A 131,299-nucleotide genomic window follows, 5' to 3' on the forward strand; every position below is an offset into this window, starting at 1 on the left:
TGGAAGATCAATCCGGCATGGGATTTAGAAACCTATTGTCTCTCTCTCTTCTCTCTCTCTCTCTCCCTCCCTCTCTCTCCTTTTGAACGAATCTGTTTTTGCAGGATTTTTCAGCCCTGCCTTTTGCCATCAAGCCCTTTAATTAAGATTAGGATACAGCTCTCACTTCAAACTCGCAGCAGCAGAACTGAAGCATTTTAAGGTGAATCACACAACAACCTGTCCAGGCCAAATCTCACCCCAAAATCAAAGGATAAAGTAAATTAAATGAAGTAAACATTATTATCATTATTTTCAGGAACATTTACAGACTGTAATGTGTCTGGACATTTTATTACACCTTTTATTCTCAATCTCATTAGATTCTTATTAATATAATACAAAAATTAAAATTAAAATTATATCATGCTATATATATCAGCGCTTCCGTTTATGCAAGATAATTATGTTTTGAAATTTTAGGGTGACACATGACCTGAACAAAAAGTTTTTGTTAGAATAACACACATCTATTGTGTCCTCTTAACAAAATTACCAAAACCACCAAAACCTTTTCACAGCAGATTGTGGTTTTTCACAATAGCTACACGTGTTTGAGGAGCTTTATCAGAGGCTGATGTCAAAATGGCCTGCAGTCTCTTGTGTTTTATGATCCAAGGTTAACACTCCATTCCGAATATCTCTTTGGAGACCCAAAAGAAATGACAGTAGGCTACAGTGACTGAATGTGATGCCACAGGTCAGTCTACTGCTGCCGTGTCTAATGGATTCTCATGCCTCGCCCTGACATTCACATTGACAGCTATTATTGACAAAGAGGCAGTCCGGCGATAAATTTTATACGTGAAACACTTCACGTGGCATTGAGTGCTGCATATGAGTTCCTTGTGTTGCCTAGGGGCTGTGATACCACAGAACGTCCATTAATAAGGATCAGTAGACAGCTTCATCATGTCTGAAGTTAAACCAAAAACGATAAGAGAAATATGAAAAATCATACTTAGGAAAGTGGATACTTAGTATGAATAAATCGTTTGTTTTGTTGCAAACAGTTTAGGATAGCTGTTAAGTGTTTGTATGGTACATAACCACAGTGATGTCCAGATTTAGTGGTACAGAAACGGACAAAAATGGATTCATAACATATAACTGATGTTGCACAACAGACTTTTTTTTTCAATTAGTGAAACAACATCAAAAGACATTGACTGCGTTGGTGTCATTAATAAAAAAAAATACAGTGGCATGAAACGAAGTTGTTATTGTTAATTAAAAGTAAAACAAATACAATATACAATCTAAAACAAAGCATAAATATTAGATGGAAAACTTGTGCCAAACTTGTGTTATTTGTGCCAAAGCAACAGTTCTCATTTTCATTTAGTTTGAGTTAAAGTATTAAAATAACTAAAACTAAATAAACTAAAACTTAATAAGAACTATAAAGACATATTTAAAAAAAAAAAAAAAAAAAAAAAAAAAATGTATATATATATATATATATATATATATATATATATATATATATATATATATATATATAAAACTATAAAAAAGGACAAAAAAACAACAAAATTGCTAAAATTTTAAAATTAAAATGAAAACAGAAAATATAAAAGTTCAAAATTTTAACAAAAACTACAATATATCAACTTTACTAAAATAATTGATTAAAACTTAATAATTGATACTAAAACTGAAATAAAAAAATAAAGCTATATAGAAATATTTAAAAAAATAAAAATGACAAAAGCACATTAGAAAATTACTAATGAAAACTGAAAATCTAAAAAAATAAAAGCTAAATCAAGATATTAAAAATACTATAATAGTATATAAATAATAATAATAAAATAGCACTGGAATGAAAATATACAGTATGTAAAGTACCACTGTATCATCACTGGATACCATCACTGCACCATGATACCGAAACTTTTGGTAAAGGATGTGTTATGTCACAAATTCAATATAAGTGGGCAACTGATAAAAAAGGATATTACAAGTCAACAAATACCCTAATCTCCAGTTAAATCTAATTAGTACAGGTTAAGCTTCCTCAAAACAACAACAACAACAACAAAAGCTTCTGCAACCATCACATGTTGCATAAGTCTGACATCAAGAGATTGAACACTTCTGCCTATGGCCAACACACAACAGCTGCACTGCAACCTGTCGGCATTTGTGTAAAGCACCCGAGTGAACCTCATCTCTCAAGAGCGGAGGCCAGGGACAATGTCCCTGAGAAAGACCGACTGCACATAACTCTGGACTGATCGGACAGGCCATTCTCTGTGTGTGATTGATAATGCCTGTCCGGTGCGAGGTGAAACACAATGGGGTTTGGCAGCCACCTGATTCGAATGGATTGCAGAAAATGAAATCGATGTGGCTCTGCAAAGACAAGTTGCTTGAACTGCCTCTATCGGGACTGTCATCAATACAATTATTGATCCCAAGGGGAAAATGTTGGCCTGTGCACTCCGCCAGACTAACTGATTAAAATTACCGCAGTGAACAAATGCGAGATTTGATTGGAGGAGAAAACACAGCAGTTTTAAAACAATCTGTCATCAAGATAAGAGGTTTCTGCTATATGAGTCACACTTCTACAGAAAAAAATGTGATGATGTACATCCTCTTTTTCTGCTATAGAAAAAAAAGCTGGCTTTGTATTTAAATAAGCCCAAAGGTCCAGGCAGTCAGACTTCAGTCAAATGGTAGATTACTTACTAAAAAAATATATATATAAATGTGACTCTGAGTAATGAGAGTATAAGTAATAGTTACTCTATAAAGTGTCGCAAAAGTATATTCCAAGTCATACGACAATCTTTCCCTCCAGTAGGCATTTTAACTGCTGTTGCAGATATTAGTCAGTGAGTTAAACCAGAGATCCGGTCAGTACAATTTGTGAATGGATCATTCAGACCTGTGGATCGACTAATTAATTGAAAAGTTTCACTCAAGCAACATATGATTTTAATTTGTAAATAAATAATTCAGACAAACTTTGAGCAATAATTACCCATGTCATTGAAAAGATCAAAAGAATGATTTGTTCACTGATCCGTTTCTCAAGTCAACTCATGAGAAGTGGCGATGTGAGTTGAACTCAAGAAACCAGACTGATTCATGAATGAGTCATTCAGACCGATTATGTGACATGGATTCATTAGAAAGATCTGAATCAAAAGAACGATTGTGACTCAAAAGAGCGATTTGTTCGCTTATCCTTTTCTCGAGTCAACTCATGAGAGAAGTGATGATGTGATTTGAACTCTGGAACCAGATTGTTCTGATTTATGAATGAATCATTTAGACCGATATTGTGAAATGGGCTACTTCCATAATCACATACTCTCTGAATAGGTACTTATTTTGAATAAGTATTACTTTGTGACTGCTAAAAAGTATGTTCTATATAGTATGAATGTGTGTATATGAATGTAATCTGGATGCACTATATTTGCCATTCTGTCACCGTCATGTGACTTACCAGTATCAGTTGCGTGGCTTCACTGCCATTCAGAAATCCTCTTCTGCGGCCTCATGGAATAGTAAAGTGTCCATTATATGCACACTTCAGAATCTCAATGTAAGATGCAGGTCATCCGGGTACTTTTTGCCTACTCTTTAATGAGTGCTGTGAATTCGGACATACTACTCTTGTCGCATACTGTTTTACACCTACTATAATGTAGGGAAGTATGTGATTTCTGATGCAGCCATGGATCAACTTATTCAATAAAAAGTTCTGAATCAAAGGAACGATTCTGACTTCAAAAGAACAATTAGTTCACTGATCCAGTTCTCTAGTCATGAGAAGAGTAGCAATGTGAGTTGAACTTGAGAATCAGATGAGTTTAATTCATAAACAGATCATTTAGACCGGTTTTGTGCAGCTGATCAACCGAATCATTGAACAGATCTACGTATATCAAAAGAGCTTTTCGTTCACTGATCCGGTTCTTGGCAGTGTGAGTTGAACTTGGAAATGTGATCAGTCTGTTTCACAAGTTAATCATATAGACCGGTTTTGTGAAATGGATCAATGGATTCATTGAAATGGTCTATTTGCGAATGGGGCATCGCTATTTCTCTCACAAGCTCTACTTCTCAGGGATCTGTATGGCAGATAGCATGACTTCAAAAGACTTTCATAGTACAGTATATATAGTTCACGAGTCATATGGACTACTTTTATGATACTGTTAGGGTGTTTTCTTGTCATTTACAGTCCTCAATTCAGTTTCATTATATACAAAACTGTTGCCATATTATCCATCCATTGAAGAAAGCCAGTAATGCAACAAAATAAGGGTAAGTAAATAATGACAGAATTTTAATTTGAGTGAACTACTTCTTTAATAAGTCAAGAGGAGCTTGAAGCTTGACAAGCTAGAGTTTTAAAGTAGCTTCCTCAACATTGGTTGTCATAGCAGACTTCCTTACCCTTGGGGACTCAGTATTTTAAATAGTGTCGCAAGTCGCAGACTTAATTTCCCATGCACAATTACACTTTCTCTTCAGAGTCTTCAGCCGGGGGCAGAGGAGCTGGAAAAAGCTTTTAATGGAAGGGAAAAGGGAGTAATGAAGAGACGGGAGTTATCTTCTCCAACACTCTTCTTTTTCTTCACTGCCACGTTCTTTTATCTTTCTCATTACTGGCCTTCCACTTAGTGTTTGTGTTTTATAATCGTTTACTAATATTTGAAAGGTGAGCTGCCCTATAGAAAGTGTCTGGCTAAGCTTGTTGTTGCAGAGTCAGACTTTTTTTTTGTTTCATTATGGAAAGCATGATGAGACTTTGTAATCCTGGTCGATGTTTTGGATATAAAACACTTGTCCCCAATGTAGCTTCTTCAAAACATTGTTTGTGCATTCTGTCCAGTCCAACACAGCAGCACTGAGTTAACCAGTAGCGTGAGTTTAGGGATGGGACTATCGGTTTCATTGGCAAGTGATTAGCTTAAAGGGTTACTTCACCCAAAAATGAAAATTCTGTCATTAATTACTCACCCTCATGTCGTTCCACACCTGTAAGAACCTTCGTTCATCTTCGGAACACAAATTAAGATATTTTTGATAAAATCCGATGGCTCAGTAAGGCCTTCACGCTCCAAACCACTGATTCGAAACAAAAGATTTGCAAAGTTTCTAAGCTTCATGAAGCAGTGTTTTGAAATCGCCCATCACTATATATTGTTGAATTAAGTTATTTTGTTTTTTTGGCACACAAAAAGTATTCTCGTCTCATAATAACATTAAGGTTGAACCACTGTAGTCACATGAACTGTTTTAAATATGTCTTTAGTAGCTTTCTGGGCATATGAAAGTGTTATTATCTTGCTGTCAATGCAGGACTCACTGAGCCATCGGATTTTATCAAAAATATCTTCATTTGTGTTCTGAAGATGAAGGTTTTACAGGTTTGGAACGACATGAGGGTGAGTAATTAATGACAGAATTTTCATTTTTGGGTGAACCAACCCTTCAATTAGAAAATTTCTATTTTTTTTTTCTAATTGAAATGATTTAAAAGCCTTAAACCAATAAACCAGGTTTTTAAAGGAAGAATTCATCCACAAATTCAAATTCTGCCATTTACTCACCCTCATGCCTGTGTGGCTTTTCTTTCATCTATGGAATTCAAAATAAGATAATTTGAAGAATATTCATACTACTTTTTAAGACACTCAAGAAATATTAGTATTTTAATTTTACAGTTGTACTTTCTATTTAAAGTAATAATTCGTTTTAAATTTACATTGAAATATTACATTATTTCTTGATTTAATATTTATATTTGTGCAGCCCTACAAACAAGCACACAGCAAATCTCGTTTTTAAATTGCATTTTAAATCGAAATTGCAGTTTTTATCAGAAAAATCAGTTTGACACCCCCGCCTCACCAAATCATGCAGCCTTGTCGTGTAATATATTCCACTATATGCAAAATTCTTATAATCTTTACATTCATGTTTACATATATTTATATAAGGTGTGTTTAAGAAAAAAAAAAAGACTAAATTATGACTAATTTTTCTTTTTTCTTTTTGGATGAACTGTACCTTTAAGTGCAAACTCTTGGCAATCTTAGGTGCTTTCAGTAAACTGGGATCTTGATGGTTAAGAATGTGGTTGATTTGGGCAGCGTCTGTGTTGTCGTGGAGCTGATCTCGGGGTGCAGTGATGTATGTGTTTGTTGTTCTCTGGGCACGTGAGGAGAATCCCACTGGGCTGGAACCCTATTAGAACCTCAGCACTCAAGCTTATCTCATCTGATAAGGCACACAGAGACACGAGCGAGAACGAGAGCTCTCTAATGCACTTCTTCACTGATAGAGGAGCGAAGAGAAGAGGAGAGGAGGGGAGGGGAGAGGAGGGGAGGGGAGGGGAGGGGAGGGGAGAAGAAGGTACGAGTGGAGGAATGAGGAGATGAGAGGTCTTCTGTTTGACTGAAAACTAAATTAAATAAGTAAATTCTGTCTAAAACAACCACATATCTCCAAAAAAGGCTGATCCAGTGTTGCAAAAACAGACATGTAAAATTAATGTCGTCCTTCAACAGTAACCAGATTGTGAAAGACAAAATACATTTTGATGCAAAAAGACTGCTGCTGTGGGCCGCCCATTTGCCTATAATGGGTAATTTGATCATCTTGGGCTGAATTTAGCTAGACAGAAAATAATTCAAGGTCCAAATAACCTACAATATTTTCCTTCGAGAGTAGTAAAAAGTCATTTACCTCCTCTTGTAAATCAATGAATCCAATTTCGAAATCTGGGCTGTTGGAAAACCTTATCAGTGACCTGATGCAAAGCGAGGTGTGAAGAAAACTCACTCAAATGCCTTGCGCTCGATCAAAAACTCTCCAAATCAATCACGTTTGTTGATTACATTTTTGGCATGAATTTATGCCAACATTCGAGTACTTAACAGCATGCAGATGCTAAAAAGATTGCGAGTTTTTTTCCCTTTGGCTCTGTATGTTCAGCCACTACAGACCAAGATACGTGTTATGAGCAAAAGCACCCTTAAAGGAACAGTTTGCTCAAAAATGAAAGCATGCTCGTGCACTATTTAAACATTAAATAACCATTTAGATTCGTTGTCACTGACGTCACACCTGTCACGGTCTCATAAGTGTGAATATGAACAAGCAACGAACAAAATGTTGAGAAATCATTGTATGGACTTCTCATTCATTTGTTTCACAGAAATCACATAATTATACCTTTATTGGTATACTGTAATTCTTTAAAACTTTAGAAATAGTTTATAAGCTGATCTGTAAAGTGTAAGGTGCAATGAATGACTTCTTAATGTTTAAATTAAGCAGTCATTTTTATCTTTATCTTTTTTTTGTTGTTGTTGTTGACATACAGTGGTTCATAACCAGAGGTCCTCAGCAAACTTCGAAGGAGGCAGTGGGATGAAATAAACTTAAATTAATATATTATCATTATCATTATTATTATATTAAAACAATCTTACTTAATTAAAATGCTAAAAAACAATCAAGATGTAAACTGAAACTATATTTCCTTTTTCCCCCTCAGTACATGTTTTTATTGAAGAACATACAGTTTTTCAAACATCATATATATATATATGGCTACTAATGCTTAAAACTCAGATGCTGTCTTGTGATGTCCTTGATACTGTATTGTATGCTTATAGAGCTTTATATCAGCATACACGAACCAAAAACCTCAAATAATTGTGATTTCTATCACAGTATCATACTGCCACCTACAGGCCTTTGCAAATACATGCAGCTGTGCAGCACCTGCGTTTTCCTCATTTGATCTCATCTGTTGTAACTAATTCACATTCTAATTATAATTCATGAGAGGAATATGACAATCTGGGCTTGACCCATAGAAGTTGGCTCAGTGTATTGATACTGATCAGAAATGACAGCAGCACTGTTCCAGAACCGTAAAGACTGAGAGGAATCTAAAAGAGCGCAACCAGATAGTGAAACACAGCAGAAATATGGAAGTCCTAAAGCATGAAACCGTGCTTATTTAAATATAAGACTCCGCTCTGAGATTCAGATTTATTTATAAACCACTAGAAGACACAGATAGAAAATATTCACAGTAAACACATTACAAAAGACCATGTCACAACCTTTTCAGGGGTAACAAAGCATTTTAAATGTTTCAAAGCTGATCAGGGTGAAATCAAAAGACTGTTGTTTAACACCTAAAGGATTCAAATAGGGAGGCAATATTTAAAAGCTATATAGGTTTTAAAACATAAATAAATTAATAAATATGGCACTTAAGATGGCACTAATGTAGTGCATCAGCAAACATCCCTCTTTAGGGATCATTAATGGGATAGTTCACCCAAAAATGAAACTTCTGTCATCATTTTCCCAGTCTCATGTAGTTTCAAACTCATATGACTGACTTTGTTCTGCGGAACATAAAGGAATTTTAATTAAATGTTTTTAAGAATGTTCTGGTAGCTCTTTTTCATGCACTGAATGGGAACAAAGCTTTCAAGCATGGAAAAAGTACACGCAAAAGAAGTTCATACGACTGATGATATTAAAAAGAGTGGCCTAGATATTCTTTAGAAATTCTCTTTTTGTGTTTCACAGTAGATAGACATTAATACGGGTTTGGGACTACATGAGAAGTGAGTGAAAAATAATCCTTTATGAGTGAACGATTCCTTTAACATGTACAGAACAATTTCCTCATAATGGGCATTAAACAAACTCTATGATTAACAACACCTACGCACCTGCACGCACAGATCCCCGCACACTCATGAAATAACAGACAAACAACACACACTCACGCTATGGTACTGTAGACATGATGTCACATCCTGTATGACATTTTCCTCAGTGCAGTTCCATGTTCTCCCAACAGCCTCCCTTTTAGTTTTTGTGCTGTTTAAACATCGGTTCTCCAGTCAACACCATCTCTGGTCTGGCTCTTTGTCATACTCAGCTTGTGCGCTGCTGTAAATGTTCATGATGTGGCCTGAAGGATGCCAGACGTTTGTTTTGAGCATGTTTTAGCATTGCATACACATGGTGGACTCACATATCCATGTCCCCATCATATGCTAGAGCCAGTGCTTTCTGCGGACTGCTGCCGGGACTGTCCTCTGGGTTCTTACTGAAATGCAAAACATGTTTACATTTGTATAAACTCAGAACAACCACCTAAGAAACAATTTGTGTCATGATTTCTTGTAGTTTAAACTATCACCACTAGAGTGCAGAATATACATGTTTCATCTATGATATTTACCAATGAGGGAGACATAAATGATTTGTGTTAAAAACATATACCAGTGGTTTATTTATGGGCTAATGTTCATTCAGGCAGTCATTATCGCAAACTTAACTGACGGGAGGGTGATTAGGAGCCCAGCTGTTTTATTATGTGAGAAGAAAGAGTGATATGAAGCACATTAAACTAGCACAGCCATGTAAAAATCAGCCTCACCACAGTAGGAAGGACATCATGATGAGGAGGAGGATCACAACAAACCCAGCTGCCATCAGCCCATATACCCACAATTTGACACGGCCATCTGTCAGTCAAAATAAACATTAACATTTACAAAGCATGGTGCATGGTTGAGAAAACTGGCTCATGACCACCAGCTGTCAATAGGGCTGGGACAATAAATCGATTCATCTCGAATTGTAAATCGATTCTGCATTGCAATTTTCTCTCGAATCGATTCTGAGCTTAGTTTTAACAGCAGATGGCGCTCTAGGCTAGTTTTTAGGCTAGTTTTTTGCGTTCGGCTAAGTCCGAGAATGTATTTGCGCCTCAGAATGCTTTTATGACATAAGATTAATGTAAACAGCTCACTGCAAACCCTTGTAATTTGCTTCAACCTTTTCAAACTTTATGAATGATTATTTTATAGAAGGTTAAAGTTGTGTGGGTAAGGAATTGGAGCAATTTCTCGATTTGCGATGCATCGATTTATTTGTCCTAGCCTTAGCTGTCAATCAAACAATCCATCCAATAGAGTGCTGCAGGGATGGCATTCATTTGTAGGCTAAAACCTGGAAAACAGTTAGCATTTTATCACTTCCGGTTCAATTGTTTTTTTTGAATGAGTTATTGGTTAAATGCCTGAAATAAGGTCTGTTGTTAACACAAGTTTAAGATATTTTTATGTTTTATCATATAAGATAAAATACACAAGTCATTTGTTTTTTTAAAGGTTTTACTTGTCTTAAAAAAGGGGGTTGCTAACAAGCATCTACTGAGGATGTTGAGACATTAAACGGCATCACACCGAACACATCTACTCGCTAGTCTACTTCAAACTTTCAGGGAAAATGTTTCTTAAAGAGTTGAAGTCATGCGACCGTGCCGTGGTGCAGTTTGTTTATGGACTATGTTACTTCTGGCAATTGTATTTAAGCATCAAAATTCATAAAGGTGTGTTCAATTATAAAGAGATGATCATTAAAAAAAAAAAATGTGTTGGTCACAGAGCTTATTTTATGCAGCAATTCAAAAGCCAATGGAAAAATCCTATTGGGTTTTTGTCAAGGGAACCGATGCTAACTTCTGGGCTGGCTTACAAAAATCATCACTGCAGTACCCTGTAGGAAAGCAAATGGTTGTTGTTAGTACCTGGTCCAAGAGGCTGCAGCGCCCAGTCCTTGACGTTGCTCTTGTTCCGAGCGTGCTCTGGTCTAAGACGGCCTGCGGTGGTTTTCACATCTGCCTTCTTATGGTCCAACCCTGGGGTTCTAGTACAGTAGTCAAGGAACCCATGAGAGGTCATGACCTCTGTGAAGCCCTTCTCACAACCGCAGACTCCATTCTGACAGAAAGACGGAGAGATTCTCATAAAACATCAGTGATGGGGGAGTGTGCTGGATATTGAAATGTGCTACGCTCTACATATGGAGACGTACAGCTGTTAATTGCATGGCATTAGAGGGTGAGATGAAGTTGTGATATGTGATAATGAAGGGTTTCACATCTCATTATAACACAGTGAGACACTGTCGTGAGTCAAATGATATCACATTTAGTAAACTCAGCATCTGTCAAAGATCCTTTCCTTAAAAAAAAAAAAGGGATATCGATCACTGCTAAATTATTGATTATATCGAATATTGATTCATGTTACATTATTGTAATACATGCACTGGAGGCAAACAAAGATCCAGAGCTACTGTGTAACAACAGCTGTATTACCAATAGGGTGAATCTCAATGTCACCATAACATTTTTTCTATTAAATTGTTAACCATATGTTCTTACGGAAGAGGATTAGGGCCAAGCAATAATAAAAAAACAAAACCATCTCGAGATTAAAGTTGTTAAATTTCGAGAAAAAAAGTCAAGATAAAATGTTGAGAATAAAGTCGTTAAATTACGAGAAAAAAGTCGTTAAATTACGAGAAAATCATTAAATTACGGGAAAAAAGTCATTAAATTACAGGAAAAAAGTCATTAAATTACGAGAAAAAAGTCGTTAAATTATGAGAAAAAAGTCGTTAAATTACGAGAAAAAGTCATTAAATTACGTGAAAAAAGTCATTAAATTACGAGAAAAAAGTCGTTAAATTACGAGAAAAAAGTCGTTAAATTACGAGAACAAATTCGTTAAATTATGAGAAAAATGTCGTTAAATTTCTAGAAAAAAGTCGAGATAAAATGTTGAGAATAAAGTCATTAAATTATGAGAATAAAGTCATTAAATTACAAGAAAAAAGTCATTAAATTATGAGAACAAATTTGTAATTTAATGAATTTTTTCTCGCAACAACTTTTTTCTGGTAATTTAATGACTTTATTCTCAACATTTTATCTCGACTTTTTTCTCGAAATTTAACGACATTTTTCTCATAATTTAACGGAATTGTTCTCGTAATTTAACGACTTTTTTTCTCGTAATTTAACAAGTTTTTTCTCGAAATGTAACAACTTTAATCTCGAGATGGTTTTATTTTTTTATTATTGCTTGGCCCTAATCTTCTTCTGTATGTTCTCCACCGATACCTATAGCCAATTATTCAGAGGGATATCTGCTGATACCGATAAAGATACCGATAGTTTGGGGGTTCTGTCTTTTATACCTTCTTTTAAATGAATCATAATTTCATTCTAATTAATAATTATATTTTTAATTACTATATCTTGAAAGAAATGCAAACAAAAACTTTATTCTCTCCATTTCATCAACTTGTTTCAGAGTAACTGGTATCAGTTATAAACAAACATTACTCAAAATAATATTAACACACATGAACTAAATTCTGAAGATTAAATTAATATTTCTTAACTTTCTGAATGTTATTCATATAATTACTGTTAATATTAAACATTAAACTGGTTTCTCAGCATTTTCTTTACACAAAGCCTAAATGCAGAGCAATTTCCTGCCTTCTTTTGATTGACAGGATTTATCGGCCCTGACTATCAGCTGTTTTTAATTTGCTTTCTATCGGCCGATACCATATTATTGGTTGTTATATCTGTGCATCTGTAATAATAATTATTATTATTATTATACATATCGACATTTTCCATTACTGTAATGAAAAAAAATTCAATACTGTAAAAAAATTTTTTTTAAATTGTTAAGGATTACATTTCTGAATTACAGCAATACAAAGCAAATAATTAATTATTTTTATTTTTTTATTATAATTTTAGTTTAAGTTTGAATAATTTTGTTATTCATTTAGCTTTGTGCTTTTGCCATTATTTTTTTATTATATTTTTATATAGCTTTAATTAATTTTGATTTCAGTTTTAGTAATTTTATTATTTCAATTCAAAATTTTACTTCAGTTAGTTGCTAAGACAACGTTTATTTAACAGTTTTAGTTAACAATAACAATGAGGAGGCCGGAGAGGAACATTAGAATTACTGTTGCTATTTTGTTCCTTTTAGATTTAGGATGAAACAGGACCAGGACATGTTCTTTGTGAGATTCAGCGCGTAGTGAATCAGATCATGTGTGTTCTGTGTTACCTGTGTGCAGAAGGAGAAGGGTTTGGTGCAGGGAGGGTGGCACTGTCGTACCGCCGATGGCTGAATCTGAGCGATGCAGCCTCCTAATGTAGAGGAACACTAATTACATTAAGCTCAAATTAAAATTAATGGTTGTGTTTTTTCCACATCATTTCCAATACTAAAAAAGCTATGAAATAAGACATGAATTTGCTCTCTTATAATACTATTTTCAGAAATAATGCTTTTAGACTTAATACAATAATAGCGCGCACCTGTGACGTTGACTCCATCAGAGCGCTGACACCACACCAGCCTACGGTTATGCCTCCACTCACCAGTCATCCATTCATAACTAAGACACGTTCCTCCTGGGAGAACAGATGAAAACACACTGGAGTGCTTTTCTGGTTTAGTTGCTGAACAACACTTCCTGTTTATCACTTCTCAGCCTCTGAGCTGTTTTCTCAAACAGCCAGAGAGGAAATAACAACTCTGAAAAACAACAGCTTGGAACTGTCCAAGCCAAATAAAAGGTAAGGGTTTATTTGTTCAAACCAAGTATTGAGTTCTTTTAAATGTGGCAGACTGCTTCTTTACCAATATCTGTCAATCAAAATGTTGAAAATAAGTAGTGCGAGTTCATGACAAAAAAGCATCAAACTCAACTAAAACCTGTTTTTCTCCACTATGGCTTCCCACAAACCTTGGCATTGCCGTGTCTCATACATCTGGCTGGGACAGGAGTCCTGGTTCTCCGGGACTTGTGTGACTACAGCTCTAGAACGAGCCTGTCGACCCCACGTCTCAAAGCTCCGCCCATCCAAACACAGCAGCTGACATGAACTCCATGGTGACCATTTGGTTAGGTGACATTCTCCTGATGAAAAAGAGAGGAATTGCAGCCAATGAGTGGATCTTTCAGAAATCATAATAATATGTTGATTCGGTGCTCAAGAAGCACTTCTCATTATTATCATCAATATTGAAAACAGTTTCTGAAAAAATAAATTAATACTTTTATTTAGCAAGAATGCATTAAACTAATCAAAAGTCACAGTAAAGACATTTATAATGTTACAAAAGAATAAATAAATAAATATAATATAATATATATATATATATATATATATATATATATATATATATATATATATATATATATATATATATATATATATATATAAAATGTTATTTTAAATTGTAATAATATTTCACAATATTACTGTTTTACTGTATTTTTCATCAAATAAATGCAGCCTGGGTGATCATAAGAGTCTTCTTTCAAAAACATAAAAAAAAAAATAAATATTGAGTGTTGTATTAGTGCTAGTATTTTTGTTGGAGATGCAAACCTGGACAAGGGATTGTGCAGGGCTGCAATAACTCAATCTCACTGACTTTGCTCTGTGAATTTCCTACACACATCTTATCATCCACCAGAACAGGCTGTGGAGGACCTGAGAGAGAACCCCAGTGCACCACACAGGATATTTCCCTCCGACTTACTCCCTCGCCACAGTCGGCCCCCTGCAAAGAGAGAGAGAGAGAAGGATTAGGATCTGACTGCATCTGTCATGTTCATGATGTTATATTGGGCTGTTTAGAAATATGTGCTGCTGAAATAGATCAGGCCATTTTTTCCAGAGTTCTGTTATTTAGAAAGTGTGGGTAGAAAGAAACCACTCTAGATTTAGCCATAATATAATTGGCTCATTATAACACCATGATGGGGCCTCCGCATGGGCTCGTGTCCAACACTCAAAATGATTCACAGCCAGAGAGTGTTTCTGATCAGTAAGTGTTCGGATTAAAAAAAAAAGCATGTCGACTCTTTTTTTGCTGCTTACAGAATCTATGTCTGTCATAGAAACACTTGATTGATTGCTCAGGACACCTATTTCAGTGACTTTTTAGAAACATGGTATAATATTGTTCTACTAGAGAGAAACTTGGGATTTACTTTTTTTTGTATTTATTTACACCTAAAATGAATTTGATATTTTTTATTTGTAATTATATATTTCAGAGTTAAATATTTTACACCCAAATTTATTTAATTATTTTCCCCAATATTTCCCCATATTTCCATTACATAATTTACAGCTAAAAATGCATTTTACCATTTATTTTTACTTATTTTATTTTTTTACACCTAAAATTATATACTTTTTAGAGCTAAAAATTACTTTTACTTTTTATTTATACATATTTACCTTTTTAAACCTAAAAAGATATTTTACTTTTGACATACACTACCATTCAAGAGTTTGGAGTCAGTCTCTTATCTTCACCAAGGCTGCATTTAATTGATCAAAAATACAAGTAAAACTAAAAATACATAGTAAAATCAGTAATATTGTGAAAAAGCTGAATTTTCAACAGCCATTACTCCATGATCCTTTAGAAATCATTCTAATATACTGATTTGGTGCTCATTTCTTATTATTATCAATGTTGAAAAGTATAGCTCAGCTGCCGAATGAATCATTAGGTGACAAATGCATCTGCAAATAGGGATTTTTACAGTGGCATTGTTTACTTTTATGTAATGCCGCACCTATGCCGACCGCTTAACATAAAGATCTAAGAATGAGACAGAACTCTGTCAAAGCTGTTTATCCTTTGCACAGCAAGGGTAACTTTATCTCATATGAGCTCAGGGGAATCCCTGTTATGATGTGCACGCTTTGACAGTTTAATGGAAACTGTAGCCTTTAGCTATGTGAATGTCTTTGGTCTGTTCATTTGTGCTTGCAAAGGACAATGTTTCAGCGGCAGCAGCAGTTGTTTGTTTGAGTTTAACTCAATCAGGTGCACTGCATCAATACTACCTCAACCCTGCATGGTCTCCAGTCCCCCAGTCTCCAGCTGTAGCAAGGTCTAATGGGACAGGGGCGAGTCTGGGAGAGTTGAGACGGACAGGGACGACCTCCCTCATTGGCAGGCTGCAGAACAACCCTGGTCCGCGTCATTTGACCTGGAAAATTCATACACACACACAACAAGTGAGACACAAACACATGGGATCAGGACCTGAAGTTCAGTGTGAGCACAGTTTGCGTGCTGAAATTTAATAAGCGCTCTGGGAAGAGTCTACTCACGGGACTGGCAGAGCCTTGAATGGAGATAAATGAGACTGATAATAGATTTTAATTAAGCCCCTAACAATAGCCGAGTTCAAGGAAGCATGACTAAACTCTCAAGGGTGTAAACATACAGGTGTGTGCTATCTAAGATTCTCGATTCATATTTACTGGCCAAGGCTAAAAATAAAAGCAGAAAAGTACCACTTATGTTTTCACCAAATTTCATCAAATATATATATAAAATATTAAATAGGTAGTTGCTGTCATTTATTCTGATTGGTCAATAGCTGTGTTTTATTCACGATAAAACATGGCTGTGACTGCCTCGCTCAACGGTTCTGTGTATCACTACACAACACCCTTAATAACCACTCTTAGCAACGTAAACTGTTCTCAATTTAAATTGTACATTGAAGCTTACTGTATTATATAGAAGAGTATTATGAGAAAGAGATAGAGTGAGCGAGTTTATTACCTGCATTCAGATTTCCTTCAGGCCAGTCCTATGTTCATAATAAAAAATCTGTTTAAATATCCGCTGCAATATCTTGTCCTTTTAGCAGTTAAGGGGTTTTCCCGTGACTGACAGCGCTAGTCAAAGCATTTGTCAGTGGCATCTTGTTCCGTGTTCACAACAATTCAGTCTTTTCAATATAAAAGTCTTTGCTTCTGAGTGATACTCATACAGACGGTATTTGCCGCCATCTAATGGTGTAATAATGTAACTTGCTGTTGATGTTGCTGTTCACAGTCAGGGACTATTTTTTCCAGCGGAAGGAAGGCTTTTAGTGATTTTACTTAATGAAAATTGCATTGATACATATTTTTCATTGATACATATCTGCCCTTCAGCCGTGGCTAATGCTGCCTTCACGTGCCCTCTGAATTATCGTAAATATGAGTTTCCTAGGTAAAAATTGCACATGAACGCCTTCCCCTTTCGAAACGTAAATGCGATGAGTTTGTAATCACGTTTGTAATTCAGAAGAGTGAATTATCAAATTTCCAATAGCACGCATTATTCCCCTGATAGCAACAGACTCCGGGGCGGATCCGCCTTCAAGTCGCCAGCTCCGCTGTACGCTCAGATTCAATTCGTCAACGCGCACAGAATATGCCCCGCCTCCGCACAGCGCACTGTCAACTCGCGGACTTGTTACAGACGCTGGGCGGATTCACTGATCGGACGCGCCTTTTTTCAACTGACGTCGTCACTGAATCCTTCTCCTCACCGTGGAAAAGCTGGAGCCGGCAGGTCGGTGAACACTAAACACGGTAAGAATAGTTAAAATATGCTTTATTTGTTCAGCTGTATCCAGTAACATTACCGTTCATTGCTTTGTTTGATGTTTTTAAAAATGACTGTGGTCAAGTTAGATCTTTATAGTGTCATTAACGTTAACGTTACTTAGATTTGAGTAAAAAAATAATTTGGCAAATAAAATTGAGTAAAACGCTATTTGGACAGAATTTCTTTATCTTTCTGGGAGGTGGGCTGATTTTAATAAGCTGTTCGGGTTTCGGTCCAATCCTAAACGCAAATTTTCACTCCTTTCCAGTAAAATAACTTAGCAAGCGAGATAAGCTAATGTTAGGCCTAACGTTACCTGTTCTTTTCACTGAACTTCTAGTTGTTTGAGTCTATTTTTTGTTTACATGAGGTAGAGAATATATGTAAAGTTGTTTCAGATCATTATTTCATATCATATTAATTCATGATTAATAAATTACCGTGTGTGTGTGTGTGCGTGTGTGTGTGCGTGTGTGTGTGTGTGTGTGTGTGTGTGTGTTCTGTAGCAGCATCAAGTGCCGCCAGTGTGTTTTTGGAGTATTCTTCTTTCTATTTCATCTTTCATCTGAGGAAAGTAAGATTAAAAACTGTTTTAAACTTGATTTAGCCAGTTCTTTTGTCAGATATTGATAATGGTCCACAACTACAGCTTTTAACATGTAATAAATGTGCCGTTTTAAAAGATTTCTACCTATAGCTAATTGATGGGTTAAAGTTTAAAAACCACTTGTATCAGTAATCTTTAGTTCTAGTATACTAGTTTGAGCCTATTTCTGTTTACATTTAACAGTTCTTCACCTCATTCAATGTTGTTTCAGATCATTTTTTCACACTATATTAATTCATATTAAGATACTGTGTGTGTGTGTGTGTGTGTGTGTGTGTGTGTGTGTGTGTGTGTGTGTTCTGTTGCAGCTTACAGCTCATTCAAGTGCCACCAGTGTGTTTTTTCGAGTAGTATTTCTTCAATTTCTTCTATTTCATCTTTCTTCTGAGGTAAGTAAGATTAAAAACTGTTTTAAACTTGATTTTGCCAGTTATTTTGTCAAATACTGATAATGGTGCACAACTACAGCTTTTAACGTGTAATAAATGTGACATTTCAAAGGATTTAAACATATAATTTATGGGTAAAAGTTTAAAAACCACTTGTATCAGTAATCTTTAGTTCTAGTGTACAAGTTTGAGTCTATTTTTGTTTACATTTGACAATTCTCCACCTCATGTGATGTTGTTACAGATCACTATTTCATATCATAGAGAGGAAGAGTCATTGCTTTGAATGCAGGCCTCACTGAGCCATCAGATTCAATCAAAATATCTTAATTTGTGTTCTGAAGATGAACGAAGGCATTACGGGTGTAGAACGACATGAAGGTGAGTAATAAATGACATTATTTTCATTTTTGGGTGAACTAACCCTTCAACTATAAGAAATTGACAAGATTTTTGTTACATTTTGTATTTTATCCCATGCAACTGTTGGGGGCCATGACACAAAATGTGTCACAAGGAACATCCTTTCCCGCATTCAACCAGATGGAGTCCAAGAAGTTCCTCCTGTGTAAGTAAATGTAATAAGTATTGCCTGGCTAAAAAATTTAAGCACTTTTTTTTTTTTTTTTTTTGCCAACACATAACTTTTTTTGTTGTTGTTCAAAATGTATGTAACAAACAAGTTCATATTGGGACTATTTTAGACTGGTTCTGGTCGGCAGCGCTGTGGAGTAGCACTGTATCTGTGTGACTCGTCATAGACATAGAGAGAAGTATCTCCGGCTATAATGTTCTTCCGCAAGACGCATGCAGTTCTGTTTATTAACCGCTAGAGCACCAAAAGTCACATAGTGTACCTATAAATGTCAGATAGTACACTTTTGTTTTTAAAGCAGTGGTTATGTGGTTATTATCCTTATTAAAAAAAAAAAAAAAACTGGTAGCTTCAAAGTGAATTAATTTTTTAAATGAAAATCTGCTTGTGTATTACAGGTGCTGTGAGAAAGAACCATGTATCACGTACCGCCACTGATGAAGACATTACAAAACACACAATACGATGGTTCAGCCTGGCAGCTGATAGGGGAAGCTCAAGGAACCGTCCCACTGTGAGCACCCAACAGTAGAGTTTCAGAGTTTCATTGGCTACGTTTACATGCACCAATTTTCGTCAATCCGAATGAATTGAATCTGATTGCAGATCTGTTTACATGTCATGTACTATAAACATTGTAATCTGATTCAAATGTCCGTTTATATTTGTTTTATATACATTCTTGGCAATATTAAGAGGATTTGGTATTTCCAATGAATGTAAGCCTGTTACATACTTCTGTTACTATTAGGTTAGGCTTCTTTCATTTATTATTAAATTAATATTATAATAAATTTGCCACAATAATTTCATAGCACATCACTGCATAACTGACGTGCTCTGAGGATAATATAACTTATAAGATTAGGCTATTAGCTATCATTGAAAATGATTTAAACTTTTTTTAGGTCTTATACAATGAATTATAGGCCTATATTTAAAGTTATTAAGAATGTCAATGAAAATTAAGCGCAGCTTTACTTCAAGCACAAACCACCTGTTTAACACAAAATACTATTATTTTCATTTGTTTCACTAGCCTATATGTACGGCCACAAGAGAAATAATGGAATAAATTTAGACAGTTACATAGGCTACCGTTACCAGCATTTTATGTTGAAATTCGTCTCTGAGAATATGCTTTGTTAATGCAGCCTCAGACAGCTCCGTCACTTTATACATTCACTTTTTGTGGAGAATACTGACTGAGTTTGAGACTTTTTCATCAGCATAACTCTTGCGCAAAATTTGGACGTTGCTTCTTGTGTGATATCCACTGGCTCCCCTTCTTGTCTTAAAACAGAGGATTTCCAATATTGTGACGAAGGGATACATACGCCACTGCCTGTTGGCATACATCTTTACAACTAAAGACATGAACGTTAAATTTAATTGTCTGTCAGCATTGCACTGTTGTGCCCCAGAGGCTTCTGAATACGATTGAGAAAGTAGTTGGATTCAAGCGTTTACATGGTTATTTTTTGCTGTTTGATCGGATTAGAAAAGGAATAAACCACCCCTTCCAATCCGATCGAAATTTCATTCAGATCGATTAAGGTGTTTACATGAACGTTTTTCAATCCGATTGAGCAGTCAATCCGATTACAAATGGATTATTTGGGTGCATGTAAACCTAGCCAATGTTAACTTCAGTGTTTTGAAGTGTTCATTTAAAATCGCAACAGTTAAATAAAATAAAGAAGGTACAAGTTTATTTTTAAATAAATGTTTTAATTGTTATTTCTATTCAAAGAATCTATTTGTTTCTATTCAAAGAATCTTCAAAAAAAATCCAGTTTCTACAAAAAAATTAAGCAGTACAACCGTTTACAACATTAATAACAAAAAAATGTTGCTCGAATATTTACTCAAGTGTTATTTTTCATTAAATAAAGTGTTTTTGGTACAATTTATGGTTGCATTTCATTTTCTGTAATTCTATTCAATACCTATTAATGTACATAAATAATAAAACTATAAAAATAGTATTAGTAATTACATACTGTAAATTTTTTTTACAAACTATTTTTATAGTTTTATTGTAACTGGCTAAAGTTTTGAATGATTTCATCATGTTTTATTAATATTAATAAAGGTAAACATTAAATATTCAAGCTTTTATATAGCAATCCAGTCTATCTGATGTTGGTCCATTAGATTTTAAATGTTTCTGTGTAGCCAGTTTTGGCCAGAATACTATTTCGAGAGTGATCTGAAAGGTATCCAGACCAAATGAACCACATAAACGGGTCCAGATCGGATCTGCGGCGGATCAGCTGCTTCATAAACGGGTCCAGATCGGATCCACGGCGGATCAGCTGCTTCATAAACGGGTCCGGATTGGATCCGCGGCGGATCAGCTGCTTCATAAACGGGTCCAGATCGGATCCGCGGCGGATGAACTACTTTATTGGCGGACACGGGGCGGGTCTGCTCCGGATCTGAACTGGATCCACAATCCTTATCTGTTCCGGATCCGCTGCGATGTGCAAGTGGACTCCGTTCCGGACCCGTTTTGCGGATCCGTTCCGGAGCTTGTGATACCTCCGGGGCGGATCCGTTGCGGAGTCAGTTTGCTATCTGGGTCACGATAAAGCACTGCCTCGCGTACCTTATTGCTTACGTATCGGTTATAGATCTTACTTTGGCTTCCACAGGTGTGTGAACATTCTGACCAGGTGGACCACTCTGTAATCAGGCAATTAACAGGGCAGCCCACCTCACAGGGGGCAGAGAGCTTTCCACGTGAAGGACCCAACTAGAAAAGAGAAGAAAACAATAAAATCGCCAGATTCCTATTAGACCTTTTATTGTGAAAGAATTCGAGTAAGAAAAAAACAGTCACCTCTTTGCACATGCTCAGTTCCACCAGCTTTCCATCGCTGCGGACACAGTTCAGGAGTCGAGTCTTAATCCCCCGGCCGCATACTGCGTTTTCACTGAGTTGACAGCTACTCCAGTCTTCAACACACACACACACACACACACACACTCACAAATTCACTCCATAATGTGGACAGAACACTTTTTTGACAATCTGTAAATTGTGATAGAGTGAACGTTTGTTACAGTACCCGAGTAAACGTAGGAGTATTTGAGACAGGTCATATTGATACAGGGTTGAGTCTGGTTTAGATCAGGGCAGGTATGGTCTCCTTCTGGCCACCTCAAAACAGTTCTACTCCTCCATCTCAAATCACCATCATTACAATCCTGGAGGAATGCAGACATCACTCACACCAGTACACAATCTTGCAGAGTCTCATTCATTGTGTTTACAGCAACGCATTTACAACAGAAGTCTATTAAATAAACTCAACCCCAAACTTCTGGAACTCCACAATTTAAGCATTTTAATCTTAATTACAATTATTGTAGTTACTTATTTTTATCTTTAAATATTGTTGTGGACAGTGGCCTTGGAGTCAAAAAGTTTGTATCTGATTTAAAGGTACAATTTGTGATAATCTTTTCCGCTAGAGATCGCTAGAAGCCTATTCAAAACAAAGGCGTAGTTTGATGACGCCAGGTTTTAGAGCGGAAACTTGGGACATGTGGTCTCCATCTCAACGGACGATGCAAAAGAATAGTGATTGGAGTCTGGAAGAAGTCATGTTCGTGGATGCGATTATTAACGTTACTGTAGTAAGAAGCTGAGCAGGAGCGAGTGTTGCGGGCGCTGAACGAGGAGCTGGAGCGATTGATCAACACACGCCTCAGCGGGACTTTTATTATGACACAGTCGCCGGCGCCGCTTCCGCTTTTCCGGTCATGAGTTTACGGGAGCTGTCCAGTGCCCAAGGAAGTCGACCGGAAGTTGAAGTCGGCCGGGTACCGCCATCTTGTAGCAGAACTTCACTTGCGTTAGCATCCCCATTGACTCCCATTCATTTTGGCGTCACTTTGACAGTGAATAACTTTATATCTGAGGCGTTTAAAGACTCCATTTGTCCATTATTTATTTCTAAAGATACACGACAATGTATAAAGAGCTCCATTACCTTCTATGTTACATTATGGCCCCGTAGAAACAGTTTTTGTAAAAATAAGCTAACGATTACGTCATAACCACTCGACTCTCTGTCGCACAGTAGAGAAATTACCGTACAGACAGGAGGAGAAGCTCGCAGGCAATCGGGGAGATTATCTTAATATGGCGTACTGGCGTTACATTTTAAAATACTATACAAAATAATTAATCAGAATACTTACTCCTGCTCACTCACGCCAAAGAACTCCCCGCTCAAGCTCGCCGTCTCTGCAAGATTAACGATGGCAGTTTGCACGCACAGCTACTAGAAGATTTACATCTGTCAGACAGGTTGCTGACGTCATCAAGCTTAGTTTGAGTCTGCGCGTCAGAAACGGAAGTGCTAAAAATCGCTAAAAATGGGCTTCACTTGTCTCAATTGAGTTCCAATGGGGTCGCTGTGTCCATTTCTTTTACTGTCTATGGAGCTGTCCTTGTCGACAGAACCAGCGGCAGATGGTAAACAGTAATTATGTTCCATAAATAAGTAACACAATCCACCATAAAACGTGCAAGCAGTAAATAAGGAACTGCTTGAAGCAACTAGTGGTTTGCTGGACGCTAGACACTTCCGCATTTGTCCACGGCACTGTTGTCATTTGGTTTCTACGTCAGTAAAGGCGGTAACAAAGGTAACTGACGTCATTGACAGGCGACTGCACTGCCCCGTGTCACTGTTTAGAATGGGAATTTTCTCATGATTTACAAGTAACGTTAGTTGAAAACATTAGAGATATTGTTTGTAATCAGCTGGACAAAATATATAACACTAGCCTAGTGGTTTTTGGATATTTTACCGCAAAAATTTTACATATTGTACCTTTAAATGGATTTTTCTCTATGTAACAGTTGAGTATCAAGCTGAAAATTACAGGCTTTAGATTATTTTCAATATATATATAGCGATTCTACCCCATGTGTGTAATGTCATCAAGCGTAATGTTAAAGTCATGTGGCTATACCTTCAAAACAGTGTGGATTTTATTGTTTATTCAGGTGCAATACATCCATTAAAATGTTTGCTTTTTAGTGGTAATCAAAATAATTTCACAAATTTAGTGCTAAACTTGAACATTCCAATCAATACATCTTTTGATATTTTTAGATATTAATTATTTACTCATTAATGAACCCATTTTTCTTGTGGGAGCTTTCAACCATCCAACAGTTAGGTTTTGCTAATTTTCTGGGGTCAATTTTAAAAGGTTCAACTACACAAGTATAATAAAATGTGTTTCAGCACTACTGTCAATCATTTTGTTAAATCCACTCTGCAATATATTTATTAAAGTAATAAACACTTCATTTTAGTCATCCCATCATGACAAGCTTCCCTCCATCCTGACATTTTATTATCCATTCATCAGCTCCTCCATCTATTCATCCATCAGTCAAACTGACCACGGTACATTTGGTCCACTGGCTCCACTCTGATGTCACGCAGTGGGCGGGGCATGGCAGCTGGCAGGTCTCAGCTTTGACTGGTTGTTCTTCCTGGGCACACAGTGAGTCATCCACAACCTCATCCTGGTTTTCTCCTCCCTTTTTCAAGCAGCTTTCAGTCAGAGACAAACAAAAGTTGTCAAGGATGGTTGTGGCACCTCTAATGCAAAGAAATATCTACCTAGTCAGGGTGAGAGCACAAATACAACTAGAAAACATTGTTGTTGAGTTATAACATCACCCATAGTATCCTATCATCCTCCCCCCTGACCTCACCATATTCTGAAGGGCAGAGTTACGACCTCACTTATCTTTAAGAATCAGAGTTATGACCCCATGAATCTGTTTGGCACTGTTGTGACCTCTCCTCGGTTTTGAACGCTGACTTACGAGACAATTTTGCTGTGTGATGCACACAGGATCTGTTTTATCATTATACCACAGAGGTAAAACAATATATTGTGCTGCTGTATTGTGGCAGAATGGGGACATTTTAAAAAGACATTCTTCAACTTCTTTTTAATGAAACTTCTAAAGATATAATTTGCTCATGAAAAGACTAACTGTGATAAGCTCACTGGATTTTGCAGGGCCGGAAACCCTCTCCGCATGTAGGCTGGGTCGATCCAGTGTTCGTGAGATTGTTTGGTGGTTTTATGATGCACAAGGAGCAGGACTTCACTTCCCACACATACTGACTGCAGTCTGAGTAACAGGGCAGTACCTCAGACACCTGATCACAGACAAGATAGCTATGATTTTTGTTATGGCAGCATGCACACAAATGTGTGTTTTGTGCATATCTGTCTACACAAAGTATGTACAGAAATAAATAACATGCTAATATTTATACAGGCAGGCACACACACACTTTTAATGACAAAATATTATATACACACATGATTCTCTAGGGTACTCACCTGAGCCTTTGTAGATATTCATATCAGCAGAACATAACCAGCGGCAAAACCACAGGAAAGAAAGAGGAATGAATGGAGAAAAGGAAGAGGAAAAGAAGGGAAAAAGAAAGGAAGAGAATATAAAAGGGGAGAGGAAATAGGAATAGAAAAGGGGAAGAGGAGGGAAAGGAAAAGTAGAGCAAAGAAAAGCAAAAGAAGGAGTTAAGAAAGGAAAACAAAGGCAATAAAATTAATGGGGAAAGGGAATGGAAATAGAAAATGAAAAGAAAAAAATGCATAAAGAAAAGGATATGAAAGGAAGAGGAAATTAACGGAGAGAGGAAAGGAAAATAAAGAGGAAAGAAAAGAGAAAGGAAAAAAGGACATACCAAAATAGGAAAGTAAAGCAAAGTAAAGGAAATGAAAAAGAAAAGAAAGTAAATAAAAGGAAAGGAAAAGAAAAGAAAGGAAATTAAAAAAAATGGGGAAAGGAAAGAAAAAGGGCAATGAAATGGAAAACATTTCAAACAAAAGAGGAAGAGGTAATTAATGGGGATTGGAAAGGAAAGGCAAAAGAAAGTAAGAGGAAATTGGAAAAGAAATGAAATAGGGTCAGGAAAGGGGAATTGAAAAAAGTGGAAAGCGAACATAAAGCAAAGAAAAAAAGGAAAGGAAAAATAAAGGAAATTAAAAATAGGGAAATGGAAAGGAAGCGAATGGGAAAAGGAAAATAAAAGGAAATAGAATTAAGGCAGAAAGAAAAAGAAATGAAAGTAAGAGGAAGGAAAGTTACATGGAAAAAAAGAAGGAATAGGAAAATGGGAAAGGAAAGGGAAAATATAAAAGGGAAGGAAAGGAAAGATTTTCTATTAGTTTCTGTTGGAACATGTTTGCCCCCACCGTAGATTCTTTATTTAGTGGTTCATTTATATGAGGGAAACTGAGCTGAAGGAAATGCTTGCTGACTCCAGTTCAGATCCATGAAACTTTAATGTTGCTTGACCTGCCCTGATGGAATATAAAATAAAGAGAGTGAAATAAAAGGAAAAAGAGCAAAAAGCTGGGGGGATAAGAGGTTCAGTCCCTGGAGGCTCTCCAGGCTTGTCTTACTAGAACAGAATGTGGTTGAGAAACATTGCGGAAAACAGCTGAACGTGGGCAGCCTGGGGAAGACCCCCAAAGCCAGGCCAGATGAATAATAAATTATACAGTAGATTTACACACACACTGTCTTGTTCTCTGTGACTCCCACTCACAGATAAAGATACACTATTCATGAATATATGACCACTTATAATTTAAAAATATGTGTGTGCGTGTGTACAGTATGTGATCTGAGGTTACTTTAAAGGGGACCTATTATGCCCCTTTTTCCAAAATGTAAAATAAGTCCCTGGTGTCCCCAGAGTGTGTATGTAAAGTTTTTGCATAAAATACTCCACAGATCATTTATTATAGCATGTTAAAATTGCAAATTTTTGGGTGTGAACAAAAACTCACCGTTTTGTGCTACGTGCTTAGATTGTGCTACCAGCATCATATTCATGTGGTATCGAGGCTTTATTAACGACCATACCTACCCCTACCCCAAAACAATACAAATATAGTGTTGGTAGCACAATCTGATAGGTAGAATTATTTGTCAGCACACCTGTTACAACAAAACAGGACAATCTCACGCACCAAAAAAGTCAGAAAGGGCGTTCATGTGCAATTTCTAAAGGTGCCCTAGATTCAAAAATTGAATTTACCTCGGCATAGTTGAATAACAAGAGTTCAGTACATGGAAATGACATACAGTGAGTCTCAAACTCCATTGTTTCCTCCTTCTTATGTAAATCTCATTTGTTTAAACGACCTCAGAAGAACAGGCGAATCTCAACATAACACCGACTGTTACGTAACAGTCGGGGTGTACACCCCCCAATATTTGCATATGCCAGCCCATGTTCCCAACATTATGAAAGGCATTAGACAAGGGCAGGATGTCTGGATGTGCAGAGCTGAATCAACAGACTAGGTAAGCAAGCAAGGAAAAATGGCAGATGGAAAAAGGGAAAAATGGCAGATGGAGCAATAATAACTGACATGATCATTGATATCATGATATTTTTTGTGATGTTTGTAAACTGTCTTTCAAAATGTTTCGTTAGCATGTTGCTAATGTACTGTTAAATGTGGTTAAAGTTACCATCGTTTATTACTGTATTCACGGAAACAAGAGGGCCGTCGTTATTTTCAGTTTTTAAACACTTGCAGTCTGTATAATTCATAAACACAACTTCATTCTTTATAAATCTCTCCAATCGTGTGTAGCATTAGCCGTTAGCCACGGAGCACTATCAAACTCATTCAGAATCAAATGTAAACATCCAAATAAATACTATACTTACGCGATTGCATGATGAACACTTTGTAAAGATCCATTTTGAGGGTTATATTAGCTGTGTGAAATTTGTGTATGGTGTTTAAGGCAAGCGTGAGCTCCGGGGGCATGGAGCATGAGATTTAAAGGGGCTGCATAACCTGAATCGGCCCATTTATAATGATGCCCCAAAATAGGCAGTTAAAAAAAAAAACGATGGGGTATTTTTTGAGCTGAAACTTCACAGACACATTCAGGGGACACTTAATTACATCTTTTGAAAACATGTTCTTCGGCACCTTTAACTAGGAAACTCCTGTTTACTATAATTCCAATAGCGCATGAGGACAGCATCAGTTCTGGATATGAAGTATGAGCCAGTGTTAATTTCGTTAATGAAAACTATGACGAAAAATGTTCGTTGACGACCTTTTTTTCCATGACTAAGACGAGACAATGAGAGACGACACCAATTTCATTTAACGATAACGTGGCTAAAACTACTCAATGTTCAATATCGTTGACGAAAAAAGATGAGACTGAAATGTGGCAAAAAGACTAAACACTTGACCAAAATCACTCTTTTGAAATCGCTTTTTGTTTTTGTCGAATAAAAGAGACAAAACATTACAGACTGTCTTTATGAGTGGTCACGCTTACAGTTGCCAGATTCCAGAATTTAATCGCACTATCAGAGATTTTCTGTTGAAAGAACACGTTTTACTTAATCTTTGCTATCTGGCAACCACGCACAAGAGCCCTCTCTACACTGAGGAACAAGCGCGGATGATCTGAAAACACAGACAAGTAAGCTGGAGTTCAGCGCTCTTCATTTGAGATTTTCTACTTGAACTAAAGTGTCTATATTTCGCTGCTCGTTTACTGACTAAATCTGGGACCAAAGTACGGGCTGATATCAGGCAGTGGCTCTCAAACTGACGTACGCGAAAAGTGCCGTTCATTTTATTCTACTTCCACCTTGTGTTTATTGGTACATTCCAAAACACAACATTTGTAATGACGTCATTGTAGGAGAGACTGCTTCTTATTTATGGGAATAATAAAAAAGGAATGAGTGGATTTTTAACATTATAGGCTGGTTGTTTACACACACTGTGGACACACATCTGTGTTCAAACACCTTATAAAAGTGAATTTTGCATAATAGGTCCCCTTTAAATGGACTGAATAGCTCTACTGTCAATCTCAATTGTAAATCTAATGCTAAATGTCTCTGGATATTTTAAGTTATCAGAACAACTCTTGTCTTATTTGGGCTATTTAGTTTGTTCATTTCTTACAAGATCAATAAAGTAAAAGAAAATTAGCCTCTCTCAATAACAAAAAAAAAACCTGAAGTGAAAAATAATTCTCACCTGATTTTTGTAATTGAGTTTCGGGCAGGGTCGACCTCCGTTGAAAGGCTTCTCTCGTAGCCACTGAGAGCGAACTTTTACACCCCCACCACAGGAGGCGCTGCAGGTGGACCAATTCGACCACTCACTCAACTTACAGTCCGTAGAACAGGGCACATGACACACTTCCTCTTCATAACCTGTAACAGCATACATGGCACTTACTTGGAGATGAATTTAATATAGTATAAATAATAATAGTAAAAAAAAAGAAGATAATATTTAATATTTGTTTAAAATATTCATTTAAATAATTAAAATTAGATAAACTTGAAATAATTGGAATAATAAAATATTTTTATATTTCTTATATATATATATATATAAATATATAGATATTTTGAAGAGCACATCACCAGGGCTGCTACAGAGATCTGGCTCCACCAGCTTTCCCAGGTGATTCAGACAGGCAAGAGCTCTGTAGCGCTTTCCGTGCCCACACTCTCTGTTCTTCCTTTGAGCTTGCCAGTCCTGGACTGTCTTTTGGCCTTGGTGGGAAACTCCTTGGATGAAAGGATGGCCAGCAATGTTCTTTGCTGGTGAGAGCAAACAAGGAGACCAGGGACCCTGAGGCTGGGTGTGAAAATCAGAACAAGGACAGGCTTCTTTCTCCAAGAGAGGAAACAGCTCCTCCTGTTGGCATCGCCAGCGCTTTTTACTGCGACCTGAGAGTTTGGATGGAAGAGCTTGGATGGTGTGCTTTCAGAAAATATTGTTATAATCAGAATAATTCATGGTTGAACATGTTACCTATCGGAGATCGGGTACGAGTGCGCCAACTTCCACAGCCTTGACACTGGCTGAATCTGCTCCAGGAGGTGAAGCTACATTCATCTCTACATGGAACACGGCACTCCCTCACCGAGACGGGCATCACTCCTGCCCACCTCACGCAGTCTGTCATATCTGCTGGAGAATCATCTGCACCAACACACGACACCTCTGCAAACATGACAAAGAGGGACAATGTCAAACCTATGGAAGCTAGTTTCTGCCACTAAATAAAAAATAGAAAAAGTAATTGTGACTTTCTCACTCACAATTCTGACTTTTTTTCTCAGAATTGTGAAATTTAAACTTGCGATTGTGAGTTATAAAGTCAGAATTGCAAGATGTCAAGTCAGAATTTTATGATAAAAACTAGCAATTGTGTCTTATATAGTTCTGACTTTTTTTCAGAATTTTATAGAAGTTTATATCTCACAATTCTGGCTTTATAACATGTAACTGTGAGTTATAAAGTCAGAATTGTGAGATATAAACTCACAATTCTGAGAAAAAAACAGTATTTTATAACAGTATAACTCAATTCTGACTTTATATCACGAAATTCTGACTTTATATCGCAATTCTGACTAGGGATGCTCACATTGACCGTTTAACCGTTAACCGAAAGTAAGAATTTTAACCGATTAATACTATCAGTTAAAGGTTTTTTTTTTGTTTTTTTTTCTGCATGGTTAAAGAAAAATATGCTATATATACATATATGCTTATTTGTTAACTCGCAGGGCGTTTCACACGTGCCAGACATATTTCTCTAAGCAACAAGCAAAATGAAGCGAGCGAAAAGAAGTACTGACCATTTCGATAGAAAGGGTCAGGCGCGCCGTTGGCATGAGGGACAGGGGGGTCAGGACCCCCGCAGTTTTAAAAAGACAGAATTCGACCCCCGCACTTTTGATAAGGGCTGCTTCAATCAGTCACAATATATCATCTTTTATTAGCTTAGGATATTTTCTTTCAAATGAGACCATTTTCACGTTTCTGTGAGCTTTCATTCATAAATAATCAACTGTTTTGTCGCAGATGTGAAGAAGAGGAAATGCGCTCTCGAACAGAGAAACACGCGATCTCCAAGCAATCGATCACAGCGTGCTAACGTTTTAGGTCAGGTCGATGGTATATAAATCGTGGCCGAACGTTAGCGTTTGTCAATCAAGCAAAACCGTCCATTCAGAAACCGAGAAATTTGACACTTTAAGGTAAGAGGCTGATCTCTCAGATTGACGCGCGAGCCGGCTAGACTGAAGTTTTCGTGAGGATTTGTAGTTTATGGACTGTTTTGAGTTCGGTATCTAGAAAGTTAAAAGCATTGATGGCATCTATAAAAGAGATATCTAAAAGCGAAACGAAAATTATTGCCTCGACCGGCGACACAGTGGGGAGGACGCACGAGAGGAGACCTGCGCGTTTAATTGGAATGTAGACTATATAGCTACTGTACTACTGCATTTACAAAGCTTATCAGTGGCATGCACTTTGATAACGAAAGTGAAAGTGCCTTTTGCGGTCCAATCGCGGTGCCCCCGCGTTCCCATTTCTCTCGATGTGAACCGTGAGCTCCAGTCCATTACAATTTAGGGGCATGGTATACTTCATTTCCCGAATTCCGCTTAGTCTTGTGCGCGAGCCTTTCAAAGAAACTCCTTTGCCCATGAGTGCAGAAAGACGCGTTTGGTATGCACACGTGCACCGTCCGTAGTCATAACAATAACAATCCTTGAGGTAGGCCTGCTATTTTTATTTGACGGAAAAGTCTAAAATACCGGGTGTTCAAAGCTTCAATGGATTCACCGTGTTTTTGTTTTTTCATCTTAATTTGTTAAACATTTAAGTGAAAAATATTTAGTGTAGGCCTATTTATTTTATGCCTTTTATTTAAATTATTTTTTTCTGTGGTCAGAAACGCTGCAGGTGCGTGACAATTTGATAATGTGAATCCAGGTTCTGTTGTTTATCTGTTCTATGCTGCTGTTTGCATGTTAAAATAAACCCGTGGAAGACACAGACACTCGTCAATTGTATTTTTTATTTAATGTCATATATATGTCATATTATCGTCATATAGGCTATACAATATTATAATCTTATCAGTTAACGGTTAATAATCGGATAACGAGCGTCGGTTGTCGGTCGAGAAATTTAACCGAAATGAGCATCCCTAATTCTGACTTTATATCGCAATTCTGACTTTATATCACAATTCTGACTTTATATCGCAATTCTGACTTTATACCACACAATTCTGACTTTATAACGCAATTCTGACTTTATAACGCAATTCTGACTTTATATCACACAATTCTGACTTTATATCGCAATTCTGACTTTATGACAATTCTGACTTTATATCGCAATTCTGACTTTATGACAATTCTGACTTTATATCACGCAATTCTGACTTTATATCACACAATTCTGACTTTATATCGCAATTCTGACTTTATATCACACAATTCTGACTTTATATCGCAATTCTGACTTTATATCGCAATTCTGACTTTATATCACGCAATTCTGACTTTATATCGCAATTCTGACTTTATATCACACAATTCTGACTTTATATCGCAATTCTGACTTTATATCACACAATTCTGACTTTATGACTCGCAATTCTGACTTTATATCATGCAATTCTGACTTTATATCACACAATTCTGACTTTATATCACACAATTCTGACTTTATATTGCAATTCTGACTTTATATCACGCAATTCTGACTTTATATCGCAATTCTGACTTTATATCACACAATTCTGACTTTATGACTCGCAATTCTGACTTTATATCACGCAATTCTGACTTTATATCACACAATTCTGACTTTATATCGCAATTCTGACTTTATATCACAATTCTGACTTTATACCACACAATTCTGACTTTATACCACACAATTCTGACTTTATAACGCAATTCTGACTTTATAACGCAATTCTGACTTTATATCACACAATTCTGACTTTATATCGCAATTCTGACTTTATATCGCAATTCTGACTTTATGACAATTCTGACTTTATATCGCAATTCTGACTTTATACCACACAATTCTGACTTTATACCACACAATTCTGACTTTATAACGCAATTCTGACTTTATAACGCAATTCTGACTTTATATCACACAATTCTGACTTTATATCGCAATTCTGACTTTATGACAATTCTGACTTTATATCGCAATTCTGACTTTATGACAATTCTGACTTTATATCACGCAATTCTGACTTTATATCACACAATTCTGACTTTATATCGCAATTCTGACTTTATATCACACAATTCTGACTTTATATCGCAATTCTGACTTTATATCGCAATTCTGACTTTATATCACGCAATTCTGACTTTATATCGCAATTCTGACTTTATATCACACAATTCTGACTTTATATCGCAATTCTGACTTTATATCACACAATTCTGACTTTATGACTCGCAATTCTGACTTTATATCATGCAATTCTGACTTTATATCACACAATTCTGACTTTATATCACGCAATTCTGACTTTATATCACACAATTCTGACTTTATATCACACAATTCTGACTTTATATTGCAATTCTGACTTTATATCACGCAATTCTGACTTTATATCGCAATTCTGACTTTATATCACACAATTCTGACTTTATGACTCGCAATTCTGACTTTATATCACGCAATTCTGACTTTATATCACACAATTCTGACTTTATATCGCAATTCTGACTTTATATCACAATTCTGACTTTATACCACACAATTCTGACTTTATACCACACAATTCTGACTTTATAACGCAATTCTGACTTTATAACGCAATTCTGACTTTATATCACACAATTCTGACTTTATATCGCAATTCTGACTTTATATCGCAATTCTGACTTTATGACAATTCTGACTTTATATCGCAATTCTGACTTTATGACAATTCTGACTTTATATCACGCAATTCTGACTTTATATCGGAATTCTGACTTTATATCACAATTCTGACTTTATATCGCAATTCTGACTTTATATCGCAATTCTGACTTTATATCACGCAATTCTGACTTTATATCACGCAATTCTGACTTTATATCGCAATTCTGACTTTATATCGCAATTCTGACTTTATATCACACAATTCTGACTTTATGACTCGCAATTCTGACTTTATATCATGCAATTCTGACTTTATATCACACAATTCTGACTTTATATCACACAATTCTGACTTTATATTGCAATTCTGACTTTATATCACGCAATTCTGACTTTATATCACGCAATTCTGACTTTATATCGCAATTCTGACTTTATATCACACAATTCTGACTTTATATCATGCAATTCTGACTTTATATCACACAATTCTGACTTTATATCACGCAATTCTGACTTTATATCACACAATTCTGACTTTATATCACGCAATTCTGACTTTATATCGCAATTCTGACTTTATGACTCGCAATTCTGACTTTATATCACGCAATTCTGACTTTATATCACGCAATTCTGACTTTATATCACACAATTCTGACTTTATATCACGCAATTCTGACTTTATATCACACAATTCTGACTTTATATCACACAATTCTGACTTTATATCATGCAATTCTGACTTTATATCACACAATTCTGACTTTATATCACAATTCTGACTTTATATCATGCAATTCTGACTTTATAACTCGCAATTCTGAAAAAAAAGTCAGAATTGTGACATGAAAACATTTTTTATTTCATGGCGGAAACAAGCTTCCATACAAACCAGTGTTATCATTCAGATTACTATTAAAGTTTTTTATATTTATTTCTAAACATTTATTTTATTTATTATGGTTTTAGTTTCAGTTAACTATAATAACCCAGTGTCAAACATAATGAAATATCCATTTAATGTGATAAAATTAAAATTTTGTTATCATTTACTCACCCTCTTTCTTTCTTTGTATTTTAAAAAATTTCTTAGTGTTTTCATCCATGAAATGAAAGTCAAAGGGGTCCAGTGTTGTTTTGTATAGACATTGTATGGTCAAAAATATTCTTCAAACTCTCATTTAAGTGCTTGAATGAAGAAAGAAGAGGTTTTGAATTACATAAAGGTGAATAAATAATGACAAAACTTCCAATCCCTTAAAAGTGTAAAACTATGTTTTGGGGCCCACTGTAACACATTAGTCACATTCTAAACACATTCTTATGTAAATTGTCCCAATGAATCAAATGCAACAAAATGATTTTTACAAATGATTAACATAGATAATCGTTCTGCTCGTGTTTCCTGAAGCCCAGTGTGCACATCTTGACAGAGTAATTGATTTTCTTAAAAATACTCTGTCTCACTATCCAAAACTGACAGGCAGAATCTGGTCCCACACACTGCAAACCGCTCTTTGAAAGGAACCCAGCTGAGTCTTGATAGGCTTGCACTTGCCATTAAAATTACATGAAGCACCAGAAAGGGGATTTTAAAACGACTGGGAGACAAAGATGTCAGATGTCACACCACGCTGTGTGTCCTCGCTGAGATTTTGACAACTATATAAGATGGGAATATGGGGAAAATTGCCAGAAAAGAAACCTTTAGGCAGACCTGAAGTCCCTCTGATTAGCTAAGATAAGTTACAGTCCTACAGTAATCCCTGGTTTTGTGGAACTTTCCTAATAAAATTTTAAATCATACAGAGATCCTAATCTGTCACTTACCTCTTGTCTCTAGTCCAATACCGCATGCCTCTGCGGGCCCACCCACAGCCTGCCTCACCGAATCAGGTACCAGAATACACTGATGCCAGCGGTGGGTCTGCCATCTGCCAGGAAACATCCATGCACAGAAAACATGTTGTAGTGTCTGGCTTATATCCAATTATATCTTATAAACATTTTGTATTTTGTTGGCACATTTAGTAGGGATACACATGACCACTTTTTAATGGAGTAACACCACATGGTTTTATTATATTTTGGTGATTTGTCTTATAGGATCATTTAAAAAAAAAAATTTAAACTAGTCTGTAAGGGTACATTATAAACATTTATTTAGTTTTATATGAATTGTTTTTTTTCCTAATTTTTATGGATGCTGAAATTTTTAAATCAGGAAAATTCTAAAAAAAAAAAAAAAAATTGGAATTCAGTTAATATCAAGTTAATTATGATGTTCTTGAGAATCATGATCATGATGAAGTAGCTTTATAAAACAGAACTGATCAAACTTTTTGGGTCAGTACGATTTTTTTTTTTAAAGAAATTGATACTTTTATTCCAAAAGGACACATTAAATTGATCAAAAGTGACAGACATTTACTAGCTAACTTGTTCTGTTAGTAAGTCCAAGGCTTATCCAACTTTTCCTATTTAAATTATTAAACCATTTCTCTCTTTACCTGTAAGTCGGGCACAGCGGAGGTGGATCACATTCTCTCTCCTCATAAAGAGTGTCTGGGCACTCTTGACCTCCATTTGCAGGTCTCTGGATAATGATCCTGTGACGGGACTGGTTCTGTGCTGTAGCATTCACTAAAGAAGCAAAAATGATCACAGTATAGGAAAAATATGAAAAAGTATAACATTTAGCTTGTCAAGTTGTGCCAAGTCAGGACATGTTGTTAGTGTTAGCAGAATATGTGCTCACCTGATAAACAGGAAGAGGGACAGGTGCTCCATTCACTGAAAGGTGTGATGATGCAGTCAGTTTTGCAAGGTAAAGGACAAGACCGTATCGAGTCAGGATGAGAGGATTCAGGACACCTGAGGTAGAATCAAGACACAAGAAATCGTCATAGAAGTCGACACAGAATTTGGGATGAAAGATTTTGTGTTTCTTTACCGTTTTGGCAGTACGTGTCCATTCCCAGCTCTCCTGCACGTGACTTGGCGCATCTGTACCCCTGTACCGCAGGTGGCATCATTCTCCATCTGGGCTGTGCTGTTACCGTCACTCTCGTCTGTGATGGTGTTTGGCATACAGGGATCCCAAGGTGAAGTATCCCAGTAGTACACTGTGCATGGGTGCGTGCTGCAGGGTCTCCACTGCTGCAGCTCAGGAGCCGGAGGACATGGCTTTCCATCTACAACCAAACAACATTGCTTAGGATTTTTTTTTTATATCCCATACTTATTTATTTATAACTGCAACTGTAATATGACACTATGGCATATCAATAGATACACACTGTCCTAGACCAACCCATCACAGAAAACCTTCTGCATTTTTCATAGATAAAACATCAGTTAGTACGATTTACTAAGCTGTTTTCCTCACAAGGACAAAAAAAATGTGCCCACAAGGACAAGGATTTTGGATATTGCCATCTTTGTGGAGATATAGGGTACACCTGAACCACACACACACACACACATACACAGTGGGTACGGAAAGTATTCAGAACCCTTAAATTTTTCAATCTTTGTTATATTGCAGCCAATGGCTAAAATCATTTAAGTTCATTTTTTTCCTCACTAATGTACACACAGGACCCCATACTGACAGAAAAACACAGAATTGTTGACATTTTTGTAGATTTATTAAAAAAAACAAAAAACTGAAATATCACATGGTCCTAAGTATTCAGACCCTTTGCTCAGTATTTAGTAGAAGCACCCTTTTGATCTAATAAAGCCATGATTCTTTTTGGGAAAGATGCAACAAGTTTTTCACACCTGGATTTGGGGATCCTCTGCCATTCCTCCTTGCAGAACCTCTCCAGTTCTGTCAGGTTGGATGGTAAACGTTGGCGGAGCCATTTTTAGGTCTCTCCAGAGATGCTCAATTGGGTTTAAGTCAGGGCTCTGGATGGGCCATTCAAGAACAGTCACGGAGTTGTTGTGAAGCCACTCTTTCGTTATTTTAGCTGTGTGCTTAGGGTCATTGTCTTGTTGGAAGCTAAACCTTCTGCCCAGTCTGAGGTCCTGAGCACTCTGGAGAAGGTTTTTGTCCAGGATATTCCTGTACTTGGCCTCATTCATCTTTCCCTCGATTGCAACCAGTCGTCCTGTCCCTGCAGCTGAAAAACACCCCCACAGAATGATGCTGCCACCACCATGCTTCACTGTTGGGACTGTGTTGGACAGGTGATGAGCAGTGCCTGGTTTTCTCCACACATACCGCTTAGAATTAAGGCCAAAAGTTCTATCTTGGTCTCATCAGACCAGAGAATCTTATTTCTCACCATCTTGGAGTCCTTCAGGTGTTTTTTCATGTGTCTTGCACTGAGGAGAGGCTTCCGTCGGGCCACTCTGCCATAAAGCCCCGACTGGTGGAGGGCTGCAGTGATTTTCTAAAACTTTCTCCCATCTCCCGACTGCATCTCTGGAGCTCAGCCACAGTGATCTTTGGGTTCTTCTTTACCTCTCTCACCAAGGCTCTTCTCCCCCGATAGCTCAGTTTGGCCGGACGGCCAGCTCTAGGAAGGGTTCTGGTCATCCCAAACGTCTTCCATTTAAGGATCATGGAGGCCACTGTGCTCTTAGGAACCTTAAGTGCAGCAGACATTTTTTTGTAACCTTGGCCAGATCTGTGCCTCGTCTCTGAGCTCTTCAGGCAGTTCCTTTGACCTCATGATTCTCATTTGCTCCGACATGCACTGTGAGCTGTAAGGTCTTATATAGACAGGTGTGTGGCTTTCCTAATCAAGTCCAATCAGTATAATCAAACACAGCTGGACTCAAATGAAGGTGTAGAACCATCTCAAGGATGATCAGAAGAAATAGACAGCACCTGAGTATACTGAATATATGAGTGTCACAGCAAAGGGTCTGAATACTTAGGACCATGTGATATTTCAGTTTTTTTTTTTTAATAAATCTGCAAAAATGTCAACAATTCATTTTTCTGTCAATATGGGGTGCTGTGTGTACATTAATGAAGAAAAAAATGAACTTAAATGATTTTAGCAAATGGCTGCAATATAACAAAGAGTGAAACATTTAAGGAGGTCTGAATACTTTCCGTACCCACTGTGTATATATATATATATATATATATATATATATATATATATATATATATATATATATAGACATACATGTACATATTTAAGGACAAAGGATCATGTGTTTGAGGGGTCAAATGGAGGGTATGTCCTTGATGGGTGTCTCATAAAGTAAGAATGTATAATTCATAGGAAAGAGCTGATTTATGGGGACTAGCATAAAAGAAACATGCCTGGGGATGACAGGACAAAGACTAATAGAACAACGTTTTGAAATGGGGATAAGGGATTTGGACTCAGTGTAAATCAGAGTCTAGAGTTTTAAAAAATGAGGTATTGTGAATAATTAAACTGTAAGAATAAAAAAGGACTTTAACAAAGCCCAGTATACAAGAGCTTCTGTACTAAGTTTTTGTGCAACAATTCCTACAAACGTTACGTTTCCAACATGTTTTCATATATTTCTTGCATCGTGTGTCGAGTGCTTACAATATTATTTTTCAAGACACATAACCATAACATCATCTTTATCATAATGAAAACATGCGCTATCACTTATATATTAGACCACATATAGCAATAGCCACATTACACTAAGTGAAAATTTTCTTTGCACAGAGCGTAAATAATTGCAAGATGCGATTTATACTTAGTGCATTAGAAACAGTATGCAATAATAATAATATATACAGTGTATATGATAATTTTTATTAAAATCATTCACGAATGCCGCTTTATTAGGACATTATGTCCAGCTACGTGGCAAATTTATGATGATATGTTTAACTTTATGCAAATGAAGACCGAATTTAGAGAGCGACAACCAATAGGAGTGAGGTTTCTTTTGTAATTTTGTCTGGCTCAATCAGACAATGGTGGGCGGAGTTGCATGGCAACTTGCACTGTGTGTTAATAGACACTCCAAATGTTTAATCTGACTGGACTCACGCTCCCCAGGAAGAGCCAGAACAAGACGTGAGCGACTTTGTTTCCCCTCTTGGTGTTTACTGGAGCAGGATTGGGAACAGGATGTCCAGGAACCCCAGTGTCCCAGCACGCAATCTCCAGGACAAGGCATCTCACATGGCTTCAGGACTGGAGGAGGATCTCCTGGGCATTGATCACTAGCAACTGGCTCACCTATAATGCAAAGATAAAGGCAGAAAGTTTGATTAAATAAATCTACTCATGAAAAAATGTCCCTGTTCTCTTTCTTTCTTATTTTCTTTATTTATATCAACATGTAATGTTTATCTTTTCTCATTTTCCTTCTTAAATAACACACATTCTTTCTCAATAACAAGCATATTTAATTAACATCTTATTCTAATACAACAAAAGAAAATATGCAATTAAATTCATTGCTAAAAAACAAAATTAGACCATTGAAATAATTATCATCGTTTGTTCTGAGCGCAGGAATCTCTGTTTCCTCTTATCTTGCACCTAACAACCACTTTTCTTTAATTAAAGTAGAATAATATGCAAATAAGATGTTTAATAGCATGCTGATTGCTCTATTCTTTCCTCAAAGACCATGATTGGGCAACATTAAGGCAATTTTTTAATTAACAGACAGCTTGAAAATAATGATCTGCTAATGAATGCTAAAGTAAGATATCAATGCTAAACTTCACTCAGTTCAGTTTGGAAAATACTCTGAAGGGTGTCCTCAATGCTTCAGAAAAACATTAAAACAAGATTCAATGGCACTTTTTTGAAACATTAACCAAGCGCAAGGGTTATTAATATAAACTTAATAAGACAGAGTCTCATAAATAATTTTTAATAAGTTTCAGTTAATTCAGTTTCTTTGTTTTAATCAGAATTTTAACAATATTTAGTGTAGTTAATGCTTAAAACAAGGGGGGCAAAAAGCAAAATAAGCTTACAAAAACTTCTAATCTCAATACTTCTATAAGCTCCACCTCAGTGAAGAAAGATCAGCTCACATATACAAAAACAATCTCGCAGAAGATCTTTTTATTTGTGAGATTGGAATGAACAATAGACACGTATACTCAAGAACATAATCAACTAGTAGAAGATGCTCCTCAGGTTGTTTATGAGATAAAGGAACAAAGATAAAAAGCGAGTAATAAACCTAGACAGACTCTCCTCTGAGAATCAGATATTGGGGCACAATAGTTCATTTCTTCATTACATCTTAGATGCAGGAAGGGCAACATTTCCCCAATTGATGTTAGGCCCTAAAATCAATCTCTCTTAATCATATTTGTTGCCCAAGATAGAAATGCACAAACAGAGCATTTTTTAAATGCACAGCTCTTAAAATGTATTTCTATGACCTTTGTAATCACCACCTTTTCTGTTGTGTTATGAGGGTTTGTTTCATTTTCTTTTCACGGTGGCAGACAAGTTGTTGTTTTTTTACCTTGAAGTGTTGAAAGAAGAAGCAATTTCCCAGAGCATTAAAGGGGACCTATTATGCAAAATTCACTTTTATATTGTTTTTTAACATAATTATGTGTCTGCAGTGTGTGTACACAAACACCCTATTGAGGTAAAAATACATCTACTCCGTTTGTTATTTTCCCCATAAATCTTGAAATGAGCCTTCAGGAAAGAACTCAACTGTGACATTACATCGGAACAGGCCCCGTCCATGACTGCCGATGGAATCTGACTTATTAGCTTAGCTCCTCCCCTGAGTGAGCTGTACCAAAGACTATAGATGTAGAAAGATGGTTCATTCCTATTAGTAATGAATGGGAGAAACTGCCACACGTCATTGCCGTTAGAAGCTCCGGTTTCCATAGAAACCTGAGACTCACACTTAGGACTGCACATGCGCATTGGCTCATCTAGCCTGAAAAATAAGATTTTTTAATGCTATTTGAGCATAAGAAACAACATTTATGGGACAGTTCATGTCGGATTTTGTTGCTGATTTAAAATATGTTATTTAATTGTGAGTTCGCCAAGCAGTTTTTGAGATTTCAGGATTCCCCCATTCAAATAGATAGGACTTGGTCTTGGATGCTGAAATAGCTGCCCGGAGGCGTTGCAAATATGGCCGCTGAGTGAACAGACTTTCCTTGAAAGGGACTTTGGCTATACAGTACACAGTCCGCCTTGCATATTCTCCTTTTCCTCTGATCAGGGGCGCAAGAGAGTTGTTTCGGGACAGCGGCTCAACCTCTCTAGGCCATGGCAACTAAGGGGAATAGCGGCCCGGCATCCTAGCGTGAGGGAGAAAGTTTAATACTCACTCCGACAACTCTCTGAGTTTTTGGCATGGTAATGGGTATGACAATGTTATGTTTGGTCTTGGCGGATAGATCTGCTACACTGCTGCTTTTATTGCTGCTGCTGCTGTAGGTTATTGCTGTATAGGACTTGCTACTGCCAATACATACACGACACGCTGCTGTGAGCAAGTAAGAGATGCTGCTGCTGCTGTACAATATTGCATACATGAATTACCCATAGCTGATCTATACAGGTGGAGCTGGGGAAGGTGGAGGGTTTCTGAAAGCATGCTGCATTGCTAAGGCAAATGCTACCAAAGTATTTTGAAGGGTGAGCATGCAAGATCATTGGCTACTGATACAGCAGGAACCAATCAGCTGTGCCCTATAGATAACGATGTGATTACGAGCAGGATGGGTTAAAGTACCTATTAGCCTGCGCCATCTACAGTTTCATGACAGAACTTTGATCAGACGTTTAAACTGTTAGGACTTTAAAATCAGTACTGGGTATATATATATATATATATATATATATATATATATATATATATATATATATATATATATATATACATATACCCAGGTCCAAATATGAGGAAGTAAGTAGCTAAAATATATTTACAATATATGTATGTAAATATATTTTAACATCTATATTAACAATATATTTTTTGGCTATTTTTTTGTGCATTTTGAAATATTTTTTATCATCTTAAAATTTTTTTTTTTTTTTCATATGGGATCGTATTTTGTCATCATGACGGAACACCACTTATGTTCTCTTCAGAATATGTCCAAATCTAGATTACATTTTATAAACTCATTGAACAGCTGGAATGTAATATAATGTTGTTATGGGAAAGTTAGATAAGGTGACTTTAACTGAGTGTAAAGTGATTACAACTCAAATCTCCAGCAAGAATACATTATCTCTGTAAGTCAACTGCACTTCAACTTTAATGGCTTTGGCATTTCGGCTTCACCATGCATTTTATAGAACATTCTAAGTGCATGCTGGGAAGATGATGCTGTCAGGTTTAATGCATATGTGTGGGTCGGATGTAAAATTCCAGCTCCACCATGTCCAGTCATGCCTGACATTTGCTGAGCCAAAAAACGGACATGTTTCACATACAGAGGTAGACCCCTTAAGACCACCCATATATTTATTTCTGATGGACAACATATGCACTGGCACTTGACATGGATGAGTGACATTACAATGAAAGGCCTTCGAGGACTCCTCAGGCTCTTAGAAACTTGTGTCTCTGTGCATTTGTGTGTCAAAACCGTAGTGCAACACTGTGACGTGGATCTGTCTGTCTGTTCTGATCATTTCAATGAGAAGCACAGAAGACAGATAAGAAATATGCCACATAGCTGCTGGGAGGAGAGGAGAGATGAGAGGAGATGAAAAGATAGCTGATCATTGCTTATGCGAGTAAAAATAACTAATCGCTGAAGAGTTTGAGGATGGGGATAGCAGAAGGTTGAAAGTAATTAGAGGGATGAAGGTGAAGAATGATGGGATTTAGAAAGATAATTAAAGGGATAGTTATGTAAACTCATTTAATCACCTTTATGAAATTTCTCAGGATGATTTTATGCCATGGAAGGAGATATTTTGAGGAATGTCTTGGCTGCTGTTTTCCATACAATGAAAATGAATACACTACTGTTCAAAAGTTTGGGGTCGATAAAATTTTTTTTGGGAAAAAGTCTCTTATGCTCAAAAAGTCTCTTATGCTCTTATGCTTAATGCATTATAGTCCTTCACGTTTATTGCGATCTCAGAATTCAGGCCAGTTGATAATACCCAGAATATCAAAATCAACTGAAGGTGGCAGATCCTTTTCCTATTTAGCACCTAAACTCTGGAACAATCTTCCTAGCATTGTTCGGGAAGCAGACACACTCTGTCAGTTTAAATCTAGACTAAAAACACATCTCTTTGCTCTTGCATACACATAACACATTATCAATACATTAACATTTTTCAAATCCGTTAAAGGATTGTTACGCTGCAATAATTAGGTCGGCCGGAACCGAAAACATTTCCTATAACACTAGATATACCTGTACATCAGAATAAGAATGGCATCTACGCTAATATCTGTCTCTCTGCTTATCCTGAGGTTTGCCGGGTGCTGGATCCAGGCTGTATCCAGATCAGATGGAGAACCTGTGTCTGGACCTGACTACAACGTAGCCCAGGAGACAATATATATTTCCTCTATAATTCAGATTTTGATCTCCATATCCATTTACATATATTATATATATCTTCCAAGGGGTTTTTTCCCTCCTAGGACTTTTTTCCCAGTGCTAGCACGCTGGGTTTTTCTCCTAGGGGGTTTTTTCCACCCCTGGGAGTCAGCCGACATTGGCTTAATGTAGCACCATCTTGTAAATGTTACATATTACCACGCTTGTTTGTACAGCTTATTTTTAACCACTTCCCTTTTTTAAATTTGACTTGACTTGACTTGACCAAGGCTGTATTTATTTGTAATATTGAGAAATATTATAACAAATATTATAAAATAAGTGTTTTCTATTTTAATATATTTATTTTTTATATTTATTGAATTTTCAGCATCATTATTCCAGTCTTCAGTCACATGATTCTTCAGAAATCATTCTAATATGCTGATTGACTGCTAAAGAATCATTTCTTATTATCAATGTTGAAAATATTTTTGTGGAAACCATGATATATTTTTTTCAGGATTCTTTAATTAATAGAACAGAATTTATTTGAAACAGAAACCTTCTATATTATAAATGTCTTTATTGTCACTTTTATTCCATTTAATGCACCCTTACTAAGCCAAAGTAACAATATATATATAAAAAAAAAAAGTAAAAATCCTACTGACCTCACACTTTTGGACAATAGTGTACAGTAGATATGGGAGATGTCAGGCTCCACAATCAGAAAAAAATCTGAATATTCTCTCGTTTGCATTGGCATACATTCAAAAATGGCATCTTAAGATGCATTGCACCAGAATAAATGTCATCAGCGATGTCAATTTTTACTTATTCATATAAAAATTACTAAAACTAAACATTAAAATAGATTACAAAAAGTTCTGCCTACATATAAAGAAATATTTTTAGTAAGTCACATGGACTGCTTATACTACTTCTACGGTATTTTTTTTCAGTTTCATTATATGGAAAAGAGAAGATTCCACAAAGGATATTCATACCGGTTTGGAACAACATTTTTCAATTTTAGGTGAACTATTAGGTAAGTGAACTTCATACCTGTGGTGGAGAAACACTCCAGAGTCTGTTCTTGGGATCCTGAGCCACACGATCCATTTCGTGGAACACAGGGTCCCTGTGATGTCACGTGCCACTGGAAGCAGATGGGGTCATCACAGATCATCGCTTCACTGACGTGAGGGCAACTGTCAGACTCCACCCAAGACTCGGTAATTACAGAACGAGTTCTCATCCTGAAACCTGAAAATGAGGTGTAGGCATGCAAAATAACAAGGAAAAAAACATCAGCGATGACTCAAACCGAAACACGCTAAATGCCAACGTTTTAGCAGTTACTGTTCCCACATTCTGGCAAAATAAGCAGTGTAACAGCCAAATATCTTGGCCAAATATATATGCGCATTAAGGAAGATGAGAGAAGAAATAGAAAATGGAATATATATATATATATATAAAACACTTTAAAGAAAATAACTGTCACCTCGATGAGTGGGCGGCACCAGAGCTTAGGGTCAGAAATATGCTCAACTCTGAGATTCATACACTTTTTACATTATTGAGAGGAGAAACCAAGGACAGAGGGTGTGAATCTAATGTGTGCAATCTGGTTTTATGGGATGTTTTTGTCTCTCACCTCTTCTCCCCTGGGGTTCGAAACAGTTGTCATGGAGACAGGGTCCCCAGGGTGACCAAGGCGTGAGGGGACAATGTTTCTGACAGGGAATGAAGCAAGATTCAGCCAATGGTGGTAAAGGCCTAGCGCACAAGTTCCTGCCAACAGGCCGACTGACTAACAATGAAAAAACAGAGAGACAGTTTCAGATTTACCATAAAAATCCATTGGAGATCTTTTCAAAACTGTTTAAAATGCATTTTTGCAGATCTTACAGAAGCTGGAACAAAAATAAATGTAATTCAAATCCGTCCTTCTCACTGTGTGGCCACAGATTACCATTTAAATCAAAAAATAGAAACACAGAGGAAACTAAATCCCCCCCTTAGTGTTCTGCCCTGAGTCTCAACAGCCTATGAAGGATTAAGTAAAATGAAAGCAATCTAGAAAATAGACTTAGATCGCTATTCGTTCAATGTGAACTTGTGAACGGTAGTGTCAGCTTGGCTCATGAATATTAATTAGTTAATAGGAGCTGCCACACCTACCCCCTGGGTAATATAATGATATACCGAACTACTGAATGATACCCATACTCACATAAAATGATATTTCAAACAATAGTACCATGGTACAAAAAAACAATAAATAAATAATTCAATCATAATTCAATGATAATAATCCATAGTTTACTTTATCTACAATGGTGTTCTTACTATGGGATAGTACTGCGCTGTCATGGATCCGGACACAATATGCCTCTCGGGTCCGGATCCCACCTCCGCACAGGACACTGGTATTGCTGTGGCGATGGTCCTGCTGACTCAAAAGAGGGGTCACCTGGCATGGATTCCAATTGGTCACCCTCCATTCATACCTGTATTTGCAGCCAATTAAAATACACATAAGACAATTCAAGTCAAATTAAAGAGTCATATCTGTTCAGTCTTCTGCAATGAAACGAAAGTAGCAAAATATATATTTTTTCCATATTGTGACGTACATCCACGTGAAACGGATTATTGAAAAAGCAAAAAAAAGAAAATCCATCAGTTTTTGATTAGATGGAGGCACATCTGAATGCCAGCTTGCAGTCCATTGTAAATAAGGGGTCAGTTATGTGGATGAAACTAATGAGAAACAGATGGGGTGAATTTTCATTTCTTGCAGACTTTAAGAACTAATGTATTTTGAGGAAATCAAAATATTTGAAAAATTTTTGGCAATGCAGTTTCTTCACCTTGGGCACAGTGGCAGTGTGTCTTCCAAAATATTACAGCTTGCTTTTTCTTCCAGGGCGGGGCATGGCTCTCCTCCACCAATGGCTGCTCTCTTCAGGCTGCGGCTCCTGCTTCTGAAGCCAGGTGATTGGTCAGATGTCCGACACGTCTTTGAACACGGACTCCACTGTGACCAAGCAGAAACTTTACAGTCTCTGGGCATCACACATGAACGAAAGTTTACCGGGCTGTTGTCATGGTCGCAAAGGCTGGAGGTGAAAAGGACATTTACAGTGTCATAATTTGTTATTATTATAGAATATCATTTTATTTTTAATTATATATATTAGGGGTGTAACGGTACGGATGTCACGGTTCGGTTCATGCAGTCAGACGATGAATACATTCAGTCACAGGCAATCCACACTCCAATCCAGAAGGGGGCGCGTGCGGTAATGCAATGTTGTTTGCCAATCGCCACAAAAGGAAAAAGTGCAGAAGAAGAACAGACAATCTAGGCATAGAAATGTTTAGGTGTAATCTCTCAACCAGTCTTTCCTCCGCAGAAAGACTTCAATAAAACAGCTTGAGAATAATATCTCACGTAGCATTACATTTACCTCAGGCAAGTCATTTAGTGTCCACAGCATGTTAGTTAACTAGAGAAATGAACTCTAGAGGGGAGCATTTCACTAAATATATGCACTATATTAACTTATATATTCATTATATTTAGGCTACTTTACCTGTTAATAATGTCATAATAAATGTGTCATGAAAACAAGTTATGACAAATGATCATATTTTAAAAAAGAAATGAAAAATAATTTTATAATTAGATTTAGAAGTAAATGCAAAATCTGTGCAATTTACATTTTTTTATTTGAGTGTTGATTATTATATCTAATATATCTACCGTAACCATACTGAAATGTGACTTTAATACAGAGGTACGTACCGTACCATCATGTTTGTGTACCGTTACACCCCTAACATATATATAATTTAAAAAAATTATGTAATATTAATAAATAATATAAAATAAAAAAAATCAACAGATGACAATTTCAAACATTACACTGTTTTGTTAGTTTCAAAGTGTTTCATGTTTGTTTCATTGCTTGTTTTGAAGCTGTTGGCATGCATTTAGCCTCTGGCTACCATGGCAAAAAAAGGTAGTAACATAAACAGAACATTTTTCAAGCTGTCTCTCGAACTCTCCAAGGCTTTAGTGTTGCTGCTGATTCTCGCTGAATATATTGGCATACAAAACAAGCTAAAGCAAACTATGAAATCCTGTGAGAGAGGGAGATGGGGTGGTCCGTGGGTGTTCAATTTATTCAGAAGTTTAGTCTGGCTTAATACAAATGCAAAAAAGTTTGCAAACCGCAAGGGAAATCTTGTAATCTGCAGACATAAAATGATGTTAATTTATTATGCAGTGCCTAAACGAGTGGTTCAAATAAAGACTGGCATTAGCATCTTATTGTTGGTAACAATATTGATGCTTGCTGCATAGCATAGACAACAAAGCATTGATTGCAAAGCGTTCTTGTTTGACCGTAGAATTGGCATTGAATAAATAAGGGTGGATTATTGAATTAGGGGACCACAAAATGCACAATTTAATACAACAAAAATGTGCTAATCTTCAGTAAACTATTAAAAAAGTATTAGTTATAAAGGGCCAACAAAAGAATTAGATTAAATTATATTTCCATGTTTCACTGGGATGAGTTTGATGCACAAATGTGAAACACTTGGTAAATTTCACTTGGTAATGAGAATTAAAACACATAAATCATCAAACTCAGGTGGGATATTTAAACTCAGATGGGTTGGATGTGTTAAAAAACTTTTCCCATAAAATATTGGTTCAGTCAGACCAGCTTCTCTTCTTTTCCTCTTGAGCTATACATATTTTGTCAAATGATTCGGATTCAGAACGCTCTCGGATGGATGAACTTGAAAATTTGGAGCAAATCAAAAAGCATAACTTACTTGTCTCACTAGATTTCTGCTGTTCTATAGCATGTTTGATAACGGGATATTTTCAGAACTGTTTTTTTTTTTCATTTTTCATATTCACTGCAACACACTGCAGTCCTGCGCTCTCTCGCTCTCTCTAGAGCTTATTATTGTAGTTTTCTGGAGCAACAAGTACTATTTCCATTAAAATATAATGAAAAATTAATAAAAAACAGCAGGCTTGGGATCTTCTTGTAAAAAGAAAAGGTGAAAAGGCTTCACTTTATTGCATCACCCACAACAGAAGGTAAAATTTAGATTCTATTATTTGACAGTGTAACCAGCAATGCATTCATAAATAAAAGCCTGTTCTCTGATGTAAACAGTATGGTACAATGGTAATCCATCTGTACTAGGAGGATAGCAGAGCTTAATACAGCAGACGCTAAAATCCTCACTGTGGAGAAGCATTTAATAAAAAAAAAGGCAAATTTATTGCATAACATTGTTGCATAACTGTGTGCTAACAGACATGTATCATTTATTCATGGTCAGATCAGTAATAAGTATTCATTGCACCTCTAATAGACTGCAGTCAATTCTGACTACATCTACAATAGTTCTTTAAAAGCTTTTATTATTCAACTCTCTCTTTATTCTGCTATTCTGGTATCTAAGTATTTTTTTGTAAAAAGCTAAACTTTATAATTGGCCAATTTCCAACATCCTACATCCTTCATCTCTTTTTTTCTTACATAATTTTTTTTAAACTGAAATCAATATTTTAAAGGTCCCGTTCTTTGTGATCCCATGTTTCAAACTTTAGTTAGTGTGTAATGTTGTTGTTAGAGTATAAATAAAATCTGTAAAATTTTAAAGCTCAAAGTTCAATGCCAATCGAGATATTTTATTTAACAGAAGTCGCCTACATCGAACGGCCAGTTTGGACTACATCCCTCTACTTCCTTCTTTAATGACGTCACTAAAACAGTTTTTTGACTAACCTCCGCCCACAGGAATACACAAAAAAGGGGGCGTGGTCTTGTTGCGCTCCCACGGAGAAGAGCAAGAGTTGCGTTTGTAGAGTGTGTTTGTCGCCATGTCGACGAAACGCTGTTATTTTCATCCTGCAGTCCAATCACCTTTGTTTGGCCTTCCCAGGGACGCTGTACTTAGAGATCAATGGTTACAATTTATGTTTAACTCGTTCCCGAAAATTATAATTGTGGTATCCTTACTGCAATAGTTAATGTTGGACTGCAGTGCACATAATGGCCACAAGAGGGGACTATGTTTATGTATATGGCTGTTTTCCGTATGAGGTACTCTTATGAGTGAGTGCTAACGCTGTACATTTTCTGTCGCTGCTTGTGGAGATTAAAGAGTTCAGTCTCTCGGGAATTATTGTCTTTTGTGTTCATTCGGCACAACACCACAATAATCCACATGTAAAACTATGTGCATCGCCACGTTATGGTAAGAGGCGTAACCTTTCCGGGCAAGGAGCGCTATGCTGCTGTCGAATCACAACACAGGAACCGCACAATCAGAACTCGTTACGTATTTCTGAAGGAGGGACTTCATAGAACAAGGAAGTCATCAGCCCGTTTTTATGACAGTGGAAACAGCGGTATACAGATAAGTAAATTATGTGAAAAATACTGTGTTTTTTTATACACGAAACATGAACACATGTTATATTGCACACTATAAACACAATCAAAACTTCAAAAAAACACGAAAAACGGGACCTTTAAGAACATTTTTCAGTAAGTACCTGTGGGTTCTGGATTACGCTGTGTGGGTTGAGTTTCACAAAACAAAACAAAACAAAACAATACAAAACACAACATAAAATACAATAAAACAAAACAAAAAACAAACACAAAACAAAATAATACAAAATAAAACAAAACAAAAACCAAACCAAATCAAAATAACATACAAAAAAAGAAAAGAAAAAAAAAGAAAAACAAAACATAAAATACAATACAATAAAACAACACAAAACAAAATACAATAAAACAAAACAAAACAAAACACAAAATAAAACAAAACAAAAACCAAAACAAAACAAAATAACATAAAATAAAATAAAACAAAACATAAAATACAATAAAACAAAACAACACTAAACAAAATACAAAACAAAAACCAAACCAAATCAAAATAACATACAAAAAACAAAACAAAACAAAACATAAAATACAATAAAACGAAACAACACAAAACAAAATACAATAAAACAAAACAAAACAAAACACAAAACAAAACACAAAATAAAATAAAACAAAACAAAACAAAACAAAAACCAAAAACAAAACAAAACAAAATAACATACAATAAAACAAAACAACACTAAACAAAATACAAAAAACAAAACAAAGTAACACAATAAAACAAAACAAAATACAATAAAACAAAAAACAAAACAAAATAAAATGGTTGGTGCCGTAAACAAATGGGTGCACTGTCTGATCAATCTGTGGATTGAGGGATGTGAGAATGGATGAACAGACTGACTTGAATGATTAGTAGATGGGTGGGTGAATAGATGGATGGATTTATACACTTATTCACTCATTATTATTTGATAGAATGGATGCCCACCTTAACATGGCATTCTTCCCATCACTCCTAGTACAGCGCAGTTGCCGAGTCTGATAGCCAATTGTGATTTCCCAGGATACTTTGTGGACACTTTCATCATAATGATTTTGGTGATGAATGCTTTCAGTGTGGCGTTTGATCATGTAAGAAGCCTTGACTGTTTTTTTCCCATCAAGGTCAAAACTGAAGTCAACTTTTGTCTTTCCAATAGGCGCTGTCCCTTTAAGTCTGCAAGGGCTCCAGGGCCCCACCCACAAACTGTAGCTGTATTCCTGTTGGTCAGAGGGACAGAGGGCAGGGTGGGCATTGTCATGGTTACAGGGACGTGTCTGGGTGAGGCTGGGACAGTCTGCTCCTCCATACAGGGGTGTTGCCAGTACATGCCTGGTGCGCTGTTGGAGGGCCGACCCGCAGGTGCGGCTGCAGGTGGACCAGTGGGTGAAGGCGGAGACGACGCAGTCGATTGGGCAGGGTAACAAACACGCCTGCTCTCGTTCTGGAGGTGAAGAAAACGCTTCACACACATGCAGGCTCACCTTGGTGCTGTTAGTACGCTTCACACACACCACATCTCTCTTTTGTACTCCACGCTGAGCGGTCACACATCGATTGGCTGGGAGGAGAGGACTCGGGATGCAGGGACCCCAAGGAGACAAGCTCCACTCAAACAGATCCTTTTGCCATTCGCACATCTTCACACACACTCGCTGGTGCGGCGGCCGATCAGATGGAAAGCAACTGGACTGATGCGTGCTCCAGCCTTCAGAATGGACACACCACACCGAGCGACTCTGGAGCCCGACAGAACCACAATCATTGGCCACACATACACCCCACACACCTACAGGAAACAAGAGAGACACACACACACAGGATGTGAAATGAATTGTATTACTATTGTAACCACTGTCTATTTTAGCCAAAAACAGGCACAGCGACGAGCCTCTATTCATCTCACTTTAGCACAGAAATACTGTACAGGTACATGTGGATTCAGCCAGCCAAGATGGATAATCATCTTTAATCATTTTCGAACAGCACTGTCAGAAAAATTATCTGGAGAGAAAGAGAAGGAACACTGGCAAAAACTGGATCATACCTGACAAAATTCTGAAAGTATATAGGAAGCAATTGTAACATTTTAGTTAGAAGAACATTGTGATTAACTGTATCAAAGGCTTTACGCAGATCTTAAAATATAGTACCAGCTAATCCTCCTTTATCAAGTCTTGATTTTATTTGCTCTATTAAGTATAAAATAGCTGTTTCAGTAGAATAATTTACTCTAAAACCAAACTGCATACAATGTAGACCATCATTAACTGTATTAATATAGGATGTCAGCTGTTCTTCTCTGTAACCTTTGAGAATACTGACAGTATGCTTATAGGTCTTTAATTACTGACTTCATAATAATCTCCAGATTTAAAAATAGGAGTAACATGTTTCCATGCAGTGGGAAAAACATTCCATTGAACATTTTTAGCTCCTGTCATTACTCAATTTGTCATTTTTCATCCATCAACTTTGTGGATTTTTGCAAACATAGTATCAAATTGATAAGCGTCTCTACATTAAAAAATCCTTAGTGAGATAATAACGTTTTAAACTTGTGTTTCATTAGTCATAGTTAGATTAAAACCTTGACCCACAACATCAATTGAAAGAATTGTGTCCCTTTTTACAAATTTGTCCCCTAATTCATTAACAGAATTAATTAAGAAACTATTAAAAGTAGCAGCAACGCCATAATCATTATCAATTAACTTTCCCTGAACTTTAAGATTAAAAGTTCCTATAAAACTTGCTTCCTTCTGTTAGATATTATTAATATTATATAATATAATAACCATTCAAAAGTTTAGGTCAGTAAGAAATTAATACTTTTATTCAGTTTGGATGCATTAAATTGATGAAAAGAAAAAAAAGACAGTAAATGCATTTATAATGCTACAAAAGATTTCTATTTCAAATAAATATTCTTTTGAATTCATGCCGTTCCACACCCTTTGTTAATCTTCGGAACGCAAATTAAGATATTTTTGTTGAAATCCGATGGCTCCATGAGGCCTCCATAGGGGGCAATGACATTTCCTCTCTCAAGATCCATAAAGGTACTAAAAACATATTTAAATCGGTTCATGTGAGTACAGTGGTTCAATATTAATATTATAAAGCGGCAAATATTTTTGGTGCGCCAAAAAAACCCAAAATAATGACTTATATAGTGATGGCCGATTTCAAAACACTGCTTCAGGAAGCTTTGGAGCATAATGAATCAGCGTATCGAATCAGCGTTTTGGAGTGACAAAGTCACGTGATTTCAGCAGTTTGACACGCGATCCGAATCATGATTCGACATGCTGATTCATAACACTCCGAAGCTTCCTAAAGCAGTGTTTTGAAACCGTCCATCACTAAATAAGCTGTTATTTTGTTTTTTTGGCACACCAAAAATATTCTCGTCGCTTTATAATATTAATATTGAACCACTGTACTCACATGAACTGATTTAAATATGTTTTTAGTACCTTTATGGATCTTGAGAGAGGAAATGTCATTGCTCCCTATGGAGGCCTCACGGAGCCATCGGATTTCAACAAAAATATCTTAATTTGCGTTCCAAAGATTAACAAAGGTCTTACGGGTGTGGAACGGCATGAGGGTAAGTAATAAATGACATTATTTTCATTTTTTTGTGAACTAACACTTTAAGCCTCTGGTCTAGCCCAAAAAAAGCAAAGCAAAGCAAAGCAAAGCAAAGCAAAGCAAAGCAAAGCAAAGCAAAGCAAAGCAAAACAAAACAAAACAAAACAAAACAAAACAAAACAAAACAAAAAACAAACATATATGATAATACAATGTAATATAATTTTAAAATAAATTTGAGTTACTATATTCATGTAACACTAAAGAATACTGTTTGCTTTAGCAGTAATTCTATAAGCGGTTAGGAATATTGTCTATTTAAAGCAAAAGTCTAAAATTGTTATAATGTATGTTTTTTACTTTAAATTGACAATATTCCTAACTGCTTATAGAATTACTAAGTGATACAGATGCTTCTGACCTCAGCCATTATATGAAATCCTGGATGTAGATCATTCATTTTAACTTTTACTCGACATCTTTTAGTGATAATTGTTTAAATTCAAAAGCAGCAAAAGCTGCCATCTGTTGAAATCGCTTCCATTATCCCCTATTAGAAATAAGGAGACAAAGAATAGAGAAGCGATGGGAACAAAGAGAGGAAAGACAAAAAGGCAGAGGGGAACAGATGCTTCAAGCAGATAGTGTTAGTCTGACATCATTGCTATCGCTCCTCAGGGGATGTTAAAGGCCGTGTTCCCTTCATCAACCCACCAGTGAGGTCACCAAAAAGACCTACCATCCTCCAAATGCCATGCACAACGGCGCAGACAAAAACCATGTGACAGAGCAAGCGAGCCATATGGGGTGACATCATTACTGTATGAGCACTGAGGTCAGCCAAAACCCTCGTCAGAGGCGAACACACATTTGATCATTAGACTAGGTCTTCACAGTGTGCTAATAATTACTGCTCGTACACTCATCCTCCTTAGTCAAATATCAATTTACTCAGAGGCAGGGGGTTCAGGTAAGACTTTAACCACAGAGGCCTGTCCTACAGAGATCTCCTGGCTAATCAGGATTCTGATGGATGGCATGCTGATTAAAGACTCTAGATGTGGGAATAATCACTTTGAACTGAAGCAATGTGAGAAAAACCACCAGGAAAGAGATTTTTTGTTGTTGCGCTTTTCTCTGTCTGAACTGACATGATTTGGGGGAGGAAAATGGAAAGACAAGGATAATGTGAAGCTTTTAACCCTCAAATGCAAGTTAGTGGAAACCAAAAATGCAGATTTATATCCAATGATTTTTTCATATCCTTGTGAAAATTATTTATCAATTTGGTTGCAGTCACCTGTGCATACACTAGCATTCATCAGTTTTTGAGGTTGGTAAGATATTCCAATATATTTGAAAGAAGTCTCTTATGCTCACCAATGCTGCATTTATTATTTTAAATGTATTAAAATAGAAAACCGTTATTTTATATTGTAATAATATTTCAGAATAATAAAGCTTTTACTTTATTTTTTTTTTCAAATTTGATCAAAAGAAATCCTTCAGAAATTATTCTAATATGCTGATTTGGTGCTAATGAAACATTTCTTATTCAATCTTGAAACCTGCTTTATATTAAATACTTAATATTTTTGTGGAAACTGATAAATTTTTTTCAGGATTCTTTGATGAATAGATGAATATATCAATTTGCAACATTTAGCCTGGCTGAATAACAGTATTAATATAGTTTACATATGAAGACCTTATATTTTATGCTAACAGCTATTTATACTTTTAACCAGTGGAGAACATAACTTATCATTAAAGGAAATTTTTTGACTTATAAATGACTACGAATGGCCAACAAACAAACAAATAAATAAATAAATACATTTTATTAAAATCCCAAAATAATTACAGTGGCCCCATATAGTATTTGAACACTTGAGCCACAAAAATAATAATAATAATAATAATAATAATAATAATAAAAATCAATAGTCAAATACTTTTAAATATATTAAATCTTAATTCTAACAAACCTATTTTTGTGAAATGCTGCACTTGCAAAGTGTGCTATTTTTAAAATAAATGCCACTTAGTTTGATTTTTTGACATTTAGTATAATTCAACGACATTCAGACATTTTTAAGCCTCCAAATGCTTGAAGGTACATACATTTTGTTGGAAGAGACACACAAACAAATATATGTGGTTTACAGGGACTCTCCATAGGCTCCAACCCTACCCCTAAACCTACCCATCACAGGAAACTGTGCACATTTTTTGATTCCCCCCCAAAAACACACCATTTATTGTTTTTTAAAGCCATCTGATTTACGAGGACACAGGAAGTGTCCTCATAAACCATTATGTTGTAATACCCATGTCATTATACACATTTGAGCCCTCATAAACAATATACAAGAACACACACACACACACAGACTCACAGTCACATTCACATATGTGACAAGCTCCTTCCAACTTTCAAACCGACTTGTATGTCTCACAGGGAGTTGATCGTTTATCTCCCTCCATCTCTCATGTGGCCATCATTGAAACGTAGCACACAGACGGAGAGAAACAGAACTGAGATACGAGCAGGACCCTGTCCCATGGTGTCACAGCAACTTAAAGCTGTGAGATAGGATGAGGTCACTCCGAGGGCATCAGAAGCAAAGTCACTGTCGGTAAGATCGTGAGTGGTTTAACTCCATTTTGGCAGCACAAAGGCAGGCATACAGATTGAACTAAGATGTTGTATCTAGAAGAATCCACATTATAAATTTCTATTTACTTGCAAAATGCAAATTTTGAGTGAAAATTGAAATTGGTTTTCATTCCCGTAGGTTTTTCCTCAGGCAAAACCCATCGGCCTCCACAGCAGAAAATATTTTATTAGCAACATTCAGAGGCTTTGGTTCAAACACACCTGAGACAGGTTATTTTCCGCTATTCAGACTTTCAAAAGCTTTAATCACCCACAACCCACAAGCCTCCTTCTATGGTGGGATTCCTCAGTGGCTGTACCACCTCATCACCTCACGCTGACAACAGAACTCATTTTTAAAACATTTTATGCAATTGGCAGATACTTCTTGTCCAAAACAACTTTAAACAATGCAAGTTATACATTTTCATCAGCACATGCATTCCCTGGCAATCTAACCTGTGACCTTGGCAAGTCTTTGCCAGTCTAAAAAAAAAAAAAAGCAAACTAACAGCTGTTGAAAGTTTTATAGTGCTTCAGTACATTGTTTTTACCATGTATACACTGCAACAAAACTTATTCAGAAATATGATTGGACCTCATTTAGGGCTGGTCTGAATATCATTTTTTGAGCTTCGAAGCTTCGGTAGTAATCAACATCGAATATTCGAAGCTTCAGAGGGAGGGGGCTGAACATACTCTCCTCTAATAAAGGCAAAATATGGTGTGGCCGCTTTAAGAGCTGCAGTTGAACTATCTGCATTGTATGTGTGACTGGAGCACAGCATGTACTGTATGCGGGTTATTTCTGTTGCTCATTTAAAGTTATTTTCTTTATTACGTAATGCAGTGGATGGCATAACATTTGCAACAGTTGTGAAATGTCAATCGCCTCCATGAAGTCTGTCAGGTATCAATAACTCAAGCTAAGTGAGCAAACATATCCATATTTGCTGCATACACAAAGCCTTACAGTAGGAATCTCTGTGTCTATCTGTCTGTTTGCATTTTGATAATGTCGAGAACCGTTCATCCAATTGACTTCACAAGTGGCGGGTGTGTTCCTGCGGACCCAAGTGCAGTGTCGCATTTGGCACAATATTGACATGCGACACATCCGGAATTACTAAACTTTTAATAAACTACAGAACAGCGAAATAAACTAGCTGAAAGTAGCTAGAATTATAGTGTAAACATTCAAGCGCAAATGAGAACCGTTTCGCCTGGATGCCAGGTGTGCGAAAAAAAAAAAAAAAACGAATATTCGAATCCCAAAATTGAAAATCAAATACCAACCCACCGAACGAATATTCAAATAATCGAATATTCAGGTTCAGCCCTAACCTCATTATAATCAACAAGATCTTAAAGGGATAGTTCACACAAAAATGAAAATTCTGTCTTCATTTACTCACCCTCAAGTTGTTCCAAACCTGTATGAATTTCTCTCTTCTGCTGAGCACAAAAGAAGATATTTTGAAGAATGTGGGGTTTTTTCCATACTATGAACACTAAAAAAAAGAACTTTCACTGTTATTAGTTTCACTCAAACCATCCTTGTTCACATTACTGAAAACACTCATGTAACTACATGAACTTAATTTAACTGAGTTGTTTCTACTAAAAATGAGTATTGTCAGCTTTACTTAAGTGTTTGTTGGATCAACTTAACATTGCTGAGTGAAACGCACAAATTAATGTTGACAAGTAATACACTCTATCTACTCAATAAAATTGTGGTGACAGATTACAAGCAGTATTATTAATTAAAGTCAACATATAAGAATTGAGTTAGAATTAATTAAATTAATTCCTTAAAACTCAACTATTTAAAATGTGTAAAATTAGCAAACACCATTAAAAAACCACAAACTGACATAAAAAGCAATAAAAGCAACTAAATGAAACACTGATCACCATAATGACAAACTTTTTCAATATAATCAACATCGACATCTAAACCTCTGTTAATTTGTGTGTTTCTCTTTCCTTCAATGATTTTACTTGTCATCATTAGGTGTCTGTTCTTAATTCATCTTTGACGTCTGTCTGTTATTCAGATATTTGTGTTTAAACTTTACTTACATTACTCGTTTTAAATGGTTGACATTTTAGGAATTTTTTGATTAATTCTAACTCAATTCTATTTGTTGAATTTAATTAATAATACTGCTTGTAATCTGTTGCCAAAATGTTATGGAGATGGTATAGTGTATTACTTTTTACAGTGTAATTAGGCAGTGGATCTGTAGTTCCCAGCACGCTTTGCAAAGGACTGCAGTAAAGTAAATTTAGGAATTGTTATTTTATGTGTTTTTCGGTATAGGGAAAGATGTTGTTAGTTTATGTTAGTGTCTGATGTTCAGTTATGTTCGACATTTAGAGAAGTTTCTGTAATGTTTTTGAATTTTGTGGTTACTATTATGCAGAAGAGTGGCGCCTGTGTTTAGACTGTGAACACTCATATATGTTTGTAGGATGGAATTTCTGCTCTCAATTTAATTGAGTTTGTTCAATGAGTTATTTTTCTGAGTGCATTTTGTAGAGCAAATAGTTCATTTAATAAGGTAAATTAAGTCAATAAATGTGTTCACCTTACATAATAAACATAACATTATTAAGTAAACTGTACATATAAATATAATGCGACAAATTCAAATGATTTGTATTTACTCAGATATTTTGTCAGCTTTACTTGAATTTCTTTTGTTCATACAACTAAATTGTTATTTGTACAAATTACTCAATATAGTTTGGTTGGAACCACTTGACACTGCTTTTTTAAGGAAATCCAACAATTATTTTTTTTTGAGTGAAGTCAAATTCAAACTTCGGAACGGTAGTGTGTTATACATTAAAAAATATTCTCTACGTGTAAACCGATAATTAATGCGAGTACAGGAATTTAGATGCTATTTTGCTATTTAGTTGCTAAATAGCACACAACTATGCTAAAAATTTTGTAACATGTTTCTTTTTAAAAACAGATGAATAAGAGTGCGCAATGCTAAACCAAATCACATTAAGTTTAGTGTTATTGAAAATTGGCTACTGTGTCTTGCTACAAACAAGTGCACTGGTACATATGCTACGCAGCACGACTCAACAACACAACCCTTGTTTATGCCGAAATAAATCGAATTATGAATTTATGATGTCTGAAAGTGTCAGGACCATTATTGTTGTTTACAATTTTTAAAAAGCACAAAATATTTCCTGACCCAGAGGTCTCTAGAGATGGGCAGCATCCTCCCTCTCAACAGTGTGAAGAAATGTTCTCTGACACTCACACACTTTTTGGATGCAGCCTGGGTGAAACAATAGGGCACATGACAGATTAATTACTCGCTGATGGTCACGGATGCAATTACAGTGCTTTTCTGCCCATCACAGACACTTTAGCAAAGGAAATGGAGCTGTTTTTGGCCCGTCACGATTCAGTTGGAGTTTGGGCTAGGGACTGGTGGATTTGACATCTTAAATTCAAAAGGCTTGGGATGTTGCACTGGTTTACTTGTCTGTAAAACACTAGTCACAAGGTTATTATGACCAATTACTTTCATTTTTAACAACATATCTATAGTTTTATCATTTCAATCCCAACAAGCCTCTTCTGCCCATTTAAAAATGTAATCATGTACTCACTCACTTTTCGATTGAAAACGCACAAGTTTTGCTACAGTTATGCCTGCCGTTTACGCTCGTGTTTTCGAAACTCGAAAACAGAGACTTTCGAAAACGCCGCAGTCGCCGTTTAAGTTTGAAAATGCAGGGTTGTGTTTCAGTATAAACAAACCAAAATGGAGACTTATGAAAACTATGGCATGGCTGCCCACGTTGGTGCTGCGTATCCTTGACGACCATGTAAACAATAACATTAAGACTGAACTGCAATCTTTGCTGGCTTTGCTGTCATTTTTAGCAGCCGTTGTGCAGTTAAACTCTGCATTTTTTAATACTAATACTCCTGCCTACATGCGCAAGAGGCAACTGTTTACACTTGTACGCGCATGCCCAGTGTGCATGAACAGTCATGTGACATGCGTTTTCGGTAGTGTAGTGTAGAGGGAGATCGTTTCTGAAACTCTGTGGAAACACCAGTGTAGACAAGGATCGTTTTCTTTTTTCGCCATTTTAAAAATGAAAACGCACTATGGGGCCTAAGCCTGAACTTGCATTTTAAAAATCTAAAGAACCTTTATATAGTATAAAGATCCTTTTGTGCAATGAAAAGGTTTCATGGATGTTAATGATTTTTCATGGAGGTAGAGGTCATAAAGATAATGCAATTATCCATCCCAGTCAATTTCAACTTTTTGACAGTCTTTTGTGAACTAGAGCTCCTATATAGAGAACAGGCACTTCTGATTTAACAGGAATCATCTCATGAACACCAACTATGATTTTGTGAATGGCTCTGTGTGCCCTCCACGGTAATCAGTCAAACAGAGAGAAAGAAAGAAATGAGTGCACAACTAATGAACTGAACAGAAAACAAAAGACAAATGGATAATATATGGTCAATATTCACTGCTGAAGAATTGCTTGCTTCTTTTCTGTGGACTCTTCATATACAAAAAAAAGGAAAGAATGTATATTGTACTCATGTCTCATCACATATTATACTGTGAGAGATCATCACTGTCCTATCATATTAGCAGTCAAACAGCTTCATTCTTAGTCCTGTTCATTCCATGGAAAATAAATCATAAAAAATGTTCTATTTATCTCATTTGCCTTAATGAATCTCTTATGTATTGCATTATACTGAAGACAATTGTGCGCATTTAGATCAGTGATGTCTGAGTACCTTCACTGAATTATTCATGAGAAGACTTGGCCCTATCCTATACGAACACTTTTTCATCCTGGTGACAAGTAGTAGTAGTAGTAGTATAAATAAATAATTTTTAATAGCACCTTTCATAAATAAAATACAGCTCAAACTGCTTCACAGGTCAGAATATATATTTTTAGAAAAGAAAAACAGCAAATGTGTATTTGATTGGTGGAAAGGTATAAAGCTTTCGAATCCTAGTTTTGTATATTTTTCAACATTGTTGTGATATGCTATACCAAGGCTTTCATTGTATGAACTGCATGCCATGCTGTATATTTTATTTTAACGCATGTGTGAGCTGCATTTTATGTATGAAGACGTGTTCCTGTTGCTGAAACAGTTGAGCATGGCTGATGCAAGAACTTGAACTGCAAAATATGTAGTGGATTAAATCACCTTCAAAATGTCAAGAGAAATGTTAAAGACCTCAATTGAGGTGAAATCACAATTGAGGTTTTATGGATTTTAGAACATGTCTGTTTAGCTTTCACTGTAAACCCTAATGCTCAAAGTACTTAATTGATTTGAGTAGGAAAAACTTAAATTGAACAAATTAGTTCAGTTAAGTTAACTGTTATGAGTATTTAGAATTTAGAACATATTTCAAATAAACTGAACTGTTTCTTTGTTTTGAGTTGTATGAACTAATTTCTTTTAACTAACTTAAGTTTAACTGAAACTGGGCTGGGATTTCTATTTCCCAGCCTGCTTTGCCCATGGCACTCAAAGGGGAGAGTAAATGCTAAAATTAAGTGTAATATAATGTATTAGGGTTTATAGTAATGTAAACAACCAACGCTAGAGTATCTCACGAACAATTCGTACATATTTTACGAGGTGGCAAATTCGTACGATTTGGGTTAGTGGTAGGTCATTAGCCACCTCCTAAAATACGTACAAATTGCCATGAGATCGGGTTGATATAACTCCTTTGATTTGCAAGAACTCAAAATAAAAAAGTTAATTAACTAAATATTTTGTGTTAATTGAGTTAGCTGACTCAGTACTTCAAGTTAGGAGCAATTAACATGCATGAGTACTGCAAACTTAACTTGATAGTTCTGCTTACTTAAAATTGGGAACATCATTCTGTGCGCATACTGTATCTGCTAATATAGTTTATTTTGTCATCTTTTATGACACACTGTAAACCCAATAAGTTGGGCTAACTCAAAAAATTGAGGTAATCAGTTACATACATTTTTTTTGAGTTAGCCCAACTTATTGGGGTTTACAGTGCAGTGTCCTCATAAAAGCTGACAAAATAAACTATATTTAGATATACAGCATGTGCACAGAATGTAGTAGTTCTCATTCAGAAACAGACCAAAAATTATGATTCATCTTGTTTGCATTTGGCATGTACACACACTGTAAAACCGAACAGTGAAATGAATGAAATTAAATGAGTTTCACTCAAATAATAATGAAAGTTCATTGTACTTAATAGAAAAAAGTTGCATGAACTCAAAATTTCATTGTAGTCAGCTGAACTTAATTTGATTGAGTTGAGCTGCAGCAGATTTCTAATTCCCAGCATGCTTTGCATCAGACCATATAAATAACTGTTGAAATTAAGTGTTATTTTGTGTGTTTTTGCACAAGATTAACATATGGAGATATAAGTTAATGTTTAATGTTGTGTTATGTTGGGATTCAGGGGGGTTCTGTTATGTTAGTTTTGTAGGGTTACCACTGTGGTGAAGAGTAGAGCCTGTGGTTAGGTTGAGGATGAGCTGCAAAACATTTAAGACCACGTATGTTGTTTGATTACATATATGCAAGTATGTAATGACTATCTGATAATGTCTCTCTGATAGTTATAATAGCATGTGTTATCTGCTATGTAACATTTAACAAAGATCTGAATGTGATGTTTATGTAAATTAACTGTATGTAATTAACATGATGTGTTGGGAAAGGGATGCTGATGACGGGACTGTTAGTGAGAGACACCTGTGCACCACACTGGCCTTGATCCGCTTCCATGGCTCTCAGCCCCGCCCCACTTGTTACAAAAATTTTAAGTTCTACCAACTTTAAAAAATGAGTTAGTTTACTTAAATGTTTTGAGGTAATAGGTTTCCTCAAATGTTCTGAGTATTCTGAACTTATTGGGTTTTACAGTGCATTTTTGTCCACGTTAGATAAAATGACAATGTCTCTTTCCATAATACTGCTTAAAAGCATCAAATATGCTCTAGTCAGACTCCCTGTCTTCATTCGTCTCTTGAAGGTTAATTTTCACCTTCTTGTTTTGCGAGACAGACTCATTTTCTCTCCAGTTTGTGACGTCAGATAGAAGAACTCCAGGGAGACTTGTTCAAAATGAGGTTTTCAAGCCTTCAGAGTGCTTTTAAGATTCAAACTCAAGAATTTGCTCTCCTATCTCCACATGTTTTTCTAATTTCCAGGAAAACTGAATAAAATTAAGTGCACACACACACACACACACACACACACACACACACACACACACACACACACACACACACACACACACACACACACACACACACACACACACACACACACACACACACACAAAAAAGCTCAAGAAAATTAGACCTTGAATACAAAAGAAAGTGGGTAGGTGCACAAATGAGCACTTCTTCACAGACAGAACGAAACTGGACACACTCCTTCAGGATGAAACCAGTATTGATTTTACATTCCAGGAATCATCACCCCTGTGGACCTGCAGAGCTCCTGTTCGATCCACACACAGCACGGGAGGAAACCTGCTCAGGGCCTCTGAGAACTGACCACTGCTTCACAGAGAAACTTCAATGTTCTCATATCGTCCTTACTTCATCTATAAAACATTTTCACAGTTGCCTTCATTAGCATTAGTCCTGTTGATATGTCCCAGTTCGGTGGGGACTTTTACAATAGCTTTCAAGGGGAGTCAACTTTTTAAAAGAAACTTCAAACCGAAATTATCTTTTGGGGCCTCATGTACTTTTTTTCAACAAATCTGTGATATTTCTTATATGTAAATTGATTACAAATTTAAAAAAAATAATAAAAAATGAAAGTAGCTATGTTTTGTCCAACAATGATACTAACTTACCAAGTCTGCATTTATTACAGAAATATTGTGAATTATAATTACTATTTAAAATAACTGTTTTGTATTTGAATATATTTTCAAGGTGCCCATAACTAGTTTTAACAAGATGCAATATAAGTCTAAGGTGTCCCCTGAATGTGTCTGTGAAGTTTCAGCTCAAATTTTTTTAAATTAATTTTTTTAACTGCCTATTTTCTGCCATAATTACATATGCACCGATTTAGCGTGCGGCCCCTTTAATTTTGGCCTCCCCCCGCCCACAAGCTCTCGACTGCCTTAAACAGCATTTAAACAAAGTTTACACAGCTAATATAACCCTCAAAATGGATCTTTACAAAGTGTTCGTCATTCATGCTGCATGCATGCATTGATTCCTGTAAGTATAGTATTTATTTGGATGTTTACATTTGATTCTGAATGAGTTTGATAGTGCTCCGTGGCTTAAGCTAAAATTACACACTGTTGGAGAGATTTATAAAGAATGAAACTGTGTTTATGAATTATACAGACTGCAAGTGTTTAAAAAATGAAAATAGTGACGGCTCGTCTCTGTGAATACAATAAGAAACGATGGTAACTTTAACCACATTTAACAGTACATTAGCAACATGCTAACGAAACATTTAGAAAGACAATTTACAAATATCACTAAAAATATCATGATATCATGGATCATATCAGCTATTGCTCCATCTGCCATTTTTCGCTATTGCCTTGCTTACTTACCTAGTCTGATGATTCAGCTGTGCAGATCAAGATGTTTTGCCCTTGTGTAATGCCTTAACATGAGCTGGCATATGCAAATATTGGGGGCGTACATATTAATGATCCCGACTGTTACATAACAGTCGGTGTTATGTTGAGATTCGCCTGTTTTTCGAAGGTCTTTTAAACAAATGAGATTTAAATAAGGAGGAGGAAACAATGGAGTTTGAGACTCACTGTATGTCATTTCCATGTACTGAACTCTTGTTATTGAACTATGCTGAGGTAAATTCAATTTTTCATTCGATGGCACCTTTAAAATGTAATTTCTTCCTGCGATTCAAAGCTTAATTTTTAGCATAATTACTCCAGTCTTCAGTAGGTGTGGGAATCACAGGGTACCTCAAGATACAATACATGATACATGGCTCACGATACCGATAATATCATGATACAGCGATTCTGCGATAATCAATATATTGCTAGACAATCCTATAATCATACATCATGATATCTGTCTAAATAGGAAAACAAAATGCCATGAAAATGTTAAGTGCAGGCTTTCCAGACTTTGGACTTAAACGTGACTGGGGCATTTATTATTTTACTCACTCTGCTGTCTGCCATCCCATTAAAAAAACTGCTGCGCTGCTTCTAATTTTTTTTTTTTTTCTCAGCATTTTGGATGACAATTGTAACAATTTAAAATGTCACTTTTGACAATTTAATGCATCCTTGCTCAATAAAAGTATTGCATCATGGTGCCATCGGATTTCAACAAAAATATCTTTATTTGCATTCCGAAGATTAATGAAGGTCTTACAGGTGTGGAACAGCATGAGGGTGAATTAATCAGAATTTTTATTTTTGGGTGGACTATTCCTTGAACAAGAGTGGTCAGGCATCCCAAACCCACAATTTGGTACCTGCATCCAGTAAAGGAAACTGAATGATGCTTATTTCCGTGTTTATTTACTGAGACTGGCAGTTGCCTGATATGAACTCCCTGCCTGAGGTCTTCATAGGCAAATGTTGGATGTTTTGTTACAAGTTCTGGAGAAGTGCTTAATTGCAGCATCTTGAAATAAGCTCACAGTAGCTTGGATGCGCCGGACGGCATTAATAGCCCAAGTAATAATCTTCTGTTCTTTGCGAGCTGTCAATCTCACGCTTAACAATTGTTGCCATGGTGACATGAGGAATTCTCAGTGCAACTCCAGCTGGATATAAGATTGATCAGACTTCACAGATAACACAGGCAGATGGTCTCACAGTTTTCTGAACTGCTGTACATAGATGCCTGCTGATCCAAGATCTGTGACAACAAGGATCAATATCCAACCTTGAGCACTTATTCTTTTCTATTCAATACTTCTGTTTCCCTCTATCAAATGCAGAATAGAAATGTGCATTACCTTGCTTCTCGACTGACTGTATTATACAAAAAATTCACACATTTGATTATGCAATCCCAATTTGTGACTTCTCCAACTGGATATGACCAGAGAAACGACAAAAAAAAAGTGTCAGAATTCTCTGGCTCAGGCTGTAATTGGATCTTGCAAACACAAACTGTGTTTAGCATTTCTGAAAACCCTGAAATAATTGATGCATTTTTTGTCTGTGAAAATATCAGACTAAGATTTACCCTGTGCTCTATTAAAGAAACATTTCTTGCAAAAATGGAAATTATGTCAACATTTACTCACCCTCATGCCATTACTAATACTGTATGATTTTTTGTTTTGTTTTTGAAAAGGCTTTTTGAAGAATATCTTGGTCATTCTCAAAGCAAATGAGGACTGATCATGTCAAGATCCAAAAATGACCAAAAAAGTACCTTTAAAAGTATATTGTGCACTTACTGTATACTATACAAGTCTTGATATGATAGCTTTGGTCTGACAAAATGGCCAAAGATACATTGAAAACCTTAGCAGCCTATGGTACATTCATCTGAACGAATTATTCTTTTGAACTGGATTTTTGGTCATATTTTTTTCAAAAAGTCTCCTTTTGTGTCCTACAAAAGAAAGAAAGTCATACCATTTCGTAACAACATGACTATGAGTAAATGATGGCAAGTAATCATGGTAGAAAAATACTCATAAACTACGCTAGGGACAGCGTAAATGTATTTCATCCTGTCGTACCAAGAAAAAAAGTATTGTCAACCCACCTGTTTTCCAGATGTACTGGCTTCTTTTTGGTGCTTCTGCCCCCAGTGGAAGAGACATTAGTGCTACATAAAGGAGAGAAGCCCACAGGGAGAAGGAAAAGGTAATCTCATGCCTCAGAAATGCCATCTTCTGTCAGCTTGTTGGTATCTAACCTGCAACAGAAATACACCCAATAGCTAGTAAATTAGTTGTAGAAAGTTAAGACATCTTATGTACAGTTTCATGAAAAATTAGACATCAGTGTAGACATAAAAAAATACCACAACATTCATATTTTTATATATTTTGCACATTGATATGCAGTTTCTAAAGGTGCTGTGTGTGGTTGTGTAGTGGTTGCTTACTGGACAGAGTTTGTATAATTTGGTTTCTCCCTGCTTCATTGTAAGTCAATGGAATCTTTTGGCCCATTTTCTCCAACAAGCATCTGATCACATAGAAAAGTAACACCACACCTGAGTCATTCTACAATTTAGGGTCGAATTCATGTCCACTGATGATAATTTTAGGTTTTTCAACAATTTTCATCAGAAATATAATATTTTATCCACTAAAGGAAAACATGTTTTAATCTTGCACCAATATTTGTTAGGTGAAATTGCCTTGATGTTTCTTAAATTACAGATTTTTGTCTGTTTTTGAAGTGTGTATTGAGATCATAAAAAAGTATATAAAAAAGTGAATTTCTACAGAAAAATTGTTTTTTAGAGTTTAAATTTAATTTAAGAACATGTCTCATTTTGCTCATGCAAAAGTTCTATCAACTATGTTATTGGTCACCTGCAACTAAAAAATAGTTCCCATTCAGTCGGTCACGTTCGACGTACGTCGGACAGACCGACGAATAGGAATCTCGCTAGAGAGGCCAATCTACTTCGAGTGTAACTAAACGAGCCAATGCACATTGGCATGCAATCATATGCATCAGCTGCTTGCCTCGCAGCGCGGGTATATAATGAGCAGCAGGTGCGTTGCATCTTCAGCTTTTCGCTTCGGAGCCAAACCTTCTCAACACTGAAGAAGATAGCTACTGAAACCACGAGTGTGAACGAGTCTGCTCTTCGAGACGTCTCTTGGTTGCGGTGCAGGCGGACAGCGCAGCAGCGGGGCCGATTTCTCCTTTGTTTTTCTTTGCCTTTTTTATTTGAGCAAAAGCTGTAATCAGCGTGAAGGCCGTTCTCACGGCTGGTGAAACGGTGCGCCTAGAGCGCTAAAAAGCTGTTATTACAGCTGGTAAGAGAGCGCCTTCAAGGAGAGTGCACACGACAGGCTGCACATTTCCCTGTCTGTGCTGCAGCGGCTTTTCCCCTGCGTGCTTCAGCACCTAAAAGAGTCAGTCCTTGAAAGAGCTTACACGAGTAGTTCGCGTCTTTTTAAAGATGTCGTTCTACTTGTGTGTTTCTGGATGCGGTCGTTACCTGGCGCCTCGGGATGGTCACCAGCGCTGTATCGCGTGCTTGGGCTTAAGGCACGCTGAGGCGGCGTTTGTGGACGAGTCATGTACCCATTGTGGGAAGATGACCGTCGCGGAGCTGCGGTCGAGACTCCACTTTCTGCAAAGGGGTGGAGTCCCGGTCCCGACGCCTCGTTCCAATCCTCCTCAGAGGGTTGCTTCGGGCGGCGGGGCTGGTGACTTGAGGATCACGGTGAGCGCGTTTCCTTCGGGGAACCAACCCCCTAGGAACCCTCACCCCTCTTGCGCTCCGCAGCCAGTAGAGCTGCCGGGGGAACGCGGTGGACCACCCCAGAGGTGTGTACCATCCGTATCCTTCGGAGCTCCCCAAGACGACCGGATGTCGATCGCTGCATCGGAGGGTGAGCCTGACGCTTCTGGGGATGACGATTCGGCGCAGCTGCCTCCCTCGGGAGTGACGACTGTGCCCGATTCAGACCCGGAAATGATGGCTATGCTTTCCCGGGCCGCCAACAGGGTCGGGCTCGTGTGGAACCCTCCACCGTGTCCCGAGCCCTCGAGGTTGGATGATTGGTATCTCGGGGTGGCAAGGGCTGGTTCTCAGCCCCCACCCCAGTGCCTTTCTTCCCGGAGGTGCATGAAGAGCTCACTGGCACGTGGACGGCACCTTTTACTGCCCGAAGCCGTGTCGGTGGGTCCTCCTCCCTCACCACCCTTGATGGTGGAGCGGCTAAGGGTTATACGCGCATACCCCCTGTGGAACGGGCCGTTGCTATGCAACTGTGCCCTAACTCCACCTGGCGGGGGGAGCCGTCTCTCCCTTCCCGGGCCTGTAAGTACTCGTCGGATCTTACCGGCAAGGCTTATCAGGCCTGTGGGGAAGCCGCTTCCGCCTTACACGCTATGGCGTTGTTGCAGGTCCATCAGGCCAAGGCACTGAAGGACCTGCACGAGGGTGGTCACGATCCGCAAGTTCTACAAGAACTTCGTGCCGCGACGGACCTCGCGCTCCGAGCGACGAAGGTTACGGCGCGGTCAGTGGGTCGTGCGATGTCCACCATGGTGGTCCAGGAACGCCATCTCTGGCTGTGTCTTGCGGACATGAGGGATACCGACAAAGTCAGGTTTCTTAATTCCCCCGTGTCCCAGACCGGCCTCTTCGGCGACGCGGTCGAGAACTTTGCCCAACAGTTCTCGGCTGTACAAAAGCAGTCAGAGGCGATCAGTCACATCCTGCCGAGGCGGTCAGCTGCTGCACCTCCACCGCCGGCGGCACCTCAGACTGCCCGTCGCCGAGGGCGCCCCCCTGCAGCCGCCCCCGCTCCGACGCCCCAGCAGCAGCAGCCTCCATCCAAGCGGCGTCGTGGAGCCGGTCGCGGGCGGGGTGCCCAGCCCGTCCAGCCACCCCCTAAGAAGAAGGGTGGCAAGGCCAAGTCCAAGCGGCCCTAGGACGGGCGACCCGGAGATGGACGGGACTGCTCTTCAGGAGGTGGTGACCGCTCCGCTCCTTCCCCCGGAGGAGGGCCGGGTGGAGAATCTTTTGTTTCCCCTTTTTGTTCCGCCGCTGGCTCAACGGCCAGCGGTACCCAAATTTTCAATAAAAGAGCAGTTTCCTCTATCTCCGGGTCTGAAGAGGGCTCGGAGAGCAGTGGGAGGGCTAGAACCTCACCACTCTCATCCACCTCTTCTGTCGCCAGCGGACAGCAGCGAGCAGCAGGTAGGCAAAACCTCGACTGCTCCCTCTGTCCACCCGTGGAAGCAGGTAAGTGTTGCACAGCACACTGTGACCCCGCTTCGGGCCGCCTCACACAGAGAGCCTCCCGGGCCGCGTCCCTGCGTTCCACCTCGCTGCCCCGCGGCGGGTACGCCGGTGGTCCCCTTGGTGCCGCTTGCGCGGTCTCTGGGAGCCTGGCTAGCGCTCCCCAGTCCGTCTCGCTGGCTCCTTCGGACCATCAGGCTCGGCTATGCGATTCAGTTCGCCCGGCGCCCCCCAAGTTCAGGGGCATCCTCTTCACTACAGTGAAAGATGCCGATGCCCCTGTTCTGCGTGCGGAGATCGCAGTCCTACTGGCGAAGGACGCGATAGAGCCGGTCCCTCCAGCCGATTTGAGGTCGGGGTTCTACAGCCCCTACTTCATTGTACCCAAGAAAAGCGGCGGGTTACGACCGATCTTGGACCTGCGAGTTTTGAATCGGAGCCTTCACAAGCTACCGTTCAAAATGCTCACGCAGAAACGCATTTTCGAGTGCATCCGTCCCCGAGATTGGTTTGCAGCGATCGACCTGAAGGACGCGTACTTCCATGTTTCGATTCTTCCGCGACACAGGCCATTCCTGAGATTCGCGTTCGAAGGTCGAGCATATCAGTACAGAGTCCTACCCTTCGGGCTGGCCCTGTCTCCCCGCGTCTTCACGAAAGTCGTGGAGGGAGCCCATGTTCCCATGAGAGAACAGGGTGTTCGCATTCTCAACTATCTAGACGACTGGCTTATCCTAGCACAGTCTCGGGATCAGGATTTGGTGCTCAGTCACCTCAGCCAGTTGGGGCTTCGGGTCAACTGGGAAAAGAGCAAACTCGCCCCAGTGCAGAGGATCTCTTTTCTCGGTATGGAGTTGGATTCGGTCGAAAAGATAGCACGCCTCACAGAGGAACGTGCTCGGTCGGTGTTGAACTGCCTGAATACGTTCAATGGCAGGACAGCGGTCCCACTGAAGTTCTTTCAGAGGCTCCTGGGGAATATGGCGGCTGCAGCGGCTGTAACACCGCTCGGTCTGCTTCGTATGAGACCGCTTCAGCACTGGCTTCACGGCCGAGTCCCGAGATGGGCGTGGCAACGCGGCACGTTCCGGGTGCCAATCACTCAGGAGTGCCGCCGAACCTTCAGTCCGTGGTCGGACCCTTTGTTTCTTCGGGCAGGAGTGCCCCTAGAACAAGTGTCCCGGCATGCTGTGGTTTTCACAGATGCTTCTGCCACCGGCTGGGGTGCCACGTACAACGGGCATGCAGTCTCAGGGGTTTGGACGGGACCCCATCTGCATTGGCACATCAATTGCCTCGAGTTGCTGGCAGTACGCCTTGCTCTGAGCCGCCTCAAAGGCCTGCTTCAGGGCAAGCATGTACTGGTCCGTACGGACAACACTGCGACCGTTGCGTACATCAACCGTCAAGGTGGTCTACGCTCCCGTCGCATGTCGCAACTCGCCCGCCATCTCCTCCTGTGGAGTCGGAAGCATCTGAGGTCGCTTCGCGCCATTCATGTCCCCGGTGTGCTCAACCGTGTGGCCGACGAGCTATCACGAGCTGCGCTGCCCGGAGAGTGGCGACTCCACCCCCAGGTGGTTCAGCTGATCTGGAGAGAGTTCGGAGAGGCTCAGGTAGACCTGTTTGCCTCACCAGAAACCTCCCACTGCCAGTTGTTTTACTCTCTGACCGAGGGAACACTCGGGACAGATGCACTGGCTCACAGCTGGCCCCGGGGCCTGCGCAAATATGCGTTTCCCCCAGTGAGCCTACTTGCACAGACCCTGTGCAAAGTCAGGGAGGACGAGGAGCAGGTCTTGTTAGTTGCGCCTTACTGGCCCAACCGGACCTGGTTCCCAGAACTCTCACTCCTCGCGACAGCCCCTCCCTGGCCCATCCCTCTGAGGAAGGACCTCCTCTCTCAGAGACGGGGCACTCTTTGGCACCCACGTCCAGACCTCTGGAAACTCCATGTCTGGTCCCTGGACGGGACGCGGAGGTTCTAGGTGACTTACCCCCTGAGGTACTTAACACCATCACTTCGGCACGTGCACTGTCTACTAGACGTGCTTATGCCTCGAAGTGGAACCTGTTCGTCGAGTGGTGTTCTTCTCGTCGAGAAGACCCCCGAAGATGCTCGATCGGAGTCGTGCTTTCCTTCTTGCAGCAAGGGTTGGAGCGTAGGCTGTCCCCCTCCACCCTCAAAGTCCATACTGCTGCCATATCCGCTTACCACGACCACATAGATGGCAAATCTGTTGGTCAGCACGACCTGGTCATCAGGTTCCTTAGGGGGGCGAGACGGTTAAATCCTCCTCGTCCCCCCTCCATACCCTCTTGGGACCTTACTCTGGTGCTCAGAGCACTCCAGATTGCTCCCTTTGAGCCTTTGCTGTCAGCAGACTTAAAGATTCTCTCTATGAAGACTTTGCTGCTGGTGGCATTGGCCTCCATCAAGAGGGTAGGGGACCTGCAGTCATTTTCGATCGACGAATCGTGCCTAGAGTTCGGGCCGGGTGACAGCCACGTGGTACTGAGACCCCGGCCTGGCTACGTGCCCAAGGTTCCTACCACTCCCTTCAGGGACCAGGTAGTGAGCCTGCAAGCGCTGCCCTCGGAGGAGGCAGACCCAGCCCTGGCTTTGCTCTGTCCAGTTCGCGCCTTGCGACTGTACTTAGACAGAACTCGAAGCTTCAGGACCTCAGACCAGCTCTTTGTCTGTTACGGAGGCCAGCAGAAGGGAAAGGCTGTCTCCAAGCAGAGGATGGCCCACTGGATAGTGGATGCCATCGCCCTGGCTTACCAAGCTCAGGGCGTGCCCTGCCCGCTCAGGTTGCATGCCCACTCCACGAGAGGTGTGGCATCCTCCTGGGCGCTGGCTCGTGGCGCCTCGCTGACAGACATTTGTAGAGCTGCGGGCTGGGCGACACCTAACACGTTCGCTAGATACTATAGCCTTCGTGTCGAGCCGGTCTCCTCCCGTGTTCTCGCCTCAGGTCAGAGGCACGGAGAGGCCCCGGCTTAGTGTCGGCTTGCTGCGCTACATGCGCATTCGATTCTCCAGAGAGTCCCTACGGGCAGACCCTGTTGAGTCCTCCGGTTACCCTTCGGCAGCCGACGTGGCGGAGCGTCTGGCGCCAGGCCTATACTCCGTTGTATCCTTGAGAACCGGATTTAGGCTGGGTTCCATATGTGTGACCCTACGGGGATCCCATATGGCTTTTTCCACGGCTGCTCCTAAACGAAGCCCGTGTCTTCCCTCTGGGAGAACCCATCTCTCATCGAGTGGAGTCACCCCAGTTCTTCCATATGTTGTACAACCTACAAGGTTAGTCCATATGTACTTATCCATATAACTCCTTCGGGGAAGGATATGGCTTCCGCAGCGTTCCTTATCGCATGTAAGGCTACGCTTCCCAGCGTTATCCAATTGTCGCACTGAGTGGGTTTTGGGAACAACAGTGATCGACCCTCTCTGCGTGAGCCTGGTCCCACCGTCCTTAGGCAAGGGGGTTCAGGTGGCTCACGTCAGAGCGCTGGAAGAGGGCAGCTCCTGTGGCGCTTTGGTAGGGATTCCTATTCGTCGGTCTGTCCGACGTACGTCGAACGTGACCGACTGAATGGGAACGTCTCGGTTACATAGGTAACCCTCGTTCCCTGAAGGAGGGAACGGAGACGTACGTCCCGTCGCCACAGGCGTTGTCCTGCTGATGCTGCCGCCTGCTCGGTTCGGCTCCTCAGCGAAAACCTGAAGATGCAACGCACCTGCTGCTCATTATATACCCGCGCTGCGAGGCAAGCAGCTGATGCATATGATTGCATGCCAATGTGCATTGGCTCGTTTAGTTACACTCGAAGTAGATTGGCCTCTCTAGCGAGATTCCTATTCGTCGGTCTGTCCGACGTACGTCTCCGTTCCCTCCTTCAGGGAACGAGGGTTACCTATGTAACCGAGACGTTTATCATAACACTATGTTATCACAATTTTTTCATCTGGTGAACATTTTGAACATTATTGTAAGCATTTCCCTATATTTTATATACTATAACCTATTGTCAGGGAGTATATTAACTGACCATCGACTTATGTTGGGATTTTTATGGTTTGCAGTTTTTTTAAATTCAAATTTACATTGAAATTTAAGGTTAAACTGATCAAGAAAATAACAAAGCTGGCCAGACAAGGCCTGATTGAAATGAGTCAAAATGGTGAAATCCTAAATAATCAAAAATTAAGCAATAAGATATTAAAATATAAAATCCTTCATTTTCTAGAACAGATCAGAACAAAGTGCTTCAGCTAATATTTACTGAGTAGTACTAATTAACTTCCAGCCACAGATCCAGATGCGTTTCATTTCCTAGATGTTGGTTTAAATATTTCTCAAGTTGTAGCACAATCAGTCAGAGGAAGTGAGAAATCTATGATTTGCCGGAGAAGAATACCTCCCTGGAGACGCTGGACATATTTCACAAAAGCTAAACCTGTGAAATCCTTCCTCTGTATCTGTTTCTCTCACTCTTTGTCTCATTTTATTCTCCTGTCTCTAAGGCACATATAAACACCTTCCTGAGGGGGAAAAATATCCATGCAGTCTCTTGAAGGGAATTCATTGGCGCTCGTTAGAGCTGACTGGATGAAGCGTGTGCTCTGCTCAAGGAGAACATTTAAAGAGATGAACTGGACACAAAGAGCCGTGGCTGATTCCACTCAGCTAAATTGCGTCTGCCACATTCCCACCATGTCAAATCCGTTACTTAGGGCAGAGAAGAAAGGTTGAAAAGAAGAGGAGGGAAAGAGAGAACAGACAGAAGGTGATGAAGAGCAGGAGAGATAGTGACATAATATTGCATAGAGATTTTTATGTAGCAGTAGAATTTTTTTGTAGCTGAATGACTAAATTACAGAGACAATTAACTCCAAAGAGCCACTTACTAATTGTGGATCTCTACTGGAACATCTGTTTCAGGCAAACAGTAGTCAGTTTACCCTATAATTTGGAATAGAACAGTATTGTATGTCATACTATGATATGGCACTGTACAATATAGTGCGGAGTAAAATAAATAAAATAAAAAATAAAACAAAATAAAAAGGATCTAGAAAAATAGGTAAATATAAACAAATATAAATGTAAGCAGAATATAGTTAAATATAAGCTATATACAGGTGCTGGTCATATAATTAGAATATTGTGAAAGAGTTCATTTTTTTATTGTAAATTATTTTAAAAAATGAAACTTTCATTTATACTAGATTCCCTACATGTAAAGTAAAACATTTCAAAAGTTTTTTTATTTTTTAATTTGTTGATTAGAGCGTACAGCTAATGAAAGTCCAAAATCCAGTATCTCAAAATATTAGAATATTTACATTTGAGTTTCATTAAATGACCATCCCTACAGTATAAATTTCGGGTATCTCTTGTTCTTTGAAACCACACTAATGGGGAAGACTGCTGACTTGGCAATGGTCCAGGAGACATTCATTGACACCCTCCACAAAGAGAGTAAGTCACAAATGGTCATTACTGAATGGGGTGGCTGTTTACAGAGTGATGTTTCAAAGCATATTAAATGCAAAGTTGATAGAAGGAAGAAATTGGGTAGGCAAAGGTGCACAAGCAACAGGGATGACTGCAAGCTTGAGAATACTGTCAAGTAAAGCCAATTCAAACACTTGGGAGAGCTTCAAAATGAGTCAAATGAAGCCGGGGTCAGCGCATCAAGAGTCACCACACTCAGACATCTTCAGGAAAAGGACTACCAAGCCACTTCTGAAACAGAAAAAATGTCAGAAGCATCTTACCTGGGCTATGGAGAAAAAGAACTGGACAGTGAACAGTGGTCGAAAGTCCTCTTTTCAGATAAAAGTAAATATTGCATTTCACGTTGAAATCATGGTCCCAGAGTCTGAAGGAAGACTGGAGAGGCACAGAATCCAAGCTGTCTGAAGTCTAGTGGGAAGTTTCTGAAGTTAGTAATGATTTGGGGGGCCGTGACATCTGCTGCTGTTGGTCCATTGTGTTTTATCAAGTGCAAAGTCAATGCAGCCATCTTCCAGGAGATTTTGGAGCACTTTATGCTTCCATCTGCTGACAAGTTTTATGGAGATGCTGATTTCCTTTTCCAGCAGGACTTTAGCACCTGCCCACAGTGCAAAAAACACTTCCAAGTGGTTTGATGACCATGATATTACTGTGCTTTATTGGCCAGCCAACATGTCTGACCTGAATCTATGGTATATTTTTAAGAGAAAGATGAGAAACAGTTGATCCAACAATATACAGATGATCTGAAGGCTCAATAGTGCCTCAGCAGTGCCACAGGCTGATCACTTCCATGCCACACTTCACTGATGCTGTAATTTATGCTAGGAGCAAGTCATTTGCTGTAATATGTGCTGCTGACCAAGTATTGAGTGTACAAATGAACATACTTTAAAGAACTTGAACCTTTCTGTTTTGAAAATCCATTTTTTGATTGATCTTAGGAAATATTCTAATATTTTGAGATACTGGATTTTGGACTTTCGTGAGCTGTACGCTCTAATCATCAAAATGTAAAAAAAAACTTTTGAAATGTTTTACTTTACATGTATCTAGAATATATGAAAGTTTCATTTTTAAAAATAATTTACAATAAAAAAATGAACTTTTTCACGATATTCTAATTATATGACCAGCACCTGTATATATTAAAGTTAAAGTTATGACCACCTTCCTAAAAAATTTGTGTTGGTCCCCCTTTTGCTGCCAAAACAGCCCTGACCCATCGAGGCATGGACTCCACTAGACCTCTGAAGGTGTGCTGTGGTTTCTGGCACCAAGATGTTAGCAGAAGATCCTTTAAGTCCTCTAAGTTGCGAGGTGGGGCTTGTTTGTTTAGCACATCCCACAGATGCTTGATTGGATTGAGATCTGGGGAATTTGGAGGCCAATCAACACCTCAAACTCGTTGTTGTGCTCCTCAAACCATCCCTGAACCATTTTTGCTTTGTGGCCACTGCCACCAGGGAATACAGTTTCCATGAAAGGGTGTACATGGTCTGCGACAATGCTTAGCTAGGTGGTACTTGTCAAAGTAACATCCACATGCTTTCGGTGGTGGACAGGGGTCAGCATGGGCACCCTGACTGGTCTGTGGCTATGCAGCCCCATACGCAGTAGCTCGTCTGTTGGATCGGACCACACGGGCCAGCCTTCGTTCCCCACGTGCATCAATGAGCCTTGGCCGCCCATAACCCTGTCACTAGTTTATCACTGTTCCTTCCTTGGACCACTTTTGATAGATAGTGACCACTGCAGACCGGGAACACCCCACAAGAGCTACATTTTTGGAGATGCTCTGACCCAGTCGTCTAGCCATCACAAATTGGCCCTTGTCAAACTCGCTCAAATCCTTACGCTTGCCCATTTTTCATGCTTTTAACACATCAACTTTGAGGACAAAATGTTCACTTGCTGCCTACTATAACAGGTGGTGTGATGAAGAGATAATCAGTGTGTAATGTTACTTTTCAAAGGGGGTGTACTCATTTACGCTGAGCACTGATATATGAAACTATATATATATATATATATATATCAACCCCACATTTAAAAAACACTACTTGATTGTGATTTTACTTAAGGTTCACTGGCTGCAATTATCTGCAAATAGCTCTTATTTCTGCTTCCAAGACTCTTTACTAGCATCATGTTTATTAGCTACTCATCTCCATAACTTTCCACTGCATTTCCCCTGATGTTTCTGAGAGATAATTCCTCTTCTTTCTCCACATCTGTCTCTTCCCTTTGCTATAATCCCCATATCACTCCAATTCCCATCCAAAAATGTAAATCACATTTCATTCAGCAAAACACTGACTGGATCTGCATCAAATGTTTGGTTAGCTGCATAGGCTTTGTCATCCAGTTTGAAAGGCCTGTCACAACTGAAGTGAGCTTCGAGACACAGTTCTGCGCTCCTTTCCTCCAAGTGCTGTTATCTTAGAATTCCCTGCTCATCCCGTCGTGAGACTGTAGATTGACGCATAGCATTAAACATGTCTGTTAGCGCTGACCGGAGAGCGGAGAGTAATTACAAAGCTAATCAGTTTCGACAGGGCTCCATTCACTCACGGGCTCTCACACATGTGCAGACTCCAATTCATCCGCACACACAAAGTAGAAGTAGAGATCTACAAATGGCTGCCTGATTAAAACACTCATTTTTCAAGAAGGGCGGACTGATTTGAGGAATTGCGGGGCTCAAGCATTCACTGAAAAGTTTAATTAAATAGTTTGTTTGGCTGATTAAATGGGTGCATCCTTTTCATTAAACCTAGAAATCTTCAGTTCTGTTTTGAGGGTCGAGAGGGTGTAAAGAAAAGAATAATGAACAAATTTATCTTAATCTCCCGCATACAGGCATCATTAAGCCCACGGGAAACACACAAACACCCACTTCCTAATATAAGGTCTATTCTAGGCAGTCTGTTTCAGCCGTTTTAATATATATGCATGCATTTAGAAGTCTTTTGCAGCTTTAATCATAGCAATAACAAGCACATTAATTTCCATGGCAATTTTCAGCTGGGTTTGTTGGACGTCTCAACCCTTGAAATTTTCACCCGCTAGAAGTGCAATGACATTTTCATAATGCCAGCTTTGGAATGCCGCCTCATTTAAAACATTTAACTCCGGTGTTAAAATTCACCCTTCTTTCATAACGTCTCCCACGCTTGAGCTTTAGAGTTGACTCAAATGTTCACGCTTCAGGTGTGGAGGAACTCAGATATCCGAATTAAATGCCAACATGACTCACCTTTGTTTAACCTTTACTTCAAGAGTATTGTAGTAATTAACCTGGAGGACAACTGAGCTAATGTTGCGTTATCGCAGCGGCTGCCCTCGCAGATGTTTTCTCTTTATGAATTGGAGATCTTATTTTCTTTTTCAGGATAATTAACATGTAAACTCACAGGTTACATTAATGAAGAGAGCAAAAAGAACTTTCAAGTGACAATCGGTTGGCATTTAGTGCTCTTTCACACAATGGAAACACATTGACTATTGAACTGCACTGTTAAAAGAAAGATTTTGATATTTTCAAATGAGCTACATTTATGCAATTGTATGTCCAGATCAGTTTGGCTTTTTCACAATTATACTACACTGTAAAAAAAAAAAAAAAAAAAAAAAAAAAAAAAAAAAATTGTTGATTTAACTTTAAAATGTAAGTTACCTGGTTGCCTTAAAATTTTGAGTTAATTGAAATTAAAAATTTGAGTACATCAAATGCGATTGGTTTAATCAACAGAAACTCAACATATTATTAAAGTTGTTTTGACAAAAGAAAAAAATGTTGTGATAACAAATCATGAAAATATTTTTTTTTTTACAGTGTACCATTCAAAAGAACAGAAATATTGTGAAATATTAACTGCTTCCTATATTAATATATTTTAAAATGTAACTGTAAAAATTAGGGCTGACCGATATATCGTATGCGATTGTCACGCGCATTTTGTCAGTAAAGCCGGTTCCCTGATTGCCGCTAAATCGCCATCACCTGCTTTCAAATGGAGCGCCATTTAATAGACAGAGCCGTAGATCACTGACAAGCTACGCAATATCGTGTTCATATGGCAGATGAATCGCCTTCGATAATGAACGCAATATTGCGTGGCTTGTCAGTGATCTACGGCTCTGTCTATTAAATGCCGCTCCATTTGAAAGCAGGTGATGGCGATTTAGCGGTAATCAGGGAACCGGCTTTACTGACGAAATGCGCGCGACAATCGCATACGATATATCGGTCAGCCCAGAAAAATGAAATTCCTGTCATGGAAAAGCTGAATTATTTCTTAATATTATCAATGTTGAAAAACTTAATTTTTTTTAAGAAAGCCTTGACAATTTTTTTCAGGATTCTTTGATCAATAGCAAGTTCAAAAGAACAGAATTAACTTGAAATATAATTTTTTTAACATTATAAAAAGTTATTTATGTTTTGATTTAATGCATCATTGATGAACATGTATTATGCTTTTAAACTGACCTTTTGAATGTAAATGGCAATCCCCCCACCCGCACCGAACATAACATATGTGTAATAGAACAGGATAGTGAGGCGAATAAATCCCTGCTGTCACCAAATAGTGTGTTCACATTGGAAAACAGACACCTAAGAGTCAATGGCGTCAATAGGTAATTACTTTAGTGTCAGTGTTAATCCACATGTCACAGAGTGTGTACGTTTTCTCTAGTTCATCTAATATGGTACTTCGGTGTGTGCGTTCATAAATATGTGCATCAATTTCCTGTTTTATCTTGTAAAAAGTGTCTCTCAGACACTGTGGCATGAGTCATTACTGGACGGATCAGGTAACAGGCTTGATGGCACACTGTATGCAGTGCTCAGTGACAAACTGACCTTCCCTGCTGCTGAGTCAATTATAGTTCAATTAGGACACAGACCCTGCTGCGGACCCAAGCTCTGCAGCAGGAAGCATATGGCAGCTATATATGGCCAAACCGGCTCCAGCTCAGCTGGATATGGTCACAAATACACTTATGAAGCAAAGTGGAAATGAAAGAATCAATAAAATGTACTTTATATAGGGTTCAAATGAGAGCTGTGTGCAGCTACTGGACTGAACATCTGTTCTTGTAATTTCCTTGGTGGCTGGAGGCAGCTAGGACTTAAATATGATGAGGTGTAGACCTTTAATTGGTAAAAGTGTATGAAAAATGGAGTGACTGCAATTACAGACACATGCAAGGGCTTTGAGATTTCAGGCTTTCAGGCTTCAGTAGAGTCAACTATATTTAAGAAAATTCAGTGTGCAAAATTTGCATTTACCAAGCACCAAATGCAAGCTAAATTAGCTTTGGCAACTATTTCTATAAGTTATTCTGCAAATGATACATGGTTTAATTGAAATTGTTCCAATTGATAGTCTGACACTAATGTAAAAGACAAACAATTCATTAAAAAAAAAAAAAAAACATACAAAAGAAAACAAGTGATTAAACCACCAACACGAAAATATGAGCAGCACAATCAGATGTTTTCTGTAGAGATCTCTTATATGATGCTGCAAGTCACATGGTAACATTCACTGGAGAAAACAGTGGAAAAATTGCATTGCCTAAGGGAAGAAAATATAGCTTTAATATTAAAAACGATGTAAAAGACAATTTTGTGGCCAGTAAGGAAGATTTATGGCCAGTAAATTTACCCACCATTGGCCAGTGCAGCAAAAATCTAATATTGGACCTTGTTCAAGTGCATCAGAAACTATGCCTTCTCCTATAGCTGAGATGAAAGTAAACTGTCATGTGACAGCATCAGTCATTCAGTAACACAAAATTGCACAAACAGCAAAGACTTACTGCTGGAGAACTGTAGAGATAGAGGAAGAGCGAGAAAGATAGAGAGTCAATTAGTCTTTGAGCTAATTTTCACACAGATTGAAATACTGTTGTTTTCATGTGTGCCACACTAATGAGAGATTCTGCATAAAAAAACAGTCCGGGAAGTGAGTTTCAAAGTGATTCACTTAAAGCAAACTCAACATGTTTTCGAGTTGTCTTTGATTGTCTTTTCTTTCATCTGTTCATAGTCCCATTGTGATTCCTAGCCGTGAGGCCTGAAAACTGGGCTCAGGATCTTTGAGAGCTGGAGTCACTGTCTCAACTCTCATTGGAAACAACAGAGAGAAACTCTCAGACAAATGTCGACACTTCAACCCTGTTTTTATAAAGCTTTCTTGTTTTATCTGTGAACGCCGCGGGTTTGTGAAAGATTAGACATTGCGTTAACACTGATAGATTTGGATTACTTATCATAGTGACAGGTACAGGAATACAAGGATGTATCTACATGCTCGTGGAATAGAATAAAATAAAATTAAATATGGTTATAGGCCAATCAGAATATTAAAGGGTTAGTTCACCCAAAAATTAAAATAATGTCATTTATTACTCACCCTCATGTCATTCCACATCCGTAAGACATTCGTTCATCTTTGGAACAAAAATTAAGATATTTTTGATGAAATCCAACTCTGTTTTTGATGAAATCTCAAAGCTTTATGAATCTTTTTTTTTGAATCAGTGAATCGGGTCGTGTATCAAACTGCTAAACTGCTGAAATCATGTGACTTTGGCACTCTGAACAACTGATTCGAAACAAAAGATTTTTAAAGCTTTGAAGCAGTGTTTTGAAATCGGCCATCACTAGATATTGTTGACTTAAGATATTTTTGATGAAATCCAACTCTTTTTTGATGAAATCTCAAAGCTTTAGGAATCTTTTGTTTCGAATCAGTGATTCAGGTCGTGTATCAAACTGCTAAACTGTTGAAATCATGTGACTGCTGAAATTAAGATATTTTTGATGAAATCCAACTCTTTTTTGATGAAATCTCAAAGCTTTATGAATCTTTTGTTTCGACTCAGTGAATCGGGTCGTGTATCAAACTGCTGAAATCATGTGACTTTGGCACTCGGAACAACTGATTCGTAAAGCTTTGAAGCAGTGTTTTGAAATCGGCCATCACTAGATATTGTTGAATTAAGATATTTTTTGATGAAATCCAACTCTTTTTTGATGAAATCTCAAAGCTTTATGAATCTTTTGTTTCGAATCAGTGATTCGGGTCATGTATCAAACTGCTGAACTGTTGAAATCATGTGACTGTGACTTTTTCATGTGACTTTTTTATTATTATTTTTTATGTAGAGCACTTTGAATTACCATTGTGTATGAAATGTGCTATACAAATACAATTGCCTTGCCTTGACTGCTGAAATTAAGATATTTTTGATGAAATCATACTTTTTTGATGAAATCTCAAAGCTTTATGAATCTTTTGTTTTGAATCAGTGAATCGGGTCGTGTATCAAACTGCTGAAATCATGTGACTTTGGCACTCCGAACAACTGATTCGAAACAAAATATTAGTTAAGCTTTGAAGCAGTGTTTTGAAATCGGCCATCACATTTTTATTGGCGCACAAAAAGTATTCTTGTCGCTTTATAATATTAAGGTTGGATCACTGTACTCATGAACTGTTTTAAATATATTATGAGTAGCTTTCTCGATCTTGAGAAGTTGTGACATTGCTGGCAATAGAGACCTCACTGAGCCATCAGATTTTATAAAAAATATCTTAACTTGTGTTTCGAAGATGAATGAAGGTCTTACGGGTGTAGAACGACATGAGGGTGAGTAATAAATGAAATAAATTTCATTTTTAGGTGAACTAACCCTTTAACAGCCAGCTTTGGAATGCCGTCTCATTTAAAACATTTAACTCTGGTGTTAAAATTCACCCTTTTTTATAACGTCTCTGATTACGTCTCCCATTGACATACATTGGGTTGTCTGAAGTCACTAGGTTGCTTCTAAAAGTCCTCAGTGCCGGTGTGGACACTCAATCTCTGCCAAACTTCAGACACTTTGAAGGGCCAGACATGACCAGCTGCTGTCAGCCCTGTAATGTCTCTGTAGCATCACTGCAGGATCATCTCTGAAGTTTTCAGACTCTAGCAAAACTTCACAAGTTTCACAAAGTCCTGGACCTCTCCATTGGAAGATCCACAGCTCTGAGATCAAACAGATGGATCCTGGTGTCTGGTTTGTAAGATTCAATTAGAATGATAAAAAAAGACAACTTTTGAGTGGCATGTCTCAAATAAAAGAACAAAATATTGTGCAAAAATTTTACCTTGAGGGGTACAACCATTTTTCACTGGTGTACCCTGAAAGGTACCCTTCTGTACCTTATCTACCCCTAAAAGGTGCATATGGTACCTGTCTGCATGGATGCAACAAAATTGCTTCCATTATAATTAAGTAAACTGTCTATTATTGCAAGTAGCAAAAAAAAAAGACTTTTAATATTAAAAAACACCTTAAGGTGATAATATGTCGCTAAAAGGTACAATTTCTGCACATTATAGTGTAACACATTACTTTCACAGCTTCCAAAAAGTAATTATCTAATTATTGTATTTTAGAGTCACATCCCTGAGTCTATGCGTTTCAATAAAAAACTTTTCTTTTGAAAAAATCCCTTAAAAGTGGATAAATTTATCAGTGCATCCTACACTGTAAAAAACTATAAAAATGCTACAATAAAAACCTGTTAAAGGTGAACAGTTAAGTTATGTACGGTGAAAAACAGGTGTTTAAAATCACATTATATGTAATTTTACTGTAAAATACTGTCAAATTTGTGTTTTTTGCAAGTATAAACTATGAATTAACATAATTTAAAGTGAAAAGAAGTAAAAGGACATTCCCAGAAGGAATCTGTTGAACTGATTTATCAATTCAAGCAGATTGGTATATTAAATGGTTAGTTCACCCTTTAATAGTATCAGTGGTTCTTCAGAGCACTGCCAAAGTCACGTGAACCATTGAAATTTCGAAACACTTACGATGTAACGAAGACTCGTTTACTAAAATCACATGACTTTGGCAGTTTTAAGATCATTTGATACACGCTCCGAACCACTGATTCGAAACAAAAGATTTGTAAAGCTTCGAACCCAAAGCTTCCTGAAGCAGTGTTTAGTTCAGTGATGAGTGCTAGATATTGTTGTATAAAGTCTTTTTTTTTTTTGGCGCACAAAAAGTATTCTCATCGCTTCATAAAATTAAGGTTGAACCACTGTAGTCACATGAACTGTTTTAAATATGTTTTTAGTACCTTTCTGGGCATTTGAAAGTCCAATGCAGGCCTCACAAGCCATCGGATTTTATCAAAAATATCTTAATTTGTGTTCTGAAGATGAACAAAGGTCTTACGGGTGTGGAATGACATGAGAGTGAGTAATTAAAGACAGAATTTTCATTTTTGGGTGAACTAACTCTTTAAAAGTATATCACTTAACGAAATACGTTGTTATAAGCTGTAAAATATATAGACACCATTATGCCATCCTGTAATAGCTGAAACACTGTCGCCATATTTTTACCGTGAATTTATGGCAACCACAGCTTCTTCTTTTTTACTGCAAATTTAACAATATTCTTTTTATAGTGAGGAACTGAATCAACTATCAACTGAAGCTACCGGAAATGTCAAATATACTGCACTGCTTTAGACGTGTCTACTGTAAATCATTCTAACTCACCAACAATTTATTATGCTGAGACACTCTTATACAATGCCTGATACCAGGAACCTTCAAGTGTGCAGAAAATCAATCAGTGATCAAATAAACCAAGAGACTGGAGAAGCACAAACTACCATAACACTCACCCATGAGCTTCAGTCCCCTGACTGCACTTTGTATAACTTGTCTTTACAGCAAACATGGATTTATTTTTTAACACATCTGTCATACTTTCTCACTTGAAGCTTGTACCTGTAATGAAAGTGGTAGCACATTCAAGATATTCTTTTATCAGTATCCAGGTTCCCTGAGAATCAAAACCACAACCACTGCTAGCAAAACACTGCAAGAACATTGCCTTTTTCATTGTTCTTCAGAAATGCATTTGTAACCACAGTAATGAGGAACAAAATTATGCCCAGAAAGCTTGCAACTATCACCACTATTCTTCAAAATCTATCTTAGGGTGCTTTCACACTAGTACATTTGGTGCGCACCTGGGGGTGATTGAGTTCGGTTTGTGTGAATGATGTTGACGCTGTCTTCCGAACTCGCACCAGCGAACCGTACCCGAATCCACCTAAAAAGGGTGGAGGGGTTGATTCATGTGAACTCCCATTCGGTTTGCTGCTGATATGAACAGTATTCGCGGAAGTGAACTGAGTGATTCTCTGAGATGGGTGCCTTTTGGGTCATAACTTTTTTTATATATATACCTTAAATAGTTATATTTCTGATCATTTCATGTGATAGTGGATTAGTACAACCTTTAAGAAAAAACATTTTCCCACCTCAGGCATGAAATTCTAATTGATATTGAGTGTTTTTTCTTACTGAAAGTTGTTTTGGAGTTCAACCCCGTCACAGACAACTTGGACCCTGTTTAAATATGATTTAAAAAGATTTTCAAGTAAATTCTTGTAGAATCTTTTCAATGAGATGTCCCTTGTTTGATATCATTTATTGCATGTAGAATTTTATTTTTAAATACTCACCATTTGAATACCAAATCAGGTCATGAAAACTGTATCTAACATTGGTCTTCATATCTTATCACAAAATATGCATTAACATTAGGATTTAATCAGGCTTTCGTATTTTTTCAGACTGTCCTGTAAGTTCTGCACACAGCAAAACAAACATTGACCTAATTTGTCTTCTTATCACGAAAATATTAATAAAAACTATCAAATAACAGGGTTGAACTCAGCATAACGGGGTTGAAAATGATAACAGGGTTGAAGTGATGATCATTATTTCAATAAAGTATGGATTTCTTACCTGTAAAATGAATGATATCACATTCAATAACATTTTATTTTATTAAAGTTGGCAAAAACTAACAAACATTTTAGTAAGTATTTAACATTAAATCAAAAGCATTAATTAATCACAAACATCAATCGATCTTTCCATTTGGTCCAAAAAATCTCTTATAAAAACAACATAGACTATGGAAAACTACCTTGCTGGGATCTCATTTTGATTAAAACTTGTTTTTAGTGCTTAACATTGAACTTTGAAAACAGGACTGTAACATGTCCATTAATTCATTCTTTATTCAGAAAGCCTGGCCCAAACATCTTTTTGAATTTCCATGTGCCGTGTTGTCACTGGCTTAGGAGGTGGGATGAGCTCAAGCACATCATCAAAAACATACCAAAGCACATCCTCACGAGCAGGCCAAAAGAACCTGTTTGGCCCGACACGGTGCATGCATTTTACTTGCACATGCGTTTCATCCATCGCAAGTATTATTCCTGGGAACAAATCTTTATCATATGTGAGCACACACCACTGCCCTAGCACCTCTGGGTCTTCCCAATGGATTCGTGACTGCCTCTGTGACACAGCATCTGGCACCTTCTTAACAAAGCTGAAATGATTTGTGTTCCAACACTCGCATTGTAACTGCATCTGGTCGAGCACATACAGCTGACATCACGAGACAGTATCTCTCCTGGAGCAAGAGTTACCACCTGATGTAGCCGCATGGTTGCTGGGACTGCTGGTAGGTTTGATGGCATCCTCTCAAGAGCCTGCTCAATAGTATCACCATTGACAAAGAACAACTTGATCGATGTGTTGGTCTCCAAAAGGGCCTTGAAGAGCTCATGTGCATCTTGAATGTCCCGGCCATGGCTTATTAGCATGTCAGCAGTCCTCTTCAAGGCTGCTCCAACACCATCGGGTGCTCCTTTGCCATGGCTGGCCTCAAAAAAATTCCATGTCCCTGCCTTAATGCCTCTTTTCTCCAGCTCAGTGCTAAAAAAGGAAAAAATTGCCCTTCTGCTTATACTGGGTACAAGGCCCATCACTAAAAAAGTGTATCGCAGAAACCTCTGGGTGTGTTGTCTGCACATAATCCAATACAGGGTTCAGATGCTCCCAAATAGCTGCTGGGCTTTTGTGCTTTGATGGAGATATTGTGCTGAAGCAGGTCAGTTCTTGGCTACCGCCCACACAAAGAATCCCTGTGTGTAGTGTCGCCTGTTGATGAGATGATCCAAAGTGCACTGCTTGTATTTCAGAACTGTACTTGCAGGTGAAGTTCTCCGAAAAATCAATGTGAATTAGACATTCATCAGTGGCCATGCTCTTTCTCAGCTCACGGTAGTAGGCATACTGTTGCCTAATATTGAATGAATGCTTCTTGAACTTGCTCAGGTGTGTGTGGAACTGCTCAGCAAGTTGCTCCTGGGTTCCCTCAACAATTTGTTTAACAGATATCTTTACTTTTGGCCCCTCCTGATCATCCATTTTTGCCTTCTCTTCTGTCCCCCACTGAGTATAGGACACTTTTTTTACACTGTCGTACATACTGGAGAGGGGAACTGTTTTATCTTTACAGTTCTCACACTCCCCATACATACAATCCTTGCGAGTGGTATCACAGGACACAATTTTAGTAAGTCTCTCAAGATCTGAGGTCTCAATCAACTTCAGCTGATTAAGCTTTTCTGCTAGAAAGCTTAAATTTTCATGCAGTTTGCACTGGCATGTCTCACGATCAGACAAAGAGGGGTGCACAACCCAAAAGGGACGTAGGCGGCAAAATGAAGAGTATGAGATCCTCACATTATTCTCTGCTAGAAATTTTCTGTGGAGGTTTCTCATTGTGTCTCCAAGAAACCTTTTTTGCATCTTTACTTTGTTTCTAGTAATGGTTTGTTTTCTTCCTGTAGTTATCCTGCTGACATCATCTCTGTTAAAGAAGCTCTTTATGTTCTTCTGAATAGATGTATCTGCAAACCTGTTGACAGTCTTTCTGGTAAAACTGGTCAGGCTTTTGCTCTTCAAAAGGTTTCTGCGTTTCTTTGAAAACCCCAACGCCTGTTCTGACCATCTCTGCAGCCTATACTTTTTGACAATCTTTCCCACAGTAACCTTGGCTAAGATTTGCTTATCTCTTTCATTTCTGGCATTCTGGTATTTTCTCTTGATGTCAGAAATGAGTGCTTCATGAAGTAGTAATGTTTTTCTGATCCTATTGTTCACAGGACAGTTCTTAACCAGTTCACGGACTTTGGATCTTGGAGATTCATTTTGTTTTACTGATCGCTGGAGCCTCTTTTTGTACTTTTCTTTAAGTTTCCTCTCCTTTGTGAGTGCATGTTGGAGTTGTGCTATCTCTTTGTGCAGTTTGTATCTTGCTCTTCGGGATTGTTTCTTTCCCTCCAAATGTTGCCTGAATCAAATTTTTTTTTTATTATTTATTATAAATAAATAATAAATAAATAATAATAAATAATAATTATTATTAAATTAAATTATTAAAATAAATAATTACCAAACTGCAGCCAACATTTAAAATCTCACATGGACAAACCCCTAAATACACTTACAGAAACAGTATACACTTACTCTCTCTAACACACACTAACTTACACTCAACTTCATCTAATCTAAATTAACTCATTACAACTGACCTCGAGGACCCAGATCTAGGTTGCTCTGCATTTTGATTATCAGGACTTTGTGGAGGGGTGTCGCTATTCCTCAAAGCTTCCCTGTTCTTCTGTCTTTTTTTAGCATCCCTCCACATCTTTCGCTTATGTCGTTTAGCTCTGTCACCCAGATTGCTTATTTTTTTCTTTTTCCCTGCCTCTGTGTCCCTTTTCCACCTTTCACGCTCACTCCTGAGATAATTTTCCCTTCTCTCTGGGTCTGCATCCCTTCTTGCTCTGTACTGTCTTTGCCTCTGCTGCTGTTTTTGCCATTGGGATGTCTGAAAATATTGAACATAAAATACCATAATCGATTATTTCTGATAGTTCACATCACAATACAACAAGTCTACAATTGAATAATCTACTAAGAAGTGTCAAACATTCAACCCTGTCACAACGATTCAACCCTGTTATAATAAAAAATGTGACGGGGTTGAATGTGACGGGGTTGAAGTTTTTGGCTAACAGTAGCTCTAACTCCATACTTAGCTAAGACAGTAGCACCACATGGCATTTAGGACATCATAAAATTGTAATGTTTTGCAAAACTATTATTTATTTCATCTTAAACCGTTGTTTACTATCATTTAGTTATACAACAGAGTTGAAATGTTGACCCTGACAATCTAAATCTGACAGTAAAAAACATGAAATATAGGTAAGAAAAGATACTGACACTTGCCTTTCTTTGCAGCATGTTCTTCAAGAGACTTGTGTGATGTCACTTCCTGGATGTGATGCCACAGGGATTGATCCATTATTTTTATAGGGGGGTAAATAGTATGGCGTGACGGGGTTGAAAACAAACTGGAGGACGTGTATAAATATTGCAATTTCATATATAATTAATGCATTTTTATATATATATTTATATTTTAGTTAAAGTAGACCAACATATGATTATATTAGCAGCAACGTTTTGGTATTAATTGCACTTTTTATTTGTTTGATATTCGATGAAAAAGTAATGATGGTTAGTGAGGACATGCAAACATGCTTGTTGTCTACTACTTAGGCAACCCATTATCTTTAAATTTAAATTTTAAAAAAGCAATTGTGTTGCATTATAATGCAAAGGCACCTGGTTCTATTAATTTACAGCGTTAAAATGCATTTTGTGATTTCCTTCAATTGAAAATCTTTGAAGTAAGTTTGGGGGACTTGAAGGGCACCCAATTCAGAGAATCACCCAACTGCTATTGATAACGTAGGATTTGAAAACTGTGAGTTTGTGTGTGTTCTCACTCACTTTCCTGACAGGCGTGACTGATGCACTGGACGCAGAATGTATATCTAATTTCTGCTTGCCTTCAGCAGAAATGGACTCCTGTGTTCTTCAGAAAATTTGCAGTGCATTTGCGGCAGTTACATGCTGACGCTTTGGAAACAAAACATAGACTGTAAAAAAGATGGACGACACACCTTCACTCTCTTCCACTTTGGTAAGTGAAGCTGCCAGTGTGCCAATATGACACTGACATATTAGCTGTGTTCCATTCGACAGGGTCCCTACGCAGTGTTCACTGCTCCCTACTCCCTGAGCACGGTATATCAGTTGAAGTGGACTACGCTGACAATAATCGTTCATTTGGAACACCCTGCAAACGTCATCAAAGAAAGTCGACAGTGTCGCGGAGATTGATGACATAAATAAATAAATAGATATTTTAATTTACTTTCGAATTTAAAATCGACTTTTAACAGATTTGAAGCTGAAACTGTAATGCCAAATGAAAATAAATTCTCATTTGGTTAACTATATGTATTCTTAATCCATGGTCTCATGCGCTTTCTTTTCCACGCGCAGCCGCATAAACACTCCTGAGGTAACATTAAATAAAATAAAATAAATGATAGAGCCTTAGCTGCTTTTCAACACTTTTACTTTGTCATGCCTATTCATACAATAAAATATACAAATGTAACACTCATCGCCATAACCATTCATACTTTCGTTCGTATAAAATGTATAAATACTCAAAACCAGAGAGCCGTTAAACTCTTTCAACGGCTCTGCTTCGTCGTAGTTTTGAATGGTGACGTGGTGCGCAATGACAGTTGGGTAATTTTACCTCTCTACTTCCTGTGAAGTGATGTATCGATGTTCCCTTATTCCCTATGCCGTTCGCAGTGCCCTTCGAACGGAACATGTTCGCTCCCTTCGGAATGGAATTTCACTTAAAGGGATAGTTCACCCAAAAATGAAAATTTGATGTTTATCTGCTTACCCCCAGTGCATCCAAGATGTAGGTGACTTTTTTTCTTCAGTCGAACGCAAATTATGATTTTTAACTGCAACCGCTGCCGTCTGTCAGTCAAATAATAGCAGTAGATGGGAACTTCAACTATAACAGTAAATAAAACTTGCTTAGACAAATCAAAATTAAAACCTGCGGCTCGTGACGACACATTAATGTCCTAAGACACGAAACGATCGGTTTGTGCGAGAAACCGAACAGTATTTATATAATTTTTACCTCTAATACACCACTATGTCCAACTTCGTTCAGCTTCGTGTTAGTGAGGTCATAAAACGCGTTGTGATGACGGAAGTGATGTCTCGTCCATATACTTCAATGAGCGCGAGACATCACTTCCGTTGTCAGAGCGCGATCAGACCTCACTAACCGGAAGTTGAACGAAGTTGGACATAGTGGTGTATTAGAGGTAAAAAATTATATAAATATTGTTCGGTTTCTCGCACAAACCGATCGTTTCGTGTCTTAGGACATTAATGTGTCGTCACGTGCCGCAGGGTTTAGTTTGGATTTGTCTATGGAGGTTTTTTCGACTCTTATTGTTCAAGTTCCCAATCACTGCTATTATTTGACTGACAGACAGCAGCGGTTGCAGTTAAAAATCATAATTTGCGTTCGGCTGAAGAAAAAAAGTCATCTACATCTTGGATGCACTGGGGGTAAGCAGATAAACATCAAATTTTCATTTTTGGGTGAACTATCCCTTTAAGATGGCGAAATACCGTGTGAAGTCCACTTCGCAGTCCACTTACGGTCGAATGGAACGCACCTATTGAGTCTCGAGTCTCCGCAGTAGGGAACTTGGAGCCCGAGTCTGCGCAGTAGTGAGCGTGAAGTGGAGCTGCAATATCAAGTTCCCACCCACAGAATCGATTAATACAGTTTACTTCAGAACAACTCATTATGTTGGTGTGAAATAAAGTTCTGGAAATGTAGAAATTAAAGTTAAAGCCAATCTCCTCCTGAAGATCCTGTCTGTTGCTGCTTCAGTGACTACTTCGCTCAAAGAAGCTGTCAAACTCAGCTGTCAATCATGACGTCAAAACCCGTGTTTTTATAGCATCAAATAACTAACAAAAACCAAACTTATTTAAAGAACGAACACAACTAACATCAGCGTGATAAAAACTGCCTAAAATGACAGAAACCATTGTTGGGAAAAACATTTTGACGTGTAATTTGATTGTTTCGTTTGTCTCACGTCCCATTACATTACTTGGAGAGGGCAGGATTTTTGACCTATACTACATCCAGCCACCTGGGGGTGATCGGGATGCTTTGGCTCACTTTTCAGGACTCGTGTGGCACATTTGTAACAAAACCAAAGGTTAAAAAAAACTCTTTCCATTTTGACACCTTCTTGATGATGCAAGCATACCGTGGTTCAGACCCAAATAATATAGTGTGAACAGAGACCAAAGGGGGAGCAATCAAACTCTGGTATGTACGGAAGAGGATTAGGGCCAAGCTATAATAAAAAAATAAAACCATCTCGAGATTAAAGTTGTTAAATTTCGAGAAAAAACTTGTTAAATTTAGAGAAAAAAGTCGAAATAAAATGTTGAGAATGAACTCGTTAAATCACGAGAAAAAACTTGTTAAATTTCGAGAAAAAGGTTGAGATAAAATGTTGAGAATAAACTTATTAAACTACGAGAAAAAGGTCATTAAATTACGAATTTGTTCTCATAATTTAATTACTTTTTCTCGTAATTTAACGACTTTTTTCTCATAATTTAATGAGTAAAAAGCACTGTAAAAAGCGCCGCTTTTTACGCAGTCCATCTTGCCATATGACGCCGTAAAAAAACAGAGCGCACGTCTTTTACGCCGTTTGGCTTACAGTTTAATGAGTCACGCCCATGATTTCCACAGCCAGTAGGTTTGAATGGTTTTCACCCAATCAGTGGTAACTGAGTCAGACCAGACCAATTCAGCATGGATCATTTTAACCAAAGGAGTCCCTATGAATTGAATCTGTACAATAACCTCTAACTATTTTCATCTCTACTAACATTAAACATATTAAAGACTGCACCTCTTTATCATACTTTAATGTATTGCTAAGTTCCCTTTCGAAAGGGAACTCCACTCTGCGCTGACTGCGCTATGGGGAACGTCCTCCGTGACCCGTGCTCGAAATGCCAAAAATCACCACACACCGTGGTTGGGCTGTTGGCCGTAGGGAATGCTGTCACTGACAGCCTTGGAGTTCTGCCCCCGGTTTTTCCCTGGAACTGCCGGATGTGTGTCCAGACATTTGGACTGGCATTCTCCTCTAGCATGGCGGCGTGGGTATATCGTTCCCCATAGCGCAGTCAGCGCAGAGTGGAGTTCCCTTTCGAAAGGGAACGTCTCAGGTTACGTATGTAACCATGGTTCCCTGAGAACAGGGAACGAGACTCTGCGCTTTCATGCCATACTGCGGGATGCCTGCTACAGTCGCTCAAAGACAAGAAGATGTCGGCTGTTTCCTCAGGCGCTCCCTTTATACGTCACGGTTAGCGCCGTTTGTATAGGCTGGGATTGGAGTGTGGTGATTTTTGGCATTTCGAGCACGGGTCACGGAGGACGTTCCCCATAGCGCAGTCAGCGCAGAGTCTCGTTCCCTGTTCTCAGGGAACCATGGTTACATACGTAACCTGAGACGATTTCATGTCAGCAATACCTATGTGTTTAACTTATAACCCAGATACTTTTCACACTAGTAAAAAAACTGAACACTAGCAAGTAATTTTCCAAGACGATGGATTGTCCCTATAACAGAAGCGAGATAGTGTTTAAAAGTTGTGCAACATATATGTGGTAGTTGATAACCTGCTAAAATGCCCGACTCCCAAACCGCATTTTTTTTTTTTTTTGCAAGCTAGTTTTTTTACGATATGCACCTTGTTTTGTTGTATCTATTAAAATATTGTTGAACTTGGTGTTTCATTTACATTGTCATATTAGAAAATAAACGTCATAGTAATTATTTTTATATGATAAACATATTAAAAGGCCATCGAAAGACAACATCCAGCTGATTGAGCTATAATAAGCCTATGCATTAAACTCATTTGAAATAAAAAAAATAATAAAAAATAACGTTATATATTTCCATTTCCAATTATTTTTAATTGTCGGTCAGCCATCATGATGGACGATGATATAGTCCATTGGCACAACCCTCTTCTTCCGTTGCACACAAACGAAGATCTGCTGCAAGGAGATGCATTTCTGACACCTGCACCGAACTGTAATGGGCAACGTAGCTCCTATGACGAGAAAAAAACAAGTATGCTTCAGCAGTCCGTCCTTTTTAGGGTCGCATCTGGTGCCATCACATCCTGTTTTTGGTTCATTTAGATGTCTTTGATCCGTGTTACGCTCATATTTTTGTCGAACCGCACCCAAGTTTGTTTGGAATAGTTCACACTTAGGTGGTCTAACTGACTGTTCTGATCCATATCAGTCAAGCCTGTTTTCGAATAAAATCAATTTTTTGTCATTAATTGTGCACAAAGCCGCCTAAGCTGGAAGCCCACCATCACTGTGCCCTGCAAAATACAAACAGGTTTGCTAGACCAGATTTTGTGATTTTCTGATGTTTTGGTAATGTTCCACATTCAGGGTCGGTGTAAACCTACAGAAGGCTTTGTGTGGTGAAGGGTATAATCTTAGTTGCACGGGTCATGTTTTTGGCAGGCGACAGTTTACAGAGGTCTGTGTCTGCTTGGATTATTTAGAGCATGTCTATCTGCACCACAGTGACCACTTGGCCTCTACTTAGTGAGATGCTGAGGGCGACCCAACAGTATTAATTATTCAATCATGGGTTTTTCATAATTAAACTGAAGAAGCAGTCTGCATTGAGTTTTTGGAGTTTTTATGTCGAATCTATGTGTGTGTATGAGTGTATGCTTTGGTTTACACTGGATCCCCTGCAGGCTGATCGTCGTAATGAGGTTAATTAGCAGATTTAAAGATATGATACAGACAGACGCGCATGTGAATAGCAATGAGTGCTCCGGCACTCTGTGTTTGGATTGATTTCCGCGGAGAGGAAACAACACACAGTTGTGCTCGCTCTCGCAAACATGCGTGCACAGACACTTTAGTCTCTTTTATACATGCATTTCAAATAGGAATTTACAAAACTTCACCTGACTCTCCTTGCCAGACTAAATCAATGCTTTTCTCAGTGGAGAACTGTTGTTTGGAAAAGTCTCTTAAATATAACCTTAATTATAATTATATCCCTTAATTATTGAATGGAACAACCCAAGCGAGGAGCCAGAGGTGTTCACGACATGGCAACACATTTAATACAACAGCACAATTGAAATCATTTCTGGACAATAACAGCATAAATGCTTCCTCTCAGATCAAAAATGAACTCCAATTACATTCAAGTGCACTTTTAAACTGTCAAGACCAGTGTGCATATGTTAGGTGGAGTGCCTGCCCCTTTATAAATGCAATTAACACAAATTCCCCAGCAAAACCTTGATTATAAGTCCCCCCAACTACTGTACCCATTCATATAAATAATGGAAACAATAGCATTAATTATGAATCATGCAATGGGCTTTAAACATTCACATCACAGTCCAGTCCACAGCACACTCATTCAATCTTCTGTCACTAATGTGCACTTGTAACACAGGAATCACATGTTCACGTCACAAATGCACACTGCATTTTTCTCTCACAATGGAGCTGAACAAAGCACCGATGGGCCCATTCCAAATTCATGACCCTCAGAGCCATAAAAATGGGCACACAAATATTTTATGGCTGTATAGATGGATACACATGCAAATCCATCACAACATAGATCTGTCAATGTGACAGCTAGATTCCAGCCAGTGTGAAAAGAAAGGGAAGTGACAAAGGCAGAATGGAGCACAAAGGGAGACATGGAGAAAAAAAGGAAGGACATAGGACAAAAATTGAACAATATGTAAAAAAATTGAGGAGTTAAAAGGGTGATAGAAGAACAGGCAGTCAGACAGTCAGACAGATAGATAGATAGATAAGTAGTTAAAGGCAGAATATGTAAGATTTTTGGATTAAAATATCCAAAAACCACTAGAACAATGTTATTTTGTTGACTTGTGTACTTACATTATCCCAGATGTTTCCAAGAATGTTTAAATCCAGAGAAATAAGCAATTTTTAACCAGGACACGGACTGTGTCAGTTCGTTGCCTATGAAACCATGGAAACACCAAAGACGCTTTAATATATAACATGTTTTATTAGAGGAGGTGAGCAACTGTTTGGATGGATACATTCATCGACAGAAACCTAATCATGTTATATAGCTCAACACAGCAAGTCTTATTGTTTAAATCTTGTTTTTCTTTATTTACAGCGAGTACCATGTTTTACCATGCCTAATATCGATCAAGCTTACTGCAGTGTGCAATAAGTGTCTCAGGAGCCACCAAGCGAATGCACAGAGTAGCACTATACCAACTTTCAACACACAAATGTATCTAATATGATAAACAGCGCTGCTTTACCCCACATACACTTGACCGGAAGAAACAGAAGCGGCAACTGCGGCATAATAAAAGTTCTGCTGCTCTCGAGACGTGTGTCGCGCTCGTCTCTCATTAGCAATCGGTCCAGAGGCCTCTTTTCTTCTCGCACAGCACTCGCCCTGCTCTGCTTCATACTACAGTAATGTTAATAATCTCATCCATGAACATGATTTCTGCCTGATTCTTTTCCACCGGCTATAGAAGTGAAGACAACACCTCCCATGATTCCGCGAAATCAAGGCGTCATCAAGCTACACCTTTGTTTTGAATCAAAAAAAAAAAATTACATATTCTGCCTTTAAGTAATTAAATTGATAGGCAGATATATAAACAGTTCAATAGACAGACAGAGAAATTGACTGACTGGTTGATTGACAGATCAATACTAGAAAGACATATAAACAGTTAAAGTGTTAGATAGATACAGTAGGTAGATAGATAGAGAGATGGACAGGTGGACAGCCAGGCAGAAAGTTGGAAAGAGAGAGAGACAAAAGCAGATAAGAAATTTGTTTGAGAGAAGTGACACTGAAAATCAGAGCCATTAGCAGCCCATCTGTGAAGACCACAGGTAAGCCTTTGCCTGCCTCAACCTTAGTGGAAAATTCAATTAAAAGTGGGGCAGGAAAAGACAGCAGCCATATGTCTCATGCTCAGATGAGTTCTCTTTACAATTCAGGATGAAGTCCTGGGTAGCCTGCACCAACTCTGCAACCAAAACACCTGCTTTTCACTTTTGTTTAACATTTAAACAACATGAAGAGACGTGGGCGGATTTCCATCAAGGTCACATTGCCCACATAGATTATCATTAATGTCTTCAGACGTGTATAGAAACATCTGTTTATCTCTGAGGCTTTATCGGCTCACTAAATTAGTCTATTGACTGTCTGATGAGCTTGAGACAAACTTCATGACTGCTTAAAACAACCTGTGACTGGCATAGTCATGTAAAAAGCATCTCTTCAGTTCTCAATTATTTCTCCTAGCCAGCACTGAGAAACTTTCATAAGAGCAGATGTAATTTCTATGCCACTGGCATCAAAATAATAATAACACAATGGTAACAAGGTTCCATTTGTTAACATTAGTTAACTACATTAGTAACACAAACTAACAATAAAAAACTTATAAAGCATTTATTACTCTTAGTTAATGTTAATTTAAACATTTACTAATCAATTACTAAAATCAAAAGTTGTGCCTCTTAATATTTTAATGGATCTAAGCTAACATGAGCGAACAATGAACAGTTGTATTTTTATTAACAAAGATTAATAAAAACTGTTACAAATATATTGCTTATTATTAGTTAATGCACTAACTAATGTTAACCAATGGGACCTATATTACCAAAATAATGACTGTTTTCAAACAACGTTCCATGAACACTCCCCCATCTGCCCTAGGTCACTCAAACAGATAGTCCCGCCCACAAACGTACACTAGTGACTCTCAGGCGACACTCAAAAAAACTGTTTAGAAAAGCACCAGTGTTTACATGTTTACAAAAGCAACCTACAAATTGCCTACTTTAGGTTCTTCTTTACATTAACCTGGGACAAGAAACAATATTTTTAACATCTTATTTTAGATAAATCAATTTTAATATAAACAGAAAATTACATGCATCACCTTTTAATGTCTTTACTGTGAGACCACATTAATCTCACATATGTCTCCTCTAGAGTTTCAGAAGAGATCTTAACAATGTCACAAACAGCTCCGATTTGCCAAAATACCAACATCTGCAATCAAAAGTCAGAGATCTCAATATGGACTCAAACATTTCTCATCAAAATCTACCAAGAGCAACTTATCGGATCTATTCAGTCTACATTAATTTCATAACTGTGCATGACAATGCTTTTCTAATCTGTGTCTATTTTAATTTTTCCTAAAGCATCTTAAAACAAACGTCTAAGATGAAGTTTTAATACCTAAACCATAACTGAAGCTATAGATGAGCAGCCTTTGAGCAAAATAAAATGAGAAATATTCAGTAAAACAAAGTCTCACTGAAAAGATTGTAGATTATCATCAATCAAAAATGTCTAACATTTAAATCCGCACATGATCTTTTACTTCTCAGACACACACAGAGCCTTACCTGTCCTCCAGCGTCCTGTGAGTTCTCCAGCCGCTGAGATGATGTGAGCAGCAGAATGGAAGTGATAAAGGAGGAGGACAGGGAGGTGAAGAAGGAAGATGACAGGAAGGAGGATGGAGAAAAAGTGTCAAATAATGAGGAAGAGAAAAGAGAGAGAGAGAATGACTGATTAATGTGCGTGAAAGACAGATACAGAATATTATCCCAGTGGGCAGCCCTTGCTGAAGATAAAGTGGCAGAGAGGAGAGAGACAGAGAGGTGGGATTGTGTGTGGTGTACGGACACTGGCAGCACTATCTCTCTCTCTCTCTCGCTCACTCACTCTCTCCCTCCGTCACTCTGCCAACACTTAACTCCTCCACCACCCCTTTCTCTATCTCACTGTCAAATAATGAATCGCCATTCAAAGCAAATCAGACTGGATTCTAAAGAGTTTAACCCTGCCGGTGATAATATCATACATTTTATCAGATCACTTGTTAGAATTTGTACAGAAAACATTCTAATCTCCTTTGCCTTAATAATCAAAATTTGGAGATTTGTGCTTTCTAAGTCAAGCTTTACTATTGCTCATAGTTTGGGATTCAGGGTGTTTAACCATAAGTATTCCTCATCCTGAAATGTTTACGCCACAAATGATATGATGAATGATACATCAAATCGTGTGGCAATCATACTTATGATTTTTGCTAAAGCTAAGAAAAAAATCCACAGAATTGCACTGGAGGATCCTCTAGACACCAGAATATCATAGAGACTTTCTAACCACCTAACAGGGTTGCCAGGTTTTCATAACAAAACCCGCCCAATTGCTAGCCCAATCGTGTTTCAGGGGGGTCCCCCGGTAAAAATAGCATCCCGGGGGTAAAATCCGTATTTTTGGTGGGGTTCCAATGGTAAAAATTTGCCTTCCAGAGGCTAAATGTCATGTTATTTGGGATCACTTCAGCCCGCGGACATGAAAAACAACACACGGCAACAGTGTTAAAGTAGCACAATTCCACTGAAAAAATGCAGACTTGGCAACACGGCCACCGAACAACCAGTAGCTAATTTTGAAACCTTTAAAAATTTCAGTGGTTCACCACTAGAGAGGCGATCTATGGAAATTTGTTTCCACCATGCACTGAATAGAGTACCCCAGGGATGATGCGTTTTTGTAGGCCAACCCGGAAGTTAGCGGCGCACGGGTTCCCTCGATTGAAAGCCTATGAATTTTTCCCATAGACTTTTGGAAAATCGCAGAAAATAAGCTCTGTGTTTAACAAAGGGTTATGACACTTACACGTTTTGTCTATCTAGATAATCTTTACAAGTTAACACAACATTTATAGATTTTGAAGCCTAAATAAAGTCGTCAGATATAAAAGGCTAACAGTAGGCTATAAATGGACTACAAAACACCATGGTCGCGGATCAACGTCGTCACCACCAAGCTTCCTCAAACTTTATTTAGAAAACAACTCTATTTAAAAACATGCTCACTGATTATATATGCGCTGTGTATGAATACTTATCCACTTTTTCATGAGAAATGCTGTCCAAATGCCCTGTTTGTCACGATGACGTCTAAAGTCTCCACCAAAGGAAGTAGTCCCTTTTAGCAATTTGTTAGCAACTGCCGATTTTAAGACGCATTAAAAGTTTAAAAAATCACAAGTGGGTTATAACTGGTGTGTTTTATGTCATAGATCAAAAACGTGAAAGTATTTAGAGGCTTTGTTAACCACAGACCTTATTTCAGGCGATTTAGCAAAAACCCATTCAAAAAACCCATAGACTTTACGGCGTTGGAACCGGAAGTCCTAAAATGCTAACTCGCTTCCGGGTTTTGACTACAAAAATGCGTCATCCCTGAGGCACTCTATAGGGTATATGTCGAACGTCACATGACCACACTGAAAAACTGGTCTCATTGCATCCACTTGTCAGAGAAAGTGTTAACAGCAGTCTGAACTGATGGCATATCTATGGACTTTTACGGTAATCTGTGAAACTACCTAGTTTACATTGTTATAGGTGTTTTATTCTATTAAATATCTAAACGTTAGTGAGAAAAGAAAAATGAAAAAAGCTTTTAAATATCAATCTGCAGGGGACATCAGTTATGCTCATATGCTCCTTTTAAGTTATCTTGAATAAAACAGCTAGTTTTTTCATGAAGAACATACAAAAGACCTAAACCGGAAGCAATCTGATCTGTTTTACAGAATACGGAAGTTAGATTGTGCATAACCCCTATACATTTTTTTTAAAAGGTAATAGATATATAACGAACAAACAAACGTTTGATTTTTTTTAATACGTAGATTAATGATTCTTTAATAATGTAGAAAGAAATGCATTGGAGGATCTTCTAGTGACCAGACTATCATAGAGACTTTCTAATCACTTAACAACTACTACTACTAGTGGCCGTGTTCAAAATCTTTGCACAACTTTTGCTTCGTACCAGTGGTTCAGAGTGGGTTCGGATAGTTCCGGCCCTTGATTCTGATTGGTTGAGCCACGTTCGAAGCCGCTGTAAAATTCCCGAAAACATACAGCTGACTCATTACATAAGTATCGCAGCGGCACTGAATGTGTATGTTGCTAGAAACCACTCTTGGCAATGGTTTGTTTCATCCTAACTACTCAGAAATTTCGATGGTTCGCAGCTAGGGGAGCAATCTGAGTAAACCCATGAACAAGTGTCTGTATGGTTTTTATCTGATCTCGGATCAGTTTTATAATTTGGTAACACTTTATAATAAGGTTTCACTTGTTAACATTAGTTGATAACTAACATGAACTAACAATGAGCAATATATTATTACAACATTTATTAACCTTTATGTTAGTTAATAAAAATGTTCATGTTCATGTTAGTTCACAGTGTATTAACTAATGTTAAAAGATTCTATGAACAAAGATAACACTCTAGTATCATACAGTAGTAGGAAGTTTTGCACGCACAAACTCCAAATTTTCTCCAGAAAAATTACAAATCCTGTTCTTAATCTCTCATTTATCTTTTTATAAAAAGGGCAAATGTTTCCACTCAGAATGCTGTGAATATCTGAAAGGGATTTCCATACTTTTGACATTTCACGTAAGAGGTATAAAAATACAACTCTAAAGACGTGAATAGAAGTGTGTAATACACCACTCATAAAGAGCTGAGAGGGTTTGAGCGGGACTGGAGATCAGTGGACTGTGAATGGCTCAGGTCTCAATGACTCTACATTCATACATACAGGAGATGTTGAAACCTCTGTGAATAGCTTGTCCTTCATTTGCACTTCCAATAACACTCACTCACTCACAGATGCCCAGAGCCACATGTGGATACACCACACACAATGTTTTCATGGCTCTTGTCACATGTTTGGGCTGTGCTGTTAACATGGCAACGGGAGGGGAGAACAAGATCTATCTATCTATACAAAAACCCACTCATCCATCCATCCATCCATCCATCCATCCACCCGTCAAACAGTTTGTCCATCCATCCATCCATCCATCCATCCATCCATCCATCCATCCATCTATCCATCCAACTAACAGTTTGTCCATCCATCCATCCATCCATCCATCCATCCATCCATCCATCCATCCATCAAACAGTTTGTCTATCCATCCATCCATCCATCCATCCATCCATCCATCCATCCATCCATCCATCCAACCAACAGTTTGTCCATCCATCCATCCATCAGTTTGTCTGTCTATCCATCCATCAATCCATCCGTCCATCCGTCAAACAGTTTGTCCATCCATCCATCCATCCATCAAGCAGTCTGTCCATCTATCCATCCATCCATCCATCCATCCAACAGTTTGTCCATCCATCCATCCATCCATCCATCCATCCATCAAACAGTTTGTCTGTCTATCCATCCATCAATCCATCCATCCATCCATCAAACAGTTTGTCCATCCATCCATCCATCAAGCAGTCTGTCCATCCATCCATCCATCCATCCATCCATCCATCCATCCAACAGTTTGTCTGTCTATCCATCCATCCATCCATCCAACAGTTTGTCCGTCTATCCATCCATCCATCCATCCATCCATCCATCCGTCAAACAGTTTGTCCATCCATCCATCCATCCATCCATCCATCCGTCAAACAGTTTGTCCATCCATCCATCCATCCAACAGTTTGTCCATCCATCCATCCATCCATCCATCCATCCGTCAAACAGTTTGTCCATCCATCCATCCATCCATCCATCCATCCATCCATCCATCCGTCAAACAGTTTGTCCATCCATCCATCCAAACAGTTTGTCCATCCATCCATCCATCCATCCATCCATCCATCCGTCAAACAGTTTGTCCATCCATCCATCCATCCAACAGTTTGTCCATCCATCCATCCATCCATCCATCCGTCCATCAAACATCTGTCCATCCATCCAACAGTTTGTCTGTCTATCCATCTATCCATCCATACATCCGTCCATCAAACAGTTTGTCCATCCATCCATCCATCCATCCATCCATCCATCAGTTTGTCTGTCCATCCATCCATCCATCCATCCATCCATCCATCCATCCATCCATCCATCCATCCATCCATCCATCCAACAGTTTGTCTGTCTATCCATCCATCAATCCATCCATCCATCCGTCCGTCAAAGTTTGTCCATCCATCCATTAAACAGTTTGTCCATCCATCCATCTGTCCGTCCGTCCGTCCTTCAGTTTGTCCATCCATCCATCCATCCATCCATCCATCCATCCATCCATCCATCCATCCATCCATCCATCCATCCATCCATCCATCCATCCATCCATCCATCCGTCCTTCAGTTTGTCCATCCATCCATCCATCCATCCATCCATCATCCATCCATCCATCAAACAGTCTATCTATCTATCTATCTATCTATCTATCTATCTATCTATCTATCTATCTATCTATCTATCTATCTATCTATCTATCTATCTATCTATCTATCTATCTATCTATCTATCGTGTATGCTCCTGACTTGAGGTGTAAATATTTGCTCCGACGATGACTCACTTTGATTATGATTCTTTATGAAATTATGTGATGAATCATGCTCAGTTCATTTGGTTCAATTTTATTTGAATATTTTGACAGGATTCATAATTGTTTCCAAAAATATGTTAAAAACACACATTGGAAAAAAAACTGGGGGGACAATTTACACTATAATGGAACATTAACACAAACAATACACCGGATTTGACATTCAAAGGCCCAATCATTATTTTAATTTATGTTTTCTATTGTTACTATTCATATTTTGAATATGAAATGAATACGTAATACATTGGGTATTCTTACAATTATAACAGATTTTTAAATCCTGTAATCATTGCATTGAAGTTTCAGTCAGGTCAATATATTTTACACCCTTAGAGTTGACATCAAAAACACTCATGAAGAAATCTTGCCTTATTCTGTAACACAAGCGTTCTTTTCACTGTCATGTGATGTGTAAAACCCATCTGCGGGAGCTTATTGTGCACATGCCAGAATACAGTTGCTTATTTCATTAAAATCTCAGAAGGCGAAAGACAAACTCGACAAAGAAATCATAAAAGAGAGTTGTTTGCATGCACTTATGCGTTTGTGCTCACCCATCACTGACAAGACAAATGTTATCACTTAACTTTGCTCTATAATTCCACTAGATGAATGATTGTCTCTCTCAACACTCTTCTAAAGCAGTGATGACCTGGAGATAAACAGTGTTATGAATCTGCTTATCTCACATCATAGCTTCATGTTTGATCAGACACAGGCCCGCTGGTTATTATACCATCTTTATATAACTCTGAATGTTAATCAGGGAATCGTGCATTTCTCTTACCCAGAACTTCAGATGGACCTTTGTGCATCCATGGGTATCCATAACAACGACACCTGGGAGGTGATGAATTCAGACTAAAGGCCAGAACCCAGAGGCCAAACAAATTATAATGTATAAATGAGCTTTTCTGTCTACAAGATTATAGCTTAGAAAGCATCACAGAAAGATTCGATACGCCTGCTCTTTATCCAGCACATTAATAAACACTGATGCTCTCTTACTAAAGCAGCCAATCAGCTACTGTTTCTGTTGATCACTTTGACTGACTGTTGCTGAAGATGCAAATGATGGCAATCTTGTTGTGGACTGCTTACAATAAACATATCACCTTCAAAAATCATGATTAAGGCTTTGTTCAAAATACTGTGTGAAAATGATAGGGTACCAATAAGCGAAACATTAAAAAAAAAAAACCTAATCATTATTATTAGGCCCTAATATATATTATACATACATATATAAACATGTAGATAGATAGATAGATAGATAGATAGATAGATAGATAGATAGATAGATAGATAGATAGATAGATAGATAGACACGTAATTAAAATTTTATAATTTCTGATTACTTTCAAACAAGATAAATCTTTATGACTTCTTATTGATTTTGATGAATGTTTCAGCTCACCTATAGTTCACACAGGTGTCCTTGCAGAGTAACCACATGTGTATTTCCTCACATTAACGGTTTCCAAGTTATTTTTGTCTTAAATTTTGCAGCAGCGCCCTCGTGTGGTGGATATGCAACATAATATATTCAAAATGTAACTTTTTCAATTCATGTTGAGGCTGTAAAACTCTGTGTATTTGCACGCATAGAAGTGTCTTTCCTATTCAAGTTAGACTGGAGTAGTTTACTGACCTGTAGGCTGAAGATTCTTACTTTAAATTAGTGGATTTCATGGATTCCCGCATCAATTGCCATATAAGTCTCTGTTTGATAGAAAGCGCTAAACTGTTGACGTCAGAGAAGTGTGAAGCTCATTTCTATGCTGTACTCTAGCCTGTCCACTCTGTTCCAGCGCCTTCACTACTTTTTAGTGTAATGGCGTAAAACCACCACAAGAGGGCTGAAATCCCTCAATGCTCTGCTCTTACCTTAAAGGAACACTCCACTTTTTTTGAAAATAGGCTCATTTTCCAACTCCCCTAGAGTTAAACAGTTGAGTTTTACCGTTTTTAAATCCATTCAGCCGATCTCCGGGTCTGGCGGTACCACTTTTAGCATAGCTTAGCATAGTTCATTGAATCTGATTAGACCGTTAGCATCTCGCTCAAAAATGACCAAAGAGTTTAGATATTTTTTCCTATTTACAACTTGACTCTTCTATAGTTACATCGTGTACTAAGACCGACGGAAAATGAAAAGTTGCGATTTTCTAGGCTGATATGACTAGGAACTATACTGTCATTCCGGCGTAATAATCAAGAAACTTTGCTGCCGTACCATGGGTGCAGCAGGAGCATCGATATTACACAGCGTCTCTCACAAATGTCTCCATGGTTGCAAGGCACGCTCCCTGTGCAAACAGGGGGTCACAGGCGCTGCGTAATATTGTGCCTGCTGCACCCATAGTACGGTAGCAAAGTTCCTTGATTATTACGCCGAAATGAGAGTATAAATCCTAGCCATATCGGCCTAGAAAATCACAACTTTTCATTTTCTAATGATGTAACTACAGAAGAGTAGATTTAAATTTAGATTTAGATTTTAGAAGATTTAAATAAGAAAAATATCGAAACTCTTTGGTCATCAGATTCAATGAACTATGCGAAGTTATGCAAAAGTGGTACAGCCAGACCCGGAGATCGGCTGAATGGATTCGAAAACGGTAAACGGTAACTGAACTGATTAACTCTAGGGGAGTTGGAAAATTAGCCTATTTTCAAAAAAAAGTGGTGTGTTCCTTTAACATTGTCAAATATTTATTAGATTTTTTAGGGTTAGGGTCAGTATAAATGTCAGTATAAATATATATACTAAATAAATGTATAAATAAATATAAATAAAATATAATTTTAAATTAATATATATATATATATATATATATATATATATATATATATATATATATATATATATATATATATATATATATATATATATATATTAAATATATGTGCATTTTATATATGACTTAAATTTATTTTTGTGTAGCAAAAGAACTATTTCTGAATGTCCGTTATGTAAAATATAATGTATTTATCATACCAAAGACTTTAGAATGACAAGACGCGTCACTCGTATTGTTTTGAATGGGAGAAAGTGTAACGCACAATTGTATGCAATTCCTTGACAATGTTCTTATGTTACTGAGCATTAATAAAAAATAAAAATAAAAAAGTGCAATATGGTGGAATACGTCCCGCCTTCTAAATAAGAGCCAATCACCGACTGGTAAAGTCATTGCATCACTGCGGCCGTTACAAGCTCCGATTCCTATAGAAACAGTCAGACGCACGCTTCCGAAATGAGACACAAGAGATGCGCATTTTTTGATACATCCTTTGAATATAACCTCAAATAAAGTTGGAGAGTTTATAAATGATAAAATGTAGAATTTTTGATAAATAACCTGATTGTGTTAGGCAAACACTTTATCCACAGATGTAAGTATTTAAAGGTTATACCCCATTTCACTGGATGGAGGAATGATTTGAAATTATTTGCAAAATCCCTTCAATGGATGATGGACAGAAATGCCCTGATACTTCGTTCTGCTCCCCCTCCCCCCCCTTTTTCCCTTCTTGTTTTGTTCTGTTTTTCTTTAAATGCTGTATCAACACGAAAAACAGATTTATGATTGTTAAATATGTCTTAAATGTTAGTATTTGAATAATGTCTAATAATAATAATAAAAAAGACGCGCATTTAGGATTGCGCATGCGCATTAGCTTGATCCATCCTGAAAAATACATTTTTTTTTTGTCATGTTTAGTGCGTTTAGAAACAAATGAGAGGCGTTTCAAAGACGCGGGACTTTGATCATACTTAGTACAGTTGATTACTGAATACTGAATATTTCTGATAATGATTATTTGAAGGATGATTATATTATATTATATTATATTATATTATATTATATTATATTATATTATATTATATTGCAAAGTTCTGCATAGCAGCGGAACTGATTGTGTAACCAATCAGAAGTCTAGCTTAGCAGCACGTGATCTAACCCGGAAAATAGAGCGGAATGGCTCGACTGTTTTTCAGGAAAACATCTTTATCTTAGAGTTAAGAGAAAAAAGTGGAAAAGCAACAGATCCGAGGGGCGTTTTATGTTGTCTAATAAACTCTGAATCGTCTCTCAGGATAAGCCGTGCTGTAGGGGATGCTGGGGGTGTCAGAGATGACGGGCAGGTACGATGTTTGAAATAGATTTTTATTTAATGTGGATAACGTTAATTGGATAAATCTTCCTCTAGCCAGAGATGTAGCAGATATCTACAGTTTTATTATTTACTTTATTAGTTTTCTTCTTTCTTCTTTTTCCCCACCCTATCTCGTTGAATACTGTTAAGCTGTAAGTGTTTAATCTGCGTATTATATAGAGAGAATAACTAAAATTTCATGGGTTGCTAGATCAGGGCGGATGCTAAGCTAATTAGCCTCCCTAGTTGAGTTCTTCTGGGCGACACACACACACACACACACACACACACACACACACACACACACACACACACACACACACACACACACACACACACACACACACACACACACACACACACACACACACACACACACACACACACACACACAGAGAGAGAGAGAGCTGGAAGGACATTCAACACACCACCACTGTTTAGATAAGCCCTGTCATATTGCAGTTAACTGTGAGTAAACAAATAACATGAATTTTATTTATTATTTAGTTATATAATATCTAACTTAACATTATTTCTGGAAAGCTGCTATGTGCTCCTTATCCTTGAAATGCCTTCTCAGATGTTTTCTGTAGTGATGAAATGTTTCGCTTTACCGGAGACCAAATTCCCAAGCATTCATGAACTGGATGCTCCCACAAACTGTCAGATCTTCTGGGAAAACATGGATATAATCTGCTTCCTGAGATGTTAAGCTCCTTGAAACTGACAATTACCATGTCTAAACTGTTAAGGGATGAAACTAGTTTTGGTTTACTCTAAAAAGACGTTTATAATGTTACAAAATAATTATATATTATGTTCTTTTCAACATGGATAACATGAATAATATTAAGAAATGTTTCTTGAGCAACAAATCAACATATTAGAATGTATTTGAAGGATCATGTGACACTGAAGACTAGATCAAGTTATTATAAATTGTAATATTTCACAATATTACTTTTACTGTTAATATTACTGTAATCTTTTCTTCCCAAAACTTTTTAAATTTTAGTATGTATTTTTTAGATTCTGTGTAAAATTCAGTTTGAGTATTTTAATAACTAAAATATTTTAAAAAGAGTATGAACACAGCAATTTTATAATAAGAAGAAAAATTAATAAGAAAAATAATAAGAAGTTGGAATAAAAATGGGAATACTTTACAATAAGCTCTCATTTGTAAACAAGAGTAAATTTATTATCTAACATTAACTAACAATGAAGAATATATATTTTTAAGCATTTAATACAATAAATAAATACAACAAATACAACTTTTTTTTATTTTAAAAATGCATCAGCAATTCTCTTTTTGAAACCTTTATGCCACACTGTATTTTCTTTCTATATACATGTTGGATAAGCTGGGAATGTGTCATCATACTTCCAGAACACACACACACACACACATGGCACAACTCCAGCTTCACACAGTAGTGTGAGACCTCCACTGTTGTTCTGTGAGCTCTTGCACATGATAAGACCTCTGACATACAACAGTCTCCATCTCTTAAACACACAAATGATCTATTTATAGATCTACAGTGTGTCTGTCCTCAAGCAGATGTTTTCTTTTCAAATCACCATATTAGGGAATGCTTCCTTAGAATAGTCAGTCCGCTTTAACGCTGTGAAGGGTGTGAGGGGAAGTTGTAAAGACGATCCATCCTCTAATAGCCACATCACCTGTGATGTCAGAGGAGAAATGACTGCGCAAGGAAGCACTGAATCATTTGGGATCTCGTCTGGCAGTGTGACCACAGGCCACGACAGGCTAATTCTGTTTGTGTGATGTAAACATTGGTTGCAGTCTTGCCCGGTCGCTCCTAAATGGTGTAACTTAATATCTTGCAAAGTGCCAGATAGGCTACATAGGATTTTTATTTAGAGAAACATCATCTTGAATCACTCTCAAGAGCAGGATGATGATATGATACTAATTGAACTGGCCAGTGAATGAAGTAATCTATAATTCCATTTAAATGTTTGGGGTCGGTAAGATTTTTAAAAATGTTTTTGGAAGAAGTGTCTTATGCTCAAAAAGGCTGCATTTATTTGATCAAAAACAGTAATATTGTGAAATATTTTTACTATTTAAAATAACACAATTCTATTTGAATATATCTTAAAATGTAATATTATTCCTCTGATGTCAAAACTAAATTTTCAGCATCTTTACAGTCTTCAGAAATCATTCCAATATGCTGATTTGATGCTCATGAAACTTTTCTTTTTATTATGTTCAACAAAAGTTGTGCTGCTTAATATTTTTGTTGAAAATGATGCTGATTTTTATTTTCAGGATTCAGAATTGAAATATTTTGTAACATTATAAATGTCTATACTGTCACTTTGAACAATTTAATGCATTCTTGCTGAATAAAAGTATGAATTTCTTTTTAAAAAAAAAGGATCTAACTGACCCTTTTGGTAATAGTGTGATACTTGCATATACATTTGTTTTGTACCATAGATAAAAGCTGTTCTTAGGCACTGCTGTTTGTTTCTCCTGACATTGATCTGTTTCTAACAGCAACATGGCTAATGCCCTGGCAAACGCCTCGTGCGAACGGTGTAAAAGCGGCTTTGCCCCGGCGGAAAAAATTGTCAACAGCAATGGCGAGCTGTATCACGAACAGTGCTTCGTCTGCGCTCAGTGTTTCCAGCAGTTTCCTGAAGGGCTCTTTTATGAGGTACTTCCATTAAACCTGTCATGTAGCATTTAATCTTGATCCCAAGTTGTTTAATGGGTAATATTTTGCATTTCTTTAGTTTTTTTTTTTATTACATTGAGGTCCAATTTAAATGAACAAACATACAAAATATGGTATAAAAAAAAAAAAAAAAAAAAAAATATATAAATAAATATATATATATATATATATATATATATATATATATATATTAAATATAAAATATAGAAAAAAAACAATATTTTTTACTTTTTTTATGTTTTATATTTAATATAAATAAAATATGTAAAATATATATATTGAAGTGTTGAGATCTTACAATGTGTTTTGTCTACAAATTGTGTAAAAAATCTGCAATTGATTGACTTTGAGATGTATTCCCATCGGAGATCATGTTATAATTAATTTTTTCTCTCTTCTGTCCATAGTTTGAGGGAAGGAAATACTGCGAGCATGATTTCCAGATGTTGTTTGCTCCCTGTTGTCACCAATGTGGTAAGAGACACGCGTGCATAAACACGCAAACAGGTGATGTTATTGACTGTGTTAATTGTAAATTGTGTCCCTCATATTCCCACAGGAGAGTTTATAATTGGGCGTGTGATTAAGGCCATGAATAACAGCTGGCACCCTGACTGTTTCTGTTGTGATATCTGCCAAGCCGTGCTCGCCGATGTTGGATTCGTCAAGAACGCCGGCCGGTAAGTTTATAGCCAGTGAGGGGTGACCGTGAGCATTTGATCGACAGGCTGCATACGTTCAGTTTGATGTGAAACTGATCTAGGATCAGCCCACTGATTTCATTAATGAATTATCATTATTCTCATGAGCAGTTCTGAATTTTAAATACATGTTTTTGTTTTTTGTCCTACTACCATAGAGATGTTCTTTAGCTCATTTGATTGCGTATGGGGCCAAATTAATACATGTAAATACAAATAAAGTTGCCATCTGTGCATTCTGATTGGCTGATTTGCACATCTGTGATTTTCAGTCATCTCTGCCGTCCATGTCATAACCGCGAGAAAGCTCGGGGCCTCGGGAAGTACATCTGTCAGAAGTGTCACGCCATCATTGAGGAACAGCCCCTCATTTTCAAAAATGACCCCTACCATCCTGACCACTTCAACTGCAGCAACTGCGGGTCAGTACGGCACCAAGTGGTTTCATCTGCTATGTCCGTTTACTGAAAGTGATGTGAACTATAGGTTGTGTGTTTTACAGCAAGGAGCTGACTGCCGATGCTCGCGAGCTGAAAGGTGAACTCTACTGCCTCCCCTGCCATGATAAGATGGGCGTGCCGATCTGTGGAGCGTGCAGGCGTCCGATTGAGGGCCGTGTGGTCAATGCCATGGGCAAACAGTGGCATGTCGAGGTTTGTATGTTTTCTATGTTTTGTTCAACATAGTGACAAATGTCTAGTATAATTAATGTAGTGTGCAACATAATATAGCTGAATATATATTTATTAAAGGTACCATCAAACGTTTTTTTACAAGATGTAATATAAGTCTAAGGTGTCCCCTGAATGTGTCTGTGAAGTTTCAGTTCAAAATACCCCATAGATTTTTTAAAATATGTTTTTTTTAACTGCCTATTTTGGGGCATCATTAACTATGCACTGATTCAGAGGCTGCTGGCCCTTTAAATCTCATGCTCCCTGCCCATCAAGCTCGCGACTCTACAATAAAGTGCATTTACAAAGTTCACACAGCTAATATAACCCTCAAATGGATCTTTACAAGATGTTCATCATGCATACTGCATGCATGCTTCGGGTCATGTGAGTATAGTATTTATTTGGGTGTTTATATTTGATTCTGAACGAGTTTGATAGTACTCCGTGGCTAAAGCTAACATTACACACTGTTGGAGAGATTTATAAAGAATGAAGTTGTGTTTATGCATTATACAGACTGCAAGTATTTAAAAATGAAAATAGCGATGGCTCTTGTCTCAGTGAATACAGTAATAAACGATGTTAACTTAACCAACAGTAGCATACATTAGCAACATGCTAACGAAACATTTAGAAAGACAATTTAAAAATATCATGATATCATGAATCATGTCAGTTATTGTCGCTCCATCTGCCATTTTTCGCTATTGTTATTGCTTGCTTACCTAGTCTGATGATTCGGCTGTGCACACATCCAGACGTTAATACTGCCCTTGTCTAATGCCTTTCATAATGTTGGGAACATGGGCTGTTATGTAACAGTCGGTGTTATGTTGAGATTCGCCTCTTCTTCAGAGGTCTTTTAAACAAATGAGATTTATATAAGAAGGAGGAAACAATGGAGTTTGAAACTCACTGTATGTCTTTTCCATGTACTGAACTCTTGTTATTCAACTATGCCAAGATAAATTTTTTCTTTAATTCTAGGGCACCTTTAATAAATGACACCGTAAGTTATGTCTTAAGTGTACATAAGCAGATCTGGGCCTGGAATATCTGTTCTGTCCATGAGGCCTTGCTGTCTAAATGCAGTCTAATAAACCTGGCACCTATAATATTTGTAATATAAATCAAACTATAATATAGTAGAAAAGGAGAAGCATTCACTGTTCTCTGTAGTCAAACTGCAATCAGATCAACATTAAAGTTTTTTTTTTTAAATATATATATATATAGCCTATATATATATATAATCATGCAGTTATATTTTTTTGTGATATTTCAGTGTCTAGATGTTTACATGAATACTTCAAGCACCTATTATTTAATTTGTTCTGTTTTTTTTTTTTTTTGTTGTTGCATGTACTTTGTTCTTTGTTTTATTACTGACTGTTTACTTGAATAATTGCTTGAAAAAAATAGAGAAAAATGCAGGCTTCGTGCTGTTGTCATATTTAATTTAATATTTTCATTAAGTTTTAATTGTTTATTCAAAGGAGTGTTAGAAAAAACTAATAGCAGATTATTTTTTGCTGTGCTACTGAAATGGTTTTGACCCCATGAAATGCTGATATCGTGACAGCCCTATACTGATTTTTTTTTAACCAATTAAGACAATATTATACCAATCTTCAAAATAGATATTAATACTTTTATTCAGCAAGGATGCACTACATTGAACAAAAATGACTGTAAAGACATTTAAAATGTTAAAAATGTTTTAAATAATTACTCTTCTTTAATTTTCAAATCAAGGAATCCCGAAAAAAAAGACGGTTTCCATAAAAATACTAAGCAGCGCAACTGTTTTTAAAATTGACAATAATAAGATATTGTTTTTTGAGTAAATCAGCATATTAGAATGATTTCTGAAGGATCATGTGACACTGAAGACTGGAGTAATGATGCTGAAAATTCATCACAGTTATTACATTTATAAAATATATATATATATATATATATATATATATATATATATATAAGTTATTTTAAATTGCAAAAATATTTTACATTGTTACTGTTTTCACATGTATTTTTGATCACATAACTGCAGCCTTGGTGAGCATAAGACTTTTTAAAAAATATTACCCCAAACGTTTGAATGGTAGTGTATGTTTGAACTGCACACTGACAGCTTGTGCGTTTGTGTGTGTTTGCAGCATTTTGTCTGTGCCAAGTGCGAGAAGCCTTTCCTGGGACACCGTCATTACGAGAGAAAGGGTCTTGCTTACTGCGAGACTCACTACAACCAGGTAACACAGGCCTGACTCCTCTTTCAAAGCCTCTTTTGATCCCCCCCAAAAAATCTGTTATTTATAAACATTGTGGATAATGAAACTTTGAGCTTTTAATGCGAGTGTGTGTTATGTCTGTTGTGCAGCTCTTTGGTGATGTTTGTTACCATTGCAACCGAGTGATCGAAGGAGACGGTAATTGCTGTTTACTTGAACATGATACTGACATTTAATTCACAACCTTTTAAAGCTTTAGTTTGTATATAATAACAAAAAATAATAATGCTCTGAAGTGCAGTTGTTATGGCTGCGGGTACTGCTGTTGTGAGTTATGTGAGATGTTTTTGTGTCTTCTCTCAGTGGTGTCGGCTCTGAATAAGGCTTGGTGTGTGAATTGCTTCTCGTGCTCGACCTGTAACACCAAACTCACTCTCAAGTAAGTGATGTTACACACACATACTCATCCTATATCTACCCCCTCCTTCCTTTTTCTGTTAGTGAATTTTCGCTAGCTGTGTTTAAATTTAAGCAGAAGTGTCTTTAAATTGGCTCTCCCGGCTGCTGTGATGTTCTTCTTTGGATCATAACTAACCTTTCTGTCCAGCTAACTCTTGTATTCTCTACTTCTGTCCCCTTCAATTCTCTACTTTGCTCTCAAAATGCTCCCACATCCCATTTCTCTTCCTGTCTCCCACTTCAAACCCAATTTTCCGTCCAATTTCCCCTCCTTTTCGCTTGTTTCTCCTCTTTCCTCCCTCATTTTCCCTGATGGTGGCCATGCAGGGACAGATTTGTGGAGGTGGATCTGAAACCAGTGTGTAAACATTGTTACGAACGCCTGCCGGAAGAGCTGAAACGGCGCTTGGCGAAACGTGAACGCGACTCGCGCGAACGCCGAAAGAAAGCCATCGCCGTCTGTTTGTAACCCTTTTCTCTCTTTTTCCTTCTTCATTCTCATCTGCTTCACTCGTTCTTTATCATTGGTTAGTGTTTTCAATCTCACCATTTATTTTATGTCTTTTATGTATTCCTTTTGAAAATGCACATATCACTTATCAGCTGATACAATTTTTTTTTAACCATATTTGTTAGTATTGGATATTTAATTGTACATACTCATTTCCTCTATTTTTTTTTTCACCCTAATTTAGACAGAAAATTTACCTTTACTGTCATATAATGCTCACTTAAACTTTAAAAATACTAATAATTTAATAACACTGGAATGTAATCTTTAGCAAACTTCAAAATTAATATTTATTTTTCATACTGTACATTATAATATGATGCTTAACTTCAATTGTAGCAATGGTTTTTGTTTTAAGGGTTTTATTTTTAAATGTATTTTTTAACATTTTTAATAAATTATTAATAATATCAGCTATTATAATATCAAAATAATTGTCATTGGCACCAGAATTGTAATATTAGTGTATCCCTGTTTTCATTTGTCGGTTCATTATTATCATATTCTCCGTGTCATATTGATGTTTTTTTTGCTTTTTGGTCATTAATAAACCCAATGCATTTCTCTGCCCTAATAAATAAGCACATATAATACAAATTAATGTATGTAACTGCTGAAACAGTATATATAACAGTGTTATTGTACTATTGTTTATATTCAATTTTATGGTTTAATAGTTTGAATTATGATTTTTAATAGAGTTATTTAACAATAAAAACCACATAAAGAGCACACTTTAAATACATGGAATGGGTTGTATACTTGTGATAGAAAGTGTAAGAACGTGTTAGAAAGCATATTCCTAAAAGCAAGATTTGTGTTTTTAGGAACAAGTTTGTGGAGTTTGACATGAAGCCAGTGTGTAAGAAATGTTACGAGAAGTTTCCTCTGGAGCTGAAGAAGAGACTCAAGAAGCTCGCAGAGACCTTGGGCCGCAAGTAGATGATCTCGCCATCTTTGGTGCTTGAAGAATGAATGGAGACCAAACAAAATCTGGGCTGTATTTCATTTTGGATTAGTTGTCTTACTTTATTGTTCTTAAACTTTCAATTAATTTTTCCAGGACAGAAAGTAGCCAGCAGATTTTCTTTGGTCTCGTTCCAACAGATGTTCTTGTGTCTTAACACACTGCAACCAAAACCAAATACTTTTATATTGTTTATTGTTATATATATATATATGTACTTGCATGTTTATGAAGATAATGCTAGTTGTAGTCACACTGTTCAGAGCACGTTTTTGACATTTGTTGCTTCATATGCAATGCCACAGAGGTTTTTCTCAAGGATATAACCCTTCCTATGTCTGACCCTGGGTCCGGCTTTGATGTATTGATCTTAGAGTTGTATTTGATATTTAATGTATGCTCAAGCCTCACATATTTCTGCCAGACAGGGGATCAAAAGTTAATGCATGATGTAATGAGCCTAGAGGAACACGACAACCTCTAAACCAAACTTTTCGCTCGACTGAACAAAGCGTTCAAGCTGTGTAATCTCCTTCTCAGCTTAAATTATCTTGCTTTATTAAAGCCTTTGCTGTGTTCTCGAAATATGCAATAAATTACACCACTTATATTTCTTCTGAGAGGTTTATGAACTGTGTTGACTGTCTTGCATCATAACATTCTTGTCTTTTTCATTTCCTCTTATGAGTTTAGTTTTATGACATGCCTGCCTTATTTTTCTGGAGGAAAAACGCCTTTTATACTCTCCAAATGTAATGAACTCGTGCCTTGTTTTGTTATTTACATTGACCGCAATTACTTGTGATTTATGTAACAATTGACTGAACCTAAACATGATTCGACTGTACTTGTAACGGTTGATTTCATCATCTATTTTTAAGTATGAAAGTTTTAACCTCACTACATTTCTACTCAATATACATTATTATATTTTGTTTTTTGATTATGCATTTAGTTCCCTTTTTTTTTTTTTAAAGGAATTCATTCCTTTTATTACATTCAGACATTTCATTTTAATTTACAGCAGAATTTAGAGCCATAGCAAAACTACTTTATGAATTCATCACGGCCTGCATTCACAGAATGATGCATTTTGGCAAAATATGTATTCATATGCTTGTTGGCAGCTTTTAAATAAATCTCACTATGTTCTGTACGAAATCTAAAAATATATGAATAAAGTATGCACTATTTCTGATATCATCATATTGTCTTTGTAATGGAGTTTTTAATGTGTGTCTGTCATAAAAGTTTGCAAATCTAACATGCATGCATTTAATCAGCCTTCAGCTTAGATGCATTTACATTCAACAATTTATAAAATATTGGTATCTTGCGGTCCATTTTGTGTTATAAATTGTGTTATAAATATAACACAATGTTATAACCACCATAAATATAGTCCATAGATGACTCTCGTGCAATCTGTGTTATCTGAACTGCAAGGAAAGAGGGACCAAAACATTATTCAATACAGAATTACAGAGAAAGTCATGGGATTGTAATGCCATTACTAAGTAATAAATTACTGTAATTAAGTAATAAGTACAGTAATCTAAATACACTGTTGAAGATGTAATTACTTAGTAGCTAGTAATTCAATTACTTTTTAGAGTATAATGACTGATTTGTTCCTTAATGGTGTATTCTTACAAGATGATGCTTGTTATGTACAGCGTTCTTTAGGAATCTGTCACCAGGTGGCGCTGTTACACAAGACCTGAAACTTATAGACGAAAGTCTTCAATAAAAGTTCAAACCAAAAACAACAACAAAAAACCTGTTTTCTAGTTTCCCTTTAGAATTAAAGTTGAGGTGCAACAGATCAATTGTTCAAAAGATTTGTCGAAAAGAGAATCAACACATAAGCGTCCTGCAGATACTATTGGGTGGATTGGATTGAATAAACAGCTTCTCGGTATCACTGAACCGTTGAACAGACTCGCCGTCTTACCATCTAAAGCTCTGCTTCTAAGCACAAATGAAACAATACCTCTGATTCTATTACTGTGGCTCAATAGCAGAAGTGAGAACAGTAGAAAAATATTATCTGGGTGTCGCCTCGCTTCTGTCATCATTTACAATGGCAGTAATTTACATTCAGAGGCGCTAATTTCTGTGCTCTCGAGGGCTGCAGTAATTCGTCATTTCCCTGCGAGCATCTCCTCCTCTGTGGAATCTTTTCACATGAAACGAGAGGAAATGACAAAGAACAATAAGAGACATTCAGAAAGTTCTCAAAGAGAGCAATTGAAGAGGGTGGATTTGACTAAGTTTCCTCAGAGATAATCTTCAACAATGGATGACGTCACGTGCACGGCTGTATCCTCTGTGGACGTTGTCATCTGCAGTAGGCCTATTCAGATTATAGGAGTTTATAATAGTTGAGATTGTGTGTGTGTGTGTGTGTGTGATTAGTTCACTTCAGAATTCAAATTTCCTGATAATTTAGGCTACTCACCCCCATGTCATCCAAGATGTTTATGTCTTCCTTCAGTTGAAAATAACTTTTTTTTTTGAGGAAAACATTCCAGGATTTTTCTCCATATAGTGGACTTTACTGGGGTTCAACAGGTTGACGGTCCGAATTGCAGTTTCAGTGCAGCTTCAAAGGGCTCTACACGATCCCAGACGAGGAATACGGTCTTATCTAGCGAAATGATTGGCCATTTTCTAAAACAATAAAAATTATATACTTTTTAACCACAAATTTAAAAAAAAAAACAACAACAACAAAAAAAAAACATATAGGCTACCAATAACCATACTCCATAAAACCAATGTAAATATCATTTTGGACTTTATATTGACTAAATTATTACATTTATTGGATAATAAAAAGTGAATGTGGTGTTTGAAAAAATGCTGTTCTTACTTAGAATTTTTGTCTTGTTTCCAGTCCAAATATCTAAAAATTCTTAGATCAAGAAGCGTTTTCTTGACAAGTAAAAATTAAGGAGGATATAACACCAAGAATGTAAATAGGGTTAATTTTGATTTCATATTTACTAAATAATCACATTTGATCCCCTTCAACCCTGAATATGCACTGTAAAAAAAATTCCATAGTTTTTACAAAATAATTTTGGCAGCTGTGGTTGCCAGAATAATTTTGTAAAAAAAAAACCCAGAAAAACCGTAAACACATTAACAGAACTGTAAATTTTACAGTATAAAACTGTAATTTGAGAAAATTTGAATGTAAACCAATAAATTCAACAATGAACACTACTAAAATCTGTTTTGCAGAGTCATTCACGCAAACGCAAAACACCATCATGGTAACCCACAATACTTAAATAATGCAATAAACTTTCATTAAACAACAGAAGATGTAACATAAAACCCTAATGAACATAACTGATAACAAAAACTATTAAGAAACATGATTATTTAAACAAAATACTTTCAAATGTGGAGTGTCACACAGAGAATTGTGGGAACATCAGTTTACAGATTTTGACTGTAAATTACACATTGATTTTGTATTTTTTACTTATAAATATATATATATATATATATATATATATATATATATATATATATATATATATATATATATATATATATATATTTTTTTTTTACTTATAAATTTTACAGTTTTTCCCTGTATATAATACGGGAACTTACTGTTAACCTATTTACAATTTTTTTTTTTCATAGCATTTTTACAATATTCGTTTTTTACAGTGTGTGGTTATATCCTTATGTTATGGTACTGTTTCTCTTCGCTGAGCAGCCTTTTAATAAACATCTTTAATTTTTATCTAGACGTGCTGGGCCGAATAGACTTTACTGTCCATGTTCATTGATTATGTTGTGCCTTTATGAAAGCACCATAAAAAAAATATATATATATATATATATCTTGAGTACATTTTTGAAATATAGGCTATGATACGGCTAGCTGGAGGCCAGAATTGTATGGCGTCTACTAATTAAGGATTTACATCAAAAAGGATATTTGTTCTGGAGCCCGCAGTGCATTTGGTTTGTTGATTATGGTGTATAAAAATCATGCTGTGCCCAGAGGCCAATTCTAGTGTGATTAAAGTATAAGAGAAGCAAAAATATAGCATGTGTCCATAAGAGTAGCCATCTTTAATTATTCATGCTGAGTGGGAATAGTCGTACTTGCTAGACTTTGTTATTCAACGATAGGATGCATTGATTGACTGCCATAGACGTTTGGTTCTCCTGCACATGTTGGATCAATTTGTGTGTGTATGAGAAAGAAAGAAAGAAGGTTGAAAAGAGAGATGGACTGATGGAAACAGTGAGGCTCAGGACTGCGGGGAGTTATGGCAAAGGACTGAAAATCTATCATGGTGACAGTATGCATGGAAAACGTCAATATGTGTCACACACAGAAAACCTTCCGGGTGGATAAAGGAAAGCGACAAGCGCCGAGCCGTGGATCTGTTTGCGGAAACACAGGTGCAGCCGTGCTTATCGGGTTTCTGGATGTCCAAACATAGCCCAGTTCATTTTTTTGGAGTGGGGGTTCAATCTTCAACTGGCTGGCGGCAGCAGCCACTGACAGGTCACATGACCTGGTGGCAGCTGCCAGTCTGATTCTGGCAGGTCACGTGACCTGCCAGTGGCACTGGTGGCAGCTGCCAGTCTTGATTCTGGCAGGTCTGTCAGCGGTGGCTGACAGAGTGTAACGCGTTCCTTATTTCTATCGTTGCATGGAAATACATAATTGTATTATTATTAATATAATCTTATGACTCTATTCTTTTGTATAATACACGTTTTAGATGGGTTTATCTCAATTAAAGCAGTAAAATGACCGTGATCTCAACTGGTGGAAAATGACGCATAGCCCAGCCAGCCACTGCTGAGACGCGAGTATAACGCGCTCTCTAATCACTCTCGCTGCATGGAAATACATAATTTTATTATTATTAATATCATATTATGACTCTATTCGTTTGTATGGTGGACGTTTTAGATGGGTTTATCTCAATTAAAGCAGTAAAATGACCGTGATCTCAACTGGTGGAAAATGACGCATAGCCCAGCCAGCCACTGCTGAGACGCGAGTATAACGCGCTCTCTAATCACTTTCGCTGCATGAAAATACATAATTTTATTATTATTAATATCATATTATGACTATATTGTTTTGTATGATTGACGTTTTAGATGGGTTTTTCTCAATTAAAGCAGTAAAATGACCGTGATCTCAACTGGTGGAAAATGACGCTCAGCCCAGCCAGCCACTGCTGAGACGCGAGTATAACGCGCTCTCTAATCACTCTCGCTGCATGAAAATACATAATTTTATCATTATTAATATCATATTATGACTCTATTCTTTTGTATGGTGGACGTTTTAGATGGGTTTATCTCAATTAAAGCAGTAAAATGACCGTGATCTCAACTGGTGGAAAATGACGCTCAGCCCAGCCAGCCACTGCTGAGACGCGAGTATAACGCGCTCTCTAATCACTCTCGCTGCATGAAAATACATAATTTTATCATTATTAATATAATCTTATGACTCTATTCTTTTGTATGGTGGACGTTTTAGATGGGTTTATCTCAATTAAAGCAGTAAAATGACCGTGATCTCAACTGGTGGAAAATGACGCTCAGCCCAGCCAGCCACTGCTGAGACGCGAGTATAACGTGCTCTCTAATCACTCTCGCTGCATGAAAATACATAATTTTATTATTATTAATACAGCTAATTTTATGACTATATTCTGTTGTATGGTTGGCGTTTCAGATGGGTTTACCTCAAATATATATACAATCTACTTAATGCTTTCTGTCCTCTGATTGACAGTACATAGCCTACACATGAAGTATGTGTAAGGCAAAAATGTACTGTACTGAAGCAACTTGATTATTCATATTTATACACAATTTTTAATGCTTAAAATTACTATTACTAATAAACTACTTTTTTCGTGTTATTGTAAGTGTCAAATATAACACAGCATGCTTTCGGGGAACATTATATTATGATTGATTTTCAAAAAATTGAGCTATAAAAGCCTGATGTATAAATATGATGCTCAACAACAAAAACATGCACATACTTTTGAGTATCGTATTTCATACACACATGCACTGGGACTCGTGATTTTTATTTATACTGTACAAACTGTACATCCTCCCATATATATATATATATATATATATATATATATATATATATATATATATATATATATATATATAATTAATGAGAAATGGACAAATAAATGTTACCCAAACGCCTGTTGTTTACATTAGCATTAAAAAATGTAAACATGTATTTTATTATTTTTAACATTAAAAAAAGAGGCATGAATAATTAGGTAAATCAAAGTTGCTGCATTCCACAAAATTTTTATCTTACACTTACTTACAAGCTAACACTCAACAACAACTTTTTAAACATGCAAATCCCCTCCAAATATTGTAAATATGTGAAACATATTTGTGAAACAAGTTTTCTCAGAAGGTGAGCAGATTTACAGGTGGTCATGTTGCTTATGCTGCCCGTGACCTTAAAAGAAATGAACAAAGTCAATGTATCTAAATATTTACATCAAACACACCTTTTTAAAATGAAATCAAGAAATGAGACCTAAACTTCCCCACAGCCGCTAAAATTATTGTATCCAGATTTAGGATTAATGTTGAGAAAGGGTCGTATTATTAGAATAATTCACGTTTTAATTGCCATTTTTATGCTATATATTATTGCATAACTCGTGTTATTACAAAACATAAAATCGTCACAACTATTAGCAGTATGCATACAAATTAGAATGATTTCTTTGGAATGACAGGCAACAGTGGCTGGATGGTTGAGCGTCCAGCGAAGCATATAGCAACCAGTTGAGATCACGGTCATTTGTATTGTATTTTCATGCAGCGAGAGTGATTAGAGAGCGCGTTATACTCGCGTCTCAGCAGTGGCTGGCTGGGCTGAGCGTCATTTTCCACCAGTTGAGATCACGGTCATTTTACTGCTTTAATTGAGAAAAACCCATCTAAAACGTCAATCATACAAAACAATATAGTCATAATATGATATTAATAATAATAAAATTATGTATTTTCATGCAGCGAAAGTGATTAGAGAGCGCGTTATACTCGCGTCTCAGCAGTGGCTGGCTGGGCTATGCGTCATTTTCCACCAGTTGAGATCACGGTCATTTTACTGCTTTAATTGAGATAAACCCATCTAAAACGTCCACCATACAAAAGAATAGAGTCATAAGATTATATTAATAATAATACAATTATGTATTTTCATGCAGCGAGAGTGATTAGAGAGCGCGTTATACTCGCGTCTCAGCAGTGGCTGGCTGGGCTATGCGTCATTTTCCACCAGTTGAGATCACGGTCATTTTACTGCTTTAATTGAGATAAACCCATCTAAAACGTCCACCATACAAAAGAATAGAGTCATAATATGATATTAATAATGATAAAATTATGTATTTCCATGCAGCGAGAGTGATTAGAGAGCGCGTTATACTCGCGTCTCAGCAGTGACTGGCTGGGCTGAGCGTCATTTTCCACCAGTTGAGATCACGGTCATTTTACTGCTTTAATTGAGAAAAACCCATCTAAAACGTGAATTATACAAAAGAATAGAGTCATAATGTTATATTATTAATAATACAATTATGTATTTCCATGCAGCGACAGAGATATAGGGAACGTGTTATACTCTGCCAGCCACCAGAACCTCTGACAGACCTCCCATAATCAGACTGGCAGCTGCCACCAGCGCCAATGGCAGGTCACGTGACCTGCCAGAATCAGACTGGCAGCTGCCACCAGGTCACGTGACCTGTCAGTGGCTGCTACCGCCAGCCAGCTGAAGATTGAACCCCTACTGTTTTTTTGATTAATATTATTGATCCGGCGAGGAAAATTATGGTAGCCCACTCGTCCGATATAAACACGGCTCCTCCGCTGAGCTGATATCAAAGTTGCTTTTCTCTTCACTAAAGTTTAGAGAGGGAAACGTCTGGAGAAGTGCAGCCAGGATGTGTGCTCGCATTAATGACGTCTCTTCTATATAAGCTCCAGCATATGTGACCGAGAAGTGTTCTCGACATCTTCTACTTGTCAAATCTTCAACTTTTTGTCTCCTTAATTAGCATATTGAGAGGAGTACCATCATGGCAGGTGCTCTGAGCTGCTGGTTGCTGGTTTATGATTGTGAATTTACTTTCTCAAGTGCAGACTTTCGGTTGCAAACAGACATCTTCATCGCAAGCTATTGAGCTAAAGAGGAAGCAGGATTTCAGAGTTGTATAATTGACATAATTATCCACAAATAAGTCGATTCTTTATGCCAAAACTATTTCTAGATGTTGCTTCTTTTCTGTGTCCCATCAGGCCAGATCTCTCTCTGAAGCCAACTGAATCTAAATGGGACGCATGTTTTATTCAGGAGACGAGTGATATCATGGCTTGTGCATTGGGGAAAAAGTGTGCTTGGGTGTTTTTATGTGGGTTGGTGTTTGATTGGAAGTCACTAGTGAAGTGAAATTACTTTACCTATTGATTTTTCTGGCTCATTTTCTTACAATTTAGGAACACGTCTGAAAGGAAATGCTTTTACAGATATCTTAGTTAAGAATGGCATTAAATCTACAGCATGTAATGAACCTCTGAAATGTGGGGGTTGAATTAGATGTTGTGAGTTTGAGATGCCAATGTTTAATTGCACCATTTATCAATGTGATAGCAAGCTTTGCTGAAGTTTTGGGCACATTTTTTGTCAGGAAATTCTTGTGGTAAAACATCTTTTTCCTATACCAAGAAGTCATCTGGGAGGTAAAGATCCTTTTGTAATTTAAAAACACTGCATTGAAATCTCATGGAAGACTCATAACCTTGGCATTAGCAACAAACAACCAATCAAAAAAAAGTTTAGTTTTTGAGCATATGACCTTGTCCATTTTCAACCCAACTTGGGTGGTTTTAAACCCAGCATTTTTTAGAGTGCACCTAAAATCAACATATAACTTTACTCCATCTAGAATGGGATAACTTTCTTGTACTATTACCTTGCATTATAATCATCACCCCTCCACCAGCATGCTTGACTTTTGGTATGAGGTGTTTGTTCTGATATGCTGTGTTTAGTTTTCACCAAACTTGGCGCTTTGTATTATGGCCAAAAATCTGCACTATGGTCTTGTCTGTCCAAAAGACTTTGTTCCAGAAGTCTTGTGGTTTTTTCAGATACGACTTAAGCTGTGCTGCCATATTCTTTTTAGAGAGAACAGGCTTTCTCCTGGAAACACTTCCAAACATCTCATATTGTCCTGTCTTTTTCTAATTGTACTGTCATGAAATTTATCATTTAGCATGTTACCTGGGGCCTGTAGAGTCCGAGGTGTAGTTCTTTGGTTGTCTGCAACTCTGAGCATTACATGGTCTGGTCTTGAGGTGAATTTGCTGGGACATCAGCTCCTGGGAAGACAGGCAACTGTCTTGATTGTCTTCCACTTGTGAATAATCTTCCTCACTGCAGAAGGAAAGACTTCAAATAGTCTGTGTGGCGACCAGGGCGGGCGAGAGCTGTGAGGGAACGGTGCGAGGCCGGTGGCGGGAGAGTTAACGAGCTCCACCCGGGAGGCGCACCGGCCTTGAGTCTCTCACGGAGGAGCTCCGGCATTACTTTCGTTTTGTTTATTTTGAATTAAAGTTATGTTGAATGTTTGCCGGTTCCCGCCTCCTTCTTCCCGTATTTACGAACTGTGTTACATTGTTGCCAAAACCAGGGAGGAAGGAGGGACATGCTGTCGGAGAGCCCTCGCTGCTGAGGGGGATCGCGGTGCTGCGGCGTTCGGGCAGTGCGGGAGTGAAGTCCGCGAGAGGCTGCCCAAGGCGGTGGTACTGGAGCCTTGTGAAAGGTGGGACGAAAGGTGGGCCGTGCTCCTGGGACGAGGTGGGGTGGCTGCCGTCCTGGAGGGAGCGGAGGAGTGCCGTCGTCCACCGTGGGCCGGAGCCTGCTACCGTCCACCATGAAGGGGAGGAGCAGGGGACGGGGGACTCGCTGCCGGCTGCCCTCAGCCGGAGGAGCCATCGCCGGCCGCCACGAGGCGGTCGAGGATCGGGCCGTCCACCGAGCATCCAGTGCCATCGCATGGCACCATGAGGAAGAGCCTCTCGGCTGGCTGAGGACCGAGCGGCAGTGTGTCTGGGAGCCGGACCCAGAATTTTTTTTTCTCTTTTTCCTCTCTCCCCTCTCTCGTTCTGTCGCTCCCCTTGCTTCCGTCTCCTTTCTCTCGTCTCGTCTGTCCTTACCCCCAGGTGCTGCGGCCGCCGAGACAGGCCCCGGGGGGGAGTAGGCGCAGTTGCGGGAGTAGCCCCCGGCCTGCGAGGGGCGATGGGGGTATGTGGCGACCAGGGCGGGCGAGAGCCACGAGGCTGGTGGCGTGAGAGTTAACAAACTCCACTTGGGAGGCGCACCGGCCTTGAGTCTCTCACGGAGGAGCTCCGGGAGCATAAAACGAGGAGCGACGACAGTGAAGGACGAGAGAGGACCAGGCCTGTACTTTATTTCATGTTTTATTATGTTTGTGTGGCCGGCAGATGTCCGCGAGGGTCTGCCGGCATTACTTTCATTTTGTTTATTTTGAATTAAAGTTATGTTGAATGTTCGCCGGTTCCCGCCTCCTTCTTCCTTATTTAAGAACTGTTTTACAGTCTGGAAATGGCCGTATAATCCTTCTCAGATTGATGGCAGCAACAATTGCTTCTCTAAGATCATTGCTGATGTATTTCCTCCTTGGCATTTGTGTTAACACTCACCTGAGACAAGCAAACTGCCAGAACTTCATCTTTTATAAAGGTGCTCACACTTGCTGATGATCAATCAATCAAAGCAATTTGATTAGCAGTGCCTGACTGCTACTTACCCTCGTAATTCCAATGTTAACAGTAAGGATGTCCTTAGTTTGTCACAAATGGCTTTTCCATTTTGGTCTAGTTTTTGTTAAATAAATAATGACACTGTGTAACATGTCATGTGGTGTTGTTCATCTGATGTTTTATTTTCCAAATTTTAAGACCTGCCAAGGACCAGATGATTTTTTATGCCCTAATATGGAAAACCATGGAATTCAATAGGGAGTCCTAACTTTTTCACATGACTGTATAAAGTCTTCATTGCATCCAGGCCTTCTGAGGAACATAAAGGGATGACAGTGCACCAAATTCACAACCCTCCCCAAGGGGTCACACTGACATAGTCCCATTTCTCTTGCTGTTCACTCTGTCTACAAATCCTGGTAAGCTAAAAGTAGATAATTCGTTTCAGACAGAGCACAGTATGAGAGCTCTCCTGGCTTTGTGAGCCATCACACTGAATCCCACCTCAAATAAAAGAGGCATGGGAAAGTAACTTTATGCAGGATTTTTTGACATTGCGATGGTGTTAACAGAGCTTAACCTTCTCTGGGTTTAATTTGCTCAGGTGCCTGTTTAAATGTCATCGCTGGTCTCCTGATTGAAGACTCCCTGCCTCGCAGTATTTAGATGAAGTTATTAAACATCTCTAGTCTGCCATTTACGTAATGTCTTGGTATATTAGCAGATGTTAGGTTATAGCTGTGAAGTGAAAATGAAGATGAACATAAATAGTCCTTCAAGCTAGAGTCCATTCAAACACATCTAGACATAAAACCTAGTTTACAGAAAATCAAAAATTAGGGAAAGCCCATACATATACATGCACAAGAACTTTTCTGTTGGCTATTTAACTATACAGATTAGATTTAGAAGCTATTCAGTTCAATTCAGTTCAACTCCACTTCAGTAGGGTTCATATTTTAATTATAACCTAATGTCAATTGTACTTATGCATAAAAGAAATTATATGCTAATGCTGTAAATTACACATGGTAAGGGTTTCAGACTGATTCAGTCTGGTAACTTTACTTTTTTTCTCTAAAAGGAACTGGCTCATAAGAGGCATTTAATTCAGGAATCGGGAATTGGTCATGCTGTATATTTTTGATTCACAAAGAAGAACCAGCTCATTAGAGTCATTTGGTAGAGAATCAAACAACACCGGTCGGCTTGTTATCTTAGCTTTTGAAAGTAGCCGATAAGGACAGCCCAATAGAAAGATGTTTCTTGACATTATTTTGTGGTACACTATCATTTTAGTGCATCACATTCATTACAGGCTGCAAACTCACATTCTCAAAAGGCTGTGACATTGATGAGTCATGTGCAACAGTGTACATTCAGCAGCAAAAAGTGCTGTACAATGACAGTAGGCCAAAGATAAAAAGATTGATTTTGTGATTTTATGAGTAATTATCAGTATAGTTCAAATAAAGATTAAAAGTCAAGTGTCATTGGTTCTCATGTGCCACATGTACATATTTGAACTGCATCAGCTAAAGGAGGTTTTTGGAAAACAGTTAGGCCTACTTATTAATTTTAGTCTGTTTCTCACACAAAATGATCATACAGTATTGGTGCAACAGATTTGGGAACAGAATTCTAACAGATAGGCCTAATAGATTTTGTAAAAACATTACAATGGTTGAGTAAATGACATAATTGTCATTTTCGGATGATCTATTTCTTTAATGCACTCGTGCAGTTTTAAGGATTCTGCCCTCTGCTGACATTTTCAAGCAATCTGATTAAGGTTGACCTGTGCTCTGTTAACCTTTAGCATATTGCATTGTATGTTCTGAGTGTCTGAACTGAATCTGGCCTTCTTGATGACATGGTGTGTGAGAGAGAGAGAGAGAGAGAGAGAGAGAGAGAGAGAGAGAGAGAGAGAGAGAAACAACAGGGAAAGGCATGCCATTGATTTGCCATCCAACTCCGCTGCCGTAATCACCTGATTGTTCCAGACAAATATACAGGGGAATCGACGAGAATACCAAATTAGATCTCTCTCCCCTCTCTCCTCCCAACAGAACACATTTTCCTCAACCAAAGGCTGTGTAACAAAGAACTATATTTAAACCAAACTAGGATTTTTTTGTTGTTGGTGTTTGATGGGTTTGGCAGCTTTGATCATTTTAAATAAATTTTGTAGAGAGAACTGCTAAAATAACTTGCAAGAGTATGTAGGTCTGGTTTTGCCTACTTACAAATGTGACCACAAAAATATTAAAACCTGAAATCATCTACATGAAGGGCACTTAAAAGGCATAAATAAAACTATAGACTATATGACCCGTGCTGGCCAAATGAGTCTCTTGAAATCCCTGTTAATAACACCTAATTTGGCACACACCTAGTCAAAACCAAATATCTATAGGAAAATATATATATATTCAACTTTTTTTCAGTATTTTACTTCAATATTTTGAAGTACTGTAATTCTGTTTATATGTGTATATATCGGGATCACGCACTGTCTTTGTGCGAGCGGTCTGTCAGTCAGCGCGAGAAAGATTGATTTGTTTACATCAGCATGAGTTTGAAAATCACATTTCATTGATTTAGACCATCAAACATTCACTATGAATATTCACAATGTTTGATTGCTGTGCTTTAAAACGATACCAAACTTGGACTAGTGAGGAAGTTGCTGAGGAGAAATGCAAGTGGTGAAGCGAGCCGAGAAAAACTGCATTTTTCATGGACAAAGGAAAGGTACTCCTCTCAGAAAACATACAAATGAAGATACTTTTAGATGTTTAATTGCTATTTGAAGCATTTGGATCACTAGATGAGGGCATGTTTCGACATGTTTTTGCCTGTAGCTCGCATAAGTAGCCCGTGCTCATTTTGCTAAGGGTTCTTTAAGTCTTTAGGTCAGCCAACGGGTAAAGCAGGAACACTTTACTCTTCCTTTATCCTAAAAAAGAACTCCCATCATTCTCAAGTTGCAAAGATGTTGAAGTCCGTTAACAAGACTAAAAATTCAAAAGAAGAATTTTTGCAAATATCTTCATTAGACAGAAATTTAAAAACCTTACCACATT

At 37.8% G+C, this 131,299-nt stretch overlaps 2 protein-coding genes across 4 annotated transcripts; one reads left to right on the forward strand and one right to left on the reverse strand.

Annotated features, from left to right (window-relative positions):
• Nucleotides 1-8,200: 8,200 nt before the first annotated feature.
• thsd7bb (thrombospondin, type I, domain containing 7Bb) lies at nt 8,201-106,685 on the reverse strand. Its single transcript, XM_067387194.1, has 29 exons — nt 106,593-106,685; nt 67,776-67,928; nt 51,671-52,511; nt 47,113-47,361; nt 46,589-46,749; nt 45,894-46,049; nt 45,299-45,499; nt 39,759-39,950; nt 36,707-36,947; nt 36,512-36,627; nt 36,264-36,396; nt 35,584-35,687; nt 29,854-30,045; nt 29,460-29,768; nt 29,065-29,243; nt 25,345-25,350; nt 25,003-25,157; nt 24,383-24,536; nt 22,026-22,164; nt 21,797-21,912; nt 21,595-21,709; nt 15,815-15,960; nt 14,336-14,510; nt 13,687-13,860; nt 13,256-13,351; nt 13,002-13,084; nt 10,643-10,835; nt 9,488-9,575; nt 8,201-9,154 (listed from the first exon to the last, which is right to left on the reverse strand). Exons 2-29 carry the CDS (start codon nt 67,900-67,902, stop codon nt 9,076-9,078), a joined length of 4,920 nt encoding a protein of 1,639 aa, XP_067243295.1. The 5' UTR covers nt 67,903-67,928; nt 106,593-106,685; the 3' UTR covers nt 8,201-9,075.
• Nucleotides 106,686-108,936: 2,251 nt separating this feature from the next.
• lims1 (LIM and senescent cell antigen-like domains 1) lies at nt 108,937-118,571 on the forward strand. 3 transcript variants are annotated; one of them, XM_067387950.1, is made up of 10 exons: nt 108,937-109,094; nt 111,642-111,801; nt 112,230-112,296; nt 112,382-112,502; nt 112,796-112,945; nt 113,026-113,176; nt 115,360-115,452; nt 115,581-115,629; nt 115,795-115,870; nt 117,229-118,571. In XM_067387950.1, exons 1-10 carry the CDS (start codon nt 109,066-109,068, stop codon nt 117,341-117,343), a joined length of 1,011 nt encoding a protein of 336 aa, XP_067244051.1. In that variant the 5' UTR covers nt 108,937-109,065; the 3' UTR covers nt 117,344-118,571. The 3 variants fall into 3 exon arrangements, with proteins under 3 accessions (XP_067244051.1, XP_067244053.1, XP_067244052.1); XM_067387952.1 differs by lacking the exon at nt 117,229-118,571 and adding an exon at nt 116,218-117,197; XM_067387951.1 differs by lacking the exon at nt 108,937-109,094 and adding an exon at nt 109,171-109,573.
• Nucleotides 118,572-131,299: the final 12,728 nt, after the last annotated feature.

Source organism: Chanodichthys erythropterus, chromosome 6 (assembly GCF_024489055.1).
Source record: "Chanodichthys erythropterus isolate Z2021 chromosome 6, ASM2448905v1, whole genome shotgun sequence".
NCBI classification, from domain to species: Eukaryota; Metazoa; Chordata; class Actinopteri; order Cypriniformes; family Xenocyprididae; genus Chanodichthys; species Chanodichthys erythropterus.

Bases quoted from the DNA above. Each gene is read 5' to 3' on its own strand.
- lims1 (XM_067387952.1), top strand. From the start codon at position 109,066: ATGCTGGGGGTGTCAGAGATGACGGGCAG. The intron at 115,630-115,794 runs GTAATTGCTGTT...GTCTTCTCTCAG, and splicing joins CCGAGTGATCGAAGGAGACG to TGGTGTCGGCTCTGAATAAG. The intron at 115,871-116,217 runs GTAAGTGATGTT...GTGGCCATGCAG, and splicing joins AACACCAAACTCACTCTCAA to GGACAGATTTGTGGAGGTGG.
- thsd7bb (XM_067387194.1), bottom strand. From the start codon at position 67,902: ATGGCATTTCTGAGGCATGAGATTACCTTTTCCTTCTCCCTGTGGGCT. The intron at 14,511-15,814 runs GTAGTATTGATG...CTCTCTTTGCAG, and splicing joins GGAGACCATGCAGGGTTGAG to GGGGCCGACTGTGGCGAGGG. The intron at 13,085-13,255 runs GTGCGCGCTATT...CCTCTACATTAG, and splicing joins TGATGGAGTCAACGTCACAG to GAGGCTGCATCGCTCAGATT.